Source organism: Homo sapiens, chromosome 11, assembly GCF_000001405.40.
Source record: "Homo sapiens chromosome 11, GRCh38.p14 Primary Assembly".
NCBI lineage: Eukaryota > Metazoa > Chordata > Mammalia > Primates > Hominidae > Homo > Homo sapiens.
Window position 1 is genome coordinate 56,076,317 of NC_000011.10, and position 144,179 is coordinate 56,220,495.

General features: G+C 34.2%; 6 protein-coding genes and 9 pseudogenes across 8 annotated transcripts, besides 1 other annotated feature; 6 read left to right on the top strand and 9 right to left on the bottom strand.

Moving 5' to 3' along the window:
- OR5BE1P (olfactory receptor family 5 subfamily BE member 1 pseudogene) lies at positions 6,485-7,420 on the top strand (annotated as a pseudogene).
- On the top strand, positions 16,992-17,924 carry OR8I2 (olfactory receptor family 8 subfamily I member 2). Its single transcript, NM_001003750.1, has one exon. It carries the CDS (start codon positions 16,992-16,994, stop codon positions 17,922-17,924), a length of 933 nt encoding a protein of 310 aa, NP_001003750.1.
- Positions 20,927-21,067, bottom strand: OR8I4P (olfactory receptor family 8 subfamily I member 4 pseudogene; annotated as a pseudogene).
- On the top strand, positions 27,371-31,342 carry OR8H2 (olfactory receptor family 8 subfamily H member 2). Of its 2 annotated transcripts, none has more exons than NM_001005200.2 (2): positions 27,371-27,671; positions 28,552-31,342. In NM_001005200.2, exon 2 carries the CDS (start codon positions 28,727-28,729, stop codon positions 29,663-29,665), a length of 939 nt encoding a protein of 312 aa, NP_001005200.1. In that variant the 5' UTR covers positions 27,371-27,671; positions 28,552-28,726; the 3' UTR covers positions 29,666-31,342. The 2 variants fall into 2 exon arrangements, with proteins under 2 accessions (NP_001005200.1, NP_001372993.1); NM_001386064.1 differs by having other exon boundaries at positions 28,556-31,342.
- On the bottom strand, positions 40,322-40,939 carry OR5BN2P (olfactory receptor family 5 subfamily BN member 2 pseudogene; annotated as a pseudogene).
- Positions 46,057-46,995, top strand: OR8H3 (olfactory receptor family 8 subfamily H member 3). The gene has a single exon (NM_001005201.1). It carries the CDS (start codon positions 46,057-46,059, stop codon positions 46,993-46,995), a length of 939 nt encoding a protein of 312 aa, NP_001005201.1.
- OR5BN1P (olfactory receptor family 5 subfamily BN member 1 pseudogene) lies at positions 56,349-57,177 on the bottom strand (annotated as a pseudogene).
- OR8J3 (olfactory receptor family 8 subfamily J member 3) lies at positions 58,405-63,885 on the bottom strand. The gene is made up of 2 exons (NM_001004064.2): positions 63,857-63,885; positions 58,405-62,181 (listed from the first exon to the last, which is right to left on the bottom strand). The coding sequence occupies exon 2, from the start codon at positions 61,400-61,402 to the stop codon at positions 60,455-60,457; it is 948 nt and encodes a 315-aa protein (NP_001004064.1). The 5' UTR covers positions 61,403-62,181; positions 63,857-63,885; the 3' UTR covers positions 58,405-60,454.
- OR8K4P (olfactory receptor family 8 subfamily K member 4 pseudogene) lies at positions 66,199-67,070 on the bottom strand (annotated as a pseudogene).
- Positions 75,973-77,172: an enhancer, noted in NCBI's record as "MED14-independent group 3 enhancer chr11:55919765-55920964 (GRCh37/hg19 assembly coordinates)". NCBI's record gives its function as "activates an origin of replication core promoter dependent on BRD2, BRD4, P300/CBP and CDK7 cofactors, and independent of MED14, by STARR-seq in HCT116 cells {active_cell/tissue: HCT116}" and the evidence as "EXISTENCE:reporter gene assay evidence [ECO:0000049][PMID:35650434]".
- On the bottom strand, positions 83,078-84,001 carry OR8K5 (olfactory receptor family 8 subfamily K member 5). Its single transcript, NM_001004058.2, has one exon. The coding sequence runs from the start codon at positions 83,999-84,001 to the stop codon at positions 83,078-83,080; it is 924 nt and encodes a 307-aa protein (NP_001004058.2).
- Positions 89,185-89,606, top strand: OR5J7P (olfactory receptor family 5 subfamily J member 7 pseudogene; annotated as a pseudogene).
- On the top strand, positions 100,302-101,240 carry OR5J2 (olfactory receptor family 5 subfamily J member 2). The gene has a single exon (NM_001005492.1). It carries the CDS (start codon positions 100,302-100,304, stop codon positions 101,238-101,240), a length of 939 nt encoding a protein of 312 aa, NP_001005492.1.
- OR8V1P (olfactory receptor family 8 subfamily V member 1 pseudogene) lies at positions 112,015-112,935 on the bottom strand (annotated as a pseudogene).
- Positions 128,796-129,505, bottom strand: NAA50P1 (NAA50 pseudogene 1; annotated as a pseudogene).
- A 3,163-nt stretch (positions 129,506-132,668) lies between these two features.
- OR8J2 (olfactory receptor family 8 subfamily J member 2 (gene/pseudogene)) lies at positions 132,669-138,906 on the bottom strand (annotated as a pseudogene). The gene is made up of 2 exons (NR_173147.2): positions 138,885-138,906; positions 132,669-135,529 (listed from the first exon to the last, which is right to left on the bottom strand). The product of NR_173147.2 is annotated as an olfactory receptor family 8 subfamily J member 2 (gene/pseudogene) (transcript).
- Positions 138,907-144,179: the final 5,273 nt, after the last annotated feature.

The window sequence follows — 144,179 nt, forward strand, 5'->3', positions numbered from 1 at the left end:
CTATGTGCCAATTTTTGTACCAACACCATGCTGTTTTGGTTACAGTAGCCTTGTAGTATAGTTTGAAGTTGGATGCCTCCAGCTTTGTTCTTTTTGCTTAGTATTGTTCCGGCTTTACAAGCTCATTTGGTTAAATATGAATTTTAAAATAGTTTTTTTTTTTCCAATTCTGTGAAGAATGTCAATGGTAGTTTAATGGGAATAGTATTGAATCTATAAATTGCTTTGGGTAGTATGGCCATTTTCATGATACTGACTCTTCCTATCCATGAGCATGGAAATGGAATGTTTTTCCATCAGTTTGCGTCCTTTCTGATTTCCTTGAGCAGTGGTTTGTAGGTCTCCTTGAAGAGGTCCTTCACTTCCCTTGTTAACTGTATTCCTAGGTATTTTATTATCTTAGGGGAAATTGTGACTGGGAGTTCATTCATGATTTGGCTCTCTGCTTGTCTGTTGTGGTGTATAGGAATTCTTGTGATTTCTGCACATTGATTTTGTATCCTGAGACTTCGCTAAAGTTGCTTATCAACTTAAGAAGTTTTTGGGCTGAGTCAATGGGCTTTTCTAGTCATAGAAAAGTTTGCATGTTGTCTGCAAACAAGGGCAATTTGACTTTCTGTCTTCTTACTTGAATACCCCTTATTTCTTTCTCTTGCCTGATTGGCCTAGTCAGAGATTCCAATAATATATTGAATAAGAGTGGTGAGAGAGGGCATCCTTGTGTTGTGCCAGTTTTCAAGGGGAATGCTTCCAGCTTTTGCCCATTCGGTATGATATTAGCTTTGGGTTTGTCATAAATGACTCTTATTTTGAGATATGTTGCTTCAATATCCAGTTTATTGAGAATTTTTAACATGAAGGGATGTTGAATTTTATAGAAGGCCTTTTCTGCGTCTATTGAGATAATCATGTGGTTTTTGTCTTTAGTTCTGTTTATGTGAGAAATTATATTTGTTGATTCGTGTATGTTGAAACAGCTGTGCATCCTGGGGATGAACCCAACTTGATCATGGTTGATAAGCTTTTTGGTGTGCTGCTGGATTCAGTTTGCCTTTATTTTATGGAGGATTTTCACACTGATGTTTATTAGGGATATTGGCCTGAGGTTGTCTTTTTTTGTTGTTATATCTCTGCCAAGTATTGGTATAAAGATGATGCTGGCCTCATAAAATGAGTTAGGGAGGAGACTCTCCTTTTTAATTGTTTGGAATAATTTCAGAAGAAATGGTACCATCTCCTCTTTGTACCTCTGGTAGACTTCAGTTGTAAATACATCTGGTCCTGGGCTTTTTTTGGTTGGTAGGCTATTTATTACTGTCTCAATTTCAGAACTTATTACTAGTCTATTCAGGGATTCAACTTCTTCCTGGATCAGTCTTTGGAGGGTGTATGTGTCCAGGAATTTATCCATTTATTCTAGATTTTCTAGTTTATTTTCATGTTTATGGTATTCTCTTATAGTTGCTTGTATTTCTGTGGAGTCAGTAATGATATCTCCCTGATCATTTCTGATTGTGTTTATTTGAATCTTCTCTCTTTTCTTCTTTATTCATCTAGCTAACAATCTATCTTTTTTCTTTATTGTTTTTCAGAAAACTGCTCCTGGATTCGTGGATTTTTTTGAAGGATTTTTTGTACCTCTCTCTCTCCTTCAGTTCCACTCTGAGCTTGGTTATTTCTTGCTCTTAGCTAGCTCTGTTGTGTGTTTGTTCTTGGTTCTCTAGTTCTTTTAGTTGTGATGTTAGGATGTTGATTTGAGGCCTTTCTAGCTATTTAATGTGGGCATTTCATGCTATAAATTTCCCTCTTAACTATGCTCTAGCTGCATTCCAGAGATTCAGGTATATTGTCTCTTTGTTCTCATTGGTTTCAAAGAATTTTTTGATTTCTGCCTTAGTTTTATTATTTACCTGGAAGTCATTCAGGAGCAGATTGTTCAACTTCCATGTGGTTGTGTGGTTTTGAGTGAATTTCTTAATCTTTATTTCTAATTTGATTGCACTGTAGTCTGAGAGACTGTTTGTTATGATTTTAGTTTTTTGCATTTGCTGAGTGTTTTATTTCCAATTATGTGACCAATTTTAGAATATGTTCCATGTGACACCAAGAAAAATGTATATTCTCTTGTTTTTGGGTGGAATGTTCTGTAGTTATCTATCAGGTCTACTTGATTCAGGGCTGAGTTCATGTCCTGAATATCTGTTAATTTTCTCTCTCAATGATCTGTCTAATATTGACAGTGGGGTATTAAAGTCTCCTACAATTATTGTATGGGGGTTTAAGTCTCCTTGTAGGTCTTTAAGAACTTGTTTTATGAAGTTGGGTGCTCCTGGACTGGGTGCATATGTATTTAGGATAGTTAGCTCTTCTTATTGAATTAAATCCTTCCCCATTATGTAATGCCATTCTTTGTCTTTTTTTTAACTTTGTTGGTTTAAAGTATTTTGTCAGAAACTAGGATTGTAACCCCTCCTTTTTTTCTGCTTTCTATTTGCTTGGTAAATTTTCCTCCATCCCTTTATTTTGAGCCTATGTGTGTCTTTGCACATGAGATGTGTCTCTTGAATACAGCACACCAATGGGTCTTTTCTCTGTATCCACCTTGCCATTCTGTGTCTTTTAAATGGGACATTTAGCCCATTTATATTTAAGATTAATATTATTATGTGTGAATTTGATCTTGTCATCATGATGCTGGCTGGTTAATTTTGCAGACTTGTTAATGTAGTTGCTTCATAGTGTCATTGGTCTGTGTACTTCAGTGTGTTTTTGTAGTGACTGGTAATGGTTTTTCCTTTCCATGTTTAGTGCTTCCTTCAGGAGCAATTGCAAGGCAGGCCTGGTGGTGACAAAAATCCCTCATCATTTGCTTGTCTGAAAAGAATTGTATTTCTCCTTCACTTATGAAACTTAGTTTGGCCAGATATAAAATTCTGGGTTGGAAATTATTTTCTTTAAGAATGTTGAATATTGGCCTCCCATCTCTTCTGGCTTGTAGGGTTTCCTCTGAGAAGTTTGCTTTCAGTCTGATGGGCTTCCCCATTGTAGGTGACCTGGCATTTCTCTCAGGCTGCCCTTAACATTTTTTCCTTCATTTCAACCTTGGAGAATCTGACGGTTATGTGTCTTGGGATAGATCTTTTCATGGAGTATCTTAATGGGGTTCTCTGGATTCTCTGGATTTGAATGTTGGTCTGTCTTGCTAGATTAGGGAAGTTCTCTTGGATGATATCCTGAAGTGTGTTTTCCATCTTGGCCCCTCCTCACCTACTCAATAGTTTAAAAAATTGTTTTTATGTTCAGCTAATAAAGTGAGAAAAATATTGAACCTGATAATTTTCCTAGTATCCTAATTGGTTAAGTTGCCCCTAATATTAAAAAGCAATCTACTCTATGAAAGTTCACATAAATACATGTGCATACATATGCACACACATACACACACACACATCTGATTTCTATTTAGAAATTGCTTCTACATTTTTGGGTTCTCTCACACTAGAACATGTATATATTTTTCATAGCTACTACAAATAATAACGTACTAATAACGTACTAATAATGTACTACAAATAATAACGTACTAATAACGTACTAATAATGTACAAATGGAATTTAGAGCTCTTTACAAATAATATACATACTATATCACCTAAAATATGTACATATAAATTATGTAAATTTTAATTATTACCAGTGGAATTAATTGTTAACAGTCCAGTTTTTCCTTGTAGAGCCTTACATAGGTGAGACAATAACATCTATGACAATTTTTTCTCTGAAAGTGAGAAAAGCCAAATATATGAATTGCTACACTTTGGAAAGAGTGCTGGGGCCTTACTTTCCTCAGACCTATTTTTAGCTGTTTTAATGAAATCTAGTTTTTAATAAATCACTGGGGAGTCTATCCTCCAAAGGCCCTAAGCCAAATATAAACACAACAGTGTGGAAATTAAGAGAAAAGAGCCAGGGTTTCCTCTCAACACCGAGTAGGTATCTTGTTTATGTGTTCTAACAAAGGGTTTATAAATACCTTCTCCTGTTTTTCAAAAAAGAGCAACTTTCAGTACCTACTGTAAGTATAATATGAGAAAGAAGCATTTGCCTCAAATCCATTTCAATCACTGAGATAAGTGAAATAGAATTACAATATTCCCAACATCAACTGGCTTTTGTGAGATAATTTGTGGGTTTATTTTATATTTTCCTCAAGTAGTTGTATTTAAAGCTTCATGTCTTTGAGTGATATAAGTTGCAGAAGAGAATTTATTTGAAGAAATTCTTTGAAATATAAGGCAAGTTATTATAAACTGTTGAATTTTGTAAAATCTGAGAAAAGGAACAGCAATTTATTTGGCCTTATTTCAAGCAATAATTTTGAGAGTCAAACATTATTTTATTGTAACTGATTTTATAGCAAAACAAAAATACAATGTGAAAAGTAGTCCAGGTCAAAATGATCATTTATTAAATAAAAATCAAAGAAACAAATATGAAATTAGTGAAATAAGAAGAAACTCATAGTCAAAGTCACAAGTTTGGTTTGTTTGAAAAGAAAGTCAATCAAGGCAAAGCTGGCTAAACAATGTTAAACCAAAGAAGGCAAAGAACAAAAACGTTAATTTAGTCAAAAAGTAATTTGTCAAGTATGTGGACAGACACCTCTATTTTCTCAGTCTATTTTCTTCATTTTACTTTGAATAGGCAACAGACGTTCAGAGAGCTCCTATGGCATGCCAGACAGTTTTACATATTTTCTTTCTTTTATTAGTACAAATTTAAGGAGTTCAAGTGCAGCTTTGTTCCATGGATACATGGTATCATGGTGAAGTCTGGGCTTGTATTGTAACCATTACCCAAATAATGTACATTTTACCCATTAATTGATTTCTCATCCCTCATTTCCCTCTCTCCTCCCCCGCTTCTGAGTCTCCAATGTCTATTATTCTATGTCTACAAGTTTTCACTTATTTTCTTATTTAATTCTCACAATTAGATCTAAGGGAAGATTTATAGATGAATCCAATAGTTTGGCATGAAATTACAAGTTTCTCTGGTAAAAAGTGACTAGTCATTCTTTTTAACTTTTTGCAATTTCAGTAACATGGACATAATCAAAGCTGTCTTGGAGCCTGTTTGCAGTATTTGAATTGTTATTAAATAGCTTACTTTACCTCACACTCGTAGTACAAGGTAGAAATCGAAGCCCATGTCTTTATCACTGTTTATTCAATATTAGTGAAACATTATTCCCAAATAATTTTGGATTGTGGATTGTGAATTATCATCCTCATAAATGTTCTGTGAATATAGATGCCATTGTCAAATTAATATAAAAAAGTTTCTGTTTCTTTTTGAAAACTATCAACCACAGTAGTATAAGTACTCCTAAAACTTGTACAGTAAAGACAATTTTCCTTAAACATATGTAACCCAGTGTTTTCCAAATATATTAGATACTTGAAACTTACTTTTCATGTACTTTGGGTTAAATGATAAAACCTAAAATACATTAATAAACTTTTTCTAAATAAAAAGATCCATATGTGATTTAATGTGCAGAATACACATGCTCTGTCCCTGAAATATAATCTGAGACTTTGACTACAGAGATTAAAACATTTCAAAAAGCTTTCATGACTCAATTAATAATGAAAATAAATTATGAAAATGTCAGGTATAGACAAATCCAAGCTGTTGGATAATAAATACTGTAGGAAGTCAGAGGGTGGAATGATGAATATCACTTGGAGTTGGAGAAGATGACTTCCTGGTGTAAATGTGTTTTTAAAAATAAACAATTCTAGTATGATAGAAAATGTTTGATTTTTTAAATTCTATATTCCAGACACCCCCTGATTCTCACTTTGTTCATAGATAAACTATATGTTTTAATAGATGAGATTATATGTATGTATATGTATTCAAATATCCACATATATAAAAACATACACATATATACATTCTTTTGTGTTATTGTTTAATGTATGTGTCGTGTGTACTAGCTGTCTAAATATCATAGAAAGTAATTTTGCCAGATGTATAAAAAATCTACCTAGTAAATATTGAGGATGTTTGGGTTTTTGTTGTTGTTCTTTGCTAAATAATTTTATTCATTAATGGATGAGGTCCTTGCCTTGTATTATGGAGTCTGGAATATATTGTTACCCAGAATCCATCTCCTAAACTCTCTCTGTTAAACAAATATTCCTATTAGAGCTCTGCAGGGAAACTCTAATTTCTCCACAGGTTCTTATGTGGTGTGTAATGTTCATTTATATTCCTTAGTGAGATCCAACAAAGGTCTGTATCAGGCTAACTTTTGCATGCAAAATTCAAGTTTACCATGGATAATTATTATTTATAATTGAAACCATGTATTTTCTAAAGAAGTTAATAGCTGCAATTTATTTATTCAAGCTGTACTCTGTGGTTATTTTTCCTATTGTTCCCTGCAGATCCCCCCCGTAGGGCAGCCATATAAATGGCTGACAGAAATGTCACTGTGATAACTGAATTCATCCTCCTGGGGTTGACTGATAACCCTGAAATGAATGTTGTCCTTTCTGTGCTCTTTCTATTAATCTATCTCATTACTGTCTTGGGCAACTTTTGGATTATCATAATAATTCTGGCTAGTGCCCAACTCCATTCACCCATGTACTTTTTCCTTAGCCAGTTGGCTTTCTTAGATTTCTGCTATTCTTCAGTCTTGATTCCTAAAATGTTGGTGAATTACATAGCAGGACAGAAAGTCATCTCTTATCACGGTTGCCTCCTTCAGTATTCCTTTGTCAGCTTGTTCCTGACTACTGAATGCTTCCTCCTGGCTGCCATGGCATGTGATCGGTATCTCGCTGTTTGCCACCCACTTCACTACAAAGGTCTCATGACTCCTACTTTCTGAATCTATTTGGTGACTGTTTCTTACCTGCTGGGCTCTGTAAACTCCCTCACCCACCTGAGTAGCTTACTCAGTTTGTCTTTCTGTGGGTCCAATGTTATCAACCGTTATTTCTGTGACATTCCATTGCTCTTCCAACTCTCCTGTTCCAACACCCAACACAGTAAGATTTTATTTACTGTCCTTTCTGGAGCAACATCAGTGACTACCTTTTTGATAGTGGTTAGTTCCTATCTGGTAATCCTACTCATTGTCCTGAAGATACATTCCACCAGGGGCAGAAATAAAGCCATATCCACATGTGCCTCCCACCTAATGGTAGTGACTCTCTTCTACAGAACAGTGATATTTACTTATCTGGGAGCCAACCCTGGATACTCACAGGATAGACCCAAAATTCTGCCTGTGGAGTGCACACTTTTGTTGTCAATACTAAATCTTCTAATATATAGCGTGAGAAACAGAGAAGTCAAAGAAGCCATAAAAATAATTATTAAGAGAAAAATACTTCCTCAGTGAACATGAATTTTCAGCCAGAAACATTTAAGACTATTATCAGTGCTGCGGTAAGTACATTGTTAAATATATGTGGGACTTTTGGGGTGGAGGCAGAAAGCTATTTTCAAAGCAGTGTATGTGCAAAAATGCATTTGTTATTAGCCTTCAGAAACATACATGCACACATGTGAACACATACACATACACACACATATATCTGGGAAACATTTCTTTTACACTTTTAGGTTTATTAGTTAGAAGGCCCATTAATTAAAGTGACAAAGGAATGATTAACAATAGAAGAGACAAAGTTTACTCATACACATATAGGGGCACACAAAAGAACTGGCTCAATAATTAGAGACCAGGGTTTATATACCTAATTTGCCACATGAAAGCAAAGGATGAGAAAGCCTTCTATGGGAAGAACAAATGAACTTTTAGCAGAACAAATAGGAGACAAAGTTTCCGATAGTGTTCGTTTTATGCAGATTCCTGTGTTCCCTTTCTTCTTCCAGGCAGAAAATCCTCCCGCTAGAGGCAATTTATGGAGGTTTCAGTCTCAGAAGTCTCTGTCTTTAGTATAAGAAAAGCACTGATAAAGCTTCTTTCTGCATTTGTTGAATCTGAAATGTCTTCAGATAAAAATATTTTTATGCCACTTTGGTATAATTTGAATCCTTTCAAATCCCAAATTGTGATTCTGAAAATCTAACTTCCTATGCAATAAACTGTCACCCATTTTCTGTGGATTGGTTAACTATAAAATACAATCTTCAGTTTCGTAAAAAATATAGAAGAACCAGTAGCTGCACAGTCACAGAGACATGTAGCAGACACACAGGCACACACACACACTCTCACACACACACACACACATCTCTCAAGGAATATTGGTTAAAGGAAGTGTACTGACTTCTCCTTCTTCTTAGTGACGTCCAAGAGCTGAGCCATTTTGCAGATTTTGAGATTCTTCTGAAACAAGAACTTGAAACCAAGCATCAATGGGAAAAAAACTCACCCACGATCAGACCACATGAATATTTGAGAGCCAGAATTCAAATATGCCTATACTTATATACTTGTACACAGACCTCCTCCTCATTTACATTAATAAAAGGCCTTTAAATTTCCTGCCTGTATTTTATGTGCCATCTTTTTCTAGAATTGTGAAAATTTGCATATTTTATTTTAAAAAGTAATTCTGCAGTCACAGATGGTTTCTCTTTAGGGTGACTCCAATTCTGCCAGTTAACAGAAAAACCAAAACAACAATGTAAAGCTATTCTGTTATATTAGAGAATATCGTAATTCACCAAAAATCAGCCTTCAGGGAACTTCCGTAAAAGAGTACAACCATTTGAAAATGCTAAAAGTTACACGTTTAACAAAATGGCTCTTTGAATCCCACATGGCCTATGTTCATCTATCATTCCAGATGGTGTTTATGGTTCTGATCACTTGGCCATCCATCAAATCTCAGTCCAGCAGCACTGTTATTCTCATAATTGTTAAGAATGTAAGCATGCTGTTTGTTAAATGATATTATTGCAATATGTAGTGAATAATAGTTTTGGTTTTAAAGGCATGTTTATATCTATCAAACAGAGTTCATAGCAATAAATCTTATCTGTTAAAATCTATAAAAGTCTATGAATTTGTTTAAGACTGCTTGACAATGAAAGTTATGGAAATTTATAATTAAATGTGTTAAAGCATTTTTTACTTCATTGTTTCTATACAGCTCATAATTGCTTTCAGAAGAATCTCATTGTCAAGTATTTTGATAACAGCATATGCATTTGCCAAAAAATAAGTAATTACCTTCATTATTATAACCAAGTTTTCGAAAGCAAAAATATTGCCTAATAAGGGAGTCCCTAGGACATAAAAAGCAGCTTTCTGAAAGATATCTCATAATCACATACCAAAATTTAAATCGACATTAAGTCTACCAAAGTATTTCTCTCTCGGTCTTATATACTTGAGGCTTTTACATTTAACAATGTAATTTACAACATAATAATAAAGTGCTCCACTTTTTGAATTATTTTCATCTTCATAGATTGCAAATAATGGCATGTTTTTGGTAAAACATATATAAACATTTCTGTTTTGATATTTTGACTAATTATTTTCCAAAAATTTGTATAGAATCTAATTACTTCAGCAATTCAATTATTGTATTTATTTAAAAGTTTAGTTATTATAACTAAACAGAAATAATGAATATATTGTATAATAAAATCTTCAAAAAAGGAAAAGAGATAAAACCAACAATGTGAAAATTAATGAAAATATAATAATTGATCATGATCTTCTTTCCACATGTTATATACTAACTTCATGAGAAACGATTTGAGAAAGTAAGGTTTCTCTGTGTTTTTACTCAGTAATGGATTTGAGATTATGCTCGTTGGACCAAAATTGTGAAAAGAGAAGCATATTAAATTAAATAATAGGAGATGAAATTCAAGGGGATAGACTTTCTGAAATACTATAAACTTACACAGAGGGGTATTATTTAGAAACACCATTAAAACTACAAGAAACCTAGAAGTCTTTGAATATTTGTTACTCAAACTATCAATTGTTAGGAAAGTTTTCCCAATAGCTTTAGCTTGTAATATTAAAAGGCAACAAAAATTAATTTATCAGGTCTAGCAAGAGCTTAGATTGTGGATAATTTCTCCAACAATCACTAAATAACCCTATTCAAGCAAATATGTCTCTATACTTTGCTTTATTTGCTTTTGTACATTGTGATGACCATGTTTCTGACATGAATTTTATGCATTAAAACAGCTTAAAACAGTTTAACTTTACAGCATGTGAGTGAATGTGGTTTCTTTCTTTAGATCCATAGTCAATCTAAAAATTTGTGTTTAATTTTGGTTTCTAATAAAAGCCTCTGTTATGCAATGCTGATTTCATATATCTATATGTCTATATTTTATATAGATATAAGAATCCATGTACATATAAATGAAAAGGAGTGTTTCTATGCTACGATTAAAGTGTTTATGATCTACTTTAATCCTTAGTAGTCAATCTTGAATTAATATGTGTAACTGTGGATATTGTATATTTAACATGTTCCAAATTGTTTAAGTTCTTTGCAGGGGAAAGTATTAAGGATAATAAAAACACATCATGTGGAGAATATTGAATTGAAAGGGTTAGAGAACAAATTATAATTTTCTCTTATTGAAAACAGGCCATGAAAAGAAGGGATTAAATTTGTTTTATAGGCTTCAAAGGAATCCAATTATTAAAATTTAAAAAGTTTTGAACAAATGCAGTTCAAAGTCAATTGAATGTATATTTAATAATAACTACTTATATGCTACGTGAAAACACATTTTAACTCAATATAGACTACCCCAAGATCCAGTGATAAACATCACTTGGAAGATTTAAGCTAAAGTGAACAATTGGTGATACTTTGTAGGGAGAGGTTTGAATATCAGATGGATGGTTATGTGTGTTGGTTTCTGAAGGCCATCCCAACAATGAGACATTTTACTGGTGGCTAGCAAATGTACTTTAACTTAGAAATATGAAAAAAATGAAAACGGCCCTTTTTACTGTTTTCATGTGATTTTTTAAAATCAGAAAAATTAAGAATTAAAGGGAAACTTCTCATCTGTTCTTCTGATGACAAAACCAAGTATTGGACAGAATATATGTTTTTTTCATTAGATCTCATGACTTACTAAGCATTCTGAACTTCAGTCCATTTTGCATTTTGCATTTTTCTGTACATACCGTGAAACGGCAATTTGTTCCACAAGCTAACAAACATAACTAAGAAAATCTGCGTAGAGATACTCACATTTATTGGACATCTGAGTATTTTACATCTCATTCAAGACAAATAGTTATTTTTCTGAATGCCTTTCAACTTCCTCAATCCCAATGTTCTAAAACTAGTATCACTACATTCTGTGCACCCATTTTCTATTTTTATATTATTTTGTTTGAATAAAATGTGTGCATTCACTCAGTTACACAAGCCAAATATCTGGCAAGTGAGCACAGATCTGGAATCTCTTTTCTTTCTTTTTTTTTTTTTTTTTTTTTTTTTGAGGCGGAGTCTCGCTCAGTCGCCAGGCTGGAGTGCAATGGCAGGATCGCGGCTCACCATTGTCTCTGCCTTCTGGGTTCAAGTGATTCTCCTTCTTCAGCCTCCCGAGTAGCTTGGACTACAGTCACGCGCCACCATGCTCGGCTACTTTTTTTTTTTTTTTTTTTTTGGTATTTTAGTAGAGATGGGGTTTCACCATGTTGGCCAGGATGGTGTCAATCTCTTGACCTCACGATTCGCAGGCTTTGGCCTCCCAAAGTGCTGGGATTAAAGGCATGAACCACCACACCTGGCCCCATATCTCTTTTATTTTCTTCAAATACTTATTCGAATAGGTCTTGGTAATTCTGTATCTCGGAAACCCTCCGGATAAGTTTCTTTTTCTTTATTAATTATCATTGTTGCCATTTCAGCTCAGGCTCCAATGTTCGCTAATCTTAACTGTTGAGAGCCTCCTAATGTCTTCCATTGCAGCCTACCTAGTTCTCCTTTAATGTATCTTCAATTTTACCTCAGAGCAAAGTTTTTAGTCATAATACTTCTACACATTGTCCTTTTAATAAGAATTCACTGGACTGCTTACATGTCTCTTTAGACATTTCCAAATATAACCATTTTCCATTATAGCATAAAGTCATTTTTTGAAGTTATAATTACAAAATGTTGAGAATGTAAAAGTATTAAAAATATGTGTGATTTATTATTAAGGGAAAATATAAATACACAAGTAATAATCGTAAAATATTGTTCAGATCCTTTTTTTCTAAATGCCGTAGTCTCATAAAAGCAAGAATTCTTAGAGAAGTGGTTAATTTTAGAGTTGAGTCCAGGAAAATACAAGATGACCTGGAACAGTTTGTGTGGTAGAGTGTAAGGAGTAAAAAACAACAATGATGGAAAGAATTTTAAAAGGTAGGGACATGTTCAAAGAACATAGAGTCCAGGAGCCAATTAGATGGTGGTTCCATTAGTTTTAAGCAACAGAGTAAATGATGTCAGCATGGAATATAACACAAAGAGTAAATAATTATGAGTGCATATTGGTTTAAATAGAAGACTGAATAAGTAAATATATAGGGGAGAAGTAATAACTCTACCTTTATGAATAATTTCAATATATTAAAAGAATAAGGGAAATAACAAATTTCTACCAAAATACCACAGTAATAATTGCTACAAGCAACAAACATATTGATAAATGGTAAAAAGTAGTAATGAAATATTTACATAGTCTAAGTTACCTTTTCCCAAATAAATATTTAATAAGTACAAAGAAAGAATTGTAATTCTACAGTAAAAAAGTCTGGCACACACTACTTTAAGTGATCAAATTTAATATCACTAGCCATATCACCTATCAGCATCATATGCCCTGTGATAAAATGGAGGATTGTTTACAGATTGCCTCTCTGGAACTCTTTTCAATCATGGAAAACCTCAACTTAATTAGGAGAAAACATCAGGCAAAGTTCAATTGAAGAATATCCTATAAAATATTTGACGTACTAAAAAAACTATCACAGTCATGAAAGAAAAGGGAAGACTATAGAACAGGAACAGACTCCAATAGCCTAAGCAGGCAGGACAATAACCACAACATGGCATCCTGGATTGGATCCTGGAAGAGGAAAACAGGACTTTAGTGGAAAATTTAGTAAAATTATTAAATCTGTAGTTCAGCTAATATTATCTTATCAATATAAATTTCTTAAGTATTAATATTCACACTGTGATTAATTTTAACATTAGTAAAGCTAGAAGAAGTGTTTATAAAAAATCTGTTGGTCTAAAGTTATTTAATAAAAAAGTTAAAAAGAGTTGATTGACAGAAACCAAAATAGATGTATAGAAAAAATGTAAATTCAATTGATCAAGTAGTTATTAAATGTCTATTTATCTTGTAATATGGTCAACAATAGTCCCTATATCAACTGTGTATTTGTGACCACTATACATATTAGTTCACCAAATATCAGAACATTAAATAGCTGAGACAAAATTTGAATCTTGAAAGAGGCAATTAACACTAGGTAGTGTGAAAGGAGAAATATTATTTTCATGTTTCACACAAAGCATAATGCCTGTCATCCAACGGCTGCTTAATCAATTTGTGTTGAACAAATAAGTAAGAGGGTAGATGAAACATTGACATTGCAGGTGTACAACCCAATTCTTTCAAAGTTTTATTTTCTCAAGTTGCGCACTTAGTGGGGGAAGAAATTACTGTAGTCTCTCCTTATCCTCAAAGAACCTACGACCCCCAGTGGATACCTGAAATTGCAGATAGTATCCAACTCGATATATACTGTTTTTTTTTCCTGTACATACATACTTGAGATATAGATTAATTTTAAATTAGACACAGTAAAAGATTAATAACAATAACTACTTATAAAATGGAATCATTATAACAATACTCAGAAAAGCACATTTAAACCTATGAATTGTCTATTCCTGAAGGTTTCCTTTTAATATTTTCAGACTGATTGACCAATGGTAACTGAAACAACAGAAAGTAAAACCACAGATAATGGGAGCCTACTGTATACCATTTATTTTGTCCTAATATCTGATAATATTGAGCATCAGTAAGTGATATGGCACGTCTATAATAGATTCCCTTTTTTAAAATCTCTAATATTAGAGATGGTTTCTATCACTACAAAAATATACATTTTTTTTCCTGTAAGGAATCTGTTGTGTTTCATTATGTAACACTAGGGAGAGATTTGTTAAAAGATACAAAATTTCAGCTAAATAAGAAGAATGTGTTCTATTGTTCTGTACTACTGTACAATGACTATAGTTAACAATAATGTATTATGTAGTTTCAAATAGCAAGAAGGAGGATATTGAATATTCCCAACAAAAAGAAATGATAAATGTTTGAGATGATAGATATATATGATCTGATCACTGTATATTATGTATTTTAAAACATCACTATGTACTCCCAAGAATATATACAGCTATTATTTGTCAATTAAAAAATAAGCCCTTTTAAAATATAAGTGATATAAGAGACTGTAACAATCACAGTAGAAGAAGAATTTCATTAGACAAGTCTGTGAGATCCTTCCAAGCTAGTATTTGTCAAAGTATAAGCCATGTAATGTGGGGCATTTTGAAAAATTTAATTTTATGGGTCAACATCAGACCTAATAAACCAGAATCTATACAGTAGTGTAGGCTAGGAAGCTGCTTTGAAACCAACAAACACAAGAGATAATGTGAATACAATTGTGGGAAATATTGTATTTACTCATAAATTGAGCATTAAATGGAGAACATGACTTTGATTTGTACCGCAGGTTTCTTGTTCATTTTCCTAGATGGCATACTTATTATCAGACAATGATACTACGTATATACCTTTAAGCACAATTAAAAATAATTGAATGCCTGAGTTAAAAGTAGACACATCCATGTTTGTTGACATAGATGGTAATATAATTTCAACACATGTTAACAGCATTAAATCAGTGAGTAGGAAAGCTTACTTCCATTTCATGGGAGGGTTATCTGGGAAACAGACAAATGCTATCTGAGATTCCCTAATATCATATGTCTCCTTTAGTTTCATAATAATTTAGTGTTTCATACATGTTTCACGTCTATATATCTACCAATAACATTAAAATAACATGATTTTTAAAACGAAATCAATTGATTTTTTCAATGTGTCTGCTGCCGTTTAACTGAAAAACACAAAAATGAGGAATATATATTTCCTAATGCTTCCATTAGAGATATACCCTAGGCAAATTAAGAATAGACCCTGGAGTATGATTAAAATATGAATCTCAAGAGATCAAAGATGCTAATTGAACAACATTTTTATTAGGTGAGTTTGAGGAAAAGTTGCAGGTATAAGAATACTGCTTAACACATGAGCTTTCAAAAGAAAATCTTTTGTCATGGGATTGCTTTAGAAATACACTAAGACAAAAACAATTCTAAATAGGAATCCAGACTTGAGCAAAAAATATAAATTTTTAATTCTCAAGAATGTGCACAAAAAACAAGTTAACAAGAAGTTAATTTGGCTCTTATTTCTAGCCTATCAATGAAAGGTAATATATACAGTACCTAATACTATCATCAAAACCATCAACATTTTTTCATCAACATCATAACATTTAGGGTCCATTATACAGGAAATAGAGCTCTATACTAAATAACAACTTTTGTTATTTGATATTTAGCATTGTAGATGAGGCAAAAATAATGAACTTGAAAATAAGTGAAAGATTGCTGAAACATAGGATGTTTCCTCTGGGTGACTGAATCCCAGGTACATCTAATTTTCTCATCTGCTTTTTCCTAAAATTTGTGTGTCTGTCTGTCTGTGAGTATAGTTTGCATGTTTCTCACATTGGGAAACTTGTTATTTTTTTAATGTCTGCATCTTACATTAGGCTTTAAGAAAAATGCCCTTCATGACAGGCAAGACAAAATGCCTTCATTGAATAAATGCTTGTCAAGTAAATGAATGGATAAATAGGAACACTGTGACCATGGAACACATTAAATGATTAAGTACATGTGATATATAATAAGAATAATATGTTATATTATTATTATTGATAATAATTATTATCAAGTCCCATTTGGTTACTCAAGGAGAGTGCTAAATGTCTAAACAAAGGTGATTATTTAACTTTGCTTGGCGGGCTAGTTTCAAATGCATTTATTCGTCATATATTTATGTTAAGTTAATTAGGCAATAAAGTTCTTTAGTTTCTAGCATGCCCACCTTATAATTTAATTCTTATTTTTAAATGTAACAAATCAGGTTTGTTTTACTGTTTTTAACATTTATTTATATCATTGTCTTAAAAACTGCTGTTCAGCAATGAATTGGCTAGCACCTGATGTCATAGATTAATATATGCAATATATCTAGAAACAATCATGTTGTTTGAACAAACATACATGAAAGAATTTAAACTATGTTATAGATGAAGGCCCTCATTTGGTCTTATCTCACTGAATTTTTTATTAGATAAACTGCTCTATTCATTAGATACAATTCATTTTGTTAGATAACTTGCTATATTTATTAGATACAGATTGATTTCATTAGATAAGTTGCTATATTCATTAGATACAATTAATTTCATTTGATAATTTGCTATATTTGTTAGATACAATTGATTTCATTAGATAAATTGCCAGACCCAATGACAGACAGGGGTAGAGAATGGTACATCTTAGGAGGAATTTCTACACATCTTTCCAGACATGTATTTTTTAGTCTACACAATCGTGAATTTGAGTTTTTTTCTGTATTAATGTCTGTAAGTTTTCAGTTTTATAAAAAATAAAAATTATCCGTAAATCTCTAGCTAACTTCAGGTCATTAAATTTTACTTTCCATTTGTAAAACTTTCATGATTGGAGTCTAAGTCAAATTTGATTATAGGGCCTTTAGATTTGAATCCTTCTCTAACTTTCCTTATTGTTATTCAGCAGGTAAGTCAAAGGCCTGAGTTGATGTAAATGGCTGGCAACAATTTCACTGAGGTTACCGTCTTCATCCTCTCTGGATTTGCAAATCACCCTGAATTACAAGTCAGTCTTTTCTTGATGTTTCTCTTCATTTATCTATTCACTGTTTTGGGAAACCTGGGACTGATCACGTTAATCAGAATGGATTCTCAGCTTCACACCCCTATGTACTTTTTCCTGAGCAATTTAGCATTTATTGACATATTTTACTCCTCTACTGTAACACCTAAGGCATTGGTGAATTTCCAATCCAATCGGAGATCCATCTCCTTTGTTGGCTGCTTTGTTCAAATGTACTTTTTTGTTGGATTGGTGTGTTGTGAGTGTTTCCTTCTGGGATCAATGGCCTACAATCGCTACATAGCAATCTGCAATCCCTTACTGTATTCAGTAGTCATGTCCCAAAAAGTGTCCAACTGGCTGGGAGTAATGCCATATGTGATAGGCTTCACAAGCTCGCTGATATCTGTCTGGGTGATAAGCAGTTTGGCGTTCTGTGATTCCAGCATCAATCATTTTTTTTGTGACACCACAGCTCTTTTAGCACTCTCCTGTGTAGATACATTCGGCACAGAAATGGTGAGCTTTGTCTTAGCTGGATTCACTCTTCTTAGCTCTCTCCTTATCATCACAGTCACTTATATCATCATCATCTCAGCCATCCTGAGGATCCAGTCAGCAGCAGGCAGGCAGAAGGCCTTCTCCACCTGCGCATCCCACCTCATGGCTGTAACTATCTTTTATGGGTCTCTGATTTTCACCTATTTGCAACCTGATAACACATCATCGCTGACCCAGGCGCAGGTGGCATCTGTATTCTATACGATTGTCATTCCCATGCTGAATCCACTCATCTACAGTCTGAGGAACAAAGATGTGAAAAATGCTCTTCTGAGAGTCATACATAGAAAACTTTTTCCATGACAAATTTATGTATGTTACAATTAAAACAAAGGTGGATGGCTTCAGGAATTCAGTTATGCCAACAACTAGGAAAATAGTAGAGTAACCTCAAAAAGCATAACACAAACTAAATGAGAACTTAGAGTCTTGAAGTTTGTGAATTGAATTATTATTTCATTTGTTTATATGGACCACTAACTCACTGTATTTGGAGGTCAATTCGGCATATAAATTATTCAGACATAGACATGTACAAGGAAATAAGAGGCACCTGAACATGCATATATAAGCATGCCATCACACTGAAACATGTTTAAAATTATTACATTAAGAACATGCAATTTTTGTCATTCTGTGCCCAGCTTATATCACATAACTGGATTGTTTGTATTAGATTGTTGCAAAAGTAATTGTAGTTTTTTGTCATTAAAAAAGAAAACAGCAAAAACATCAATTACTTTGCACCAACATAATAACTCGATGGATAAATGCTTGATAACAAGGATAACCCATTCTCCATTATGTGCTTATTTCACATTGCATGTCTGTTTCAAAATATCTCACGTACTCAATAAATATAGACATCTACTATGTACCCACAAAAATTAAAAATAAAAAAACCTTAAAAAGTAAAAAAAAATATTAAATTGGCAATATAAACTTACACTGTTTTCTCAGCTACTAGTAAATTGAGAATAAGAAATTGGAAGATTAAGAGATAAGAACAGTTAAATTTTACAAAAAATATAAAATGCTGATCACCCGAAAGCAAAGAGTCTGGAACTAAAGAAACAAACAAAAATAAAAAAGCAATATTAGCCACAGGGAAAAATAAACGATTGAAGTAATTTCAGTGCAAACACTAATGGAACAACAGACACCAGGCAGTATGGAGAAATCTCTTGATAATATGGAGTCATTTGCCCCTAACGGTTAAGTTCTTGATCATGTATGTATGAACACAATTTTTTTTACATAGAAAAGTGATCAGTTTATGGCATTTTTTTCTAATAAAAACAGCAGAGTTTAATTTCTCATAGAATGTCTCACTAGCTGAGGCATAATCCCTAGATCATTTTGGATTTATACAGATTCTTGCATCACCAAATCAAACAAAAAGACATTGTTAAATCTACAGTATTAAAGGAAGAAAATGTGTGTGTATGTGTTCGTGTGTGTGGGGTGGAGAGATGGTGCTTTTCTTGCAAAGAGACTTAAACCTGATTTAACGAACTCTCCCAGGTGTTGCTAGAAGGTAACCATCGAAAAAGTTTTATCAGTACTGCCTTTCATGTCTATGAATGAATGAACAATTATCAGAGTTGGGCTATCATATGTATGTTGAAAGGAATGGAAGATTAATTTGATGAGGCTCTTTTAAAAGAAAATGTATGTGCTTATAATATTACTCTCCAGCAAGATTGTAAGCTCTTTGAGAGAAAAGTTTGCCTTTTCTTATTTGTGCACTTCATAACAACTAGCAAATGTATCAATACGAAGTATATAAGTAAATATTTTCTTTTGTTTTCGTTTGTGTGTGGAAGCACAGTGATGAATTCATTAGGGCCACAGTGTCTGTCTTACTCATATTTGTATATTTCTTTGGTGCAGTTTTGTACATAATCTTATTCAAACGTCAGTTTAGTTAGAAATTCTATTTTTAGAATTCTTTCTCAAACATTTCTCATTCATATATTAAATATGGCATAGTGATTTACAGATATATTTCTTCCCAAATGACTTTTTTTTCAGAATGGCTAGAATATGGAACTAAGTATATACAAAGCTGTATGCCGCATATATGAATTTAAATAATAGAAGACAACTGATTAGGAATTCTCATCTCTCCATAGTCACAAACCTACTTCTGTAAAGAGAATATCAGTCTTCAGTCTTGGTAGTGGCTGAAGATAGCTCATGTGAATGGACCTGGGTGTGCACATGGTTGGGGCTTAGAAAATGATATCGCAAAGAATGATGCTTTGGCATACTGATCACTTTGAAATAAGAAATTGCAAGGCCTTAGAAGCTGCCTTGGAGCCAAAGACTTGTTAACCTTCTCTGTTTCCCTCCCAGCAAGCACAGGGAAGGACATGCTCTGGAATTTTCTTACCTGACTGAGGAAACATCTTCTGAAACATGTATACATATGTAACTAACCTGCACATTGTGCACATGTACGCTAAAACTTAAAGTATAATAATAATTAAAAAATAAAGCAAATGAATAAACAACAATAAAAAGAAAAGTAATTGTCTTAAATGCCTTCTCTAGTATCTCATTAATTAACTAGGAAAGATTAACCACTGAAGAAGAGAAGAGACTAAAAGTTGTCACCATACTCACACATAGGGTTCATCTATTCTTCTGAAGGGATCTCCAAGAGATTATGTAAGAGATTTTATCAGCATAATAGATGGCATTTGTTCACAACAATGTTCTGTCCCTTCCCTTAAATTGCTGGTTCCATTCAGTTTCCTACTAGAATCATTTATAAACAGTCTATGCTTTGGGTTCATTCATTTCTCCCCTGTGAAAAGGGTATTTAGGCCTCAATCATATCCATTGAGTTATTATGTTGGTGCAAAGTAATTGCGGTTTTTGTTGTTTTTTTTTTAATGACAAAAAACCACAATTACTTTTGCAGCAGTCTAATACAAACAATCCAGTTATGTGATATAAGCTGGGCACAGAATGACAAAAATTGCATGTTCTTAATGTAATAATTTTAAACATATTTCGGTGTGATGGCATGCTTGTATATGCATGTTCAGGTGCCTCTTATTTCCTTGTACATGTCTATGTCTGAATAATTTATATGCCGAATTGACCTCCAAATACAGTGAGTTAGTGGTCCATACAAACAAATGAAATAATAATTCAATTCACAAACTTCAAGACTCTAAGTTCTCATTTAGTTTGTGTTACGCTTTTTGAGGTTACTCTACTATTTTCCTAGTTGTTGGCATAACTGAATTCCTGAAGCCATCCACCTTTGTTTTAATTGTAACATACATAAATTTGTCATGGAAAAAGTTTTCTATGTATGACTCTCAGAAGAGCATTTTTCACATCTTTGTTCCTCAGACTGTAGATGAGTGGATTCAGCATGGGAATGACAATCGTATAGAATACAGATGCCACCTGTGCCTGGGTCATCAAAGACTTCTCTGAATCTCATATTTTGAGTGGCTCTTGTGCTTATGCAGATTAATAGATGTGCATGCCTTTTCTCCTGTTTATCTATTGTCAGATCATTACAGCCGACTTGAAACTTCAGAGGGAAATGGAAATTCACTTTACCACTACACATTCATACATTCTAAATAAAATGATCATTTTTATAAGTGTATAAAACATCATGACTTTTACACTTTATTATGTTTACCCTGATTCTAGTGTATGCATTTTTACTTTTAATTGTACTGAATTTATATTTTTCTATAGATAATTTCAAATATTCTTATTTACTTAGTATTAATAAAATTATGTACCAAATTTATCTTTGAAAGTTATTAACATTTTTATTGCTAATCTGTTTCTAGGAGCAAAATCATACCACATTTTTTTTTTGCTCATCTAAACACATAACAACATATTTTATTTACCCAAAATTGTGCCTAAATGTCCATACATACTCTTCTCAATATGCTTCTCACAATTTCCCCTAGTATATTAATATCTTCCATCATTCTCTCTAGTTGCTCTGTGTGCACCTTCCCTCTAGATCCTGCAATGCAAGTCTTTCCAGGATAAACCTTGCCTTTTTTCCAGTCATTCCTTGTGCCTCACTCTTCCAGCACTCTTGATCTTTCCCACATCAGAAGATTAATTGTAGTCTTTGAAACTAAGTCCCTGGCAGTATCCTACTCTGTGCAATAGTCCAGATATCTCTTTCCTTTTTGAATATGCTGAACAAAAACACTCAATTTAAAATATGTTTGATGCATAAGGCTTCAAAATAAAAATACATAGTTTTGGTTCTGTCTGTTTAATCAGTGGTGCCCTTGTAATGTTCCTGTCTACCATTTGTATTCCTTGAGTTTGTGTTCTATTTCACTAACTTTAAGATAAATTTTTGTATCAAAAGTTTTTAAAAATTCTTTTTAAAACTTGTTTCATTTCAAGAAGGATTTCAAAAACTTCTGAAGAAACAAATTAGTCAATGAAAATAAACTAAATTCAGTAAAATTGATTTTTGATATCATAGAGATTCTGACTCATTCTCATAGCTGTATATTAAGATTAAAGGTCCATTTAAAATGAATTCAAAGTTACTGTCTGTTACTTGGAATAACTAGTATAGAATGGCTGGAATTTGCAGAGATATTTGCCTTTTAAAATAGGGGAAGAGAAGGATGGGTAGAAAAACTGTCTTAAATTAATAGCTAAAGATAACAGATACAAAAGAAAAATATAGTTTAGGAAATAATGTACAGAAATGTTAGCATTATGAAATATAAATGTATTAGAGAACTATATAACTTTTATATTTATTCATGGTAATGAATGCCTCTAAAAAGTCAAAGATTGTTCAGAACTCAGTATATTATTTTGCTTACACAATTTTTACTAAAGTAAAGTGATACAAAACATTAGGACAAAGTAACTAATTTTATAGAACATTGCTTTTACTCTTCCACTTGCCTGAAATTCAGTCTCTGGGTATTTTTATGGCTCTCTGTTTCACTTATTTCAATATGGCCCCATCATTGCAGCCTTTTCTGAAAATTATTTTTTAAGAAAGAAAGCTCAAAAGTCTCCATGCGCTATCTCCACTTTTTCTTCACAGCACTCTTACCTCATAGTACTGCTTGTCATTCCTTCAACTACCCGGTCCATCCTTTTCACAGGTCCTTCGCCCTAATGATCCATCCGTGTGGAACACATTCCCACCCTGTACCTACATGACTAACTCTTCCCTCCTTCAAGTCTTTGCTCACCTGTCATCTTTTCACTGAGATACACCTTGTCCTCCATTTTGGTTGCTTCCTCATGCCCCTGTTTCTGAACACCCCTCCCACCTTTTATGCTGTTTTACATTTCCTTTATTTCATTTATAGTACATGTTACCTTCCAATATGTTGTTATCACTGACCTTTGTATTTATTTGTTTCCCCCTGCTGAGAATCTATAATCTACAAATACTCTAATAGAAAAGACCAGACTTGCATATCAACATTTGAATTTTTCTTTCCCACAATCTATGTGTAATTTATAGTAGTTTATTAAAAGTAATTTATAAATTTAGAAAGCCTAACTTAAAGCAGTCATAACCACAATGCAATGCAGTAAAAAATATACATTGGCTGGATGCAGGGGCTCACACCTGTAATCCCAGCACTCTGGGAGGCTGAGGCAGGAAGATCAGTTGAAGTCAGGAGTTCAAGACCAGCCTGGCCAACATGGTGAAACCTCATCTCTACTAAAAAAATACAGAAATTAGTCTGGTGTGGTGGGTGTGCCTGTAGTCCCAGCTATTCGGGAGGCTGAGGCAGGAGTATTGTTTGAACTTAGGAGGCAGAGGCTGCAGTGAGTCAAGATTGTGTCACTGTACTTCAGCCTGGGCAACAGAGCAAAACTCCAAATAAATAAATAAATATTTATAAGATATAAATAATTTTAACTCACAATTTTAAAAACTTAGAATCATAATTTTATTATGATTTCAATAACTTAATGACTAAGCATCTCTGAGGTTAATCTTAGTCAAATAAGAAATGAAAATTTTAACTTTAGACTATATAATATGCCACAATAGGAACAATTCAGATTACTATGTATATAGGTGAAAAGTGACATCTGGGTGAATAATACAAACATTAAATTCTGGTATTATTAAACAGGTAACCATAAGAAAATACTTTTACTAGGTGGTAGAGAAAAAATCATGAATCCAACCTGATAAAGTAGGGGAAATAAAATGTTAAAACAAAAAATAACTAAAATAACTAATGATTAAGCAAGTTAATAAGCATTTGAACAAAATCTATCAAAAAAGTAATTTTTTTAATTGAGCCAAAGATGAAAAAAAAGTAAACATAATGCAGAAGAGAGAGACAGATTGAAAAAGAGAACAGAAAAAGCATAAGAAACATAGTTTAAAATATAATGAACTAAGTCTGTGCACATCTGTAATCCCAGCACTTTGGGAGGCCAAGGCAGGAAGACTGCTTGAGCCCAGGAGTTCGAGACAAACCTAGACAACATAGGGAGACCCCATCTCTACAAAGAATATAAAAAATTAGCCGAGCTGGTGGCGAGCACCTGTAGTCCCAGCTACTTGGGAGGATGAGTCAGGAGGATGGCTTGAGCCCAGGAGGTGGAAGTTACTATTAGCCGAGATAGCACAACTGCACTCAGCCTGGGCAACAAAGCGAGACTCTGCCTCTAAATAAATAAATAAATCATAAAAATATAATAACCTAGAACGTTACATTATTTCATCATTTAAAGAGATTTAAAATCTCTGATCAGAATTAGGCTTCTGTAATGACATAGTAAATAGTAAAATAATTTTCCTGCCATTATAAACAACTCTGAACCTGAACAAAATGGTTTTGAATGTTAGAAAAGCATTGAGCAAGAAAACTCCTTGCTCACGGAGATTTTACGATCACCAATCCTATTGAGGTAGTTTTGACATAGTCACCTTTTGCCTCTTATTTGGCTTAAACCCTAATGTCATCTATTGTTAAAGAGTGTGATATCGGCTTTTAAATCTTCAAATCAACCTGTCTCCGGATCACTAAATTTCTGATGAATACAATCGCCCTTCTCAAAGCTCACCAAAGGTACAATAAATACATACAAATGTAGCTGCTTTATACCTACCAACAGATTATCTCCTGAAATTCTAGATTATGGGCATGCTTTCCTTCTAGACTCACTTTAAAATTTACATGAAATTGGTATATCTCTGATATAGACCAATGGAACAGAACCGAGCCCTCAGAAATAATACCACACATCTACAACTATCTGATCTTTGACAAACCTGACAAAAACAAGAAATGGGGAAAGGATTCCCTATTTAACAAACGGTGCTGGGAAAAATGGCTAGCTATATGTAGAAAGCTGAAACTGGATCCCTTCCTTACACCTTATACAAAAGTTAATTCAAGATGGATTAAAGGCTTACATGTTAGACCTAAAACCAAAAAAACCCTAGAAGAAAACCTAGGCAATACAATTCAGGTCATAGGCGTGGGCAAGGACTTCATGTCTAAAACACCAAAAGCAATGGCAACAAAAGACAAAATTGACAAATGGGATCTAATTAAACTAAAGAGCTTCTGCACAGCAGCAGAAACTACCATCAGAGTGAACAGGCAACCTACAGAATGGGAGAAAATTTTTGCAATCTACTCATCTGACAAAGGGCTAATATCCAGAATCTACAATGAACTCAAACAAATTTACAAGAAAAAAAACAAACAATCTCATCAAAAACTGGGCAAAGGATATGAACAGACACTTCTCAAAATAAGACATTTATGCAGCCAACGGACACATGAAAAAATGCTCATCATCACTGGCCATCAGAGAAATGCAAATCAAAACCACAATGTATCATCTCACACCAGTTAGAATGGCGATCATTAAAAAGTCAGGAAACAACAGGTGCTGGAGAGGATGTGGAGAAATAGGAACACTTTTACACTTTTGGTGGGACTGTAAACTAGTTCAACCATTGTGGAAGACGGTGTGGAGATTCCTCAGGGATCTAGAACTAGAAATACCATTTGACCCAGCCATCCCATTACTGGGCATATACTCAAAGGAATATAAATTATGCTGCTATAAAGACACATGCACACTTATGTTTATTGCGGCACTACTCACAATAGCAAAGACTTGGAACCAACCCAAATGTCCAACAATGATAGACTGGATTAAGAAAATGTGGCAGATATACACCATGGAATACTATGCAGCCATAAAAATGATGAGTTCATGTCCTTTGTAGGGACATGGATGAAGCTGGAAACCATCATTCTCAGCAAACTATCACAAGGACAGAAAACCAAACACCGCATATTCTCACTCATAGGTGGGAATTGAACAATGAAAACACTTGGACACAGGAAGGGGAACATCACACACCGGGGCCTGTTGTGGGGTGGGGGGATGGGGGAGGGATAGCATTAGGAGATACACCTAATGTAAATGACGAGTTACTGGGTGCAGCACACCAGCATGGCACATGTATACATATGTAACAAACCTGCATGTTGTGCACATGTACCCTAGAACTTAAAGTATAATAAAAAAATAAAAAATAAATAAATAAACATTTACATGAAATTGACTTTATTGTCATGACTTAAGATCCACTTTAATATTTTACTTTGATTCACATTGTATATTGTTTCAGATTCTTCCTTTGCTTCCTCATCTTGGACAAATAATTCTCAGTAGAATATTTCAGTTCTCTTTTTATATTTGAATTTTTAACTCATATTTAAGAAAAAGTTTGACCTGATTATATACAGAGGAAGTTTTGGGCTACTAAATTAATTATAAAATGTTTATTAGTCTCAGGGCTGATTTTGTCTTTCTGCTCTCACTTTTGTTTCATAAAATTTTTAAAAGGACATGAAAACAGCAAAACATATTGCACAAATATTGCATGTAGATGAATTAGGTGACACCACCACACCACAATGAATAACCTGTAGCATTTTTTGGTAATGCTTCAAAATGTCTATTTATCAGCTGGTGAACGCATAATTAGCTTAGTAAGTTATCAGAAACTAACCAATACATGAACTGTAGAATTGTGCGGTTGATAAAAGGTTAATACAATATAGCTCATGGCATAGCATAAAATTTTGGTTATTAAATGAGCAAAAGACACTGAATATATAGTACAATAATTGTTATGCAATCTTTCAGTACATGTACAAATAAGCAATAAATGAACAAAGGAAAATAATTAGGAAAAATTATAATTTTAAAATAACGACAGTTTTGAATTGTGTTCATTTACTTTTATGAATCTTGTTACCTTCTGATTCTTTTCTAATTAATTGTTTTACTTCTATAATAGTATCATACTGTTAAAATTTATTTTTTAATTTATTATTTTTCAGTATTTATTAAAAATAAATCAAAATAATTTATTATTTATGATTATGATTTTTAATTATTTTTAATAATTGTGAAATTAAAATTGCACAATTAAATATTTAAAAATTTAATTGTGAAAAATGTATTATTCCATCTTTGATGGTGTCAGTCATAGAGTAACTATTTTTTCTGGAAATGCCTTCTCCACCACCCCTGTAAAATATTGAGAACATCACAAGAAAACACCAAGATAGGCTACATTTAGTCCTTGAACTTTTGTGCTTGGAAACATGCCAAACAATCTGCCTTGGCAAATGGTCCCCAGGGCCTACCAAAAGGTGCATTGTCATCAGCCTCTGGTATATGAGATCCTCTGGAATTATCCAAGTGAGAGGGAAAGAATAATCTCCTTGTGGTCACAGTAGCTGCTGGTCTTCTTTGACAAATAACTTCTTGGTAATCTTTCCATTAGACCAGAACCTAAACAAAATTTCTAGATTGGTTTATTTTAACTCAGAATAAAACATAATGAATACACCAAAATGTAAAAACAACTTATCTCAAGTAAAATAAATATTATAAAAAATTCATTTCCTCAGTTTTCATATTTTATTTATAACAAAAATTTGAGGTTGACAAATTTCCAGACAGATAATATAAGAAGAAACCTTTTTAATGAATGTTGACTCACACACAGTAAGTATTATTCTCAAAATTGGAAGATATTGTTCCAGATTTTATTTCAGATGGAATAAAATGCAGACTTTATCAGAATAATATATTAATACATACACATATCATTTAGTCTTTACCCTAAGTAATGTCAAGGTTTTTGAAACAAATGTAGAGTTGACAGAATCAGAGTCTACAAGCAAAGTATATACTTTGAAAATATAATTTTTGGAAGAAATTAGATTTTGATTAGTTAAGTCAGGAAAACATTACGTATTTTATAAATTAATGCTTATATATTGTCTATAATTTTAATGTAGCTAACTAAAATCCCCAAGGGTGAAATTTATTGGAAATTATTATTAAATAATATTGGAAACAAAAGGGGAGTAAATGATATAATAAAACGGTTTCCTGTCATTTTTTATTACATGTCTAGCTCTTTTCTCAAGTTTTCTGAAATTATTTATAAACAAGAGTATAGTATTATAAGCCGTCTCTCTGAAGTTAATATATCTTGGTAGAATCAGTGTCAACATTGAATAGATCCGACTTTGAATAAGTTACTCCAACCTTCCATACTCTTTTTTTCCTCACCTAAACTATGTGGATAATAGTAGTATCTAAGGTATACTATTTTCAGGTGGATTCAATGTGTTAATAAAGGAAGTCATTCAGAACAATGTCAGGTTCATTCTAATTATGCAATATGCTACATGCTACACTTTATTGTAACATATGCAAATGTTAATTTGTACTTACATCAATATTGGCAATAAAATTAGTTTCTTTAGTCATATTCTATAAATTTATTAGCAACTTATAGAAGGCTAAGCTAATTTTTAAATGATATGCCATTCATATAAACAGAAAGTTTTTTTTTGTTTGTTTTTTGTTTTTTGAGTCAGAGTCTGGCACAGTCGCCAGGGCTGGAATGCAATGGTGCGATCCCGGCTCACTGCAACCTCCGCCTCCCGCGTTCAAGCAATTCTCCTGCCTCAGCTTCTCCAGTAGCTGGGATTACAGGCGCCCCTGCTACGTATCAGCTTTGATTTCTCAGCAGTTTAGAGCAGGTGAACATGATGGGTAGAAGGAATAACACAAATGTGGCTGACTTCATCCTTATGGGACTGACACTTTCTGAAGAGATCCAGATGGCTCTGTTTATGCTATTTCTCCTGATATACCTAATTACTATGCTGGGGAATGTGGGGATGATATTGATAATCCGCCTGGACCTCCAGCTTCACACTCCCATGTATTTTTTCCTTACTCACCTGTCATTTATTGACCTCAGTTACTCAACTGTCGTCACACCTAAAACCTTAGCGAACTTACTGACTTCCAACTATATTTCCTTTACGGGCTGCTTTGCCCAGATGTTCTTTTTTGCCTTCTTGGGTACTGCTGAATGTTACCTTCTCTCCTCAATGGCCCATGATCGCTATGCAGCGATCTGCAGTCCTCTACACTACACAGTTATTATGTCCAAAAGGCTCTGCCTCGCTCTCATCACTGGGCCTTATGTGATTGGCTTTATAGACTCCTTTGTCAACGTGGTTTCCATGAGCAGATTGCATTTCTACGACTCAAACGTAATTCATCACTTTTTCTGTGACACTTCCCCAATTTTAGCTCTGTCCTGCACTGATACATACAACACCGAAATCCTGATATTCATTATTGTTGGTTCCACCCTGATGGTGTCCCTTTTCACAATATCTGCATCCTATGTGTTCATTCTCTTTACCATCCTGAAAATTAATTCCACTTCAGGAAAGCAGAAAGCTTTCTCTACTTGCGTCTCTCATCTCTTGGGAGTCACCATCTTTTATAGCACTCTGATTTTTACTTATTTAAAACCAAGAAAGTCTTATTCCTTGGGAAGAGATCAAGTGGCTTCTGTTTTTTATACTATTGTGATTCCCGTGCTGAATCCACTCATTTATAGTCTTAGAAACAAAGAGGTGAAAAATGCTGTCATCAGAGTCATGCAGAGAAGACAGGACTCCAGGTAATTAATATAGCAGGAATGCTGAACATTTAAACTCATCTTTTCTTTCATTCCTGTTGGGTATTTTCTTAGTCTCTCTATAAAAACAATTGAATCTTTTAATTTGTTTGCATTTCTGTTGTGCTACCCTTTGCTTCACTAAACATGATTTTAAACATTTCAAGGCATATGTTTTTAGAAATCCAAATGGTAATTAGAAATCATAATATGTGTGTCATGTTTTCAGTCTACATATATGTGTTTGAAGCAACTGATGTGGAAAATAAGAAAATATGGTTGTCATTTTTAATTATATTATTCAAATTCTTATGTATACTTCAATTGTAGATAAATTTATTATGGAAAGAACTATTTGGGACACAATGATAATAGTTTTAGATGTTATTCCATTTATTATATGGGGAAGAATTATAGCAGAGTGGGTAGGAGTACCTATTTTGGAATAAAACTTCCCAAGAATTAGATTCTAAATATGCTACATTTTTAGCTGTATAGCCAGTAATACGTTACCTAAAGCTTAAGCCTCCCTTCCCTAAGTGCACAAGATAAATAATAACTCCAAATCTGATCAGAGGGTAGTTGTAGAGTATTTAAAGCAATAATAATTAATGCTTCCCATTATCATTAGAAGACCTACATTACTGCACAAAGCCTTTTTTCAAGAATGTAAACTTGTGTTTAACAAATTATTTTTGGTTAATTTAATTGACAGAACTAAAAAGAACAAAAATCAGCAGCTCACAATTTTGGATTTCAGAAGCAAAATATTTCAGTAGAATTAAGTTATAGAAAAATAGCCTATATTAAGATAATGTTGGAGAAAATTTGAAAAATATTACAAAATATTGAAGAAAATAGAAATCCTCTACAAATATTGAGTTTTGGCTGCTCTTGATGTGGGGGTAGCCATTATTCTTTTCTTTACTTCTCTAATAAACCCATTTTCAGTTTTAGAAAAACAAATATTGAGTTTTGTGCATGTTCTTCTAGATCAATAGTTTCAAATATGTGCATGTATATAACACATATAAACAAAATTTGTATCACTTTCCATGTACTGATTTTCAGCTTTCTGTATCCATTTACAAGTTTAATGTTGTCATCGACAACTCTAATATAAATTTTTTCTTGGTACATGGACAAAATCAAGACTCACTTCACAATGTTTTGGACTTGAAATATAAACTCACCAACTTACAAATCTACATGCAGTGATATCTCTTTTGCGTGCAAAACTTCAAAAACTGGATTTCTGTAATGTGTCAAATGTGTCAAATTGCTTCTTTGTTAAAATCCTGTGTGTTTTTAAAAATCATTGCCTTTCTCCTGATTTCTACAGGTTTGTTTCAGTTGTAAAAATAACTCCTTGACTTAAATGCTTTATTCATTGATTTTAAATTTCTTAATACAGAAAAGTTGTAAAGCAAAGAATTGATAATGAATTCAGATGTTGTAACAGCCCACAAATTTAGTCAGGCAGAGTGCTAAAATGTCTTTTATTTTTAAATTTTTCTCTTCCATATCTGGAATCACAGTTTTGTTTTTCTCTGCTATTTAATGGATATTTTAGAAGCTAGTTTTTATTTTCCAAGTATTTGTCTTTTCTGTTTACACTTTTGTAACAGTTATTAGTTTTCATTCAAGCAATACTTTTTTAATCTTGTGAAATTTGTTATCTTCGTACAATTATATTTGATTTCTTCTAAGTGCATTTTGAATGTTTAAAATGGACTGTAACCTCTATTTTAGGAGTTACTATTTTAATGAAATTTCACTAATGCAAACTGTCAACTAATTTATTCACTTCATTTAAATACATACCATTTCCTCTACTTTATTATTTCAAAATTTTGCTTATCAAATATTAATACCATATAAAATTATTATGATTTAGTTTTTCCTTTGATATCCATGTTGTCCAGAATATATATTTATAGGTCCCCCTATTTGTTTTCTTTTGCAATTAGAAATAAGTATTTAATCAACATTTATTAGTTAATAATATGTCTTTGACTCATTCTCATCTTATAAATGCATAATATAATTTTATGTATTTACAGGCTCTTTCCATTTTTCTAATCATTTTTATAAGCTATGGTTTTATCTTGCTTTCATTTACGTCTACTTCTATGATTTGGAAAATGTGTCCTATCAATTTGGGTTGCAAAGATGGTCAACAGAATCTATCACTTTGTAGACAACACTTAGGCTAAGACGTTGCTTAAATTCTAATTTAATGAAGACTACCTTATCATCTTTATAATATAAGCTAAAACATATTTAAATAATATTATTAAAAAAACATACAATAATCTATGTGCAATATGAAAGATTTACATTGTTCGAATTTTACCTATAATTTCCCTATTAGTGTATAGTATATTTTATATCGGATATTGTCTAAAGTAATTTAAGACATTGTCCTCTGGTTCATAGTGTCATATACAAATGCTATATAACATAAATATGAAGAAAACTGTAATTCAGCATAGCAAAATATGAACAGCTATTTTTACTTCCAAATAATATGGCAAGATGAAAATAGTAACAATATATTTTTCTGAGCACTTACCATTGTCAGGCAATATTCAAAGGGCTTTATATATAAGTAATTAACATAATTTATGATTATAATTTAACTGTCAGATCAGCACTAGCAATATATAAAGTTTAGGCACACATTAGTGGAAAACCACCTTTTGCTTGTTCAAGCAAAGACTTAAGTTAAATTAACTTGGAATTTCCTTTTTATCGAACACACTTTATTTCCATTCCATCAGCATATTAAGGTGATTCTAAATATAGACTATATTTGGTGTCTACTTAAGCATTTGTTTCGCTACCATTCTGGCCCAGATAACTATCAGTTTCAGAATTATTGCTGCAGTACTGTAGCATGCACCTAATTTTATTCTTATTCTTCTTGAGTCATAGCTTAATGTAGGAGCCAGAGTTATACTGCTAAACAGTAGGTTGGATCATACATTTTCTTCACAAACCCTACACAATATTTCATCACAATAAGAATAAAAGCCAAGAGGTTTATAAGTGCTCATTGGTTAAAAAATGATTTCCTCAATTCTTAAATCTATGAACTCCTTTCTTATTATCCATCTGTCACGCTCACTTTGTTTCTACTCCATGACCTCCCAGCTCTTCTCTCTAAGCAATAGTACAAACACTGCCTGAAGTTTTTCCATTTTTCTCTTCTTCCTGAAACTTCTTTCCCACAAATAACTGCATGATGGTTTTTCTTATCCTTTTCTTAACAAGAGAACTCCTTGCCACCCTATTAAAACTAATACATTTCACACCCTCTTTCAAACCTTCATTTGTGTTTCATAGCAGTTATTCTCATCTGACATTCTATATATTTTTCTTGTGTCTTTTATTTTGTGTTTGTTTTCCCCTATGATCATGTAAGCTCTATGAGCAGAGAACTTTCCCCCATCACCTAGAGCAGGACAGATAAAACTTTAATCGTGAATATAAATCCTTTCATTCTAGAACTTTCTGATTTTCTCAAAAGTACATATTTGGATTTAAGATTTTTTTAAATTTCGCTGATTTATTTTTACATGCCTATACGATGGCCTCATCTTTCTCTCACCCTTTGCCAAAAGTCAAACAGTTCATCTCCCATTTCCTTTTGGAAGGGTCTTGTCTCTGCTTGGAATTGAGATTATTTAGACGAATGCAACCTTAGCTCCAAGATAGACTCACAAAAATTATGATTTTTATAGATTAACTGGATTGTTTTAAATAGGGTGGGAGCAAGTTCTTTGTAACGTTATACAGCTTATGTGGAAATAAAAGCTCTACATACCCTTTAAAACTTATCCATTGATATGACTTCAAATATGGCCCCTCTAGGTAAATCCACACTTACCTGTGCAATATCTCATTCTGCACCTTGAAAATGTAATGGAATCTCATAATCCATCCAGATATAACATCTACTCTTCTCTTACATTGTTTATTTGCTTCTGTTTTTTTTCTCTCCTTTTTTTCTTCCTTTCTTTTTTTTTTTTTTTTTGGTCTTTCTTATTGATCACTGATGCCTCAAACCTGTAAACTATTTACATCCCAATGAACAGAATCAATGAACAAGTTTTGTAGAAACCACTTATCCAATATTTTCAAGTGCATTATTTTTCTCTCTTACTTCTGTCATTGGCTGTATGAAAACTCTTAATGTTTCCAAAAGTGTTGTCCAGAGGCAGAAAAATTAAGTTGGAAAAGTAAAAAGATCAGTCAATTATTTCACTCTCTATATAACAAACTTTAAAAAGGGAATTCTGTAGCTAGGCAAATTAGGTTTGAATCCTCACATTGCTCTTAAGGACCATTCTTTTTGGCTTCTCAGTGTAGCATTCCTTTTCCTTAGTATAGGACAGGACTCTTCTGGAATGTGGGTCTCTGACCTACTTTCAGACAACATAGATCAGAGAATTTCTTTACGATGAGCGCGTCCACAGAAAATCAGGGGAAGGTCAGAGTGATGTTTTTAGGTTTATTTTGTCTTGCTTTGAAGAAAGGAATTCTATGTTCTATGACCCACCTTGGGGAAGAGAAACTGTAGTTTTTAAGGCTTGCCTTGGGAGAAAAGGGGAAGCAGAAGAAAGGAACGTAGAAGAAGGTAAACGCAACAACAACAACAACGAAAAACCTAGATTCTGAAGTCCTTACAGTTTCATTAGGTTCAAAGCCCTCAGCATGCCAAGCTACCATACTTCAAGGTATAGTGTTCTGAGCCCCAACATTTCCCCCATCTGAAACTTTTTTGACTGTTTCAAAAATTCAGAGGTGAGCTAGTGGATGTGGAGAGGAGAACCAGGTTAGAATATAAGTAGCAAAACACCTGCAAAGGGGCAGAAGATATATACTGTATGGATAATTAACAAACAGAAGAGAACAAATCTAGCACACTGAACAATCTAAGCACATAAGAACAAATCTAACTTACTCTTTGACTCACCATTCAGTCAGTAAATATTTTTGTCAATAAACTATATTTTCTATGTGCTCTTTTATACCCTAAAGATATAATTCTAATATCAAACAAACACAATACCTGTATTCATGAAAGTTACAATGTCACCACACTGGTAGATGTAGATACTAATCAAACACAACAAAAAATAATAAAAATGATTAAGTGATAAGAAAGAGAGGCCCCATGGGGATAGGATAAGTCAAAAGGTATTTTTGAGAGAAAAGTAATAGAGCTGAGTTATGTGGAGTGAAATTTTATTAACTTGAGATTTAAATATAACACTCTTCCATAGTGGTCTGAACAAATAGAAGATCATGAGAGATTGTTTATACCCACAATTTGGTTTCAAGTATAGTAGAATAAAAAGGACACTAGTAGAATTTTCATGCAGGTTAATTGGATGTTGATTCTTGATGATTTTTTGGTGTATTTTCAATTTGATATTTTTAGACATAAATGAGGTTATTCTCATCCCTCATACTCACTTCTTCCTTTGCCAAAGAATGATTATTTTTGTTAATTTGAAAAAGCAACACAATCAATAAACTGGATGACAACCTTGACTAAAGCATTTTTTTAACAATTTTGAAACCCAGATTTGAGTGGTCGATGCCTAAAAACGATCCTGGAATACTGCCAAATAGTTGAATTTTGTAAGAGACAAATAGTTAGAAGCACACTGAGGCAGATAATTTCCTTCTTCCAGAAAACTCTCCTTAAGGGATTATAAACCAAAAAGTAAATTTTAAGATGCTATGGCTGCAAACAGCATGCCTCTTTTTATAAGATAAAATCTTGTCTATAATATAGTTACTGATGCGTCTCTGCAAATTGGTTTGCCATTTTTAGAGGAATTTTGAGTGTATATTCTTCTCTCTAGTCTTTACTTATTCCAATAGAGAAATATGTGTTCTCTTTGTGTAATTGATCAGAAAGATAAGAATCTGATGTACTGAAAATTATTATCTTGGATTTCGAACTCACACTTATGAATTCACTCTAAAACGGACCATTGCTTTGATTACTATATTCTAATATATTTTTTCTCTGGCTGAATATCAGGACAATCAATCACCCCTTTGGAAAGAGACAATGTTTTACTAAAAAAAAACCCGTAACTATCCATTCTTCATGTTAAACTATCTGGAACAAAAATAAGTAAGGCAGAATGAATAAAGCAGAAGAAGGTGTGAGTTTAAGTAAAGTAAGCTTGCTTCTGGGTTCTGGGCCTTGTTTATTGGGTTTAAAATGCAAGGCCATGTGGGCTTTGGGAGGGCATGATTTGAACTCAGTGCTACTATGACACAGAGGAAAGTAACACTGGCCATAGTTAAGCCTGATTCCAAGGAGGGCACATTTAGACCAGCTCTAGCCAAGGTGAATCATCCATGCCAGCAGCTGGAACTTGGGTTCTGGGAAACCTCACCATCTTGGGCTAAAAGGGTCCTGGACTTCTAACTAAACATAAAAGGCAGTCTAGGCTACAAAGGACTGCAACTCCTAGGCAAGTCCTAGTGCTGTGCTGAGCTCACAACCAGTTGACTTGGGAGGCATGTGACCCAGTCAGACACCAGCTAGGGTAGCTAAACGACTACTTGTGCTGCATAAAATAGAGTCAAATGATGGCTTATACTAGCGCCGACATCAAAAAAGAAGAAAAACTTCAAATAAAAGACTCAACAATGTGTCTTAAAGAACTGGAAAAGAATGAACAAACCAAAGCTGAAATTAGTAGAAGAAAATAAAAAATAAAGATTAGAGCAGAGGCCGGGTACGGTGGCTCACGCCTTTAATCCCAGCACTTTGGGAGGCCAAGGCGGGAGGATCACGAGGTCAGGAGATCGAGACCATCCTGGCTAAGACAGTGAAACCCCTTCTCTACTAAAAATACAAAAAATTAGCAGGGTGTGGTGGCGGGCGCCTGTAGTCCCAGCTACTCAGGGGGCTGAGGCAGGAGAATGGCATGAACCCAGGAGGCGGAGCTTGCAGTGAGCTGAGATCGCGCCACTGCACTTGACAGGGCGAGACTCCGTCTAAAGATTAGAGCAGAAATGAATGAAATTTACAAAAGAAAAAAATACAAAAGATCCATAAAAAATTCCATGTAGCCATAAAAAAGACGGAGATTATGTCCTTTGCAGGGACATGAATGAAGTTGGAGGCCATTATCCTTAGCAAACTAACAGTAACAGAAAACCAAATACTACATGTCCTTACTTCTAAGTGGGAGCTAAATGATGAGAACACATGAACACATGGAAGGGATTGACAGACACTTGGATCTATCAGAGAGTGGCGTGTGGGAGGAGAGAGCTCAGGAAAAATAACTAATGGGTACTAGGCTTAATACCTGGGTGATAAAATAATCTGTATGACAAACCCCCATGACACAAGTTTACCTATGTCACAAACCTGACATGTATCCCTGAACTTAATATAAATTTTTTTAAATAAAAAAAGTCTTCAAAACAACAACAAAGAAAATGTGAAAAAATTTGACAAACATGTAGCCACACTAAGAAACAATTCTATATCTAGAGAACTCCATAGTCTTGGCCCAAAAGCTCCTTCAGCTGACAAACAACTTCAGCATTTTCAGGATAAAAAAACCAATGTATAAAAATCACCAGCATTTCTATACACCAAACAGTTAAGCCAAGAACCAAATCAGGAACACAATCCCACTCACAATTGCCAAAAAGAATAAAATACCTAGAAATACAGCTAACCAGGAATATGAAACAGTTCTATAATGAGAATTATAAAACACTGCTCAAAGAAATCAAAGATGACACAAATAGAAAAATATTTCATGGTCATGGATAGGAAGAATCAATATCATTGATATAGCCACTCTGCCCAAGTCAATTGACAGACTCAATGCTATTCCTATCAAACTACCAATGACTTTCTTCACAGAACTAGAAAAAAACTATTGTAAGATTAACATGGATCCAAACAGAGCCCAAATAGTCAAGGCAATGCTAAACCAAAAGAACAAAGCTGGAGGCATCACATTCCCCAACTTTAGAATACACTACAGGGCTACAATAACCAAAACAGCATGGTATAGGCACAAAAACAGGTACATAGACCAATGGAACAGAATAAAGAAGCCAGAAATAAGGCAACAAATTTACAGTGATCTGATCTTTGACAAAGTTGACAGAAACAAGCAATGGGGAAACGACTCAATATTCAATAAATGCTGCTGGGATAACTGGCAGCCATATGCAGAAGATTGAAACTGGACCTTTTTCTTACACTACATACAAAATTTAACTCAAGATGGATTAAAGACTTAAATGTAATCCCAAAACTATAATAAAACCTAAATCACAACCAAGGCAATACTATTCTGGGGATAGGAATGGGTAAAAATTTCATGATGAAGACACCAAAAGCAACCAAAACAAAAGCAAAAATTTACAAGGGATCTAATTAAACTAAACAGCTTCTGCACAGCAAAAGAAACTATCAACAGAGTAAATAGACAACCTACAAACTGGGAGAAAATTTTTGGAATCTATGCAACTGACAAAGGTCTAATATCCAGCATCTATAAGGAGCTTAAACAAATTTACAAGAAAAAAAAACCCATTAAAAAGTGGACAAAGGACATGAACAGATACTTTTTAAAAAAAGACATACATGCAGCCAATAAATATATGAATAAAAGCTCAATATCACCAATCGCTGGAGGTATGAAAATCAAAACTACAATGAGATACCACCTCACACCACTGGGAATGGCTATTATTATTATTTTAACATTTAAGTTCAGGGGTACATGTGCAGGTTTGTTACATAGGTAAACTTGTGTCATGGGGATTTGTCGTACAGATTATTTTATCACCCAGGTATTAAGCCTAGTACCCATTAGTTATTTTTCCTGATGCTCTCCCTTCTCCCACTCTCCACCCTCAGACAGGCTCCAGTGTGTGTTGTTCCCCTCTGTATGTCCATGTGTTCTTCTCATTCAGCTCCCTTTCCTTAGCAAACTGATCCAGAAACAGAAAAACAAATACCACATGTTCTCACTTACTGGTGAGAACAGCTATTATTAAAAAATCCAAACAATAACAGGTGCTGGTGAGGTTATGGAGAAAAGGGAATACTGATACACTGTTGGTTGGAGTGTAGTTCAACCATTGTGGAAAGCAGTGTGGTGATTCCTCAAAGACCTAAAAATAGAACTACACTTTGACCCAGCAATCCTATTACTGGGTATATACTCAAAGAATATAAATTATTCTATCATAAAGACACATGCCTGTGAATGTTCACTGCAGCACTATTCACAATAGCCAAAGCATAAAAATCAACCCAAATGCCCATCCACGACAGACTAAATAAATGTGATGCATGTTCACCATGGAATACTATGCAGCTATGAAGAACAAGATCGTGTCTTTTGTGGGAACATGGATGGAGCTGCAGAGTATTATCTTAAGTGAAATAGCACAGTAACAGAAAACCGAATACCACATGTTATCACTTATAGGTGGGGGTAAACACTGAGTACATGTGGAACCAAAGAAGGTAACAGCAGACACTGGGGCTTACTTGAGGGTGGAAGGTGGAAGAAGGGTAAAGAGGGAAAGGTATCAGTCAAGCGCTGTACTTATTATCTGGGTGACAAAATAATCTATACACCAAACCCCAGTGTCCTGAAATTGATCTATATAACAAACCTGCACATACACCTCTGAACCTAAAATGAAAGTTAAAAACTATAAAAATAAAAAATACATTCATGTACTAATGACAAAAAGCCCCAGAATATTCGACATCAAAACTGACAGATAAGAAAGGAAAAAACATAATTTAACTTTCAATTTTAAAATCAGTCTTAATAATTGAGAGAACAAATAAAGAAGAAAAGAGCAATATTATAGAGGACTTGAACAGCACTCTCCTCCAGTTTGAGCCGATTAAAATCAATGACACAATTATTAATCAAACAATACTGAACAACAATTTTTCAGGTAGGCTTTCTCAGAATTGGCACTATTAACATTCCGGATTGAGTAATTTTTTTGTGTGAGGGGCTGTCTTGTGAATATTGGATTATTTTGCAGCTTAAGTGACATCTACCCTCTAGATAGCAGTAACATTGTTCAAACCACCTCATCATCATGAAATCAACAATATTTGCAGACATTGACTAATGATTTCCAGTGGGAAAACTTACTTCTGGTCAAAACCACTGCTTTAAAGTTTATTGTAATTTAATTGGAAAATATTATTCAACTTAATTTGGAGTATATTATTTGAATTTAATTGGAAATATTTTGTTAAGCTACCATTATCACTATATTATTAAAGTGCTCCAATAATCTTTAAACTTGGTGTTCTGGATGCCTTTACTTCTATGTATTCTTGACAAGTACATAGTTGTGCAGCTATCAGATGAGATAATCAATTTTAAAAATATACATATTTTTATGTGAGCAATAGCATTTGATGTAAATTGTTATGCTACCTTCTGCATGTAATTGTAATTCTTTGCTTACAAAGAACATAGAGAATTATGTCACTTTACAGTGAGCAGATCTTTATTGGTTGACAACTAAGATAGATATGAATTTTATTAACAGAGAGAAAACAGATCATAAGGAAGGCACGCTTTTGTTTTTTTGAAGTTTGTTTCTTAATTTTATGAGCAAAATAATGCCTGTTTTCTATTGACCATGACTTTCCTCAGGGCAATGTCACATCCTTGTTCCTGGGGCTCCAGATCAATGGGTTTAACATGGGAATGACTACTGTGTAGAAGACAGAGGCCATCCTGTCTGTGTCAAGAGAATTTTCTGAGCATTAAGTACATAAGGAACAGTCTTCCATAGAGCATCGATGATACAGAGGGTCAATAAGAGAGGCAAAAGTTGAGGATAATGTAAAAGTGTCATCAGGAAGCTGTAGTATTAGTGTAGCATGGCTAGGAATTTGCACAGATATCTGCCTCTTAAAGTAGGGGAAGAGGAGGATGGGTAGAAAAACTATCAAAAATTAATAGCTAAAGACAACAGATACAAAAGAAAAAAATACATTTTAGGAAATAATGTACAGAAATATTCATATTATAAAATATAAACATATTAGAGAACTAAATATTCATATTATAAAATATAAACATATTAGAGAACTATATAACTTTTATAATTTATTCATGGCAATGAATGCCTCTAAAAAGCCAAAGATAGTCAGAACCCAGTATATTTTTTGCTTACTCAATTTTTACTAAAATAAAGTGATACAAAACATTAGAACAAAGCACTAATTTTATAGAACATTGTATTTACTCTTCCATTTCCCTGAAACTCACTTTCTCCAGGTATTTTTTATGGCTCTCTATTTCACTTATTTCGGTATGGGCCTATCACTGAAGACTTTCTTGGAAATTTTTTTTTTCTCTTTTTTTTGACAAAGAGTCTTGCTCTGTTGCCCAGGCTGGAGTGTAGTGGTGTGATCTTGGCTCACTGAAAGCTCCACCTCCTGGGTTCACACCATTCTCCTGCCTCAGCGTCTGGAGTAGCTGGGACTACAGTCACCCACCACCACACCCAGCTAATTTTTTGTATTTTTAGTAGCGACGGGGTTTCACCCTGCTAACTAGGATGGTCTTGATCACCTGACCTCGTGATCCACCAGCCTCGGCCTCCCAAAGTGCTAGGTTTACAGGCATGAGCCTCCACGCCCGGCCGGCAATTATTTTTTATAAAGGAAAGCTCAAAAGTCCCCATGCACTATCTCCAGTTTTCTTCACAGCACTCTTACCACATAGTCCTGCTTGTTATTCCTTCAACTACCTGGTCTATCCTCTTCACAGGTCCTTCACCCTAATGATCCATCCGTGTGGAACACATTCCCACCCCGTACCTATATGACTAACTCTTCCCTCCTTCAAGTCTTTGCTGAACTGTCACCTTTTCATTGAGATAAACCTTCTCCTCCATTTTGGTTGCTTCCTCACGCCCCTGTTTCTGAACACTCCTCCCATCTTTTATGCTGTTTTACATTTCCTTTATTTTATTTATAGTACATTTCACCTTCTGATATGTTTAATCACTCATTTTTGTATTTATTTCTGTTTGCCCCACTGAGAATTTATAATCTACAAATACTGTAATAGAAAAAGCCAGACTTGCATATTGACATTTGGATCTTTCTTTCCCAGAATCTATGAGTAATTTATACCAGTTGATTAAAAGTAATTTATAAATTTACAAGGCTTAAAGCAGTCATAACCACAATGCAATTCAATAAAAAATAAATATTGGCTGGACACAGTAGCTCACACCTGTAATCCCAGCACTCGGGGAGGCTGAGGCAGGAAGATCAGTTGAGGTCAGGAGTTCGAGACCAACCTGGCCACCATGGTGAAACCCCATCTCTACTAAAAATATACAAAAATAAGTGGGACATGGTGGGTGTGCCTGTAGTCCCAGCTACTCAGGAGGCTGAGGCAGAAGAATTGTTTGAACCCTGAAGGCAGAGGCTGCAGTGAGTCAAGATTGTGCCACTGCACTTCAGCCTGGGCAACAGAGCAAGACTCCAAATAAATAAATAAATAAATAGTAAAAATAATTTAAAATTTTAAATTTTAATTAAAAATTTTAAAAAATTAGAATCATAAATTTACTATGATTTTAATAACTTAATAACTAAGCATAGCTGAGGTTAATCTTAGTCAAATAAGAAACGAAACATTTAACTTTAGACTATTTATATAATATGCCACAATAGAAATAATTCAGATCACTATGTATACAGGTGAAGAGTGACACCAGGATGGATAATGCAAATATTAAATTCTGATAATATTAAACAGGTAACCATAAGAAAATACTTTTACTAGGTGGTGGAGAAAAAAATAATGAACCCAACCTGATAAAGTAGGGGAAAAAAATGTTAAAATAAGAATAACTAAAATAACTAACGAATAAACAAATTAATAAGTATTTGAACAAAATATATCAGAAAAGTAATTTTTTTAACTGAGCCAAAGATTAAAAAAAATAATAAACATATTCCAGAAGAGAGAGAGAGATAGAGAGAGAATAGAAGAGGATAAGAAACATAGTTTAAAATATAAAGGCCAGGCACTGTGGCTCACAACTATTATCCCAGCCCTTAGCGAGGCCTAGGCAGGAGATACCTTGAACCCAGGAATTCAAGACAAGCCTGGACAACATAGGGAGACCTCTACAAAGACTACAAAAAATTAGCTGAGCCTGGTGGCGAGTTCACCTGTAGTCCCAGCTACTTGGGAGGATGAGGCAGGAGGATCTCTTGAGCCCAGGAGGTGGACGTTACAATGAGCCAAGATAGCACAACTGCACTTCAGCCTGGGCAAAGTGAGACTCTGTGTCTAAATAAATAAATAAATCATAAAAAGTATAACTAGCTAGGACATTACATTATTTCATCATTTAAATTGAAAGAGATTTAAAATCTCTGGTCAGAATTAGGTTTCAGCAATGATTTAGTAAATGGGAAAATAATTTTCCTGCCATGATAAACAACTCTGAACCTGAACAAAATGGTTTTCAATGTTAGAAAAACATCAAGCAAGAAAATCCCTTGCTCTCGGAGATTTTACGATCACCAAGCCTATTGAGGTAGTTTTGACATAGTCACCTTTTGCCTCTTATTTGGCTTAAACCCTAATGTTATCTATTGTTAAAGAGTGTGATGCTGGCTTTTAAATATTCAAATCAACCTGTCTCAGGAGCACTAAATTTCTGGTGAATAGAATCGCTCTTCCCAAAACTCATCAAAGGTACAATAAATACATACAAATGTAGCGCTTTATACCTACCAACAGATTATCTCCTGAAATTCTAGATTATGGGCATGCTTTCCTTCTAGACTCACTTTAAAATTTACATAAAATTGATTTTTTTATAATGACTTAAGATTCACTTTAATATTTTACTCTGTTTCACATTTTATATTGTTTCAGAATCTTCCCTTGCTTCCTCATCTTGGACAAATAATTCTCAGTAGAATATTTCAGCTCTCTTTTTATATTTTAATTTTAACTCATATTTAAGGAAAAAATTGACCTGACTATACATGGAGGAAGTATGTTTTGGGCTACTAAATTAATTATAAAATGTTTATTAGTCTCATGGCTGATTTTGTTTTTCTGCTCTCACTTTTGTTTCATAAAATTTTAAAAAGTACATGAAAACAGCAAAACATAGTGCACAAATATTGCATGTAGATGAATTAGGTGACACCACCACACCAGAATGAATAACCTACACCACTTTCTGATAATGCTTCAAAATGTCTGTTTATCAGCTCGTAAACACATAGTTAACTTAGTAAGTTACGGGGCACTAACCAATACATGAACCGTAGAATTGTGTGGTTGATAAAAGGTTAATATAAGATAGCTCATGGCATAGCATAAAATTTTGGTTATTAAATGAGCAAAAGACACTGACTGTATAGTACAATAATTGTTATGCCATCTATAAGTACATGTACAAATAAGGCACAAAGGAAAATAATTAGGAAAAATTATAATGTTAACAAAATGTTAACGACAGTTTTGAATTGTTTTCATTTACTTTTTTTGAATTTTGTTATCTTCTGATTCTTTTCCAATTAACATGGTTTACATATACGATAGTATCGCACTTTTAAATATTAAGAAATTTAATTGTGAAAAATGTATTATTCCATCTTTGATGATGTCAGTCACAGAGTAACTATTTTTTCTGGAAATGCCTTCTCCACCACGCCTGTAAAATATTGAGAACATCACAAGAAAAGACCAATTCATAATTTCCTTCATTTGTGTGGCTTCTAAGGTAAAAAGGAAAATCTTTGCACAAAGCCTAACATGGCTACATTTAGTCCTTGAACTTTTGTGCTTGGAAACATGCCAAACAATCTGCCTTGGCAAATGGCCCCCAGGGCCTACCAAAAGGTGCATTGTCATCAGCCTCTGGTATATGAGATCCTCTGGAATTATCCGAGTGAGAGGGAAAGAATAATCTCCTTATGGTCACAGTGGCTGCCGGTCTTCTTTGACACATAACTTCTTGGTAATCTTTCCATTAGACCAGAACCTAAACAAAATTTCTAGATTGGTTTATCATAACTCAGAATAAAACATAATGAATGCACCAAAATGTAAAAACAACTTATCTCAAGGAAAACAAATATTATAAAAATTTTCATCTCCTTAAATAGTTTTCTTATTTTATTTATAACAAAAATTTGAAGTTGACAAATTTCCATACAGATAATATAAGAAGAAAGTTTTTTCATGAATGTTGACTTACACACAGTAAGTATTATTCTCAAAATTGGAAGATTTTGTTTCACATTTTACTTCAGATGAAATAAAATGGGGACTTTCGCAGAATAATATATTAATATATATTAATGTATATATTAATATATACACATATCATTTACTCTCTACCCTAAGTAATGTCAGGGTTTGTGAGACAAATGTAGAGTTGCCAGAATCAGAGTCTACAAGCAAAGTATACATTTTGAAAATATAATTTTTTGGAAGAAATTAGATTTTGATTAGTTATGTCAGGAAAACATCACATCTTTTATAAATTAATACTTATATATTGTCTATAATTTTAATGTACCTGACTAAAAACCCCAAGGGTGAAATTTATTGAAAATTATTATTAAATAATATTGGAAACAAAAGGGCAGTAAATTATATAATAAAACTGTTTCCTCTCATTTTTTATTACATGTCCACCTCTTTTCTCAAGTTTTCTGAAATTATTTATAAACAAGATTGTAGTATTATAAGCCTTCTCTCTGAAGGAATATATCTTTGTAGAATCAGTGTCAACATTGAATTGATCTGACTTTGGATAAGTTACTCCAACCTTCCATACTCTTTTTTTCCCTCACCTAAACTATGTGGATAATAGTAGTATCTATGGTATAATATTTTCAGGTGGATTAAATATATTAATAAAGGAAGCCATTCAGAACAATGTCAGGTTCATTCTAATTATGCAATATGCTACATTTTATTATAACATATGCAAATGTTAATTTGAACTTATATCTATATTGGCAATAAAATTAGTCTCTTTAGTCATATTCTATAAATTTATTAGCAATTTGTAGAATGTTAAACTAATTATTAAATGCTAGGTCATTCATATAAACAGAAATTTTTTTTGATTGTTTTGTTTATTTTTTTTGAGTCGGAGTCTGGCACAGTTGCTGGGGCTGCAATGCAATAGTGTGATCCCAGCTCACTGCAACCTCTGGCTCACTGCAACCTCCGGCTCCCATGTTCAAGCGATTCTCCTGCCTCAGCTTCTCCAGTAGCTGGGAGTACAGGCGCCCCTGCTACGTATCAACTTTGATTTCTCAGCAGTTTAGAGCAGGTGAACATGATGGGTAGAAGGAATGACACAAATGTGGCTGACTTCATCCTTACGGGACTGTCAGACTCTGAAGAGGTCCAGATGGCTCTGTTTATGCTATTTCTCCTCATATACCTAATTACTATGCTGGGGAATGTGGGGATGCTATTGATAATCCGCCTGGACCTCCAGCTTCACACTCCCATGTATTTTTTCCTTACTCACCTGTCATTTATTGACCTCAGTTACTCAACTGTCGTCACACCTAAAACCTTAGCGAACTTACTGACTTCCAACTATATTTCCTTCACGGGCTGCTTTGCCCAGATGTTCTGTTTTGTCTTCTTGGGTACTGCTGAATGTTATCTTCTCTCCTCAATGGCCTATGATCGCTATGCAGCGATCTGCAGTCCTCTACACTACACAGTTATTATGCCCAAAAGGCTCTGCCTCGCTCTCATCACTGGGCCTTATGTGATTGGCTTTATGGACTCCTTTGTCAATGTGGTTTCCATGAGCAGATTGCATTTCTGTGACTCAAACATAATTCATCACTTTTTCTGTGACACTTCCCCAATTTTAGCTCTGTCCTGCACTGACACAGACAACACTGAAATGCTGATATTCATTATCGCTGGTTCCACCCTGATGGTGTCCCTTATCACAATATCTGCATCCTATGTGTCCATTCTCTCTACCATCCTGAAAATTAATTCCACTTCAGGAAAGCAGAAAGCTTTCTCTACTTGCGTCTCTCATCTCTTGGGAGTCACCATCTTCTATGGAACTATGATTTTTACTTACTTAAAGCCAAGAAAGTCTTATTCCTTGGGAAGAGATCAAGTGGCTCCTGTGTTTTATACTATTGTGATTCCCATGCTGAATCCACTCATTTATAGTCTTAGAAACAGAGAAGTGAAAAATGCTCTCATTAGAGTCATGCAGAGAAGACAGGACTCCAGGTAGTTAAAATAGCAGAAATGGAACATTTAATCTCATCTTTTCTTTCATTCCTATTGGGTATTTTCTTAGTCTCTCTATAAAAACAATTGAATCCTTTAATTTATTTGCATTTCTGTTGTGCTACTCTTTGCTTGACTAAACATGATTTAAAACATTTCAAGGCATATGTTTTTAGAAATCCAAATGGTAATTAGAATCATAATATGTGTGTCATGTTTTGAAGCAACTGATGTGGAAAATAAGAAAATAAGGTTGTCATTTTTAATTATATTATTCAAATTCTTATGTATGCTTCAACTGTAGATAAATTTATTATGGAAAGAATATTTGAGACACGGTGATAATAGTTTTAGATGTTATTCCATTTATTATGTGGGGAAGAATCATAGCAGAGTGGGTAGGAGTACTTACTTTGGAATAAAATTTTCCAAGAGTTAGATTCTAAATATGCTACACTTTTAGCTGTGTAGCCATTAATATGTTACCTAAAGCTTAAGCCTCCTTTCCCTAAGTGCGCAAGATAAATAACTCCAAATCTGATCAGAGGGTAGTTGTAGAGTATTTAAAGCGATAATAATTAATGCTTCCCATTATCATTAGAAGACCTACATTACTGCACAGTGCGTTTTTTCAAGAATGTAAACTCGTGTTTCACAAATTACTTTTGGTTAATTTAATTGACAGAACTAAAAAGAACAAAAATCAGCAGCTCACAATTTTGGATTTCAGAAGTAAAATATTTCAGTAGAATTATGTTATAGAAAAAATAGCCTATATTAATATAATGTTAGAGAAAATTTGAAAATATTATAAAATATTGAAGAAAATAGAAATCCTCTACAAATATTGAGTTTTGGCTGCTCTTCCTGTGGAGTAGCCATTCTTTTGTTTATTTACTTCTCTAATAAACTCGTTTTCAGTTTTAGAAAAACAAATATTGAGTTTTGTGCATGTTCTTCTAGATCAATAGTTTCAAATACGTGCACATATATAACGCATATAAACAAAAATTTCTATCACTTTCTACATACTGATTTTCAGCTTTCTGTATTCATTTACAAGTTTAACATTAGATAATCTCTTTGTCATCGACAAATCTAACATAAAGTTTTTCTTGATACATGGGCACAATCAAGTCTCATTTCACAATGTTTTGGACTTGAAATATAAATTCATCACGTTAAAAATCTACATGCAGTGATATGTCCTTTGCATGCTAAACAGGTGAAAAGTGGATTTCCGTAATGTGTCAAATTGCTTCTTTATTAAAATCCTGTGTGTTTTTAAAAATCATTGCCTTTCTCCTGTTTTCTACAGGTTTGTTTCAGTTTTAAAATAACTCCTTGAATTAAATGCTTTATTCATTGATTTTACATTTCTTAATACAGAAAAGATGTAAAGCAAAGAATTGACAATGAATTCAGTTGTTGTGACATCCCATCAATTTTAGTCAGGTAGTGTGCTTAAATGTCTTTTATTTTTAAATGTTTTCCTTACATATTCTGGAAACACAGTTTTGTTTTTATCTGCTATTTAAAGGATATTTTAGAAGCTAGTTTTTATTTTCCAAGTATTTGTCTTTTTTGTTTAAACTTTTGTAACAGTTACTAGATAGACTGTTTTCGTTTATATATTGAAATTTTTGTTTGTACAATTATATTTGATTTTTTCTAAGTGCATTTTGAATGTTTAAAATAGACTGTATCCTCTATTTTAGGAGTTAACATTTTAATAAAATTTCACTTATTCAAACTGTCAGCTAATTTATTCAAATCTTTTAAATACATATTGTTTCCTCTTAATTTATTTCACAATTTTGTTTATCAAGTATTAATGCCATGTAAAATTATTATAATTTAATTTTTGCTTTGATATCCATTTTTTCAGGAATATATATTTATAGGTCCCTGTATTTGTTTTCATTTGCAATTAGAAATAAGTATTTAATCGACATTTATTATTTAATAATATGTTTTTGGCTCATTCTTATCTAATAAATGCATAATATAAGTTCATGTATTTACAGGTTCTTTCCATTTTTCTATTTATTTCTATAAACTATGGTTTTATCTTGCTTTCATTTATGTCTACTTCTATGATTTAGAAAATGGATCCTGTCAATTTGGGTTGCAAAGATGGCCAACAGAATCTATCACTTTGTGGTCAACACATGGTGGGAAATTGTTTACATTCTAATTTAATGAGGACCACCCTATCATCTTCATAACATAGGCTAAAACATATTCACATAATGTTATTAAAAAGTATACAATAATCTATGCACAACATGAAAGATTTAGACTGTTCACATTTGGCCTATACTTTCCTTATTATATTGGTGTAAAGTATATTTTATGTAAGATATTGTCTAATTGAAGACATAGTTGTCTGGTTCATAGTGTCATGCCAAAATGCCCTATGATATAAATATGAAACAAACCCTGTCATTGAGCATGGCAAGATATGAACAGCTATTTTTACTTCCACATAATTATGGCTAGAGGAAAACAGTAATAATATATTTTTCTGAGCACTTTCCATGGTCAGGCAATATTCAAAGGCTTTATGTATATCTAATTAACATAATTTATTGTTATAATTTAACTGTCAGGTCAGTACTAGCAATATGTAAAGTTTAATCTCACATTAATGGAAAACCACCCTTTACTTGTTCAAGCAGACTTAAGAATTTTCTTGGAATTTTCTTCTTATTGAACACACTTTACTTCCTTTCCATCAGCATATTAAGGTGATTCTAAATATAGACTGTATTTGGTGTCTGTTTTAACATGTTTTTGCCGCCATCGTGGCCAAGATAACTATATTTTCCACTTCAGAATTATTGCTTCAATATTGTAGAATGCACCTAACTTTTTTTCTTATTCCTCTTGAGTCTAATCTCAATGTAGGAGCCAGAGTTATACTGTGAAACAGTAGGTTAGATCATAATTTTTCTTCACAAACCCTATATAATATTTCTGAAATACGGCCTGAAATTTTCCATTTTCTTTTTCCTGAAACTTTTTTTCCCCAAAGATAACTGCATCATTTTTTTCTTATCCTTTTCTCGACAAGAAAATCTCTCACCACCCTATTAAAACTGGTACCTGTTCACATCCTCTTTCAAACGTTCTTCTTTTTTCATAGCACTTATTCCCATCTGATGTTCTAAATATTTTTCTTGTGCCTTTTATTTTGTGTCAGTTTTCCCCTATTATCATGTAAGCTCTATGAGCATAGGACTTTCCCCCAGTACCTAGAACAGTACCTTAATAAATGTATTTAAAGACTGAATTTTATAGATCATGAAACTGGAACACAGAGAGATTCAATAACTTCTCCCACTTTTTAAAAAATGCAATGGTTTACTACTATAATCTCATTGAAACAAATAGAATTTGGTATATTTTTAAAGACATAAAAAAACAGAGGTTATTAAAAGGTATATGCTGTTAATATACATTCTCTAGGGCTGCTGATGGAGGATGGTGTGATTTTGGCATTACTAGCTAAATCTCAAATATATATGTACAGTCCGATTTACAGAAAAATAACTCAATAAAGAAAGACCAGTTTATGTAAGATATTGTCTAATTGAAGACATAGTCCTCTGGTTCTTAGTGTCCTGCCAAAGTGCCATATAAGTATGAAAAAACCTGTAATTCAGCATAGCAAGATATGAACAGCTATTTTTACTTCCAAATAATTATGGCTAGATGAAAATAGTAATAATATATTAATTATTATATTGATGGGATGATGCTGGTGAGAAAATTTGTATTTATCAGAATAAAGGATTTTCTGATCCAAAAAATAAAAAAAAAAATTAAAATGATTCAGAAACAGAGAGACCCAACTACAACAGAAGTATTCTTAAATATAACCTGCAGAATTTTCTCTGTTTTATCCAATTACTCTTGATCTGACTAGACTTGTGGGAGCTGTTTTTCACAGGGCAATCCTAGGACACAGGTTCTTTTGTGTTATTGCTCTATTTTCTCCTTGATGTTGTCCTCTTCTGTGTTATTGAAGAGAGTTAATCTAGTACGTTGTCCGCATTCCAGTCAGAGGAAAAGGTGAGATTTTTTGACACTGGGAAGGCAATTTCAAACTCACTGTTCATATTGATGGTTTTTATGAATGTATTCAATTTATTAAGTTGGCATAGGACTACCCTGGTTACCCATTTCTTCTGATGTAAGCTTCTTTAGAGAATTGTACTTTTCATTTAATAGTTTTCACTTAAGTACTTTTCATTTAAGTTTATTAGCAAAATATTGTTTATAATATTCTTCTTTTCTTTCCATACTTGTGGGGACCATAATAAAATGCCTTATTTCATTCCTGATATTGGTAATATTTATCCTCTCTCTTCTTGGTGGTGACCCTGCATTATGAAATGCACAGTTTATGTATTATAGTTTAAATAAAATAATCTACAACATATCTTTTCACATAAGACCCTTAGGGTAATGTCAAGTCAGATCTTCTCTTCCATTCATTTTGCTATTTTTTGTGGTAAATTTTACTGTTATGTATGGTTTAAACCCAGAATGCACCAGCATAGTTTTGCTAGATATTTATTTTTTAAAGCAATTAAAATGTCCAATATTTGTTATTTTTTATTTTCAGTTATACATTTTTAGTGCTATTTCTTTATTTGTGTGAAGCCATGTTTTCTTATGTTATTACAGACCCTCTACTTCAAAAATAGTTGGAGCACAAGTCTCTTGATTATCAATTATTTCAGCATAAGTAGGCACTGAGCATGTGTGTAGGTGTGTATGTATGTGTATTTATTTTCCTGAAAATAGGCTTCATTTAGTTTCACTTTTTGTATGTCTCCTTCCTGGGATCCTCTTCCTGGTATCCTCTTACCTTCTTGGACCAATGGTTTGATGGATTTCTTACTTTTACAAAATTATTCACCACTGTATCTTCAAATGTTTCTCAAGCTTCCGTTCTTCTCCATTATTCTTCTGTTTGTTATTAGACTACTTGACATTGCCATAGAGTTCTTGTATACTTTTGTTGCAACTTTTTTTCTTTAACTTTCTTTCTCTTTGATAAATTACTATTGGTTCATCTTCAGGTTCACAAATTGTTTCCTCATCCTTATGGACTCCACTGATAAGCTGGTTGAATGAATTCTTTGTCTCCAATATTGTGAGCGTGTGTTTGGAGAGTTGGGTGGGTGGCCCAGTACTTCACTGGACACTTCCTGTAGTCACTATCTGATGAAATTTCTGTCATATTTATGCATGTTCCTTACTCTCTCCACTATAACGTTTATTCTTGTAGTTGTAAATGCTCTTTAGTCAACAACCATCAGGAGCATCTGTATTTGAAAAATTGATGTTATTAGTAAATCTCATAAGCATTTGGAAGGGGCCTGCAGAGAAAACTTTTAAGAGTGAATGTAAATCCTTTCAATCTAGAACTTTCTGATTTTCTCAATAGTACACACTTGGATTTAAGTTTTCTTTTTTTTTTTAATTTAGCTAATTTATTCCTACATACCTTTATGGTGGCCTCATCTTTCTCTCACCCTTTGCCAAAAGTGAAACAGTTCATGTGTCCCATTTGCAGCACAGCCTTAGTTCCAAGATAGACTCACAACAATTATGACTTCATAGGTTAACTGAAGTGTTTTAAATAGGTTGGGAGCAAGGTTCTTTGTAGCTTTCTACACCCTATGTGGAAAGAGAAGCTCTGTATACCCTTTGAATCCTACCCATTGGTATGACTTCAAATATTGCTCTTCTGGGTAAATCCACACTTACCACTGCAGTATCTCATTCTGCATCTTGAATGGGATCTCATAATCCATCCAGATATAACTCATCACATCTACTCTTCTCTTAATACTTTAGTTCTTTGCTCTTTTTTTCTCCTCTCTTTCTTTCTTTTTTTTGTCTTTATCTTTTTGATCACTGACTGCCAAAACCTGTAAACTCTTTATATCCCAATGAGTGGAATAAATTAGCAAGTTTATTAGGTTTAGTAGAAACCACTTCACCAATATTTTTAAGTGCATTCTTTTTCTCTTATTTCTGTCAGTGGCTATAGGAAAACTGATAATGTTTCCTAAAGTATTGTTAGAAGCAAAAAAAGTAAGTTGGTAAGGTAAAAAGATCAGTCAATTCTTTCAATCCATATATAACAAGCAAAAGGAACTCTGTAGTTAGCTAAGTTAGGTTTGAATCTCACATCACTCTTAAGAACCATGTGGCATCGAGCAAATTATTTAAGGTGTGTGTGCATTGTTTCTTCGTGTTTGTTAAAATAAAACTACATAAGTTTCAGGATACAAAACCAATGTATAAAAATCACTAGCATTCCTATCCACCAAACAGCCAAGCTGAGAGTCAAATTAGGAACACAATCCCATTCACAATCGCCACAGAAATAGTAAAATATCTAGCAATAGACTAGGAAGATGAAAGAGTTTTATAATGAGAATTACAAAGCACTGCTCAAAGAAATCAAAGATGACACAAACAAATAGAAAAACATTTCATGCTCATGGATAGAAAGAATCAATATCATTGATGTGGCCATACTGCCCAAATCAATGCTATTCGTAGCAAACTACCAGTGACTTTCTTCAAAGGACTGGAAAAAACTATTATAACATTTATACGAAACCAAAAAAGGTCCCAAATAGCCAAGGTAATAATTAAAAAAAGTAAAAAAGAACAAAGCTGGAGGCATCACATTCCCCAACTTCACACTACACTACAGGGATACAGTAACCAAAACAGCATGGTACTGGTACAAAAACAGGCACATAGACCAATGGAACAGAATAGAGAAACTTGAACTAAGGCAACAAACTTACAGTTATCTGATCTTTGACAAAGCTGACAAAAACAAGCGATAGGAAGAGAACTCAGTATTCAATAAATGGTGCTGGGATAACTGGCTAGCCATATGCAGAAGATTGAAACTGGACCCCTTTCTTGTACTCTACACAAAATTTAACTTGAGATGGATTAAAGACTTCACTGTAAACACAAAACTATAAAAACCCTAGAAGACATCGTAGGCAATATTATTCTGGACATAGGAATGGGCAAAAATTTCATGATGAAGACACCAAAAGCAGCCCAAACAAAAGCAAAAATTGACAAGGTATCTAACTAAACTAAAGAGCTTCTGCACAGCAAAAGAAATTCTCAACAGAGTAAATAGACAACCTATAGCATGGGAGAAAAATTTTGCATTCAGTGCCACTGACAAAGGTCTAATCTCCAGCATCTATAAAGAGCTTAAACAAATTTACAAGAAAAAAACAATTCCATTAAAAAGTGGACAAAGGACTTAGACATTTTTCAAAAGAAGACATACATGTGACCAATAAGCATATGAATAAAACCTCAATATTACTGATCATGGGAGGTATGCAAATCAGAATGACAATGAGTTGCCATCTCACCCCAGTGAGAATGGCCATTATTATTTTTTAACATTTAAGTTCAGGGGTATATGTGCAGGTTTTTAACATAGGTAAACTTGTGTCATGGGGGTTTGTAATACAGATTATTTTATCACCCAGTTATTAAGCCTAGTACCCATTAGTTATTTTTCCTGATGCTCTCCCTCCTCCCACTCTCCACCCTCAGACAGGGTCCAGTGTGTGTTGTTCCCCTCTACGTGTCCATGTGTTCTTCTCATTTAGCTCCCTATCCTTAGTAAACTAATCTAGGAACAGAAAAACAAATATCACATATTCTCACTTATAAGTGAGAATAGCTATTATTAAAACATCAAAACAATAACAGGTGCTGATGAGGTTATGAACAAAAGGGAATACTTATACACTGTTGGCAGGAGTGTATATTATTCAACCATTGTGGAAAGCAATGTGATTCCTCAAAAACCTAAAAATAGAACTGCAGTTTGACCCAGCAATCCCATTACTGGGTATTTACTCAAAGAATATAAATTATTCTATCACAAAGACACATGCCTGTGAATGTTTATTGCAGCACTATTCACAATAACAAAAGCATGAAATCAACCTCACTGCCCATTCACGATAGACTGACAAAGTAAATGTGATGTGTATACACCATGGAATACTATGCAGCCATAAAAAGAACAAGATCATGTCTTTTGCAGGAACATGGATGGAGCTGGAGAGGATTATTCTAAGTGAACTAACACAGCAACAGAAAACCGAATACCACATGTTATCACTTAAAAGTGGAGCTCAACACTGAGTACATGGTGGACACAAAGAAGGGAAGAGCAGACACTGGGTCTTACTTGAGGGTGGAGAGTAGAAGAAGGGTGAGGAGGGAAAGGTATCAATCAAGCGCTATACTTATTATCTGGGTGACAAAATAATCTGTACACCAAACCCCAGTGTCCTGAAATTGATCTGTATAACAAACCTGCACATACGACTCTGAATCTAAAATAAAAGTTAAAAACTATAAAAATAAAGAATAAATTTATGTACTAATGACAAAAAGCCCCAGAATATTTGACATCAAAACTGATAGATAAGAAAGGAAAAAACATAATTTAACTTTCAATTTTAATATCAGTCTTAATAATTGAGAGAGGAAATAAAGAAGAAAAGAGCAATATTATAAAAGACTGGAAAAGCACTCTCCTCCTGACTAAAATCAATGAAACAATGATTAATCAAATGATATTAAACAACAATTCTTCAAGTAGGCTTTCTCAGAATTGGCACTATTAACATTCTGGACTGAGTAAGTTTTTTGTGTGAGGGGCTATCTTGTGAATTTTAGATTATTTTGCAGCTTAAGTAACATCTATCCTTTAGATAGCAATAACGTTTGTTCACACCACCTCAACACCATGAAATGAGCAATATTTACAGAACTTGCCAAATGTTTTCTAGTGGGGAAACTCACTTCTAGTCAAAACCACTAGTCTAAGTTTATTGTAATTTAATTGGAAAATATTATTCAACTTAATTTGAAATATATTATTTGAATTTAATTTTAAGTATTTTGTTAAGCTACCCCTATCAATATATTATTAAAGCACTCCAATAATCTTTAAACTTGTTGTTCTGGATGCCTTTACTTCTGTGTATTCTTGACAAGTACATAGTTGTGCAGCTATCAGATGAGATAATCAATTTTAAAAATATACATATATTTATGTGCACAATAGAATTTGATGTGAATTGTTATGGTACCTTCTACATGTAATTGTAATTATTTGCCTACAAAGAACACAGAGAATTATTTCACTTTATAGTGAGCAGATCTTTACTGGTTGACAACAAAGATCAATATGAATTTTATTAACAGGGAGAAAACAGATCAGAAGGAATGTATGCCTTTGTTTTTTCAAGTTTGTTTCTTAATTTTATGAACAAAATAATGCCTGGTTTCTGTTGACAATGACTTTCCTCAGGGCATCTTTCACATCCTTGTTCCTGAGGCTCCAGATCAAAGGGCTCAACATGGGAATGACTACTGTGTAGAAGACAGAGGCCATCCTGTCTGTGTCAAGAGAATTTTCTGAGCATTAAGTACATAAGGAACAGGCTTCCATTGAACATCAATGATACAGAGGGGCAATAAGGGAGACAAAGGCTGAGGATAATGTGAAAGTGTCATCAGGAAGCTATAGCTATAGGAGGCAGGCATAAGCTGAATGCAGACTCCTTGCGGGGGGGACATGGTGACCATATACAAAGGAGGATTACAAATGACCAGGTATTGATCACAGGCCATGAAAGCTAGAGCAAGCACTCGGTGGTCATGAAGGTGAGAGAGCAGCCTATGTGCATTGAAGGTTAATTTTTTTTGTTTGTACAAGAAACTTCCAAACATTTTGGATGTAATGACTGAAGCATAACAGAAACTTAAAAAGCCAAGTTGCTCAGAGAAAAAGTACTCGTATGCTTCCTGCATCATTTTTTTAAATGAGCAAATTAATTTATTTCCAAGAAAAAAGACAATTGACGTACAATCCACAAGCTGAATCCACATGGGAAGTCCTCTTCCAGAAAAACCCGTGTCTCTAAATTTAAAGCATCCCACTCCTACTGCAATAAAGTAATGATTATTTTTGGCAGGCAGAAAATTCATCATGACATGGATTTCAATAAATATTTATTTGGCACCTCTGGAGAGTGGGGATGTTTCTTTAGGAAAATTAAGACACCTATGTGGATAAATGTAAAAATGTTTCCAAATCCTTTGGGGTAAGCAGGATATGAAGCAAAATGGTGGAAAGCAAGATATGCACTTTGGTGTATAAACTTTTGGATTTTTGCTCTCTTTCTGTGAAGAATGGCATGGGTATTTTGATAGGAATTGCTTTAATCTGTAGATTGTGTCGGATTGTATGAACATCTTAATAATGATTATTTCAATCCATGAACATGGTGTATCTTTAGATTTTCTTGTATCCTTTTCAATTTCTTTCATCAATGTTTTATAGTTTACATTGTAGAGATATTTTACTTCTTTGGTTAAGTTTATTTCCAATTTTATTCTGGTATGTTTAAGAGCTTTGTGGTTGCTCTCTATAGTTACAAGTAGATCACAAAGAACAGTGCTAGTCTCTAGTAATCATCAGAAGATGATCCTAGTGGCTGTAAGGGAGTTTTCTAAGTTTGATATGTTGGTTTCTGATTCTTTCCTAATCTCTATGGCCCAAGTCACAATACAGAAATTCTACACAATCTTCTCCTGTCAAAGTTCTTGTCACTGTAATATGATAGTCTTGCATTATGTCTTTCAGACTGTACATGGTCCTTAATAGATATTTATGAAGTGAACGCATAGAAGGTACAGCACAGGACACGTCATACCAAAGTGTCTTCATTTGCTCCACCTCTGTTTTCCACCTCCTACATTTTGTTTTTCCATCTCACTCCATTCTTATTGGCATTTTAGCTTTTCATCCTTGATATCATCTTTGGTCACATCTCCTCACATCACATCATTTGGCAGGAAACAACATCTCTTTGACTTACCATTGTAAGGATTCACTCCTTCCTAGCTCAAAATTCTCATTTCCTTTAATAAATAATATTTTTATAAACCTGCTTTTTAATTTGCAATATCAATAGTGGTGGATAAACACTCATATATATATATATACATATATATATATATATATGGTAAATTCATAGTGAATCATTTCATTACTATAAACATTGCATTTAAAAAAATATGCAACACTTTTTTAAAAAAAGCTGGGCAATAAATGAAAGTAATAGAGGACACCCAAGTGTGGAGATCCACAGAAGACAGGACATGTAAAACAGACAGGATTGAATATTTTTATGAAGAAACCTCTGAAGATTAAGATACCCAGAAATCTCCTTCCAAATAAAGTTGTACTCATAGCACCTTTAGTTTGCATAACACAAAATTTATTAAAAAGGAAAAAAAACATACATCTGAAGTGACTTTATCATTAAGCGCTCAGTGTTTTAATATTTTTCCCTACTTTAGCATCAAAATAAAGTCATATTTTCTGGAATACTCTTCACAATACCAGGCTAGTATAGATGCCCAAACATTTCTGGCAAATTAATTTCGAAGAAGGATAATTCTTCTTCATTAGGAATTCCCAGATTATTACATGCATACACATAAATAGTACTCCATTCATTTATTATCGCACTAGGTAAACCAATGATTTTTCAACTGATAAACTTTCATTGCATTATAATATTTAGGGTTGAAAATTTAATTAAAAACCCGACATCAATATATATAGATCTGGTAAAATTCATTATATTTCATTTGTCATATTTGGCTACAAACAATTTTATGGTCTTCTAGCATTTCTTCCTAAATCTAAAAATTGTCATTTGAGGACCTTGTTAATAGTTTATAAAAACTGAGTTTGGTGGAACAAATTTTGTTATTAAACATGTGGTTATATTATTCCATTGTTCAATAGAAGGCCTAACTAGAAAACGTATTCAGTGGAATCCAAAGATGACCTTTTATAAAAAAAAAAATTATGATGGAAATGTAATGCACAGTAAAAATGGGAATGAATTTGGGACTGTGGAAAAGTGATTATGTTACCTCAAAAATCTCATCTTATGCAAACAAGATAGCTTTTTCCTGCCTTTTCATTCTTTCACTAAGTGGAAGAAAGATTGGCGTGAAAAGTAGACTGAATATCTCAACACCAAGGCAAATTAAAAGATATCCAATCACTACTTTTCCAGTTACTTGAGTCTAATTTTGTACTGTAGAGTTGTGTTTTGTTTCCTTTTTAATATTATAATTATTCATATCATTCATAATTATTCATATCATAATTATTCATACCATATCATAATTATTCATAATTATTCATGACTGAAGATTTAGTTTCTTTGGTCCTTTAGTCCTGAAGGAACTCTTTAACACAAGAACCTACTTACAAGTAAACTGAACACACACACAGAATGTCAACATAATCTTCCATATGTATCTTTCAGTCTAGTTCTTTATTTGTAGGATATATTCCTAAGTTTCAATGCCAGAATCCCCATTGGCACTTTTAATATGAGTTTTTTGACTTTTGCCTTATGATTTTTATTTGATAAGTCTGGGATATATCCTATAAGTCTGATTACTCCTATATATTATAAGTTGTACAATAGGTGTAAGTGTACACTTACTGATCAAAAACTATCAGAAAAAAAGAACAAAAATTCAAAAAATATTTCTGATGATGTAAGAAACTCCCATGAACAAGTTTTTTTAAAGTTTATTAATATACAAAAATAGAACATTTGTTTTACCTATGAAGGATGAATGATATTTAGAGGAAGGAGAAAAGGAAATTTTTATAAAATCTGATGTTTACAAAGCAAACCCAGTATAAAAGCATATTCAGTGATAGTAGTCTGAGCATTTTATTTAAAAATTGCAGAAAATATATTAGTTGGAATAAAATATTTTCAATTATATAATGAGGATTTAAAATATGTATTAATTGATAGTATGTCTTTATTGTATATTCAAACAATATTAAGAGTTAAAGAGCTTTATTTTAAATATTATTGTCAGTTCAAATTTGTTAACTTTGTTGTAAAAATGATTTTAGTCATCTGTAGTTACAGTTTTTCAAGATGCAGGCATCCACTCTACCAATCATACCCAGAAAGAAAAAAAGGAGTCCACAGAATGAAAAATATTCACTTTAATTCTCTTGTTCCTATTTTGTTGCTCTGTTAAAACTTAACCTTTTAAAAACTGATATGCTCCTTACTCCTGAAAATATTTTATTCAAACTGGTTACCTGATTATTTCTGGGCAAAGTTAATAAATAATATTTTTGTTTTGTATTACTCTCATAACTCAAAATGTTTCCATGTATTTTTTTTAATTCAATGATCTTTAAATCTTACCTCTTGGTAATTCTTAGGATTGCTTGTAAACTTACTTTTATTTCTCTTACATAATGGCAGGTTACATGAACTATCTCTTCATTTATTTATAGAGCTCTAAAATTACATTGATTTAAAGGAGTAACATGGATTTTCCATGAATTTCTTTAAGGCAACATTTACATCATTATTCCTCAGGCTGTAGATCAAGGGATTCAGCATAGGAATCACCAATGTGTAAAACACAGAAGCCATCTTATCAGTATCCAGTGAGTGGTTGGTTTGGGGCTGCAAATACATAAATAGCATTGTCCCATAGAAAACCGTGACTGCTATCATATGCGAAGCGCAGGTGGAAAAGGCTTTTTTCCTTCCTTCTGGTGAACGTATCCTTAGAATGGACAAAACAATATTGAAATAAGATACTAGAACTGTAATCATGGAAAAAACCAAATTTGTTGCTGCAGATATAAAGACTATTGTTTCTGGTATGTAAGTATCAGAGCAAGATAATGCTAACAGAGGTGCAATATCACAGTAAAAATGATTGATTATATTAGAAGAGCAATAAGACACAGAGAATATACAAGGTGAAACCACAATAGCTGTAGAAAAGCCATAGAGGTATGTGAGGGACACCAGCAGGAGGCAGAGCCGCCGAGACACCACCACCATGTAGAGCAGAGGGTTACAAATGGCCACATAGCGGTCATAGGCCATCACAGCCAGCATCATTACCTCCGATACAATAAAGAACAAGAACCCTCCCAGTTGGGTGGCACATTCATAGAATGAGGTAGTTTTCTTCTTTACTAAAAAGTTCATCAGCATTTTAGGGGCAATGACAGTAGAGTTGCCAAGATTGATGATAGCTAGATGTCTCAGGAAAAAGTACATGGGGTTTTGAAGTCGAGAGTCAACACTGGTGAGGGTGATGATGCCCAGGTTCCCTGCCATGGTCAGCACATAGAGCACTAGGAAGACCAGGAAGAGGGGAATCTGGAGCTCTGGACAGCTAGAGACACCTGTGAGAATAAACTCAGTGACCCTGGTGAAATTTTCAGGAGCCATGTCAGAGTTTGGAAATTCATCTGTTTGAGGAAGAAAATAAGTGGTTATAGACGTTAAGGAATCATTTTCTAGGATTTCCACTAGATGGCAAGGACAATTCCTGGGTGTGATCTTCTTGTCATGTATTAATCTAATTCAGTTATTAAACTCAGTATTCTCAGTCTAATAAATCAGCTTTGCAATCACTTGGGAGAGAGTAAAGCAAGTATGGTAAATTTAGTATGGCAAAGTAAATAGTTGTTTCAGCATCCTGCAACACTTTGAGGGTTTACTGCCTTGCAGTGTAATTGAATTAAGAATATGTTCTTAGCTTACAAACATTTGAAGCTGGGATGTATCTGATGATTTTTGCACTGATCATGAGAAAGGCTTAAGAAATTGTATATCGCCAAATAATCCAATGGCTACTTGCAATTTCCTAATCTGATAATTCTTCCTTTGCCTCAAGACTAGGTACTATACTCTTCATTTTAAGAATTATATCCTTTTATAACATGTATTAGATCTATATTGAGCTTGCAAATTACAACATGCATGTTTGTTTACTACTTTTTCTCTTTCCATTTTATTAACTCAAACAAAAATACATGGATAAATCTCTTCAGATCTATTTTTCAGGTAGCTGTTTCTCTTCTTAGGTTTCCATAAATAATATCAGTAAAATTTTGTGCAGGCGTGGTGGCTCAAACCGGTAATCCCAGCACTTTGGGAGGCCGAGGCGGGCAGATCATGAGGTCAGGAGATGGAGACCACCCTGGCTAACACAGTGAAACCCCTTTCTACAAACAAACAAACAAAAAAAAATAATTAGCCGTGCGTCGTGGCGGGCGCCTGTAGTCCCAGCTACTCGGGAGGCTGAGGCAGGAGAATGGCGTGGACCCTGGAGGCGGAGCTTGCAGTGAGCCGAGATTGCGCCAGTGAGCCGAGATTGCGCCACTGCACTCCAGCCTGGGCGACAGAGCGAGACTCCGTCTCAAAAAAAAAAAAAAATCAGTAAGATTTTTATCATTTTTGTAATTCCTCAACATTATGCTTTCCTGGGTACTACTTTCTATTTCTTCCCTCTCATGACTATTCTTTTCCTTGTGCTAAAAGTTCGTACAATACTCCGTGTTTTTTTCATGATTTTTCTTTTAATTCAATTTTTTGTTTATAAAATGTTATATTTCTTAAATTTACACAATACACCTGCTCTTAATTTTAGCTGATCTGTTTTTTTTACGTTTTTTGATATTTATATTATTGTAACAGGAATAAACACCTTCATTTTGAGGGTTTTTATGATAATTATGTTGCATGTATTTGCCATAGATTCAGCGTGCTATTTTAGTATGGATGAACACTTTCCTAGAGTTGTATATTTTAATCATGATTATTTGCCCCTAACTAAGTGAATTCATGTCCTGTTGGAGTCACAATTGATAGTTCCAGTGGTGGGCACCTGGTCCAAATAAGTCTTATCATATAGTTCTTTATTTTAAAGTTCACAATTAAGTTCCAGAAAGTTAAGAATATATTATCACACAGATCTGAATTTTAAAAGCCCAGAGCTATTCAGTTTCTCTCCTTCTAAAAGAGATAGAATAGAAAGAGAAACAAATGATTATTCTACAGTGAGAAAAAATAAAGAAGTGACTACTTAAAAAAAGAAAACAGAGAAATAACACCAAAATGACTCCTAACGTTGTTGGATATCTGGTACCAGTTTGTTTGATGATACCAAGCATAAATTTTTCCTGTGGGTTCTGTGAATTATCCTCTTATTTTCCACATATTTATTAAAATTCTACTTTGTTCCAGGCTATGTTCGAGCTTCAGATAAATTACCTGACCCTCAGATCGTGAATATGTTATTGTAATGATAGGGAAGAGAAAAATCTGTTAAGAAGGCATATAAACACAATAATTGCAGATTTAAATAAGCATAATAGGTAAAACAAACAAGATAATATACTAGGATAACCTGGGAGAGTACTATCACATAGAATATTAATATTAATACTTTTACAAGGAAGGCTCTTCTGAGAAGGTGGCATTTGAATTGAAACCTAAAGGTGGAGAAGGAATTAGCTATTTAATCAGTCACAGGAAGGGCATTCCAGGATTCCAGGCAAGAATTAATTTCTTGAAAATGCGTATCTGGGAAAAAATATGGCCTATGCCACATCTGTTCTTCATTCAGATAAAGTTATCCTGCCTTTAGAATATGTTCTTATAAATGCTGTAACGTGCATAGATAGGAAATGAGAATAGGACAGGAGGGGCACTAGGTAAATAATGATAGACAAAGATCCTTGTTAAAAATAGTTGAAAAGCATGAAACATTAAGTTAATAGCCCTATATTGCAAGGGAGGAAATAGTTTTGCAGAGTATAGGGGCCTTCAACATCTTTGGTGATAACCTAGTTTAAACTCTGCCCTTGAAAATTGTCAATGATCAATGTTTCTACTTACTTCAACAGAGAATCTGCTTTGCTTTCTACTTCTTTAGCCCTCACAGGTGGCTACAGAATAGATTTAAGGTTTTTTTCTAAAACCCTTGAGACTCATTTAGTTGAAGTTTCAATCTGATTCAAGGATAAAAAATTGTACATAATTACCTGAGGGAGAGTGCCTTGGATATTTGTTAATTATTCTCAGAATTTTCCATTAGAAAAAGTCATAATATTTTATGTTTCAGTCTAACTGAATAATTGAATTATGCAATATGACTAAACACAGGAAATTATAAATATGACTTTGTCAGCATTTTGGTTACACAGTATTTTGCTCATATTAAGTATACCACACACAGACACCCATATATGCAATTTGTTAGTAAATGAGAAAAAATTTTCTAGAAAAAAACATGCAAAATTTGATAATACAACATCCATTGACAAAGAATACTTTTGGTGATTATGGTATAATTCTACCAGACATATAGTTATTGGTTGACATAAGAAAGTGTCATGACTTTGGCCGGGCGCGGTGGCTCACGCCTGATATCCCAGCACTTTGGGAGGCCAAGGCGGGCGGATCACGAGGTCAGGAGATCGAGACCATCCTGGCTAACATGGTGAAACCCCGTCTCTACTAAAAATAAAAAAAATAGCCTTGCGTGGTGGCGGGCGCCTGTAGTCCCAGCGACTTGGGAGGCTGAGGCAGGAGAATGGCGTGAATTCAGGAGGCAGAGCTTGCAGTGAGCCGAGACGGCACCACTGCACTCCAGCCTGGGCAACAGAGGGAGACTCAGTCTCAAAAAAAAAAAAAAAAAAACAAAGAAAGTGTCATAGTGTCATGACTTTTATTTTTTCTGCCAATGTATCAGTGGTAAACATTTCTTCATTCGTTTATATCTTTTATCACTAGCAATTTTGAAGAATTTTTTATAATTTTTTATAATTAAATTTTTTATAATTGATGGTGAAGCACTTTGGCATCATTTTCTTTCTGTTTATTTTGCTTGGAGTTATTTTATCCTGTTGTATCTTCATCATTATTAAAAAATAAACTTAGAAATTCTGGCCAACATCTTTTTCCCTGTTTCTTGTCCTATAATATAGTTTTTTCTTTCCACTTAGACCTTATAATTAAACATGTGGTAGGTATCTTGTTATTGTTCTATAGTTGACTGAGACTGTTTCAGTGGGTTTTGTTTTTAGTATTATGTTTCTCTCTGGCTTCATTTTGAGTGTCTATTGTGACAAGTCACATCTTTTCTTTTTCAGTGTATGTTTTTTACTCAATAAATATTTGTTCATATGTAATATTGTATTTTCATTTATTTCTCACAGTGTTGGTATTTGTGCTAAATCATTCAGTATATCCAACATCTATAATAACATTTTGAAGGTTGCACACTGCTGCTTTCTCATAGGACTAGAATTTGTGATTGGATGTTGAATATTGTAAATTTTATAAGAATAATTGCTGTGTTTTATTTTAATTTGTTTTCCTAAAAGAATGATAAATGTTTTAAAATGTACAAGTAATTATTGACTTTAGTCACCTTGTCGTGCTGTCAGTTATCAGTTGACTCTATTCGAGACTTGTTTTCAAGCTGGCAAAGGGGTTTAAAATAGCTTTGTTCCTGAGATTTCTACTGGATGTCTATGTCTTGTAAAAGGACTTTCCACTATGACTTTTTAGAATTCTAATGTCTTCCTGCCCTGTGTAGTTTCTATGAAATGTTTCAGCACACAATTTCCTGGTCATTCTTTTAACAGCTTTATGTCATGCACAAGTCTAGGGTTCAGCCAAAATCTCAAGAAAACTTATGGAGGAAAGGATGACCAACAATAAGGATAGGACCTATAGGAAACAAATAGCAATATGCCAAAAGGATGTTCTCCATTATCTGTGATAACTTTAAATGGACATGGATTACATTCTCCAATTAAAAGAAAGAAATTGACAGAATAAATTAAACAAACCAAAAAAACCACGTGATCCAAATATATGCTATCTGCATGAGTCTGACTCACTTTGTTTAAATAAAATGAAAACAAGATTGAGAATGTACATCCTATTTTAAAAAAAGGCAAAACCCCTACAAAATAAAGATATAGCTTACTAAAATGTAGCTTAATGTGTGTTCCACTGGTAGAATATAAGGTATGAGATCACTAAAGAAAATAGTAAATCAGAAGAAAGACATTTTCGAAGGAAGTGGTATTTTAATTGAATTCTATAATATGAGGGTTAATTGGCTGATTATAATGAGAACAATCTATTTTTGAAGTGTTAAAATGGTTCTTTTTGTAGAGTCATAAAGAATGTAATTATATCTATTAGAAACACTATCAAGTGATAAATATTTTCTCATAATTTATTGGAACAATGTTCCATAGTGTACTGTAAAGACAAAGTTTGCACTAATTCTTAAAGACTCTATAAAAGACATTTTTAACCCCTAAGTTGCTAAAGCTGTAGATCAAGAGGTTAAACCTGAGGATCATTAAAGTGTAGAACAAGGAGGCCATTTATCCATATCAAAAAGTAGAGATCCATAGAACATAACCACCATTGTAAGATGAGAACCACACATGGAGAAAGCTTTTTTCCTGCCCAGTGCAGAATGCATTCAACATATGGCTAACAAAATCAGAATGTTTAACACTAGCAATACCAGGAGGTAGGGATCAAATTAAATGCTGTAAGCAGTGTGATCAACAATTCTCTTTCCTGTGCATTTGAGCATAGCATATGGAAGAAGAGAACATCATAACAATAGAAATGACTGATGATAAAGCTACAGAAGGTCAAAAAAAGGTCATTGTGATAATTAGAGATTGAAATGTATTACAGAGGTATGGAATGCTCATCAGCACATGTTACAGTCACAGACACATGATAACAATGTAAAACAAAGGGTTGGAGTTCACCACATAGCAATCATAGGCCATGCTTACCAAGATTAAAAGTTCAGTGATAATGAACATAAGAAAGTCATATGTGTGGCACATGCATAATAGGAAATGTTATTCTGATCCACAACAAAATTTAACATTTTATTGGTGTAAATAACAATACAATTGTAAAAATCAATGAAAAATATGTGTTTGATTAAAAAATATACAACAGGTGTGTATAGGTGGGAGTCTAGTTTGGTCAAAATATTCATGCCCAGGTTGCTCATCACTGTGATCAGGTAGGTGATGAGGGAGACATCACAAGAAGTTAAGCTGGCTGGGTACAGTGCCTCATGCTTGTAATCCCAGTACTTTGGAAGGCCAAGATGTGTGGATCACTTGGGGTCAAGAGTTCGAGACCAGCCTGGCCAACATGGTGAAACCCTGTTACTTAAAAATACAAAAATTAGCGCCACCCCGTCTGGGAAGTGAGGAGAGTCTCTGCCTGGCTGCCCATCGTCTGGGATGTGAGGAGCCCCTCTGCCTGGCTGCCCAGTCTGGAAAGTGAGGAGCGTCTCTGCCCGCCCGCCATCCCATCTAGAAAGTGAGGAGCGCCTCTTCCCGGCCGCCATCCCACCTAGGAAGTGAGGAGCGTCTCTGCCCGGCCGCCCATCTTCTGAGATGTGGGGAGCGCCTCTGCCCCACCGCCCCATCTGGGAGGTGAGGAGCGTCTCTGCCCGGCCGCCCCGTCTGAGAAGTGAGGAGACACTCCGCCCGGCAGCCTCCCCGTCTGAGAAGTGAGGAGCCCTTCCGCCCGGCAGCCACCCCGTCTGGGAAGTGAGGAGCGTCTCTGCCTGGCAGCCGCCCCGTCCGGGAGGGAGGTGGGGGGGTCAGCCCCCGGCCCGGCCAGCCGCCCCGTCCGGGAGGTGAGGGGCGCCTCTGCCCGGCCGCCCCTACTGGGAAGTGAGGAGGCCCTCTGCCCGGCCACCACCCCGTCTGGGAGGTGTACCCAACAGCTCATTGAGAACGGGCCATGATGACAATGGCGGTTTTGTGGAATAGAAAAGGGGGAAAGGTGGGGAAAAGATTGAGAAATCAGATGGCTGCTGTGTCTGTGTAGAAAGAAGTAGACATGGGAGACTTTTCATTTTGTTCTGTACTAAGAAAAATTCTTCTGCCTTGGGATCCTGTTGATCTATGACCTTACCCCCAACCCTGTGCTCTCTGAAACATGTGCTGTGTCCACTCAGGGTTAAATGGATTAAGGGCGGTGCAAGATGTGCTTTGTTAAACAGATGCTTGAAGGCAGCATGCTCATTAAGAGTCATCACCACTCCCTAATCTCAAGTACCCAGGGACACAAACACTGCTGAAGGCCGCAGGGTCCTCTGCCTAGGAAAACCAGAGACCTTTGTTCACTTGTTTATCTGCTGACCTTCCCTCCACTATTGTCCTATGACCCTGCCAAATCCCCCTCTGCGAGAAACACCCAAGAATGATCAATAAAAATAAATAAATTAATTAAAAAATAAATAAACAAATAATTAAATAGTTGGCCAAAAAAAAAAAAAATACAAAAATGAGCCAGACATGGTGGTGCATGTCTGTTGTAATCCCAGCTACTTGGAATTCTGAGGCATCCTGTGACTTCATTAAAGTCAGTCTTCACTGTTAGATTATTTTGCCCCTTTTAGTCCAATTACACCTTTTTGGAGGAAACAGGTATTATAAGCTTTCATTTAGTATCACTCAAACAATTTATTATGTTTGTGAACAGAACAGAATAAATTTTTTTATTTATAATAGGGTATAATTCGAATATAACTTAATATAAATAACTAATTCTAAACATCTGATTCTAAAACTAAAAAAAATGATAGAATCTTCTACTTTTCAAATGCAGGGATAAATATAACATATTGCATTGACACAGCATATATTAAATTCTTAATAGAATGTGCATATCAATTGATAGCAAAGCTCTATGTGTATCAATATATGAATATTAGACTTTATTTCCTCTACATAATGGTATCACAGTTTTTCTTTAGTACATTTCTATTATGTTTGACAATTTTGGTGGAACTTTATATTCTTAAAGAGTCAGAGATACCATGCAGCTAATAAAGGTTAAGATCTAGGCCCCTCTCTGCTCCCTGGGTGGGACTTTAGTAATAAATTCACAATGAAGTACATCTTTGCCAAAGTTGCAAAAGCAAGATATTTTAACCACAATCAATTAAGCCCACCTTTCTTCCCATTCTGACTACCACCTATCACACTTTAACTGATATCATAGTGCATTATCATGTCTGCAGGCATTTGTAGGGTACAAGCAAAAGGAGATTGAGTTAATGATACTTTACTTGATGTTTAGTGGGTATATTCATATCGTTCAAAAATCGATGACATTTATTATTTAATAATGCTATCTATTCTGGTGCAGAAATGACTACCCAGAGTGCTGTTACCACATAGTATGCAGAGATGTTTCCGGAATTTCATTAATAGGCGTGATGGCTCACATCTGTAATCTCAGCACTTTGGGAGGCCGAGGCAGGTGGATCACCTGAGGTCAAGAGTTTGAGACCAGCCTGTCCAACATGGTGAAATGCCATCTCTACTAAAAGTACAAAAAAATTAGCCAGTTGTGGTGGTGGGTGCCTGTAATCCCAGGTACTCAGGAGGCTGAGGCTGGAGAATCACTTGAACCTGGGAGGCAGAAGTTGCAGTGAGCCAAGATCACTCTCTTGCACTCCAGCCTAGGCAACAAGTGTGAAACTCCATCTCAAAAAAAAAAAATGGTTAAAATAAAATTATTATAGTTATAGATTTTATGATTTTTGACTATTAATTTGAAATTGAAAAAATTAAATATTTTTATTGTAAATAAATGTTTATATTTATGTCTCAAGTTGTAAGTGTATTTTCTTGAAGTAAACTTCCAAATTAGTTTAAGTGTCAAGACACACAAGATGTGTTTAAAATAAATGATTTATATTTATGGCTAAATAAATGATTATATTTGGCTAAAATAAATTATTTATATTTAATAAACATAGTTTGTGATAATTTATTTTATGTACTTTATTTCCTTTTATATAATGATATGGAGATAATAACATCTATAAAGCATACACAAATATTTATTTGCTTGGTGCGGTGGCTTACACCTATAATCCGAGCTACTCAGGAGGCTGAGGTGGGAGGATTGCTTGAGCCCAGGAGTTCCAGGCTGCAGTGAAGTTGTGCCATTGCACTCCAGCTTGAGCAACAGAGTGAGACCCAGTCTGTAAATACATAGATACATATATTTCTAAATGTATTCATAATGCATATTACATAATAGATATTTACACACATATAATTGACATATTGCATATGTATACATAATACATATTAAATGTATTACATCACGAATTAATATCTTATTATTTCTGGAATTATGCAATTATTTTTGGTATTTATAGAGTATAACACTGTGATTTACAAATATTTCTGTAATAAGTACAGCCTCTCCATTTAACAAAATTAACATGCAGTCAGTCAATCAAAGTGGAACTGGTCTAATTAAAAATAATGAAGTGGCTTTTTCCTAATCTCTTGGATTCTCCTCTTATCACATTCACTGTTAACTCAGTGAAAGCCTGGATACTTTTTAATCGGAAAGGTAATTGGATTTCAAGATATTTAGTTAGATAAAATGCAGAATAGAATTATAATTTAACCGAATGCCATCATCAGCCTGCACAACTATCAGGTAGAAACTTTTGGGAGACAACCCCTTGGTCCACATCTACATTCTGGAGCAGCTGGAGCCTGGAGCTAACTGGCAGGTGGTAGCGATTCTAAGATCTGATAATTCATATGTATAGGCTGTTCCACATTGTCCAGGGAATGAGGACAGAAGGGGAGTACAATACAGGAGAGCTAGTGAGCCACTTACAACCTTCTTCCCAGATGAAGCCATCTTCTGTTTCTCCGTAGAGCCTCACTCTTCCTTTCTGGCCTCTTCCTGTCTTACAAGCAATAACTAGAAAGAAACTCCTTTTGGAAACTTTATTTTGAATTTCCAAAATCTCAGGGCCTGCTATCATAGGGTTTATTGTAGAATAGGAGGTACACTGGATTGATCAAAGGAATTCAGATTTCCAGCACCAATCTTACCACTTCGAAGTGTTTAAATTTTGCTAAGAATTCTTCTAGTGTTTGTTAGCTTTTCTTCATTTCCAACGTTAGTTATTACCTTCCTCTGAAGACTTCTGGATTCTTTTACCTTTATTTTTGTGTGGAAAAATATATCTGATCTCTTCAGAACATTTTTTGTTTATTTGTAGGAATTTAAGGGGTCCTAGTACAGTTTTGTTGTGTAGATATATTGCATAGTGGTGAAGTCTGAGCTTTAATTGTATTCATAATGTACTCCAGTTCTATTCATGTTGTTGCAAATAATAGGATTTTTATCTTTTTGATGGTGAAATAATATAAAGAGGAATAAAAGCTCATGGCAAAATTGAATTAAAGGATAACAATAAAATGTAAACTTTTTTTTAACGTGAGTGCCATCAAGTTCAAGACACTTTTTGTAAGTGATGACACCAGTCAAAATTAGTTCATGTCTGACGGACTGTGTGTTTCGGAAATTTACCCATGTCAATACATTCTTTTTTACATTATTAATTGAAACAAAATGGGTTTCCATTGTAGAATTTTGAAGACTAGCAAACAAAAAAAAAGAGTCGTAAGGAGCCAAATCAGACAGTAGGATGGAGGCCTAATGGTTTTCCATCAAAACTATCACAAAATTGCCCTTGTTTGATGAGAGTAATGAGTAGGAGCCTTGTCTTGGTGGAGAACGACTTTCTGGTAAAGCTCTCCTGTGTATTTGACTGCTAAAACTTTGGCTAACTCTCTGTCAATACATAGTTATAATAAGCAGATACTATCTTCTTTGTCCCTCTGGAAAACCAACAAGCAAAATTCTTGAGTGTCTCAAAAAAACCATTGCCATGATGTTTTCTCTTGACCTGTCTGCTTTTGCTTTGTCTGAACCACTTCCCCCTATTGGCAGTCATTGGATTGATTGTGCTGTATCTTCAGGGCCATACTGCTAAAACCATGTTTTACCTCCTGTTGTAATTTTTATCTCATGTACTTCATCTTCAGGGCCATACTGGTAAAACCATGTTGTATCTCCTGTTACAATTCTTTGAAGAAATCCTTCAGGATCTCAATCCCACCTGTTCAAAATTTCCTTTTTTTTTTTTTTCCCAAGAAAGAGAAAGGCAACTCCAGCCTGTGTCGCCCAGGCTGGAGTGCAATGGTGCGATCTCCGCTCACTGCAACTTCCGCCTCCTGAATTCAAGCAATTCTCCTGCCTCAGCCTCCTGAGTAGCTGGGATTACAAGCGCATACCACCAAGCCTGGCTAATTTTTGTGTTTTTAGTAGAGAAGGGGTTTCACCATATTGGACAGGCTGGTCTTGAACTCCCGACCTCATGATCTGCCCACCTCAGCTTCCCAAAGTGCTGAGATTGCAGGAGTGAGCCACTGCACCCAGCCCTCAAAATTTCTATTGAGAGCTCTGCTCTTGTCTGCAACTCATCTGGGTGCAATGGTTTTTAATGGTAAAGAGTTAGCTCAACTTTAATTTTTTACACAGAAATTATGAAAGCTGACCCAATTGAGATGTCAATGTTATTGGCTACTGTTTCTGCTGTTAATTGCTAGTCCTTTTCAAGTAGGGTATGAACAGGATGAATTTTTTTCCTTGTGAATTAATGCACATGGTTTGTCTCTGAGAGCTTCAGCTCTTCTTTTATCATCATCTTATCCCTGATTACAATGATTGATACATTTGTAGGCACGGTGCAGTGGTTCACGCCTGTAATCCCAACACTTTGGGAGGCCGAGGCAGGCAGATCATGAGGTCAGGAGATCGAGACCATCCTGGCCAACATGGTGAAATCCTGTCTCTACTAAAAATAAAAATTAGATGGGCATGGTGGCAGGCACCTGTAATCCCAGCTACTCAGGAGGCTGAGGCAGGAAAATTGCTTGAACCAGGGAGGCAGAGGTTGCAGTGAGCCGAAGTCGTGCCACTGCACTCCAGCCTGGGCAACAGAGTGAGACTCCGTATCAAAAAAACAAAAAAACAAAAAACTGCTGATTTCTCTGGAGGGCATTGTCCTCACAAAATTTTTGTAAAGCATCGGTAATTCCACCATTCTTCCACTCACATTTGACAAAATTTATTGCTTTAGCAGAATTCATGTTGCTCTGACAGGGGCTCTTTTCAAAGTAATGGCTTATCCTTCTTAGTGTATCAGACTAGGTCTTGTTTAGACATCTCATATTTCCATGAACTTTACGAAGACCCTCCGTATTCCATTGTATGTATATACCACCTGTTTTTGTTGTCCTTTCATGAATTGATGGATATTTAGCTTGAAGTTCCACCTTTAGAATTACCATATTTTTATTTTTTTTAATTTTCACTTGTTTTCTTACAGTGTTAATTTTGCTAAATGATTCAATACATTAAACATATTTATAACAGTTATTTTAGAGTCCTTACCTGCTAATTCTATCATTATGTCTTTTCTGTTTTATTTTAATTATCTCATGGATAGGCTCACCCATTGCTCTTTTCCCATATGTCTAGTATTTATGACTAGATGCTGAAGATTGTGAATTTTATGTTAATGGATGCCATAAGTTTATTTGTTTGCTGGTTTGTTTCTCTAAAATAATGTTAAATGTTTAAGACAAGTATCAGTTGGCTCCTTTTGTGACTTGTTTGAAGGTGTATGATTAGAGTTTAATGCAGACTTTACCTCTGAGGTTTCTATCAAATGCCCATTTATTGAACAAGGACTCACTCTACATTGACTTAACTCGAATGTCTTCCTGCCCTGTGCAGTCTCTGGGAATTTTTCAGCTTATATTCCCTGATCATTATTTTAATATACTTGAGTATGTTCCTTATAACCACCCACAATTTAATGTTCAGCCACAAAAACAAGATGAACTTGTAATTGAGGGAAGGATGAACAACACACGTTAATAGATATGACATATAGGAAACAAATAGCAATATGCCAGAAAGAAGTACTCTATTATTCACAGTTATTTTAAATGTACACAAATTAAGCTCTCCAATTAAAAGGCAGAGATAGTAGAATGAATTAAAACAATGATGTGATTCAACTATATATGGTATGGAATAGATTTACTTTGTTTATACTGTTGTTTTATGTCTGGAAAATTAAAAAAAAATAATTGGAAAAATGTATATTCAATAAAGAAAAAAATGTTATTAACACACCCATAGTGTACTGATGTAGCTTTTTAAAAGTATTTTGAAGAGGAGAAATATGAGGTTCTATAGAATCACTGAAGAAAACGCTGAATCAGCAGCAAAATATGCTGATAAAGAGATGACACATAATTGAGATATAAAATATGATGTTTCACTTGGCTGAATATAAGGAAAACAACCTATTGGAGAAAAGGATGAACAAACATTAATATATATGACATAAAGAAAACAGGTAGCGTGGTGGCGGGTGCCTGTAGTCCCAGCTACTCAGGAGGCTGAGGCAGGAGAATGGTATGAACCCGGGAGGCGGAGCTTGGAGTGAGCCGAGATCTCGCCACTGCACTCCAGCCTGCGCGACAGAGCAAGACTCCATCTCAAAAAAAACAAAACAAACAAGAAAAAACAGGTAGCAATATACCAGTAATAAGTCCTCTATCGTCCACAATTTCTTTAATTTTACATGAATTAAACTCAGTAATTATAATTAAAAAGTACGGATAGTAGAATGAATGTAAACAACAACGATGTGATCCAGCTATATGCTGTTGGATGACAGAGTATTGTGAGATGTGTTGTAATCAGTTTTTGCTCTCAAGCCCAAATTAATACAATTATTTATACATGAAAATATTATCAAGTGGAGAAGATGATTGGCAGGAGACAGGGCTAACGTGTAGCTCACACTTAGACGGACAGAACAGCATGTGGAGAATCATACCACGATTTTTTGCTCTTAGAACTACTGCGGAAACATATCAGGAAAACCAAAAGAATACATAGTGCTACAGTCATGCCCATGCACCACAACGTAGTAGTCTGTTGATGTGAGGTATCACCTGAAGTTCTCTGTCTCAGGACCAAGAGAATTAAGGAGCATGGACACAAAAAGTGAGGTTGGAGTCAAAGTTTAATAAGCAAAAGAAGAAAGTTCTCCACTGTGGAGAGGAGACCTGGAAGATGGTTGCACTGATGAGGGCTGGGGTGTTTCATTTGCACAAGGCACAAATTTCTGGTAGCTTCATCCTGTCCTCCTAGTGCACATGTGGGCCCTTAGCTTGAGTTACTCCATATTGCTTTGTTCCCCTTACTATGCATGTGTCAGGGGATGGAATTTTCCATTGCAGGCATGTATGGGAAAGTCACCTGTGTAGTCTTTCTTATCTGTACTGCTATGGGGATGTCTTAGGCAAGCCCCCTTGTGCAAGTTCTCTTATCTGTGCCTGCAGGCTGTTCTTTTGTTTGAAAGGAGTCAACTGAGGACCCGCCCTAACTACCTGCCTGACTGAGTTTTTTCCTTTCTCCTCCCTCAATAGGCCCTTTGAAAAAACAGCACACTACTGCAAATTCCATGAGACAAGCAAAAAACTGAGTTCCCAAAGTGTGAGAGGGGGAAACCCTGACTCTAAACACACATTATCACTGGAAAATCTGAAAACCCAGATCACGGGAGAAGGATTTAATCTTACCTAGAACTAAAATGGATTTACGAAGTTGTACAAAAATATAAAAGTAGAAGCAGCAGTGGATGGTGCTTTGCAGGCATTCCCAGTCTCCAGCTTGAACCCAAGTAAGCTATCCCTGACTGTATCTCACAGGGTCCATCAGAGAAGGCAGCCAGAAGAACTGGGGAGTGGTCACAGGGTGAAGAAAGCTTCCAGCTGCAATTGGTAGTGGTTTTGACTGGGCAGCAATTTACTCGAGCAGAGTCCAGAGGATGAGCAGGAGCTGCTGCAGATATGAGTGTAGGAGGTCAGGAGTTGCTGATGGAGTGGGTAGATAGGGAGGGATGAGGTCCAAAGCCATGCTTGCTTTCTCAGCTGGGTAGATCACAGCCTGGAGCAAGGTCTGAGCTGGGGGACACTGCAAGAGTAGGACCAGTGTTTCCAACTGCGTGAAAGCTGTGTGGGACCTCTGGCAACAGGCTATCCCCCACTTCCTGAGTGAATTATATGGCATAGCAAAGGTGGCCAAGATCCCCATTGGCCTGAGAACTGATTGGACTCCGGTGAAGACTCCAAGATGGCGATGGGTAACCATCTTGGCTACCCTGACTCAGCACTCCCGGATTCGCCAGTTCCCGCCATCCCAGTGGCCATCTTGGCCACCCTGACTTGGCATTTTCGCTTATTCCCGCCATTTATTCCTGCCCTCCCGACAGCCACCTCAGGTACCCTGACTCAGCATTTCCGGGTTCACCCTTCCTGTTCCTGCCACCTGGACCAACGCGCATGCCCACTAGGGCATGCCACACTCAGAAGTGGGAAACTCAACCGACCCCGCCCCTATCCTGCCCACTCCCCACCCAGCATCCATATAAGTGCGCTGCACCTCTGGCACAGCACGACTTCCCTGGCCCTCCCCCTGCAGACCAGTGAACCTCGCCCGAGAACTCACTAAAGAAGATTTTTGCCCTCTTTGTCTCGCCTCTTGGCCTTATTGATCCACGGTGCCCCTCCATTGCCTTTCAAGAACCATTCCCCCATTACCTACAGTGGCTGCAGCAAGCCCAACGCAAGGATAGTCTAAGCCCAGACTTGCCTAACCTTGTCCCCAGATAATGGTATTTCTCTACCCACCCTGGTAGCTGAACACAAAACATTGAAACTCTTGAGAGCTTTATGGCCCCTCCTACTACCTAAGAAACCAAAATACTTACCCTGGCCAACTTAGGGCAAGCTTAGTTCCCCCTACAACTACTGTAGCTGGTGCTCTCTTGAAAGCACCACCTCCTGGCTGGAGGCCAACTGTGATGATTAATATTGTCAATTTGATTGGATTGAGAGATGCAAATTATTGTTCCTGAGTGTGTCTGTGAGGGTGTTGCCAAAGGAAATTAACATTTGAGTCAGTGGACTGGGAGAGACAGACCATCCCTCAATCTGGGCGGGCACCATCTAATCAGCTGCCAGTGTGGCTAAATAAAGCAGGCATACGAAATTGGAAAGAGGAGATTTGCTGAGTCTTCTGGCCTTCATCTTTCTCTCGTCCTGGATGCTTCCTGCCCTTGAACATCATTTTCCAGATTCTTCAGCTTTTGGTCTCTTGAACCTACACCAGTGGTTTGCCAGGGGTGCTCAAGACTTTGGCCACAGACTGAAGGCTGCACTGTTGGCTTCCCTATTATTGAGGTTTTGGAATTCAGACTGGCTTCCTTGCTCCTCAGCTTGCAGACAGCCTGTTGTGGGACTTCACCTTGTAATTGTGTGAGTCAATACCCATTAATAAACTCCCCTTCATACATACAACCATCTTATTAGTTCTGTCCCTCTAGAGAATCCTAATACAACAAGCAACTCATGACAGAATAACCTCAATCTCAGGGAAAAGAAGACAACACCTAATTCCATTGCATGCAAATTCCTGGTTAACCAGAGGTCCTGAGTCTGTCCATGTGACAATTTTACTGCTAGCATAACCGGCATTTGAGAAAGCCAGCACACTAAAGAGATCTACAACAAAGAACTCTTACAGAGTCTACTTCACTCCCTGCCAACCCCAAGAAAGCAGGTGTTGGTATCCGCAGCTGGGAGACTTGAAGATGGATTGCATCACAGTACTCTTTGCAGACATTCCCTAGCACCAGCCCAGAGCCTGGTTGTCCCCTGGGTGGCTGGACCCAGAAGAGCAACAACAACCCCTGCAGTAAGCCTCACAGGAGCTCCATCCCTAGGAGAAGGGGGGAGTGCACCATATCAGGGAGACCACCTTGTGGGATGAAAGAATCTGAACATCAGACCTCGATTTCCTGACCTTTCCACTGAAACAGTCTACCCAAATGAGAAAAAAAAGGGGGAGAAGTAATTTTGGTAATACGACAAAAAATCGTTCTATAACTCCCCCAAAAGTTCACACCAGCTTCCAAACAATAGCCAAAACAAGAAGAAATATTTGAATTGCTTGATAAAGAACTCTGAAGTTTGATTATTAAGCTACTCAAGGAGATACCAGAGAAAGTTAAAACCAACTTAAAGACATTTTTTAAAAAAAATACAGCATATGGATGAAAAATTCTGAAGAGAAATAGACATCATAAAGAAAAAAACAATCAAAACTTCTAGAAATGGAAGACACACTTAGAAAAATACAAAACATAGTGGAAAGTTTAAACAATAGACTAGAACAACCAGAAGAAAGAACTTCAGAGATAGAAGACAAGGTTTTCAAATTAATGCAATTGGATAAAGACAAAAAAGAATAAAAAATAAACAAAGCCTCCAAGAAACTTGGGATTATGTTTAAATGGCCAAACCAAAGAATAACTAGTGTCTGTGAAGAAGAAGAGAAATACAAACATTTGGAACAGTTATTTGGGGAAACAATTGATGAAAATACCCCTGGCTTTGCTAGAGGTCTAGACATTCAAATACAAGAAGCTCAAGGAACACCTGGGAAATTCATGACAAAAAGATCATCGCCTAGGCACATAGTTATCAGATTATATAAAGTCAGGATGAATGAAAGAATCTTAAAAGCTGTGAGGCAAAAGTATCAGCTAACCTGTAAAGGAAAGCCTATCAGATTAATGACAAATTTTTCAGCAGAAACCCAACAAGCCAGAAGGGACTGGGGTCCTATATTTAGCCTCTTTAAATGAAATAATTATCAACCAAGAATTTTGTATCTAGCAAAACTAAGCTTCATAAATGAAGGAGAGATAAAGATTTTTCAGACAAAGAAATCCTGAGAGAATTTGCCACTAATAAGCTAGTACTATAAGAAATGTTAAAAGGAGTTCTGATTCTTGAAACAAACCTCAAAGTATACCAAAATAAAACCTACTTAAAGCGTAAATCTCAAAAGGCCTATAAAATAATAACACAATGGAAAAAACAGGGTATTTTGGCAACAACTAGCATGATAAATAGAGCATTACTTCACATCTCAATACTAACATTGAATGTAAATGGCATAAATATTCCACTTAAAAGGTACAGAATGGTAGAATGAAAAAAATCCACCAATCGAGTGTCTACTGTCTCAAGAGACTCACCTAACACATAAGGACTCACATAAACATAAGGTAAAGGGGTGGAAAAAGATATTCCACCAAAATGGAAACCAAAAGTGAACAGAAGTAGCTATCCTTATATCAAATAAAACAGATTTTAAAGCAACAACACTTCAAAAAGACAATGAGAGATATTATATAATGATAAAAGGATTAGTCCAACAGGAAAATGTAACAATCCTAAATATATATGCACCTAACACTGGAGCTCACAAATTTATAATATAAAAATCACTAGATCTAAGAAATGAAATAGACAGTGTCTATCTTTAAATGAGATTATGGTCTGTCTCATTTCTTAGGTCTAGTAATTTTTGTTTTATTAAATAATAGTGGGAGACTTCAACACCCCATTGACAGCACTAGACAGGTTATCAAGACAGAAAGTCAACAAAGAAACAATGGGCTTAAACTATACCCTAGAACAAATGGACTTAATGATATTTACAGGACATTCTACCCAACAACTGCAAAATATACACTCTTTTCTTTAGCACATGGAACATTCTCCAAGACAACAGACCATATGATAGGTCACAAAACAAGTCTTAATAAATTTAAGAAAATATGGTTTGGCACAGTGGCTCACACCTGTAATCCCAGCACCTTGGGAGGCAAAGGCAGATGGATCGCTTGAGGTCAGGAGTTCAAGACTAGCCTGGTGAACATGGTGAAACTCCATCTCTACTAAAAATACAAAAAATTAGCTGAGAGTAGTTGTGTGTGCCCGTAATCCCTGATACTTGGGAAGCTGAGGCAGGTGAATCACTTGAACCCTGGAGGCAGAGAATTGCAGTGAGCTGAGATCATGCCCTTGGCACCCCGCCTGGGCAAAAGAGCAAGACTCTGTCTCACAAATTTGAATTAATTAATTAAAAAATAAATTTAAGAAAATCAAATTTATATCAAGTATCCTCTGAGAACATATTGGAATAAAATTAACTTCAAAAAGAAACCTTAAAACTATACAAATATATGGAAATTAAATAATCTGTTCTAGAATGATCTGTGGGTCAACAATGAAATCAAGGTTAAAATTTAAAAATTATTTGAGCTGAATGATAATAGTGACACAACTTATCAAAACCTCTGAGATACAGCAAAAATGGTGCTAAGAGGAAAGTTCATAGCATCAAATACCTGCACCAAAAAGTCTGAAAGAGCACAAATAGACAATCCAAGGTCACATTTTAGAGAATAGAGAAAAAAGAACAAACGAAACCCAACCCCAGCCAAAGAAAACATCACTCACTGATGATATGATTATGTACCTAGAAAACCCTGAAGACTCATTCAAAAAGTTCCTAGATCTCATAAGTGAATTTAGTAAAGTTTCAGGATACACACATCAATGTACACAAATCAGTAGCACTGCTGTACACCAACAATGACCAAGCTGAGAAACAAATAAGAACTCAATTTCTTTTATAATATTTGCAAAAAATAAAATAAAATACTTAGGAATATACATATCCAAGGAGGTGAAAGAGCTCTACAAGCAAAACTACAAAACACTGCTGAAAGAAGTCAATGACAACACCAACAAATGAAAACATCCCATGCTCATGGATGGGTAGAATCAATATTGTAAAAATGACCATACTGCCAAAAGCAATCTACAGTTTCCATGCAATTCTCATTAAACTGCCATCATCATTCTTCACAGAACTAGAAAAAACAATCTTAAAATTCATATGGAACAAAAAAAGAGCCTGCATAGCTGAAGCAAGACTATGCAAAAATAACAAATCTGGAGGCATCATATTACCAGACTTTATGCTATAAGGCTATGGTTACCAAAGCAGTATGGTATTAGTATAAAAATGGGCACATAGAACAATGGAACAGAATAGAGAACCCAGAAATAAAGCCAAAGACAGCCAACTGATCTTTGACAAAGCAAACATAAACATAAAGTAGGGAAAGGGCAACCTATTACAAATGCTGCTGGGATAATTGGCAAGCTACATGTAGAAGAATAAAATTGGATCCTTATCTCTCACCTTATGCACAAATCAACTCAAGATGGATCAAAGACTTAAATCTAAACATGAAACCATAAGTTTCCTAGAAGATAACATTGGAAGAACTCTTATAGACATTGGTTTAGGAAAAAAGTTCATGAAAAATAACCCAAAAGCAAAAGCAACAAAAACAAAAATAAATAAATGGGACCTAATTAAACTAAATAGCTTCTGCATAGCAAGGTAAATAATCAGTAGAGTAAGCAGACAACCCAAAGAATGGAAAAAAATATTTGCAAACTATGCATTTAACTGTCATGGTTTGCCACTCTTACTACGGTTACCATGGGACTGAATGAAGGACGAACACAGAAATGAAAACTTAGAACATGAGAAACTATTTTAAAGAGAGGGTCCGGGGAAGAAGAAGAGGGCTCCTTGCTTCTAGTCTGCAAAGGTAGCCCTGAGATTCTACAGCCCTTCGTATTTATTGGGTAGAAACAGCAAGGAGGAGGAGGTAACGATTGGTCAGCTGCTTAATTGATCACAGGTTCACATTATTGCTAACAGGCTTCCGATGTGCCTAATCACAAGAAACACTGTGCCTAGGGCATGACTACCCTCAGCATTCCTTCTGGGCATCAGACATAGTTTGTCATTTTGCCAACATTCTGCATTTACGAGAATAGTTTGCTGTTTACTCATATAGCCTCCAGTGGTATACTGAGTTGATCACAACCCTCACTCTTTCGGACTACAACATTCAACAATGGACTAATATCCAGAATCTACAAGTAAATCAAGCAAATCAGCAAGAAGTGAACAAATAATCCCATCAAAAAGTGGACAAAGGTCATGAATAGACAACTCCAAAAGAAGATATACTTATGACCAAAAAAATATTTAAAAATGCTCAACATCACTAAGTATCTGGAAAATGCAAATCAAACCACAATGAGATTACCTTACTCCTGCAAGAATGACCATAATTTAAAAATAAAAAAAAAGTGTTGGCATGAATGTGGTGAAAAGGGAACACTTTCACACTGCTGGTAGGAGTGTAAACTGGTACAACCACTTTGGAAAACAGTATGGAGATTTTTTAAATAAGTAAAAGTAGAACTTTCACTTGATCCAGCAATCCCACTCCTGGGTATCTACCCAGTGGAAAAGAAGTCATTATGTGAAAAAGACACTTGCACATCCATGTTTAGAGCAGGGAAATTAGCAATTGCAGTAGTATGTAACCAGCCTAAATGTCCATCAACCAACTAGTGGATAAAGAAAATGTGAGATCTATATATATATATATACACACACACACACACACACATATATATCTCATGAAATCCGAAAATCTGATTACTCATTGAAAATCTGATATATATAAAGAAAATGTGATATATATATGACAAAAAGTGGACTCATATAACCAGAATATGATATACATATCACATTTTCTTTATATATACCATATATATATCAAATGATATATATAGATATCACGTTTTCTTTATCTATATATATGTGTGTGTGTGTGTATATATATATATATGTATATATATATATGATGGAATACTACTCACTTATAAAAAGGAACAAAATAATGGCATTCACAGCAACCTGGATGGAGCTGGAGACCTTTATTCTAAGTGAAGTAACTCAGGAATGGAAAACCAAATATCATATGTTCTCACTTATAAGTGGGAGCTAAACTATGAGGATACAAATAGGTAAGAATGACATAATGTATTTTGGGGACACAGGGAAAAGTGTGCAGTGTGGGCGAGGGATAAAAGGCTACACATTGAGTACAGTGTACACTGCTCAGGTGATGAGTGCACCAAAACCTCAGAAATTACCCCAATGAACTTATTCACATAACCAGAAACCTCCTACTTCCCAAAAATTATTGAAATAAAAAACAATTAAAAAAATTTGAAAATTGGAAAATTTATATACACATGAAAAATTATCAAGTGACATTAATCTATATTATATATTTATTATAACAATATTACAAATTGATTATTAAACACAAAGTTGACATCAATTCTCAAAGAGCTTATAGAAGGCATTTTTCACCTCTTCGTTTCTTAAGCTGTAAATCAAAGGGTTAAGCATGGGGATTACTAAAGTGTAAAACACAGAAGCCATTTTATCAGTATCAAAGAAGTGAGTGGAATTGGGCTGCATGTACATGAAGAGTAGAGACCCATAGAACACAACCACCACTGTCAAATGGGAACCACATGTGGAGAAAGCCTTTTTCCTGCCCTCTGCAGAATGCATTTGACATATAGCTAACAAAATCAACATGTAGGACACTAAGACTATCAGAAAGGAGGAGATCAAATTAAATACAGAAAATAGTATGCTCAACAATTCTATTTCCTGTGCATTTGAGCAAAGCATAGGTAGCAAAGGAACATCATCACAGTAAAAATGACTGATGACATTAGAGCCACAGAAGGTCAATGTAAAAATCTTAATAGTGAACATCAGAGCCTGAAATGTGCTGTAGAGATATTGAATGCCCACCAGTACATGACACAGTCGCTGAGACATAATAACATAATAGAGCAGAGGGTTACAAATGGCCACATAGCGGTCATAGGCCATGGCTGACAGGATGAAAAATTCACTGATAATGAACATAAGGAAGAATGCCAGCTGTGCAGCACATGCATAATAGGAAATAGTATTTCGATCCACAACAAAATTTGCCAGCACCTTGGGACAAATGACAGTAGAATTACCAAGATCAACAAAAGCCAAATGTCTGATAGAAAAGTACATAGGTGTATGTAAGTGGGAGTCCAGTTTGGTCAAAATGATCATAGTTAGGTTGCCCACCACTGTGATTAGGTAGATGACGAGGAAGACTCCAAAAAGGGGAATCTGCAGCTCAGGCCGCCTTGTGAGTTCCATCAGAATGAATTCAGTTAGCACTGTTAGATTGTGTTGGCCCATTTAGTCCAGTTATCTCTTCTAGGAAGAAACAGTTGGGTTATTAGCTGTTCCATGTAGTGCTATTTAAACAAATTATAATATTTGTAGACAGAATAGATTGTTATTCACAATAGATAATAGAAACATTATTTCTACATTTGATTCAGAAATGAAATATAAAGCAAAATTTTCTACTTTCCTAAAAGAGGAATTCATGTAAAATACATGCACTGAAACAACATAGATTAAATAGTTTCATCAATATTTGAAGTATATCGGTTAATAACACAGCCATATAGGTATTATTACAAAAAGATTATGCTCTTTTCATCTGCACAATGGTATCATGATTTTCTTTTGTTCACTTCCACTTTTGTTGTAAAACTTTTCTGTAATTTTGATATTCTCAAAGACAGAGGTAGAGATGGCAATAAGATAATGAAGGTTAAGATTTGGGGTCCCTCATTTGCACTTCCAGGGTCTTGTGTGGGGACTTACGAATGCACGCAAAAATGATATATCTTTGTAAAATTTCAAATGTAAGATATAATAATCATGATCAATTAAGGCTGCTTTCTGTTTTCATTCCAACTTCTAGTATATCACACTTCAACTAATATCATAGTGACTTGACATTTCTGCAAGCATTGTGGGATCTAGCTAAAGAAGGATTGAGTTAATAATAGTTTATTTGATGTTCAATGGATATGTTTATATCATTCAGACACTATGATATTTATCACTGAATAATACTACCTATTCTGACTTAAGAATGTCTTCTAAGGATACTCTTGCCACCTGTATGCTGAGATGCATTTGGCATTTGATTAATTAACATACTATATTAATAAATTTTATATAGTTTGTGGCCATGGGTTTGTTTACTAATTACAATTTAAAGCTAATTTTCTATTCTAAATAAATATTCCCATTTATCTTTCAACTTGTATGTGTAATTTTATCTAAAAAGTCAAATTCTTCTAAGCTTCAAGACACATAATCTGGATCCACTTCTGCAAAAACATGATTTAAATCAATATTCAGTGATGACTATTTAATTATATGTACTTTATTTTCTGTAATAAAACACTGTGAAGATGGTAGGTTCTATAAATCATTTAAATAATTTGAGAATTTAGGACATCATATATTAGTGAATGACTTTTTTTCTGGAATTGTACAGTGGAGTATTCATGGAGATATAATACTGTAATTAAAACTATTTCAATGAAAAGTACTTCTCCCTTTATTTAAAAAATACACGGGAAGTCAATAAAAGAAAGTGGAACGTCCCTGATACAGATAGTGAAGATGTCTTAGCCTATTCCACTTAAATTCCCCTCTCCTTCAGTTTCCACTCATTGAAAATCTGGAACTCTGTGAGAGTGACTTTCAATTGGAATAGTAACGGAATTTTCCACAGATCTAATGTAGAATAGATTTATTATAATGTAATGGAATGTCAGCTTTAGCCTGCACATCCCTCAGGTAGAAAACTCTGAAAACCCACCTAAAGATCCAAAACTACAGTTTGGAGCAGGTGCAGTCCACAGCCACACTGTGGCATTTGGCAACACTTCTAGGTATCTGCTCATTAGTGGGAGACATTTTGCCAACTTCATCTATGGACTACAGATGTGGGAAGGGGGCAACAGTGGAGGTTAGTGACCCTCTTCCATTCCTTCTCCCTAAATGAAGCTGTCTGCTGTTTCTCCATTGAACTTCACCCCTCTTTTAGGTCTTTCTTTTCCCACAGATAAGAACCATGACTATTCTATTTCTAAAACTTTATCTTAAATTTGCAGTATTGCAGGAATTGCTCACATAGGGTTTTATGGTAGAATAGAAGATGCACTGAATTGCAAAGGAAATTCAGAATTCCAACATCAATCCCACCAATCTGAAGTCAATACTTTGCTTAAAATGGTTTTAGTTTTTATTCAGTCTATTTCCATTGTCACTGTCAATTATTATCTCCCTCTGAAGATTTCTCAATTTTGTATCCTACCTGTTTTTCTTATGGAAAAAAGTATATTTCTAACGTATTTGAATAATTATGCATACATTTTAAATACCCTTGTTTAGGGATAACCAATAGAAAAGACAGGATAAAAAAGTATGCAAAGGAATTATTTTTCAGTCTTTAGCCTTCATGAAATCTTTTAGGAATTAATGATAGTTCAGGGATTTATTGGTAACTCTATAACTTTAAAAATTATTTCTATTTATTTTACAGTCTACTTAATCAGTTTGTAATGCCTATTGTTTAAAGGAAAACAATAGTAGTAACTCAGTAAAAATAAACCAAAAATATGCAAGTTTATATATGTAATATCACTATCTAGAAATTATTTGAAGCTTGTAAAATGTTGTATAGAAAAACATGGACACAGGGAGGGGACACAGGAAGGGGAACACAGGGAGGGGAACACCGGGGCCTCTCAGCGGGTGGGGGCTAGGGGAGGGATAACATCAGGAGAAAAACCTAATGTAGGTGACGGGTTGATGGGTGCAGCAAACCACCATGGCACATGTATACCTATGTAACAAACCTGCACATTCTGCACAGGTACCCTAGAACTTAAAGTATAATTAAAAAAAGCAAGAAAAAAAGAAAATACATATTTTAAAACACTATTTTTGAAATATTTTATTACATGTGTTCATAGTACTTCCTGATTATATGAAAAATGGAGATGGAAATCTTGCATTGTATCTGGGAATCTTAACCTTTCTAGATTCTAATAGATGAGATCATTGGCCAGGAACAGTGGCTCACGCCTGTAATCCCAGCACTTTGGGAGGCCAAGGCAGGCGGATCACGAGGTCAGCATCCTGGCTAACACAGTGAAACCCCGTCACTACTAAAAACACAAAAAAAATTAGCCGGGCGTGGTGTTGGGCGCCTGTAGTCCCAGCTACGCGGGAGGCTGAGGCAGGAGAATGGTGTGAACCTGGGAGGCGGAGCTTGCAGTGAGCCGAGATTGCACCACTGCACTCCAGCCTGGGTGACAGTGCGAGCTTCCATCTCAAAAAAAAAAAAAAAAAAAAAAAAAAAAAAAAAAAAAGGAAAGAAAAAGATAAGATCATTGATGACTTGGTTTTGTATTTCTAATGTATTTGAATTTTTCTTCATTTGCTATATCTAAATGCTACTATTGATTCTCACAAATCAATAGATCTAGGACCTCTGTTCAACTCATAGGATAATTCTCAAACATCACACTACTCCAGGGAACCCCGGTTATTAAGAGGGATACTGAATTTTTGTGGTGTATTTGAAGGAATCAACTATCAGTGACCCTACAAATGTCTATTGCCAGAATCTACAGCAATAGAAAATTACTCACACCCAGGTAATAATCAAAATCAATGACAATTTTTGTCCACTCACCTTTAATGAAGAATCAAATTGTCTTCTCTCAAATTACTTGTACTTTACCTTTGGATAGGAAGAATTTATGGGCTTTCTCTTCTTTTTGGCATGTTCCTTAAGGAAGTAGTATATAATTCATTCAGATCATTATGCCCAAATCATCTGAGACACTTTAAAAAGCTGCCTTCATATGCATGCTAATTATCTAGCCCATCATACGTTTTCCCAGTGAGAATATATAAGGAACAATTCAAGAAAACAACATAAATGCTCTGAACAGATCCATGGGGACCTATGCGATGTAAAAGTACTCACTCAATTACACTGAGTCAGCAATTAAAGTAACAATGAAAATACTTCATCACGCTGCCATCAGCTTCAGCCTAGTAAAACTGGAATAGTTCCAAAGTCATGATGAAATTGTGACATATTATCATAAAAGATTCATTATTTGAATTTATTATTTATCTAAAAGTACATCATAGGCACTGAGTTAAAGATATATCTTTTAACCCTTACATGTGAGTTAGATAATACTATTCCTATGTTCAGAACACACCAATCTCAGACAAACTATGTAATTTTCCAGAAGTCACATACTTGATAACTAGAATATTTGAAATTAGAACCTAATCTCTAAATAAGTGACATATATACTTAGTCCTTTCATATGGCAAGCCCATGCTAACAACTGTCCTATTTTCTGAGATAACACCACTGTTGGATAAAGTTTAGTACAACCTTATCAAGAGTAAGATCTACTGAAGATAGTACACACCATCTCCCATGGTGTGAAAGTTGCAAATGTAAGATATATTAACCATGATCAATTAAGCCCTCTTTCTCTTTTCATTCCAACTTCTAGAACATCACATTGCAACTAATATCAGAGTGCCTTGACATTTCTGCAAGCATCTTAAGATCTAGCTAAAGAAGGATTGAGTTAATAATATTTTATTTGATGTTCAGTGGATATGTTTGTGTCATTCAAAGACCATGATATTTATCACTGAATAATGCTATCTATTCTGATTTAAGAATGTCTTCTGGCCAGGCACGGTGGCTTATGCCTGTAATCCCAACACTTTGGGAGGCCAAGGCGGGTGGATCATGCGGTCAGGAGATCAAGACCATCCTGGCCAATATAGTGAAACCCTGTCTCTACTAAAATACAAAAAATTAGCCAGGCATGGTGGTGGATGCCTGTAGTCCCAGCTACTTGGGAAGCTGAGGCAGGAGAATCTCTTGAACCTGGGAGGCGGTGGCTGTGGTGAGCCGAGATCGCACCACTGCACTCTAGCCTGGTGACAGAGCAAGACTCCCTCTCAAACAAACAAACAAAGAGAATATCTTCTAAGGATACTTTGTTATGGAACATGGTGCACAGTCTATGACCCATCTTTCTACAGTGCATATATAGATGAAATCATCACATCACATTGTACTCCATAAATATATAGAGTTATTGTCAATTAAAATAAATATATACATTGAGAAACATATAGCAAAATATGAATCTAAATTGCACACTTTGATTAGTCTTAAACATGTATTTTGCTTATGTCTTTATTCAACAACAAAGAAAGTTTCCTTATGCTTTATATCCTCATAGGCCACTTGCATTAAAATACAAATCTCCATAAGGAGATTTTCCTCATACCCTAATCCCAAACAACATCCCCCCATCCTTGGGTAACTGAATCCTATCCCTGGATTTATTTTGTCTTTTTCTGTTTTTTAATTTCAAATACAAAGAATCACACCATATATACTCCTTATCTGGCTTCCTTCACTCAATATATTGTTTTTGAAATTCATTTATATTGTGCATTTTTGCTGCATATTTCATTGATTATGTATCACTGCTAAAGCTGTCATGTTCTGACACCTCCATGAATGAGTTGTTGCTGTTAACCTTCTCTGGAGTCATTGCCACGGCCACCTTCTTGATTGTGATCATTTCCTACATCTTCATTGCTTTTGCTATCCTAAGGATCTGCTCAGCATCAGGCAGACAGAAAGCCTTCTCCACCTGTGCCTCTAACCTAACTGCTATGGCCATATTCTACGGTACCTTAAGCTTTAGCTACATTCAGCCAAGCTCCCAGTATTCTGTGGAACAGGAGAAAGTAGTTTCTGTGTTCTATACACTAGTGATTCCCATGTTAAACCCATTGATATACAGTCTGAGAAACAAGGATGTAAAGCAGGCAGTGAAAAGAGCTATAGACATAAAACATTTCTCATGTTAATTTCAAGTCACTGTCAGTGCTACACTATTCTACCAGAATTCATATAAATTCAATAAATTCTAGAGTGTCTGTGTTTTCATAAATCATTGTAAACTAAACTTTTATAATTCACATGAGAAAACAAGACTGAAAAGTTGATGTGACTTGGTGAATTGACTTAATTTTAGGAAAAAAAAAAAAGCCTTAAAACTGAGCTTTCCTGAGATGTTAGGACCATGATATTTGAATGAACCAATCAATCCAAGAATTGCATATATATTGTCTAATGTTTGAAAAACTGAATATATTTGTGTGTATAGACTTTTAGAAATATAAAAACTTTTTTCTAAGAATTTAAATAATTAATGTACTCAAAAGATTAAGATAATTCTGTGCTTGATATTTGCTTGTATCTTTAGAAAATCTCCATATTAACTAAATAGACAGATATGATTCCAATTAAAATTTTCTAATTTTCAGGTATTTACCTAAATTTTTCTTCTTAGACACTCATGACCTAGCAACAGAAGATGGGTTGTATATAACCTTATTATAATTCTCAGTTTGTAATAATAAACTGTTCCTAAAGTATCCAGCTAGATGTATGTATGAAATAATTCCATTTTGGTGTAAGTCCAATTCTGCACCCTTCTCATCCATCTTTTCCTTTAAGAATCTCCCTTACGTTCTTTCAAGATTAAAAAAATCAGCAATCGTCAAATCACATGATAGATGTTAATGTTTGCCTATAGGTTCAATTCTGTAATGATGCATTAGTTGATTGTATTACTTCACAAATTTCCATCGTTTTATGAATGCTATCTGTTACCAAAAAGTTCTGTGAATAATATTGGATCAATTTTGCAAATTCAAATGTAGTACATCCTGTTTTTTGCATTCTGGAGCCTGCATTAACTACTGAGATCATAGAACACAACCTCAGGTATTTACAACTAAAGTTAAGTTTTTTTGAATATTTGAGCAATTTTATATTTACTGCTTCTTACTTAGCAAACCAGATGTCACTGTGCTAGCAAGAATGACATTTTGAAAAGCATAAGCAATTTTTATCTTTTTTATAAACAACAACAAAACTATTGTAAGAGTACTTTTTTGTATACATTTTGAAAAATATGGGGCATGGAAACAGATTGATTTAGAGTAAATGTGATGTTTATTCATGTATAATGTAAGTCACATTCTCTAAAATGCACTTTCAAATGGAATCATAATCTTCATTGTAATGCTTATAATAGTAGTTCATACCAATATGTTTCATGTAAGTAGAACTTTCATTTATATGGCAAGCATTATATTTATGCATATATTTTCACACTTATTCATATACAGAGAAGTGAATTTTTAAAAAGATGGTTGATAAAAGTAAATCAACTTGCCCCATCTCTCCTTAGGTAACCATTATTATATTTCTGATTCTACCACTTAGTAGGCTAGAGTTTTTCCTACATATATTCTGATGGAGTTTATACACATAAAAGTTAAAAACAGCCCCGGACATTCTAATGCATGTTATTATCTGTGGAAGCTTATATTTTTCTGTGTTCCATACAAATACTTATTTAATAATAAAACAATGCTCATGAGCCTGGCTATGTTTAAGCAATGAGTAGTGTGATGCAGAAATGTTATATCACACAAATAAATTTGCAAATAATCATTTTTAACACACCCACATCACACTATTAAACACAAATTTTATATTTTTCATAGGATTTGAAAACACTGGAAATACAGGTTTAGAAGATGAAGATTTAGGAAAATAAGTAAGAATTTCATTTGGCAGGTAAAATTTACCTGGCTCTGAGAATTGTTGAAACTTAATGAAAGAGTGTGTATTTTTTTTTTTTTTAACAATAAGAGTCACAGTGACATTCAAAGAAATCGTGGGTATAAATAGATGATTATTATCAAGGAGGTAGCTCTGTGCTCTTTCTTTTATTGATATTTAGGACTTGAAGTATTATTAATATAGCCATTTGTTGTTTGTAAGAGCTATAAATTCTTGATGTGGGATCTGCATTGGTTGCATATATTGCAAACATATTCTATTTCATGGTTTGTTTTATCTTTTTACTATTTATTTCCTCCTTTGACAACATTTTGTAATTTCAGCACTGTTGATTTGTTTATTTTTTAAAAAATTTTGGTTATTTCTACCCTTATTCTAATAAGACATGTATTATCATCAAAAAAGGTTATATACTTTCTCTTACTTGCCTATATGGACACTCAAATATATAAATGTCATTTATTGGAAAGACACACTGTTCATTGTCTTTATCAATTTTTTAGAAATTGGGAATTCATGTATATGTAAATTAAAGATACTGAGTCAATGCTATCTCTGCTACCTCATTGATCTATTTTTTTATTCCTGTGCCAATATTTAATTGTATTAAATACTCTACCTAATATACCTAGAAATCTAGAGAGGCTACTACTTCTCCCCTATTATTCTTTTTTTCAGAAGGATTTAGCTATTTTTTCTCCCTTGTATTTTCATCTAAATTTCACACTCAGTGCAGTAAATCTTAGTGGAAGATTTCCTTTTTTTTTTTTAATTTGAACTTTATTTTAGATACAAGGGGTACATGTTCAGTCTTGTTACATGAGAATGTAGTACCCAGGTACAGAGCATAGTACCTAATAGATAGTGTTTCAATCCACACGTGCCTCCCTTCCTCCCCACTCTAGTAGTCTGCAGTGTTTATTGTTCCCATGTTTATGTCTATGTTTGCTCAAAGTTTAGTCTCCACTTATCAGTTAGAAAGTGGTATTTGGTTTTCTGTTCCTGCATAATTTGCTTATGGTAATGGCCTTCAGATGCAACCATGTTGCTGCAAAGGAAATGATTTAATTCTTTTTTATGGCTGTGGTGTATATACACCACATTTTCTTTATCCAATCCACTATTGATAAACACCTAGGTTGATTCCATGTCTTTGCTATTGTGAATAGCATGCTGATGAACATATGAGTGCATGTGTCATTTTGGCAAAGTGGTCTGTTTTCTTTTGGGTATATACTCAGTTACGGGATTGCTGAATCAAATTGTAGCTCTGCTTTAAGTTCTTTGAAAAAAGCTGCATAGCTACAATTATCTGATCTTTGACAAGACCAACAAAAACAAGCAATGAGGAAAAGACTCCCTATTCAGTAAATGGTGCTGGGATAACTGGGTAGCCCTATGCAGAAGAATGAAACTGGACCCCCACTTTTCACCACATACAAAAATTAACTCAAGATAAATTAAAGACTTAAATGTAAGACCAAAAAACTATAAAAATACTAGAAGAAAACTTATGAAATACCCTTCTTGATATTGGTGTTGGCAAATAGTTTACGGTTAAATCCTCAAACGCAATTGCAGCAAAAGCAAAAATTGACAAGTGAGACCTAATTAAAACAAGGAGCTTTTGTCCAGCAAAATAAACTCTTAACAGTATAAACAAACAACCTACAGAATGGGAGAAAATATTTGCAAACTATTCATCTGACAAAATTCTAATATCCAGAATCTATAAGGAACTTAAACAAATCGACAAGCAAAAAGCAAATAATTCCATTTAAAAAATGGGCAAAGAATATGAACAGACACTTACCAAAGGAAGACACATACAGGCAGTCAATAAAAATATGAAAAAAATGCTCATCATCACTTATCATCAGAGAAATGCATCAAAACTCCAATGAGATATCATCTCACACCAGCCAGGATGGATATGCTTAAAAAGTGAAAAAACAACAGATACTGTTCAGGCTGCAGAGAAAAGGGAATGCTTAAGCACTGTTGATGGGAATGAATTAGTTCAGCCACTGTGGAAGTTTTCCCTTTCTAATACACTGGAGTGACTGAAACAGATTTCTCTCTTCATTTGACAGATTTCATCTCATTATGTAACTCTACATAACAGCACCAGAAATGTTTCACATGAAGAATCTGCCATATATTTGAGATTTCTGAAATTTCAAATTTGTCATTCTAGCACTGATCACCAAAGCTTTGCAGGTTTTTTCCCCTCCATGACAGACTCCCTACTTGGGCAAGCTTGATCCAGCAGCCTATTTCAGAATAGGTAAACAGTCCAGTGAATGAAAGATTGAAAATTCTCTATTATTTTCTAAAAGTTCTTTTAGTTTATGTAAAAATCATTGTTTTTACAGCTCACTGATGCTTCATGATATAATTTTTAAAAATCACACAGCTTTTTGTAGTCATTGATTGGACTGTTGCCCCACAGTAACGTGTTTACCTAAATGAATGCAGAAAACTAATTTAAAATATAGCTTTTAATTCCCCATTAAAATTCTTCCTTTTGTCTTGATTTTTTAAAAAAATATTATCTATGTTTTTTATTTTTGCAATCAATATTATTTATGTTTATTTTTAAGTTCAGGCATAAAAATTCTACAACACAGATTTTTGTTCATCCATTTTTAAAATCTTTTTTTATTTTCAGTCAAGATAAGTACTATCTCCTCTTACACTGGTTATTTATTATTACACCCTCCCTTTTAATTCTTCTTTTTTCTCAGTTTCACTTTTCTTTGGAAAACCATGAATCTTTTACCATAATTTAGCCACATACATGATATCTAAACTAGTAAATAAGTGACTGCTTCTCAAATATTTTCCAGCCCCCTCCAAAAGAGAGGTTACACGATGTGCCAAAACTTTAAATCGACTGTGTCTTTCTGATTGTCAAACCAGCAATCTTAGGTTACGTGTAAACTATATTATCCCTACATCTTCAGATGGAGCCTTCCATTTCTTAGTGAATAGGGCAGTTTTCTTCCCTCAGAGTAAATTTGTTAAAATCTTGCCTTTTACTCATCACAAGTTAGTTGTCACATCTTTCAGAATGGTCAGGTCATAGAAGTTTGCAGCCACTTGCAGATCAGAATCACCCCAAGATATCTCTCCAATTTAGTTGTATCTAGAATTAGTAATATTACGCACTCACATTTTAATTGGAGAATGCATGCTGGCATAGGGTTATCATTCTTCTGCTAATATTTCTCTGTGAATTATTTCAGCTTGATATCAATATAACCTTAGGAGTCCATGGTTTCCTAGCTGTGATTCTGGCTACATTTATAGGCTTCCAGGCGACCAATGATGGGTGGCCTTGCCTATGAATGTAATAGCTTCTACCCACATGGTCAGGGGATATGGGAAATTTAGTTTTTCTAAATCTTATGTCTCCTTTCTTTTCTTCTTTTATAAATTTTATTTTTAAAAATTGTGCTAGCAATATCAAGAGGGCAGTATTTTTTGCTAGCTTTCCCACTGCATGGCTTTTTCTTTTTTTTGTCTATCTACTTAGCCAATTTCACTAGATCATAGGTTTAGGTTTTCTTAGTTTTTACACTAGGTCAGTTATATAGTATATTGGTTATAGAAACTAATTGTCATTTCTCACCTACTTGGAAAACATAAGTTCATAAATTCCAAAATTATTTACAAAAAGCAAAACATTTTGTAAAGAAGAATTTCCTGGATATTGTCCTACTGGTAACATACCAAAGTATTTTTACAAGAAAATTTGCTAGAGTCAATATTTTTAATGCATCCCTGAAAAGGAAGGGAAAGAGTTACAGATCCCACTAATTTGTACAGATGCATGAAAATTTACAATTGTAATACTTAACTACTTACTTGAAACTTTAATTTTTATACATTGACTATCATGATCTCAACATTGTTGGTTAAAATCTCTGATATTAATATGGGTATGGTATTTTCTTTTATGCAATATTACTTAGTACAATTTTTTCACTCTTTATTTCTCAATTGTCACAAAATTTTAGTTTTTATATTTATTCATGGTTATTTTATAAGATGTATATGATGATTCAAATACCTGAAATTGTCATTGAACTAAATTCATATTTTTTTCTTCAGATTGGCAAGGGCTTACACAGACAAGAATATTTTTTTCTACAAAAATCTGGGAATGCTGTGGTCGTCATAGTAACTAGTTAATTGGAGATAATCTCCTTTGAAAATCATAGAAGTTTGCTTCTGTAGAATAGCAGGTGCTCTACTTGTGTTTATATTGGAGTCTCCAGTTTAACATTGTCAGACATATCTTCCATTCCAATACTGATTTTGTTTATGCTGCCATGGATCAAAAATCATATGTCCCTGTTCAGCTGAAAATGTGTTACGCTTGCTTTCTTCTGTTTATTTTGTTGGTTTTTGATGGTCTTCCTTCCTCATTCAATTCTGCAATACTGTGAAATCTACAGATTTTCTCTGACTAGACTTTCTCAGAGTGTTTATTCACTCATTGCTTAGAACATAACTAGTTCAATCAGCCTGTAATCCTGCTCTTTTTGGAGGAAGTATTATACTCTTTGCTTTTTTCTTTCCTTGACCTTTTGACAATATTTTTTTTCTGAACATTTTAAATAGATTTATTGTGTTAATTTGAAGACGTGCTTTCTTGTGTTGCAATTAGATGGTGAGTTTACATTTAACAGAATCTTCTCTGTGATAATCTTGGAAGGCTGTGTTGAAAAGGCATCCATTCATAGATTTCAATTTGCTTTTGTTAGATGTCCCACAATGTTTCCAGTGTAGACCACTGTGCATTATTTCTCATCTTGAGGTTGCTTCAGTTGTGCAGGAAGCAAAATCCAAAGTTCATTCCGTGTGAGGAAGGGCTGTGGTTGCTGATTTACAGGTAAGGTGTTTTCCTTACAACGTGCCAGAGCATGATGGCCAGGTTTATTTAAAATTTTTGCTGATAAGCAGATTTACCTAGCATTTACAATGATAATTCCAATGTTTCAAAAGTATTGGATTTATATTTGGGTTTCAATGGAATTTTGTGTTGTTTATGGACCCACAGGCTTAGCATCTATTTTGAACAAATTGAACCTCACTTAAAAAGGTTTGAAAATACTCCCAGGAGCATCATAGTGTAAACTTCATTTTTTTCTCCTGGTTTTCTGTTTTTTTTTCTTCCTCTGTGCACAAAAACAATTCCAATTATTTTTATGAATAAATCTACAAATGTCACAGCATCTTTTACTTTTATAGTTTGTATTTCAATGTACTCTTTAAAAAATATTTTTTGAGGGGAGTGCAGTTATATCTATAGGTTGGTGCAAAAGTAATCGGGGTTTTTGCTAATAGTTGTTTTTTTTCTCTTTCCTTTTTTTTTTTTTTTTTTTTTAATTCTTGCTCTGTCACCCAGGTTGGAGTGCAGTGGGGCGATCTCGGCCCACTGAAACCTCTGCCTCCCGGGTTCAAGCAATTCTCCTACCTCAGCCTCCCGAGTAACTGGGATTACAGGCGCCCAACACCACGCCCGGCTAATTTTTGTATTTTTAGTTGAGACGGGGTTTCACCATGTTGACCAGGGTGGTCTGGAACTCCTGGCCTCAAGTGATCGGCGCGTCTTGGCCTCCCAGAAGGCTGGGATTACAGGCGTGAGCCACCGCTCCTGGCCTTCTTTTGCTATCACTTTTAATGTGAAAAACTGAATCGCAGTTTTTAATTGCCGCTAAAAGTAATGGCAAAAACCACCATCTTCTTTTATTTTTTTTTTTTTGATGGAGTTTCACTCCTGTCGCCCCAGGCTGGAGTGCAATGGCGCGATCTCGGCTCACTGCAACTTCCGCCTCCCGGGTTCAAGCGAGTCTCCTACCTCCATCACTTTTGCACCAACCTAATAGCCTCCACTTGCTGGAAGAGGAAGTCTAACTATGTTTCCTTCCTTGTTTGTTATTGATAATCCATATTTTTCTAGTGCCTTACACAACGTATAGCTTGTCTTTGTCCCCCAGAAATATTTGTTAAAGAAATGAGACTATTGAAGCTAAATATCACATTCGATAGGAGTGATAAGTGGCCGTTCTATCTGCTATATGGAAGGCAGATTTAGACTCTCAACAGGAATATGTGGAGGTAGGAGGTGGGATGCTGCATCCTAAAAGTTTTTTAATAGGCTGGCTATTATCAAATTGGATTTCCTTATGCATTTTTGCCTTACACAGGGTAGTTGTAGTAATAGTTAATCTTAATAAAATGCTATGCAATTTAAGCACATTATTTAAAGTGTGACTATTTCTACTATTTTCTCATCCATGGCTTTAAGCCTTCTTTCACTTTTTGAACCTTTCTTTTTGTAATATTGCAAACCTCAGAGAATACCATTCCCATCGAGATATCTTGAGAAAGTCTCCTGAGAAAACAGGATGCAAAACAATGTGTAATTTTCTTGTTGTTGCTATGTTACTTTACATAGACTCTGAACTACAGGGACTCTGGCCTCATTTGATCACACGAAAATGCATATATACATTTATATATATGTATAGACTTCCACCTTCTTATAATTTGTTCTCATAAACAATTAAAGATGTATAATCATCGTTTCTTTGTTTCCATTATGTTCGTTCTATATTGAAACCTAGGTTTTATATGAATTATTTTTACTGAATGATCTTAAGTTAACTACCATTATAATATTGATCATTCCAAATCTCAGAAAAATGTATTAACTGATTGCATTTTTAAGTGAACAGTAAGAAAACGGAGATGGACATGAGCATTTTAAGCAAGCCCATCCCTTAAAAATTTTTCCGTCTTTGGTAAGTTTTATTCATTCATTTGAATATTTATTTTTTCATATTTAGCATTCATTCTGCAGGTAATTGAAATTTTCAGTTAGATAAAATCCTTAAGGTTTTGAATCTTAAATTTTCTGTAAGTTAACACTGTGCCTTATTATGTGATTCCATTTACAATATTTCCACCTAATTTTGCTGAAAGTTGTACACTTATACATTTTGATAGTTAATTTAATTTCTAATTTCTTCAAACATACTATTTTCTAAATTATACTTATAATTCATATCTATAAGTATTCCTCTTTTATTGAGAAAACTATCCAGCTGATATTCTAAGAGTGGTAGAAAAAAGAGCATATATGTTGTATAAAAATGCAGTTTTTAAATACTTAGGATTATTGTTTACAGTACTTATCCATATTGTCATATCTGTTGGAAATTACTAAAGATCATTTAGAAAATCATTAAAAAATATGCATTTTCACGTTATATTTAACAATGCTAGTTAGTGAATAACTTGAGATAAACATTTACTAAAATAAATAAATAAAAATAGTGCTTAAACATTGCAGAAATGCTGCATCAAAGAAATCAATTAGAAAGTTTTTAAAGCTTTACCTGATCACTGTGAATCAAAATATATTACACTAAGTGTCTATCACTGTTCTATCTATCTATCTGGTTATGCTTCATATACTTACGTAACTATCTAATTTGTTAATTGTTAAAGAAACAAAAATACTTCATTGTAATAAAGTATTTTTCAATACACTCCTTCAATACACTCAGGGATTCTAGAGAAGTAATTATAATTATATCTTGGATGAAATAAGTTAACTTGTCCAATTAAATAAAGCCAGTTATTGTCAACTATGTATTTTCACTTTTCACCATTGTTGTCTTTGAAATATTTTAATTAAAATTAATAAGGGGTATAAATTACACATAGACTGAATCAATATTTGTTTCTCATCATTTCTAAAACTACAATCCATTTAATAGGAAATAAGAGTGGGAGATAGTTGATTATGAAACAGGTGAATAGCTTTGAATAGGAGGTGCAGGTGTGTATTGTTCCAATTGAAATTACATTTTTAGAAAGTCTTAAATTGTCTAAACTACCTTTTATAGGATGAATAAGAGGAAGAAGTATCACAGAATATTTGGTGAGTATATATATTCATGTTCTAAATTATTGAGTTTGTTTTATTGCCTAAAATTATTTGAAGTCTCAGAAAAAAAAAAAAAAAAAAAAAACAGGAAGGCTCCATTTCATGCAATATGTGGGATTCTAGGTCCTCAATCTCAGAGTAAATGATTAGGGCTACTCTCCCACCATGATTGCAGGGAGGATTACCTAGAGTTAAGAATCCCCACTTCTTTTAGTAGGTGTCATTCAAGAGACAGGGTGTTATTTCATGAGTTTCAGAGTTTGGTGTTGCCACACCATGCCACCCATAGTCACAGAGGCCAGTCTCTGGCTCCCTGGCATTTTCCAATGTCATCACTGTGGGTCCCTGATCCACCTTACTTCATTATTGTGGCCACTTTGCTGTCTATAATAATGCAACTGTAGATTAATTCCCTCTATAAATAGAAAATACAGGCAATTTTAGAAAGTTTTCTTATTTACTCAAAAACAAACCAAAAAATTACCAGAAAGGAGTTTCATTGAATGGTAATTTAATATTCTAACAATATGTATTTTACATACTGTTCATTTAAATTATCACTAGTGTTTTATCAGTTTTGGTGGCACTTTGTTATGGAGCTAGACATTTCAGAGACAGATGCTGTGAGAAAAAATCATTTTTACACATCGATTTCTATGAGGTATAAGCACATAAAGTGTCACTGGAAAAAATATTAGAGACTGTCTAGCCTACTTGCTAAATTTATTGATGAAAATCCTCAGAATTCAAGAAAGAAGATTATTTACCTGAAGAACAACATCAGTAGTTGTCTGTATTTTATCCTTGTGCATGTGTATGTGTATAAAATATGTATCAATTTAAATACTTTATATATGTAATATATATGTATTTTCCCCCTGACAAATTATGAGTCTATCTTTTTTTCACAGTAGATTTTGTGAAAAAGAAAGAAACATATGGCTGATGATAATTTTACAGTTGTCACTGAGTTTATTCTTTTGGGATTGACAGATCATGCTGAACTAAAAGCTGTGCTTTTTGTGGTGTTCCTGGTGATTTACGCCATTACCTTGTTGAGGAATCTGGGCATGATCCTCTTAATCCAAATCACCTCCAAACTCCACACACCCATGTACTTTTTACTCAGCTGTCTTTCATTTGTGGATGCCTGCTATTCATCTGCAATTGCACCCAAAATGCTGGTGAACCTCCTGGTTGTGAAGGCAACAATTTCTTTCTCTGCTTGCATGGTACAGCATTTGTGTTTCGGAGTGTTCATCACCACAGAAGGCTTCTTACTGTCAGTGATGGCCTATGACCGCTATGTGGCCATTGTGAGTCCCTTGCTTTACACTGTAGCCATGTCTGATAGAAAGTGTGTGGAGCTTGTCACAGGATCATGGATAGGTGGAATAGTTAACACATTAATCCACACAATCAGCTTGAGGAGACTGTCCTTTTGTAGGCTAAATGCTGTCAGCCACTTCTTCTGTGACATTCCTTCACTGCTAAAGCTGTCATGTTCTGACACCTCCATGAATGAGTTGTTGCTGTTAACCTTCTCCGGAGTCATTGCCATGGCCACCTTCTTGACTGTGATCATTTCCTACATCTTCATTGCTTTTGCTAGCCTAAGGATCCACTCAGCATCAGGCAGACAGCAAGCCTTCTCCACCTGTGCCTCTCACCTGACTGCTGTGACCATATTCTATGGTACCTTAATCTTTAGCTACATTCAGCCAAGCTCCCAGTATTTTGTGGAACAAGAGAAAGTGGTTTCTATGTTCTATACGCTAGGGATTCCCATGTTAAACCTGTTGATACACAGTTTGAGAAACAAGGACGTAAAGGAGGCAGTGAAAAGGGCCATAGAAATGAAACATTTCCTCTGTTAATTTCAAGTCACTATTAATCCTACAACATTCTGTCATTCAGTTCTCACTTCCAAGAATTCCGTGAATGCCAAAGCTTCTCAAGACTTTACAGATATTCTCATTCTATATACTTTTGTTGCATTTCAGGAGGCAGCCAGAAGAGAAAACTTAATTCACATACCTGCAACACAAAAACAACAATCTATCACTTAGTTATGCTGATATTCTAGGTTATTCACGTAATAATCAATACATAGTACAGTATTACATCTGTTCTTTTCTGTTATTTGGGGTTACAAAATTATAATAATACTTGCACTTAAGGATATAAAAATAGGGTACTTTGTAGGAAAAAATAACTAGTCCTTGAATTTCCAAGAAAATAGATATAATTATACAACTGAAATGTGCCTTCATTGACTTATAATTTAAATATTTTAAACAGTGGCAGGCCCCTCATAGAAATAAACTGAAGAGATTATTTTCTCTCCAGCTCTTTCAAAAACATGTTTTTGTTAATCTCCTTCTCTATGATTTAAACTCTGAAGAGAGAGGGTAGCTATCCCTATGATTACTTCTGAGATTATAGCAAAAGCCTCATAAAATTTTAGCTTAAGATTTAAAAATTTTAATTGCATGAATAGAATAATATAGTCATTTTGAAGTATTTAAAATTAAAAACACATTTTATCTCTCTTTTTTGAATATTTTTTCTATCATTAAAGATCTAAAATAAAAAACTGCAAATAAGATAGTTAAAATTCCACAAATTTATCGTTTACAGAAATTTCATGGAATATATTAAATACTTAAAATCAGACTATGTAAGTTAAAACCTGTTCATTGACTCACTTCTGTAATTATCCATTCTAAGATTTGATAGTTTTCTTCCATTATGTAATGTTAACTTTTGCCATTAGCAAAAATTTGAGGAAATATTTGCATTAATATTAAATTAATTTGAATTAAGTGTATTTTTCTGTATTTTTGAACTCTACTATCATGATCAGAGGAAAGAATCTTGATACTTAAAGTTCATGAGACAGTTGAAGAAATAGCCAAGTAAATGTGTAGTTCCAGCTTTATAGTTGGCAAGTCAGACATATACAATTTGCTAATGAAAATTCATAAACAGAAAAAAATAGTTTTTTGAACTTATTCCTATATTGGAAAATCCAATTATAAAAGTGATTGTGCAAATAAATTTTAAAATGCTTATGAAATGAATATTGTTCACATTTAAGTATACGTGACAGTCATTCATGAGGGATATGGAGTTAATGCCACAAAATTACTTCTAACAGCAATAGTGATAACCATCATCACTATAATATTATTAATAAAACAATGACAATAAGCACACAGAATAAATAACTTCAGACTATGATATTGACAATTAAATATCATTGTGCACTGAAAGCCTCCCTATAATCCTGCTGTTAGTATGAAAAAAAGTATATATATATATAAAAGTATATATATATATAAAAGTATATATATATATATAAAAGTATATATATATATAAAAGTATATATATATATAAAAGTGTATATATATATACACACACACACACACACATATATATATATATACACACATATATATGGAATTAGACACTCAGGCAATAAACATCAATTAGCCCACTCTCTTTAGAAGTTTTTGATTTCTATTTTTGTGACTATTTTATCTTTGCTAATTATTGTATTTTGAATCATCAGCTCCCACTTTGCCTAATTCTGTGTTATTCATAAATAAGAAGAAACCCAAAGTTAATATGTGAGTTCCCTCCCTAGCTTCTTTTTTTCCTTTTTCTTCTTTTTCGAAATTATTTGAGATATTCTAGTTTCTTTGCCTTTCCATTTATATTTCAGAATTATCTTTTATGTTTCTCCTGATTTATTTTACCCCAGTTTAGCAGTTTTCAACATGAAGATACAGTACACTTTTTATTAGATTTATATCTAAATACTTCACATTTTTGTTTTATTTTAATACATTTTATTTTTCTTTAAACTTCCAATGTTTATTGCTTATATACAGAAATACAATGGAATTTAGTAAATTGCTCTTACATACTGTTACATTTCTGTACATAATATTTCTAGTTACTTTTGCAGATTCTTTTTCTGCATAAACAGTCCTATCATTTGCAAATAGAAACAACTCTACTTGTTTGTTTCAGATCTGGTTTTATAAATTTGTTTTTCTTACCTTATTGCATAGGCTGGGATCTCCATTATAGTATAAAATAGGTGTGGCAAGGACAAACAACGTTGCCTTTTTTCAGCTATTAGGAGGAATATGTCATTTCATGGTTAAATATGATGTTTACTGTAGGTTTTAGTATAGATATCCTTTATCTCTTCCTCAGCAAGTTCATTTCATTTTCCAGATTGCTGAGAATTCACTTGTATTTTATGCTATAAATTGATATTGCATCTCATCAAATAATGTTTCTGCATTGAGAAATTCAGGTATGCATTTTATTCTGTTGATATGAGCAATTACATTGATTTTTTTCAACTTTTATTTTATAATCAAGGGATATTTATTTAGGTTTGTTAGAAAACTATATTGATGATACTGAGGTTTAGAGTACAATTGAACTCATCACCCATGTAGTGAGTATAATACCCATTAGGTAGTTTTTCAGCCCTTGCTTCCGTTTCTCTCCCCACTCTAGTATTTTTCATATGTTTCTTGGTCAGTTATATGTCTTCCTTTGAAACGTATATGTTCATGTCCTCAAAGGCTGACGTATCACATTACCTGACTTCAGACTACAGACTGGAAGCTGAAGAAGCCAAACACCCAGAAATGCCAACAGGTGATCTCTCTGTCACACATACACAGCCCCCTGAATAAAAAGCAGCAAAAGGATTCAGTTCTCTCAAGATAAGGGGCCAGGAAAAGGGACACTTAGAAAGACAGTATTTTTAAACAATAGTGTATCTACTACAACTAAACATCATGGAAAAGCAAAACAAAACAACAGAAACGGTGGCCTTCATCCTCAACCACACAAGCAAAAGCCAAGGAGGGAGCTTAGACTTCCATCCTCACAAGGCTGGAATGACAGTTCCTAAAGCCCCTTCAGAATAATGTGAGAAAAGGCCACGCAGGGAGACAGGAGTTTCATATCTGCTTTCTGGTAATGATCCCTGCTTCCTAGACCCATAGTGTCAATGGAGACCAGAAATGAAGCCTGGAAGTCTACTTGGAGGCAGTAATGAGGCACCCTTCCCCTCTCTGTTAGAGTGGTATCAAATGAGGGCATTGCTCTGTGGCAATGAGACAATCCCCACTGCAGTGTTAGTAGAGACCATGTGAGATATTGGAAGCTCAGGTCTGTCCAGCTGTATGTGGGCTACCTCCCCCAATATCAATGAAGATCAGATGGAGAATCTTGTCTTCTACTTTCACCTGGTAGTAATGAGGCCGTTTCCACCTTCGTGTGTCAGATTGTTCTCAGAGAGACAGTTAAAACAGAATAAAATAATAAAATCTGGTGCCTCATAACATAGTACAAAAATGTCCAGGTTTCTGGTAAGTGAAAGAATTCAGACACATAGGTCCAGCATTTTACAATTACATTTATTTTAAAATGTCCATAATAAAATAATTCATAGAGACAGAATTGGTGGTTTCCTAGGTATGTGATGGGGCTTGTTGAGGGGAAGTTAGGACTAACTGGTAATGAGCATGAAGTTTCATTCTGGTTTATTGATATTGATCTAAAATTGATTGTTCTGATGGTTTCAAAGTGCGAAATATTAAAACCATTGACTTGTGCACTTTAAATGAGCAAATTATATGGCTTATAATTACATCTCAATAAAGGGATAAAATAAAATTAGCAACATAAAAATAATCAATTTATCTATTATTAGGTATGAAATCAAGAGATTATGTATAATCCACTCAGCAAGAGGCAGAATGCATTTTTTGTTCAATATGTAATAAATTTATTCATGGCTAGAAAATATCTAGAAATTAAATAACTTAAAAAATAAAACCTTGAAAGAATCTCTGTATGTTATTATTTGTAGGCAGATTACTTTGAAAATAAGTCCCTTGAATATATGTCAGCTGTGATGGATAAAGAGTAATTCCATGAAAAGGTGACCTTCTAAGTGCCAATATTTTCTGTGGCAGAAGAACAACAATATACATTTTGTCTACTCTGGGACTGGTTGATTTATATTGATGAGTGGTAATCTGATATTTTGAGCCACAAATTATATAAATAGATGGATAGATTGGTTTTTATATTTTGCTATTATTTTATGTATTATGTCATGTTTATTTGTTAGAATTTAAAAATAGCATACCAAATGTTTTAATTCTTATCATTAAGGCTCTTATAAAAATAACACTAACTTTAAATGCAGTGTAAACTTCTGCTCAAATATAACACAGTGGGGAATGAGAGAAATACTACATACCCTTGTGAGGGGTTTTCTTTTCCTTGCTCTAAAGTGTACCACTCACATGTACTGGAAATTTGCATGTAGCTCTTCCTGTTTCTTGATTTTTGAAAACTCCCTCCCTCGTAGGATTCCAGTGGTTTACTCTTTGCCCAGGGAATCTAAGGATTTGTCAATTTGTCATTCCACCCACCCTTTCTACTCTGGTGGTACTTTTCTATAATTAAAAAAAATCATATGCAGATACAATTGAACAATTGGGAATATAAAGACTGTGGCAAATCATTAAGTATTTTAATGAATCACAAATCATTTCTTATTCTAAAGATAATAAAACTTAATTTTCATACCCAACTCCTCAATTAATTCTTTATTGTTTACACGAACTCTTTCAATGAGAAACTACATAGATTGATTAGTAACACTATTTTCTTGAGGTTGATAAATATTTCTGAGTTGCATATTTTTCCTCTTGATCTGTCTAATCACTGTGGTGAGTAACTTTTGTATGTTTACATTAATCATAACAAAATCCAATATACTGTACATCTGTGAGGAAGGAGGTGTTCTTCCCGTCTTATTCTATGCATATGTCACACCTTAGAATAAAACGGTGCCCATCCTTCAAAATTGCATGGAGTGTTTCTACTATTCTCCATTGTATCATTTAGAAATGCTTCTCCTATGCATTTAACAGATTGCTCAACAAATGATGGCTCAAGGCAGATGGTTTAAATTTTTTAAGTGACGTGAGGTTGGAGACTGATGACTGTCATTTTTTTTATTAGTTAAGTAGCTCAACAATTTCAGAGGCAGTATGTTTTTCATTGTCTTGTCCTTAAATTAACTTTCCGAAATTGATGAAACTCACATAAAATTGCTCAGGTCCACGAAGCAGAAGTTGATGTCAAATAAATACTTCCTCCACACACTTCTCTTTTTCATGGAAGGGACATCTGTTTTTTACATTATTCTGAGCTGACTTCCTCCTGCATTAGCAATAGTCAATTGTTTTTGTTTTAATTTCTAAATTCTGATCTTCCTAAATCATCTTTTTTCAAATGTGGATGAACTTCCTAGGACAGAAATCATTGATTAAAATTGATACACCTTTGTTTATTTCTTTTTCAGCCTGTTCTTGATTACTTAATGCTAATTATTGCTCCTATCCCCCCCAAAATTTATTACTAATCCACACAAATTATACTCTGCAACCATTTCATGATGGTTTCTATTTGACAAAGTCAAGCATTGATAATCCACTGATTAGCTTATATTTCTGTGTGTTGATGTAGTGATTGATTATTGAATTAATATTCTATGCTTGAAGTGGTTATGATCTTTATTCATTTATCATATTTAAATATTTCATTGTCAAGTAAAATTACATAAAATCAAGATGTACAATGTGATGATTTGCTATACATATATATTGTGTACTGATTACACAGTCAAATTAATTAACATATCCATCACCACTCTTAGTTTCCTCTTTTCTTTTTTGAGTGTTTATGTGTATGTAGCAAAGATACTTAAAATGTGCTTTCTTATCAAATTCAGGTAAACAATACAGTATTATTAATTATAGAAATCATAGAGCCCCAGAACATGTACATCTTATAACTGATCTCTCTGCTATTTCTCTTCTTTCAATCTGACACCTGCCAAAGTGGAGCTTTGCTCTATGTTGTCTCAGGATGACAGCAACAAAGGCAAAAATGACATTAAGGGACAATATAGGGTAGTTGTTGAGAGCATGAAATCTGGATTTGATTACCTGGCTTTGAAACCTATTTGTACTACCTAATACATTGGTGAATTCTGACAATTTATTTACCCTTTCTAAACCTTTATTTTTATCATCTGAAAAATGGAACTTTTAGTAAAACTTAGCTCACAGAACTATTGTGATGGCTAAATTAAGACATAGAGAATGCCATTTGTTGTTGGTGTTCTATTTTCCCTTTTTTCTGTTCTTTTTATTGTGGACTTAAAAACTTTCTTTGTTTATTAGAGTTGCTATAACAAATTACCATAAAATGGGTGGTTCCTAAACAATAGAAATTTACTTAATACAATTCTAGAGGCTGGGAAGTCCAAGATCAAGGTGCCAGTAGATTTGGTGTCTAGTAAGGTCTTCCTCTCTGGATCATAGATGGTGTCTTCTCCCTGTGTCTTCATATAGTGGAAGGAGGTAAGAAGTTCCCTGAGTCCTCTCTCACAAGGACACTAATCTCATTCATGAGAATCTACTCTCATGATCTCGTTTCTCCCAAAGGTCCTACCTTCTAATACCATCACCTTGGGGGTTAGGATTTCAACATATACATTTGGGAAGAATACAACATTCAGAACAACTCTTTTTGTTGTGGTGGTGGTGGTTGTTATTTTAGCGTTTGTTTTAGGGCATAGATATTTTACTTGTAATAGTTTACTTTCAAGTGTAATTATATCCCTTCACATATAAAATAAGAACTTTACAGTATTTAACCACTCCTGCCATCTCCTTTATAACAGCTTTGTTGTATATTTTTATTACTCTTAAACAAATAATTATCTTTCACATAGATTTAAATTATTGAAATCACTATGTAGTCACTTCTGGTGCTGTTCATTCTTTTGTCTAGAATCACATTTCAATCTGGTATTTTTTTCCCTTCTGATTGATGGGCTTCATTTATCATTTCTTTTAGTGCAAGTTTAATCATGAAGGGTTCTTTCAGTGTTGATATGTCTGAAATAACTTTATTTCACATTCCTTTTCAAAATATGTATTCCCTGGGTAAAGAATCCTAGGTGACAGTTATTCTGTTTCAGTGTTTTGATGCTGTTGCTCTGCTGTATCTTGACTTGCAATGTTTTTGAGGAGAAGCTAAATGAACAATGATGTTACATGAAATAAAATGTTATTATTTTTCTTATTCCTCTGTATACAAAGTGTTTGTGTTTTGACTGCTTAAGGTTTTTATTTATCACTTGCTGTGTGAAATTGTGTTTGTTTTTATTTTGTTTTGTTTTGTTTTCTCTCCACTTTTGTTTGGGGTTCAGGGCTACATGTGCTGGTTTGTTACATGGGTAATTTGAGTATCACTGAAGTTTGGTATACAAGTGATCCCATCACCCAGGTAGTGAACATAGCACCCAATATGTAGCTTTTCAACCCTTGCACCTTGCTCTCTCTTCTCCTCTAGTGTACCCCAGTGCCCAGTGTCTATCATTCCCACCCATCTTTATGTCTATTTGAACACAATCTTTAGTTCTCACTTATAAGTGACAACATGTATTATTTGATTTCCTGTTCCTGTGTTAATATGCTTAGAATAATGGCCTTCAGCTGCATCCACATTACTGCAAAAGACATGATTTTCTTCTTTTTATGGCTATACAATATTCCACATATGTATAGAATATTTCATATAGTATTCCATATATATTGTATTAGCCATGTAGTATTCCACATTGTAATTCAAAGTGCTATATATATTTGTACATTCCATATATAGTCTGTATATATATATATAGATATATATTTGTACATATATATAGCACATTGGATTACAATGTGTCTTCAGTTAGTTTTCTACATATTGTTTGTACCTGGGATTGTTTAATCTTCTTGAATCTGAGGGTTTTTAATTTTTAACAATTGGAAAACTTTCACCTATAATTTATTTAAATAATTTTAATGGCCCTCTTCTTTGAGGAGTTTAATTACATGTATATTTGGCTTCTTGAAGTTGTTCAGCTTATTGTTCTCTGTTTTTAAAAAAATATTTTGATTCTCTGTGTTTCATTTGGGATATTTTCTATTGGTATGTCTACAGGTTCACTTGTTTTTTTTCTTCTATGATGTCTAATCTGCTATGAATACAATCCCACGTACTTTTCATCTTTTACATTGTACATCTCTCTGTGGAAATTCAATATTTTGTAGTGTCCTCTGTGTTCCTACTTACCTTTTTGAAAATATGACATGCACTTATAAAACTTTTAATGCCCTTGTTTGATAATTCTAACACCCATGTCAGTTCTTGGTTAGTTTCAATTGATTGGTTATTCTGTTCATTAAGGATCATGATTTCCTGATTCTTTGTATGCCTGACAATTATTCAATGTATCCCACATATTACCAATTGTGCCTTGGTGTTTGCTGGATAATTTTGTATTTTATGAATACTATTAAGCTTTGTTGTGGGATACAATTAGTTGAAAACAATTTAATCCTTTTAGATATTACTTTTATTATTTATCAGGTGAGTCCAGGTCAGTAATTGGTCTAAGGCTGGTTATTTTCTTATACTGGAATAAGATCTTGAATACTGTACATATAGCCTCAGGAATTATGAGTTTTTCTAGTCTGTATGTAATAAATTGTTACAATCCCTGCCTTTATTTGAGTGCTGGACACTCCTCTTTATTTTTAGGATGATTGTTTCTTCAATTATGTGTGGTTTCATTTTGCATATTCTCATCAGTCATCTCTTGAATAATTAAGAATTATTATTTGCAAAGATACAATGTCCATTGTGCAGATCTCTTATCTTTGGTACTCTGTCCTGCAAACCCTGGCTACCAGCAGACTCTCAACTTGTCTTTTAAACTCAGGAATTCTGAGCTTCACTTGGGTTTGCCCTTCATGCAGTCCGGTCTGGTTAGTCTCATAAGACAGAAAAGGGAAGATACCACAGGATTCAACTGCTTTGTTTTCTGTCTCTCAGGGGGAACTCTCCTTAGTTGTCTGACATCTGTGTCATGAAAGCTACTGTTTCATATATTTTGTCTTTCATTTTCTTTTTCTTGTTTAAATGGGAAGTTAAAATCTCATCTCAATTACTCCATATTATTTGGTAGCAGAAGAGAATATTCAGGATATATTTAGGTGAGCTCTGTAAATATTTTTTCATTCTTTTTCTTTATCATTAATCTTCATCTTTAAGTCTCTTACCTCTAGATTGATACAAAGATTTTTTTTTTTAATTCAAAGTTCTGAACACTTCATATCCCCTGAATCTTCCACCCCAGTCAATGCCTCTGTTCACTTCTGAGTGTATCATAATTAACCCTCCACAGGACTTTCAACTTTCCATTCTTAGTATTCTGCAACCTCTAACTTGTGCAGCAGTCATAGCTATCCATTACCCAAAGATAGATCAGAACACTTGTTAGCTAAAAATCCCACAGTGGCTTATTTATCAAGATAAAATGCAAGATTTATAAAGGCCTGTATAGTTTTACTTGGTTGAGTTCTACATTACAAATCTTCAACGTATCTTCTATTTCTTAATTTTATTTTATGGTCCAATCACGTTTTGACTGTTGCTTTTCAAAATAAAAGTCATATTATTTTTTAAAAACTGCTATGCTAATAGTTCTCTCACCCTGGAATAGCTTTCCCATAAGTATTCACACAGTCTACTTACTCAGTTCTTCAGGTGTTTGTTTAAATATTATCTCATCAGAGGAATCCCATGAAAGTCTCAATTAAAAAATTAATTATTGTCCTGGCTACTTGCTTTATTTAAAGTAATGGCAAAAACCACAGTTACTTTTGCACCAACCTAATATATTCATTTTACTCAATACTGTCAATCATACAAAATAACTCACTTGTCATTCCACTCATTTTCTATTGGCTTCATAAAGAGAGAAATGTTGGGCCAGGTGCAGTGGCTCACTCCTGTAATCCCAGCACTTTGGGAGGCCGAGGAGGGCAGATCATGAGGTCAGGAGATGGAGACCATCCTGGCCAACATGGTGAAACCCCGTCTCTACTAAAAATACAAAAGTTAGCTGGGAGTGGTGGCACGTGCCTGTAATCTCAGCTACTTGGGAGGCTGAGGCAGGAGAATCGCTTGAACCCGGGAGGTGGAGGTTGCAGTGAGCCGAGATCGTGCCACTGCACTCCAGCCTGGCGATATAGCGAGACTCCATCTCAAAAAATAAAAATAAAAAATAAAAAATAAAAAAAGAGAAATGTTGGTTAACTTGACAATATATGTTTACTGATCATATGAATCTATTTATACATCTGCCTTTCAGTGTACTAGGCACTCCGAATAAAATACTGATAAAATATACAGTCCCTAGCTTTAATTTTAAAAAGTTAATGGAAAACAATTTCTATGTGAGAACACATAGGAAAGGCACCTAAGCTGAACTTAAAACTGAATATTGATTAATAGTTAAAGTATGAGTAGGAATTAGTCATCTGTTAGTGATAGATTTTTATTTAAAGGTAATTAATAAAATTATCTATTTCTGTGCTTATCACACACTGATTCTTGCTCATCACATGGAGGCAACAATACAAATGTAAAGCAATATTAGTTTGAGTATCTATTTGTTATTGCATAATTTATTGTTATCATAACCTACAATGAATTTTAAATAGATGATTTGCACATATTTTCCAGGTTCTACGTAGAGCATTTTTTATCTCTTTATTCCTCAAACTGTAGATCATTGGATTCAACATAGGTGTTATCAAAGTATAAAATAAAGAGGCCATTTTGTCAATATCAAGTGAATGACTGGATTTGGGGTGAACATACATAAAGAAGAAGGTGCCATAAAATACAGTTATCACTGTCAGGTGAGTTCCACAGGTGGAGAAGGCCTTGTACCTGCCTTCTGCAGAATTCATCCTGAGGACGGCGACAAGGATCAGAATGTAAGACACAAGGACTATCAGAAGAGATGAAATCAAATTAAAAGCTGAAAAGATTAAAATTATCAATTTAATGTCTTCTGTGTCTGAACAGAGCAAAGATATCAATGGCAGACTATCACAGTAGAAATGCTTGATGATGTTATAGCCACAAAATGATGAGGTAAACATTTTTGTGACTGTCAGCAAAGTCAAAAAGACACTGTAGAGATAAGGTATTGCCACTAGAATTTGACATGCCCTTTGTGACATGATGATCATATAGAGCAGAGGGTTACAAATGGCCACATAGCGTTCATAGGCCATTGCTGACAGAATGAAAATTTCACTACTGATAAATATACTGAAGAAAGTGAGTTGGGTAGCACACTAATTATAGGAGATTATATGTTGATCTACAACAAAGTTTACTAGCATTTTGGGTCCCACTGCTGTTGAATAACCAAGATCAATGAAAGCCAGATGCCTTAGGAAAAAGTACATGGGTGTTTGAAGCCTAGAATCTATCTTTGTGAGGATGATCAAGCCTAAGTTACCCACCACTGACAACATGTATACAATGAGGGAGAACCCAAATAATGGAGCCTGCAGCTCAGAGATGTCCGTGATTCCCATTAGAATGAATTCATTCACTACTGTCAGATTGTGTTTGTCCATTCAAGTAATTCAGGGAACCTATATTGGGAATAAATATAAAAATAATTATTAACTTCTAAGAAATATGACAAAAATATGTATATGTATATATACATGTGTATATATACAAGTGTATATGTGTGTGTATATATATACAGAAGTATATATATGTGTATATATGTATATATGTGTATAAACATACATATACATAAACATAAATATGGAGAAAATTATATGTACATAATTATTTTATATGTATATATATAAAAACATAATTTCGTATCTCCAACTTTAGTATTTTTCCATAAATCTTGAAGGTTGAGCAAATGAAACTTTCTTTTCTGTAAATTGATAATATCATCACACACAGTATACAATTATTTAATTGTCCCTTAAGAATATTTTAACACAGTGCATTAAAATAATGGGATATAAGCTAAGATCAAAAAAGTAACTGAAAAAAACAGTGTAAACACCACCAAATATGTTTACTTTCAATGGGGGGAAATTTGTTCAGAAAGTGGTATTCATACCATGCCAACAATTTGTCTCACATACTTGTTAGCTGCAAAACAAATGCCATAACTTTAAAACATTCTAACTACCAGAATCACAACCCAAGATTTAACTTAGCATCAGTAATAATGAACCAACTTGATAAGACAAACTATGGGTTGCACAGAATCTTAAGTATTTGTAACAAAGGTTTTTATCCTGAATATAAACAATACTTTAGATATTACTTCCTGCTTGTGGGTAACACAAGCAATAGAGAAACATGGCAATGACAGTGGAAATAATGTCAAGATATTTAAAGAAATAAAGGCTTGATATTAAAGAGAAATTAAAGTCATTAAGAGAGACATTAACATTATTAATATGATTAACATTATGAAAACCTACTGAAGAAATCCTATGTGGATGCATAGACCCAGAAAGAGAGAGAGAGAAGGAAAGAAAGGATAAGAGAGAGAAAAAGAGAAAAACAGAATAAGAGAGAGAAAGAGAGGGAGAGATCACATTTTTTATTTGTTTTACCTGAATGGCCCAGGCAACAGATATTCATTATTCAGATTAAGTTAAATGTAGACCACTTAGAAAATTTGTAGAATCCATTTATTGTAATTATTATGTAAAAAATACACTTATTTTTATTTCTTCAATTATATATATATATATATATATCACTCCTTGTAATCAATACATTTGAGTTGACAATGTTGTATGACATAGATATTATTATTTATATAATACCTATCATAGATAGACATCACTTTTTGGTAGAGTAGGAAACTCTAAAACTGTATATCTCTATTAAAGCAACAAAATTAAGATAACAAAACTATCGGAATCTACATTTTTAAGATTATTAAAATCTAGATTTTGGTTGATATTGTTGTCATGTTTCAACTCATCTGCCTACCAAGCCCATTCCTCAGCACCGTGGCAGCCATGAAGATGGTGACCCACATCATGGTGTGGCTGCCTGGTGACCAAGGGAGCAAAATAAGCCTTGCTCTGCAGGAATTGTAGTTGTGTTTTAACCCATCCAGTGGTTCCATGAAGGATCCACTCAGAGATTGGAGCTGGAATAGTCTCCTGATAGGACTTTGTTGAAACTATTTAAAGGCAAATATCCTAACTGCAGTTGCATGGGGAAAGGAAATAACAGACAAGTCAAACAGCATATAGATCAAAAAGCCCAAAAAACAAGAGGCTAAGCAAGGAGATAAATGGGTGAATAAAAGCTTTGAAAAGCTTCAGAGAATTTTGAGAGCTAAACACGTCTAGGTCTACAAAATTGCTCAGAAAAAAATCTGATAAGACCCTAAGATTTCAACTCTGGCTGAACTTTAGGCTCCACTCATGTTTCAACTTCAAAAGCAGGAAGTGAAGGCTAAGGCAAGTTTTTAAATGGTTGGCTAAGAGTTTAAGGACTATCCCAAACAGAGTCAGTGTTAAAAAATATGAGAAATTTATTTTCTTTCTCTTTTTAAAAATTTTTGCTCTAGAAATTTAGTGATACCTCTGAAAAATCACTGGCAGGCAAATTGACAGAATATTCTTTACTAAACATGCATAACAAAGAATTTTCTTTAAGAAAAAAATTAGAAAAGTAAATTTAGGAAAAAATAATTTCTAAAAACAATTTAGAAAAAAAAATCAAAACTACGGTCCACAACAACAAGGCAAACCCTGTAGAGGAAATAATACATGGTTTCTGAAGAAACCTCATTAAAATACTCAAAAAGTTAAACTTTAAATGAAAAATAAATATGTAAGCCAAGACACAAGAAAATATGTTTTATTCAGAAAAGGATTAAAAAAAATGGATAGAAACTATCTTGAGGAAGCCCAGAAACTGGAGTTACTAGACAAGGACTTTAACTGACTTATCAGCATAAGCATAATGAGAGTTCTGGAAGGAAAGAAGGGAAAGAGAAAGAAAGAACACTTGGAGAAATCATGACAAAAAATTCACAAATTTGATGAAAGATATGAATATACACATCCAAAGAAGCTTAATAAACCCAACAGAGGATAGATTCAAAGGGACTGACAGTGCAACATATTTCAATCAAAGTGTTGAAAGCACTTTGAATCTTAATGGTAGCAAGAAAGAGGTGGCTTATCATGTAAAAGGTATTCTTAATAATATTAATAGGTAACTGTTCATAAGAAACTATGAAAGCCTGAAGGTAGAGTGCTGAGAAAAATAAATCTACTAACGATTGTATATCTGGCAAAACAATTCTTCAAAATTGAAGCTGAAATAAAGACACAAACAAAAGTTGAAGGAGTTTGTCACTAGCAAACATGCCCTGCAATCAACAATATAAAAAGTGTTTTAGGATGAAATAAAAGGACAAACCAGACACCAACTAGAAGCCATACAGAGAAATTAAAAAAAAAAAAAAACAGTAAAAGTAACTAAACAGATGAATAAACAGGTGGTATAAAATCTAGTGTTACTGTTTTGGGAGTTCCTAACTCCTCATTATTTTGCCCTTTTATATGATTTAAATATAAATTCATAAGATAATAATTACAAATTTTTATTAATTTGTGCACAATTTATAAACATGCAATGTGTGAAATAGATAATTTGATAGTAGAGCTGCCTAAAAATTTTTAGGTACTATTGATCTTCAGTAGGCATTATTCAAATTAGGTTATTATAAATTTAGGAGTTCAAAAATTCAGAAGATAATATGAGAACAGAATCAAATAGTACAGTTTTGTGAGGTTGTATGTTTCCAGGGGGTTCATTGCACAGTAGGGTGACTACAGTTAACAGTAAGATTTCACAAGGTATTTCAAAAGAAAGCATTGTTATCACAGAAGATGACAGCTCCATGTATGTTATTGCCCCTCCAGATGTTCTAGTGGGAAAAGACATGGTTGAAGACAGTGATATTGATGATCCTGACCTTGTGTGGGTCTAGGCTAATGTGTGTGTGTGTCTTCATTTTTGCATGAAAAGTAAAAAAAAAAAAAAATCAAACAGGTTAAAAATAGGAAAAAAAGCATATAGACCCAGGATATTAAAAAAATTTTGTACAGCTATACAATGTGTGTTTAAAGCTAAGTTATTACAGAAGAGTCAAGAAGTTTAAAACATTTAAAAGGTTATAAAGTTAAAAACTTACAGTAAGCTAAGGTAATTATTAAGGAAATAAAAATAATTTTTATAAATTTAGTGTGGTCTAAGTATATAGTGTTTATAAAGTTTGCACTATTCTACAGTAATGTACTAGGCCCTCACATTCACTCACCTCTCACTCACTGACTCACCCAGAGCCACTTCCACTCCTGCAAGCTCCATTTTTTAGTACGTGTACTGTACAGATATACTATTTTTAATATTTTATACCATATGATTACTGTACCTTTTCTCTGTTTAGATACGTTGAGATACAGAAATAATTACCATTGTGTTACAGTTGCCTACAGAATTCAGTACAGTTACATGGTGTACAGGTTTGTAGGAGCAAGAGGCTATACCACATAGCCTGTGTGTATTGTAGGCTATACAACCTGGGTTTATGTGAGTACAGTGTATGATATTTTGCAAAAAACAAATCATATAATGACACATTTCTCAGAATATATTACTATCATTAAGCCACCCATGACTGTATTTCAATTTCTAACCTGGCACCTTTATTCCTATGACTCTGTCTTAGAGCAGAGGTTTTCTCCAGGTGCCTATGCCGAGAGACCCTCTATGAGAAGAGGAAGGGGAAATTTTAAGGATAATTTTCTCCGCTATTCATTATTTTCCAGACCTCATCGTCACTCTTTTAATTTCCCCTCCCTGTATACACACACCTCAATGTCCATAAAACTGCCAGTGCCTATTTTTCTGGGACTCCCTCAGAAGTGAGACAATCTCCATGTCTTTACTGATCCACTGGATGCTAGACCAATGTGCCAATTCCATGAAAGAAAAGAAACAGGAGGAGTTGGTGCTTTCTCAGGTCTTAAAATCTTGCTTATGTCATTGCAGTAACTGATTAACTCTTTCATTTATGGCTTATTGCCTTAATTAGCTGCACCAACATCTAGCAGTACAGTTCTCTTTCTCCAAACTCAGCTGAGTTCCTGACAGTTTTCTTAGTTAGGACACCAGAAGCACAAGCAACAAAAGTAGAAAACATTGATAAATTGGACTTTATCAAAATTGTAAAAAGAAACAAGATTGTGTATATCAAAGGGCATTATCAAAGAATAAAAAATACAACCTCTATAACTTTAAAAAATTATAATCATATATCTAGTAAGAGTATAGTATCTAGAATGGATTCTTACAATTCAACAACAAAAGATAAGCAAGTCAATTCAAAAATGCACAAAGGGAAAATATTCTGTATTCATGAACTGGAAGAATCAATATTGTTAAAGTGTTAATACTACCCAAAGTGATCTACAGAGTTAATATGATTTTTATCAAAATTGTAGTGTCACTTTTTATAGAAATAACCAAAAAATCCCAAAATTTATATGGAACTACATATAAAAAATCCTGGATAGCTCAGGCAATGTTGAGCAAAAGAATAAAGCTGAGAGCAACACACTGCTAAATTCTGAACTGTATTACAAAGCTTTGGTGATGAAAACAGCATGGTACTAACAAATAGACCAAATCAACCAATGGAACAGAGATTCTAGAGTTGAGTACCCAGTGGAAAAAAACAGTCTCTTCAACAAAGTGTGTTAGGAAAACTTAACATTCATAAGCAGAAGAATAAAATTGGACCCTTGTTTCACACTATATGCAAAATCCAGCTCAAAATGGATTAAAACTTAACTGTAAGACCCGAAACTATAAGAATCCTAGAAGAAAACATAGGGGAAATCTCTATGATATTGCTTTGTGCAGTGATTGCTTGGATAAGACCCTGGAAGCTCAGGCAATAAAAGCAAAAATATACAAGTGGGAATGCATGAAAATAAAAAGCTTCTGTATGTGAAAGGAAACAATTACCAGAGTCAAGAGACAAGCTACAGATGAAGAGAGAATATTTGCATCCATGCATCTGATAATGGGTTAATATCTAAAATAGATAAGAAACTCAAACTCAATAGCTATATATATATGTAGGCAAAGGATCTGAACAGGCATTTCTCAAAAAAAGAAAAAAGAGTTACAAATGATCTGGAGGTATTTGAAAAAAGAATGTTCTAAATCATTAATCATTATGGAAATGCAAGTTAAAAATGAGATATCAGTCCACACCTGTCAGACTATTGTAAAAATGATGAAAGATAATAAGTGTTGGCAAAGATGTGGAGAAAAGAAAACCCTGTCACACTGTTGGTGGAAATGTACATTTGTACAGCCATTATAAAAAAACTGTAGGAAGGTTCCTCAAAAATAAATATAGAAGAGATAGAATTACCATATGACCTGGCAATCCCACTTCTGGATATATAGCCAAAGGATTTAAAATCTGGGTATATATCCAAAGGATTTGAAATCTCATGTTTATTGCAGCACAATTCACAATAGCCAAGATATGGAAACAAACTGTTTCCATCGACAGGTGAAAGGATAAAGAGAATGTGGTATGTATAAACAATGGGATCCTATGCAACCTTTAAAAAGAAGGAAATTCTGTCATTTCCAACAACATGAATGAATCTGGAGGATGTTATGCTAAGTAAATAAGCTAGACAAAGGAAGACAAAAACTGTTTGGTGTATTTATATATGGAATCTAAAACAATAGAACTCAGAAGCGGAGAGTAGAATGGCAGTTACCCACCTGGGGAAGGAAAAAATGGGGAGATATTGGTGAAAGTGTACAAAGTTTCAATTAGAGAGGAGAAGTAAGTTTTGCTGAGATCTGGTGAATAGCATGGTGACTGTTGATAATACTGCATTGCATATTTCAAAATTGCTAAAACACTACATTTCAAATATTCTCACCACGCAAAATAAAAAACATTTGAAGTGATGGGTATGTTAATTAGCTTGATTTAATTATTCAGCATTGGATACATAAATAATAATAAACTAACTTTGTACCCAATGTATATATACAACTTTAATATGTCAATTTATAATAAAATATATGAAACTGGGCAAAGAAATTGAACAGACATTTCTCATTGAAGATCTGAAGATATACAAATGGCCACCAAGCACATGAAAAGATGTTCAATACCATTTCTCATTAAGGAAATACAATCAAAACCGTAAGGAGATACTCCTTGGTAACCACTAGGATGGCTGTAATAAAAAATAAATAAAAAGGAAAATTAAAAATACTGGCAAGAATGTGGAGAGATTTGTACTTTCATACATTGCCTTTGGGAATGTAAAATGACACACCTATTAAGAAAAGAGTTTGACAATCACTCATTAAGTTACACATAGAATTATCATTATGAAACATATGTAAGTTCACAGCAGCATTCACAATAGCCAAAGACTGAAATAACCCAACTGTCCGTCTACTGATAAATAAACAATTGTAGTATATCCATTCAATGGAGTATTAATCAGTCATAAAAAGAATGAAGTATTGATACATTCTAAATATAGATAAGCCTTGAAACCATTATGATAAATAAAAACTGTCAGGAGTATTGTATAATTAAATTTACATAAAATTTCCAGAATATTAAAGCTCATCCACATAGGTAAAAAGCAGATTGTTTCCAGGGCTAGAAGGTAGGGCAGAAGGTATAGCAATTGCTTAATGGGTACAAGAGTTTCCTTTCAGAGTAACAAAAATATTTTTTAACTAGATAGTGGTAATGGTTATACAATATTTTGAATGCATTAAATGGCACTAACTTGTAAACTTTTAAATGTTGAATTTATATTATGTAAATTTATGTGACATTTATTTTACTCCAATAAAAAATGATTTCACATTAGGACTATTTTGCTTTCATTTACCTTTATGTTACTCATCTTGATAACAAACATGTTATTATTTAATTATAACTAACTTTTGATACATGCTGTTTTATGTAAATTGGATTTCAATTTATAAAAGATAATTGAGTAATGTTTATTGTGACTACATACTACTGTTCACTACTTCCTTGAGTAACGCATTTTTGAACAGCGAATTCATGTTTTTCATTTAATAAAAGAAAATTGCTTGGCCATTGTGAAATTACAGCAGCATCAGCATTCTTTGAATCGCACTTACCCTGCAAATAAAAACATATATTTCTATGGGAACTTTACAATAGTAATAAGCAATCTACAATTATTTCACATTAATGATGACTTATAAAACAATGGTTTTTTAAATATAATTTCCTACCCACTATAGACTAACATTCTTGGCTTATTCAGGAAAACTGAATTAATTTTCTGGAGACAATGCTTTTTATGTATATACTAATGGATATGAAAAGTAGTAGTATGACCCATGTTTGGCTGCATAAGTGAGAGGTTGCAAATATGTTCTTTTCTACATCTATGCTAGTAAATACTAGTTTCCCTATGTATGAGAAAACATATGAGCTATTTCTTTAACTTATCTTTAGAGTTCCCTGTAAAGCACTAAACTCGTTTTACTTGATTTTATTTACATTTTCATGAGTTTATGTGACTATTGAAAATGACCTAGTTCTGGACATTTAAACATTTTTTTTCAAGAAAATTTCATTTTGTTAGACTCTCTAAACATATAAAAAATCACACTTGGACATATCTTAGCCTTGGACCTTCACTATGAAACTAGACCAGGTATAGAGATTAGAGAAGCTAGCTCATTCCCTGGCCCTGCCACTGTCCCCACTCCACAAATAACGACCTTCAACACTAAAATAGTTAACAATAAATGTATTACGCAATGACAGACCAAGAAAATATGCATTTGTATACATTTGTTTAAACATCAAAGTGAATTTTGAGTGGGAAAAAATAGTTTTAGAAATAGCCAATAAATAAATAAGGAATGGAAAAGACACCTTAATTTTAAGGAAAATATATATTGCTGCTTTGTAATTTTTAAAGGACTATTCTTTGCTTGTACCTGTATTTGTGCAGGTTTTAATTTTAGTTCTTATCTCCACTAGATGTGCATTTGATCATGCAAGGGACAATTTTATGGCATTTCAAAGACTCTTCTAACCCTTATAGGTACAGGGGATGATCTGTTCTCTTGCAAATCGGATATTATAATGTGATGGAGGCACTACGTAGTAAAATAGATGCTTTAGTATTTTGCTTCGGTCTTATCTCCAACTAAAAGTAATGTTTTGCAAATGACATTGACTCCTTCAATAATACTGGTAAATTTGGGAAACACATGAACAATGCATGATGCCTCTGAAAGAGAAAATGCAAAAATCATAAAAATACTGACATAATTTCTTTAATTAAGAGGTAACTGGAAATCATCATGCAAATCTGTTACTTGAGGTTAAAGTTCTGAAACAAATCCAATTAACTACAAATCACAAGATCATATTTGACATCTTGGTTGGAAATCATCATAAAAATCTTAGGAACCAAAGTGGGAGCTTGCTAACAACACTAACTTCTTTTTCAGAACTTGAGTTCTTGCTTTTTGTTTTTACTATTCAAAGAAATATCAGCTAACTACAGAGAAGTCATTATCTAGCTTTCACCAAAGATTATACTGAAGATGGCTGCAACATTGCACTAGCTCAGAAACTTCACTTAGAAGCAGATTGTTAAGGCTGTGGCTAAATCACCTAGATCAGTTGTTAGAAATTAAAGATAAAGGAATACAGGACCATGAAGAGTAACTGGAACTCTGAGGTGTAGTCACAGAAACAGGTGTAGTCTACTAAACTCTAATAAGGAATCTTTCTGTGCTTTCCATGTGTCCCTAAAGTAACCCAGTAAGAAAAATTTATGGGTTTCTTTCCTCCTTTGAGACTCTCCCTGAGGAGATGGAACACAATTTGTTAATTATGGCTAAAGCATTTGGAAGCTTCAAACAAAGCCAATGGGATATCTGCTAATAATAGAATATGCTTATATTTCCAAACAAGTAGAGTTATGTTAGTTACCTTTCCACCACTATTCTTGGTTATATTTTCTCTACTGCAACACAGAGATCTGGAATCAAAACTTCTATCTGTAGGACATAACTTTTTTTCTTGTAACTCTTAATATCTCTTTCCCAATATAGTGGATTTTTATGGCTTTGTAGCTAAGGATACAATAAAGTGCTTAAACACTGCCGATTGCATTATTTCAAAAATTTACATGAGAAAGTAATAAGTGTGTAGCTGTTTTTTCTGTACTTTGTGGTGTTTTAGATTTATTATTGAAGTAGAAAATACATATAAGCACATAAGCAAATGTACAAATCATAAATAAATTTTTACAAACTTAATTTCTAACTCAAGTTTTACAAACTTAACCTAAGTAACCAGAATCCAGATTAAACAGAAACAACAATAACAACAAAATAAAACATTGTCAGGACCCCATAAGAATCCTTCATTCTCTTTTCCTCCATGAACTTCCCCCAACACACTCAAAGAATGAACAGCTAGTATTCTGACTTCTAACAACATAACGTACAGCTATTTTTGTTACATTATATGAATAAAATCCTATGCATGTTATGTTTCCATTCCTGGGTTCTTTCATTCAATATATTGTGACGAGTAGTTCTACATTGCTCATTCTCATTTCTGTGCACAATTGAACATTTTATATATATATATATATATACACCACAAATTAGTTATTCATTATTCTAGAGGTTTTATGAATAGTGATGATATGAACATTCTATTGCATGTTTCAATTAACATAAACATGTATTTCCATTTGGGTATATTTCTTAGACTGGAATTGCTATGTCATAATATACACATGTTCAGCATTAGTAAATACTTCCAAATGAGTTTACAGAGTAGTTATAGCAACGTGCACTCCAATGAGAAAGACATAATAGTCATGATTGTTCACTATCCTTGTCGAGACTTAGCCATTCTCTATGGTGTGGGTATCATTGTCGTTTCGAGTTTCATTATCCTAATCATGAATTCATTGAGAAGCTTTTCATATGTGCAATGGTCATTTACATATTTTCTTTTGAAAAGTGTTCATGTCTTTTCTCCACTTTTACATTGATTTTCATATCAATTATGTATTGATTTGTAAGAATTATTTTCACATTTTGCATGAGTCCTCTGTCAGATACACATGTATATTATTTGATAAAGCATGTGTAATAAAATGTTCTCTCCTATTATAAGGATTGCCCTTTTGACACTGTTAATTTTGATGAAAAGGACTTCTTAAAATTGATTAATCTTTAATTTTATATGATTATTGCTTTGTTTATTCTGTTTAAAATTTTGTACATACTCCAATATCACAAAGATGTCCCTCATGCTTTCTTCTAAAAGCTTTATTATTTGTATTTTATATTTAGATCTTTAAACCATTTGAAATTCATTTTAAATAAGGAATGAGGTAGATGCTCAGATTTTTTAATTCAAAATAGATATATAAATTGTCTAATGCCATTTATCAAAAAGATCATTCTTTCTTTTTTAGAAAACACTGATGCCTCTATCATGTCAGTTGATACTATATGTGTGAATAAGTTGATAGCATAGGTTTCCATAAGGCAGCCTGAAAACAAGGATGCCTCTTGGGATATTAAATACTTTTTGTCTTTTCTGTTATGTTTTTTTGTATAAATACAAGTGTCTTTCTGGGTTGAGTACTCTGGTTTCTACGGTATTTACATTCTGTCTCTGAGGCATGTCTTTACAGGTGAATTTATTTTGGGTTCTCTCTACACGTCTAATTTAACATTTTGTTTGATCTGCACATATGGGCTAAAAATTTTGACAACACCCTTATCTTGGTTTCTTTTGAATTTATTATTTTATATATGTAAATGATTTGACTTATTTGTTTTGCTTGTTCCTGAAAGTTTTCTGAGAGTAAAAATATACAGCCTAAATGCTGGACACGAGATGGCTCATTAAAAGTCACTAAGGCAACACCACCAACTAAAACACTGATCTAAACTCCTGACATTTTCTTTATTAAATTATTATTATTATTATAATTTAAGTTCTAGGGTACACTTGCACAACATGCAGGTTTGTTACATATGTATACATGTGCCATGTTCATGTGCTGCGCCCATTAACTCGTCATTTACATTAGGTATATCTCCTAATGCTATCCCTGCCCTCTCCCCCAACCCCACAAATGGCCCCACTGTGTGATGTTCCCCTTCCTGTGTCCAGGTGTTCTCATTGTTCAGTTCCCACCTATGAGTGAGAACATGCAGTGTTTGGTTTTCTCTCCTTGCGACGGTTTGCTCAGAATGATGGTTTCCAGCTTCATCCATGTCCCTATAAAGGACATGAACTCATCCTTTTTTATGGCTGCATAGAATTCCAAGGTGTATACGTGCCAAATTTTCTTCCTCCAGTCTATCACTGATGGACATTTGGGCTGGTTCCAAGTCTTTGCTATTGTTAATAGTGCCGCAATAAACATACGTCTGCATGTGTCTGTATAGCAGCATGATTTATAATCCTTTCGGTATATACAGGATGGCTAGGTCAAATGGTATTTCTAGTTCTAGATCCTTGAGGGATCGCCACACTGTCTTCCACAATGGTTGAACTAGTTTACAGTCCCACCAACAGCATAAAAGTGTTCCTATTTGTCCACATCCTCTCCAGCACCTGTTGTTTCCTGACTTTTTAATGATCGCCATTCTAACTGGCATGAGATGGTATCTCATTGTGGTTTTGATTTGCATTTCTCTGATGATCAGTGATGATGAGCATTTTTTCATGCATCTGTTGGCTGCATAAACGTCTTCTTTTGAGAAGTGTCTGTTCATATCCTTCGCCCACTTTTTGATGGGGTTGTTTGATTTTTTTCTTCTAAATTTGTTTAAGTTCTTTGTAGATTCTGGATATTAGCCCTTTGTCAGATGAGTAGATTGTAAAAATTTTCTCCCATTCTGTAGGTTGCCAGTTCACTCTGATGGTAGTTTCTTTTGCTGTGCGGAAGCTCTTTAGTTTAATTAGATCCCATTTGTCTATTTTGGCTTTCGTTGTCATTGCTTTTGGTATTTTAGTCATGAAGTCCTTGCCCATGCCTATGTCCTGAAAACTCCTGACATTTTCTAACAGGATTTATAAGCTTCTCTTTTCTCTCAAGAGATTAATAAAAAAAAAAGTTATTTTCAAATATTGAGGCATGCCAGGTTTTCTAGGATTACAGCCAGCAATATAATATGGTCCATTCTTATATACATTGTTTAATTGATGGGAAAATTACATTGAGAAAAATTAAAAGTTCAAATGGTCATTAGTCAAACCCTTTTAAAAAAATAAAGCCCTGAAACTATAGAATTAACATGTAAATTTGTCAAGGTTTCCTATTTCTCTATTTTTCTTTTCTGCCTATTTTAAATCTGCTGACTTTTGTATTAGTGTTAAGCCAAAACTCAATTATTATGGCATTCCAGCCAAGACTATTTTTAAAAAAATAGATTTTAAAGAATTTTCAAATTAATGGCTTTACAAGCTACAACAGCTTCATGGTAACTTGGAAATATAAATGTAACTGTGTTTGACTAACAATTAGGGTAGTAGAATAGTTAGTTAAAGGATTAATAGTGTAAAAGAAAAAACTAAATAAAAGTTTATAAAAGTTTGGCTAACAGATCAAACAGGTCAAACTGTTAAGATCAGGGAAATAATATAAGATGTCTTTGTTAAATAAGATAAAAGTTCACATTGTCTGCAATCAGGGGCCAAAAGGAAAAAGAAAAAAAAAAAAGGAAAAAAATCCAGACTTACTAAAATGGTTTCCCGCTAATATTTGTCTGGTCAAGAAACACAAGACAGATTCAAGGCTACTCTTAAATTTGTTTTTCTTATACAACTCAGCCAGTCCTAGCAAAAATGTAAGTTTTAAATATTTAATCCTAAATTTACTTAAAATTAAAAAGAAAGAGAAAAAAGGAAAAAATAGTGTAAAAAAATTCCAATTGCTATGGAAAGTGCTGCTTTATACAAAATTTTGGTCGACAGCCTTCATTAGATTGCCTATCAGGCAAATAAAATTTAGTTATGTGAGGAGGTGCCAATTTTATAAAAAATATAATTTGAATCCAACTGTTTTTTTATAAACCAGTGAGTTTCTATAGTTTACTGTCTCATGACCAAATACTAAAATAAAGACTATAAAATCACTGTGTGTATATATGTGTTTAGGTACACTTATTGATATGTAAATATATTGTTGTATGTTGTACCTATATGGTAAAACCTAGTGCAGTTGGCCAGACATTCATTATGAAATTTTATTTAAATTGGCTTAAATAAATGAGCACTCATATAAAATTATATGATATAGTAATTAACCAAATGCCTTTTAGTTCATGTGACATAGGTATATCTTTAATAAATTAGCTGATTTTAAAATTATTGGTAAAGTAAGAAAAAAAATCTTCAGGATTGGAAACATACATTTCTGCCTGAATTTACTGGTCAGACACTTTTATACTTGTCTGGGCTAGATGGTTTAAAGTGTCAAGATTTGACACACAGGTTGTAAAACTATAAACCTAGCCTAAACCAGAATAATCTTTCTGTAACTCTTTGATACATAAGGGTAATTTTATATTGTCAGTTTAATGAAAACCACTGTATTTTTTGAATTATTGATAAAATACTCATATAATTAAAGTTCTTAAGTGAACACCTGAGAGTCACAGGCTATAATAATAATTGATAGGAAAATAATTTAAAAATATTCTAGTTTTGTTTAATATGTCAATTCTCATAGATAACACAGGTAAACTGTTAAAGTTAAATAAAATTTAAGTAAATGAGATAAATGCTTATAAATAAACTTTTCATGTAATTTAAAATTGTAAAGTTATGTTATGTTAAATTAAGTAATAAATATTCACTAAATAACTGGGTCATTTGCAAATTTTAGAAAATCAAACTGATTGTTAAACAAAATACTTTTATTCATGGTTTCTTAAATTATATAGAAATAGTAAATATACTAGAGTCTATCAGTACATACAAAAATTATGCTATAGGAAAACATGTTTCAAAATATATAAAATGGCTTCCATTCCATAAAATACTGATAAATGACAGATGGTTTAACACTGCTTGGTAGAAATTAGGTTGCTAAGAGTTAAAATTCCAATTAATATGTATATAATTCTGGGACAGAAACAGTGACTCACGCCTGTAATCCCAACACTTTGGGAGGCCACCTCCTGAGGTCAGGAATTAAAGGCCAGCCTAGCCAACATGGAAAAACCCCGTCTTTACTAAAAATACAAAAATTAGCTGGGCGTGGTGGCACATGCCTGTGATCCCAGCTACTCAGGAGGCTGAGACAGGAGAATCACTTGAACCTGGTAGGCAGAGGCTGCTACGAGCCGAGATCGCATCTCCGCGCTCCAGTCTGGGCAACAGAGCGAGACTCTGTCTCAAAAAATAAAAATAAAAATAAATAAAACAACAACAGTCAAAATCAATATAATTCTGTATAGAAAATGTATTAAAAACAAGATTTTTTGACAAAAAACTATTTACAAACCTAAAATATGTTCTTTTAAAAATAATATTGCATAATTCAGAGGTTTTTTAAAGATTATTTCAACAAATAGATTTAGGAAGAAAATTAAAACAAGACAAAAACTAGTAAATAGTTGAGAGAGATGTGACAAAAGTTATGGGTAAGAAAATGTATTTTTGGCAAAGAAGGTTAAAAAATTTTGTAGAAAAAAAATCTCGTGTGATAATTTTTGTACTAAAGTAAAATGCTTATTTTAAAAGGAGCAAGCACAGGACAAAATTAAAATTCCAAACATGTCAACAATGGTCTGAATAAATCATGAAAATAATTTTAAAGAGGAATTTATAAAATAAATTTTGTTTGTAATCAAGTTCTCTATAACTAAATGTATAAATATATTTATAAGTTATTCAGTATTAAATAAACTAATATAAAACTAAATCTTTGTCCCTTATGGTAAAACAATATGGTTTTATTGAAATGTTGGTTTGCTTTTAATAAAATTGCAAAAAGTTTTGATTTTTAATTTTGAAATCTGTTTCTGTAACAGTCATTTTCTAAACTGCAAACACTATCTATTTCTGCCAAATTTCTTTCTGAGATCCAATTAATTTTCCTAATTTCTGGTTGGAAATGCTGTATTTTTTTATTTAAAATGAGAATGTTACTTCTATAGGTAGATTTCTCCTCTTAAAGTATTTTAGATTCATATTTTGAAGTTCAATTTTTGCTATATCTCACTGCACGTGATTTTCAGGTTATTATTGCCTTCAGTTTTCCTTCTTTCTCCTTTTGAGAAGGTAATTTGTTCAGTTGTCTGTCTTTTCCACATCTGCATTCTGACCAGAAGGTAATTTGAGGTTTTTCTGCAGGACATGATCATCTGCAGGCTTTGCGGTTTTATAGTAGTTCTTCTTGGGCTCCATAATCTCAAAGCCAAACTTCCTGTAGAAGTCAATTGCCGACTCACCGCTGATCTGGACATGCAGATAGATGTCAAAAGTGCCATCTTTTTCACATGTTTAAGACATGAATTAACATTGTAGTTCCTATTCCTAGCCTTTGGTAAGGTGCCAGATATCCAAGTGTCATGATGTAAAGTCTTTTCTGATTCTGTGAATGAGCCACCCTAGAGTACACTGCACCTACAGGAACATCACTGAAATAGGCAAGTTTTGATCGTTCACCACCTCCATCACATCCTTGTAGAACTTACCATTGTAGCTGACTGAAAAGATAACCCGATTCCTTCTCTTCAACTGTTTAATATTGTGTGGTGTCCCATCTCCCAGCTCCATCCAGCTACCTTTCATCCTCCCCACCTGCTGAGGCTTTTGTTATCACCAATAGCAACTCAGTCATAGTTGCTGCCCTCAGCTCAAGACACTCAACCACACAAGATGGCCTCCTCACCCGGGCAGGGAGCTGAGCAGGTGACAGAGGCAGTGCGTCCCTAAGTCTCCTGAGGGGGGTGAGAGTGTCTCGCACCACTGCGCTGGTGCCACTGCTTCTCCACACATGCAAATGGGGCTCTTGGCTCTAAAATGAAGATTTTCTGATCTATAATTAACTTTGAAATTTTCCACTTGGGCCCATATGTCAAGAACATATGTCTTGCTAAATGATTAGTTTTATTTAGTAAAGTATAAGGGGGAAACATTGTCAAATACTAAGTGATGTTAAATCTTCTTTCAGTTACATTCAGGGGCATGTTATCTATACTTGTTTTAAAATCTACATAAACTTATGAAAATCTAATATGTTAGCAGTCATAATTTTGGTTGATAAGCTTAATCTTCTTTAAAGTTATATTTATATGGATGTATTATTGATGTGAGCATTTTATGATTTTCAGTTGTGTCACTTTTTTTTTTTTTTTTTTTTTTGAGACGGAGTCTCACTCTGTCTCCCAGGCTGGAGTGCAGTGGCACCATCTGGGCTCACTGCAAGCTCCACCTCCCGGGTTCACGCAGTTCTCCTGCCTCAGCCTCCCGATTACCCGGGACTACAGGCACCCGCCACCACGCCTGGCTAATTTTTTGTATTTTTGGTAGAGACGGGGTTTTACTGTGTTAGCCAGGATGGTCTTGATCTCCTGACCTCGTGATCCACCTGCCTTGGCCTTCCAAAGTGCTGGGATTACAGGCGTGAGCCACCGCGCCCGGCCAGTTGTGTCACATTTATAAAAGTCTGATAGCCCTGATGTGATTCAGCCAGTCATAATTCTGATTGATATTTTAAAATGTAATAGGTAATAATAAATAAATTTCCTTGTCAATTGAAAACTTTCATCAGATTTTTATCCATGACTATTCTAACTTTTTGTCATTCACAATTATTGCTTTAAATTCTTCTCTAAAAGTATTTACAATTAACTATAATCCAAAATTGCCTTTCATGGAAAAGACTTTAACAAGTATTCTTGAGTAGATTTATGACAACCTTAAAGGCAATGAAATAAATAAAAATGTCTAGAACTCTGATTTAAAAAACTTATAGGTTCATAAAACTTATGGGTTCATAAAACTGCTAATCAAGATCAAGCAATATAAAAATAACTGATGAAAATAGTTTTTATTATTTTATTTAAAACGTTGTTTAAAACATTGATTCTTTACTTAAATGGTTTGTTTTCAAGATTTAAGAAAAATTTCTCTCATAAGCTATAATTTACACAAATTTGGTAAAGGATAATTTTGTGAAAAAATTGAAAGCATTTGATTTCTCTCCCAATTTAATTCCTTGAAAATTCAAAAACTATTCATAAGTATTCTTACTTTTAATGACAATCTATATAATAACATAATTTCAATAAAAATCTGATTTATCTTTACAGGAGGACACAATTAGAAATATTGGTCATATTACCATGGATTTGACTGAAAATATGTCATATTTGAAAATTTGCATAAAATACCAGATTTCAACAGCTCCCTGCCTTACAGGGAATTAAGTAAAAATTATCACTTCTTGACAGGCCTAGGAACCTTAAGATTGTAAGTATGTAAACAAAATCCAAGGTCTGCCTTGGTTTGGCTTTCTAGCTTAAGAAGTTTTTAAATCTGAGATTTTTAGGTGATCAAGGCAGAGAAAAAGTCATGTTTCTAAAGCAAAGGTATAATATATCCATTATTCGGTTATAGCACTTTGCATTGTTTTTAAGTTCTTGTTATTTACCTGTAGACTACACTAAATTTTCAAGTCTTCTAGATTCTCCCAATACAACTTTCTTCTATAGAATTACTGAAAACAAAAACTTTTTTGTTCCAAAAGCCCTATAAGCTGAAACTAGATAAATTTTAAGGAACAAGCCTCCTGCCTCATATACGGGCCACAGAAAATGTTTACCAAACCACCTGATATTGTAATCAGTTATAGTCAAACTACAAACCATGACAAAAAGTTGATGTCTTAATGCCGTAGGCAGCTTTTCCCACAATGTCAGAATAAAACTCTATAATGGGGCTCACTATTCTCAGGCCTACCTTTTTCATTTGGCAGCATAAATGGCATTTGATTTATTCAATTGGTTGTCTTTAAGCCTAGGATCAAAACTATTATACAAATTGGGACTTTCATACTACTGTTAATTTTACTTTGTGTTTTCCACTTTTAAACTTTGTGTGCTACTCGTTGAATTTTTTCCAGAAATACAATTTCTAACAAAACAATGCTTACTCAGCACTTTCAGATGATGGCAAAAAGATTATGAAACAGACAGAACTGAACTTAATAATGAATTCCAGGTAGACTTAGCCTGTGAGTCTCTTCCTTCAAAACTCTCATGTTGCTCAAATATGGCTAATGGGGTTTTGTCATTAACTCACAGTCAGTAAGCACTCTCTCCAATGTGAGATGGGATCAGGAATGCAGAACAAGTCTATTTTTATTTTGGCACCAAGAAACATCAAAACTTAATGACAGTATGACTTACTAGTGGTGCTTTTGGAAGAATATTTTGATCAAAAGGGGGAAATGTGAAAGCTGTCAGAATCAAAATGGAGTTACTTCTGTTTAAAAAATTAAAAAACAACAAACACACATACACACAAACTGACGAAGCCTTAGAAGGCATGGAGAGAAGGTTCTCAGGCTTGTATGCCTGATAGCAAAAGTATCACAAATGACGGCAAAAATCACAACCTTGCACAAAGGCCATCACAACTTTAAAAATATATATACTTCTCCAAGGACATCTCTCCAGCAACTGCCTGTCCAACCTCAGACTAGTATCACTCTTATTACTGATTTTTGAAGCCAAAGGTAATATTCCTCATTTTTTTCTCTATAAAACCCTTTGTCTTCCTTTTTCTCTCTGAATATGCACATAATTTACTATGGCACTTGCCTTCTCATTGCAATGCTGTAATCCTGAATAAATATTATTCTCTTTTAGAGAGCCTCTCTCTGTTATTTAGGTTGACATGCCCCCTGGGGTGATTAACATATAGACCAGAGCTGACAATTTAATTGTTCTATCTTGCTTCTTTGAAAACTTATCTGCTTGGTTGATTGAGTTAATTCATCACATATGAATAAAAGTGTCACAAGTGGTATATGAGTGTGTATGTTTATATGTGTATATACTTTTGCAACATTAAAACCAACTGATTTTTATTTTTTATTCAAAGAAGGCCATGTGTATACTTTGTTTACATAAATTTTATAGTAAATAATGTAGAAAGGATATATAGCATGTCAACTTTTGTAAGACTATACCATTGAGCACTAATGAATAAGACAGGTACAGGAATCTATCTGAACATGTCACATTCCATGGAAAAGGGAATTTGCTGATGTGATTAAGAATCATGAGATGAGGAGGATTTTATGGATTATCTGTGTGAGTCCAAGACAATCACAGGGGAGAGAGGGAAGAAGAGGGTGAAAGGCAGAGGGGACACAGCAGTGGAAGCAGAGGTCAGAGTGATGAGATTGCTGACTGGAAGGAGAACATAAGCCAATTGCTGTAGGCAACCTCTAGAACCTGGAAAAAGCAAGAAAATAGATTGTCCCGGAGATTCCAGTAGGAATACAGACTGCCAACACCTTGGTTTTAACCTCATGAGATCCACTTTGACTTTCTGACCCCTAGAAATGTGGGATAATAAATTTGGGTTGTTCCAAGCTACTATGTTTGTAGTGATTTCTTACAGTAGCAATAGAAAACGAATACAAGAGACAACATCATTATTTTTACAAAATACACATGTGTAAGCCAAATTAAAAGGTAGAAAACACTGGAGTACTTCTTACTGACCTTAACTAATTTAGTAATATGCATAACATTGGTATAAATGCAAGTGTGAGTTTAGCCCTGTTACTCCAATGCTATTCATCTAGCCAGACCCAAAAGAATTGTTTCTAATGGGAAGTATAGTTCTCCAGTTACAATTATATCAGTTGATGAAGCCAAATACACATATCATAAAGTAGAAAAAGATACACAAATAAACAGATAAGTAACATAAAGGCAAATGCCATAGAACTATTATTAATGTTGCCCTTGAGACCAGAAATGTCCCTCATATAGTGTGATTTTTCCTGCCTTCAGTGATTCTGCTCCTTTAAGGCTAAAGTTAGAAGTTGAAATATTGATTTGAGTCACACAGTCCCCGGATTGAGTATGCTTCTAACCTTCCTGAAAATATTATAACTGTACTTTATTTCCAGACACTACCTTTATTTCACATATAAGTGCCACTCTCCCTCACTCCATCATGCATTAGTAGCCTTTTACATGCAAAGAGATGTAGTTCATAGTAACTACTAACTTAAAAAAAAACAGGAGGACATCTTTAAGAAAATATTATTTTTAAAAAATTTTGTCTGATAAAATTTCATTTCAAATTACACTGAATGAAAATGCTAAAAGTAGTTGTGTTTGGTATTATAGTTTCATAACAAAGGCAATTAACTTTACACAAATGTTTTATGATGAGATGGAAAAAAGTTGTGTGTCTTATTTGAGAGAACATCAACATTTAGCTTTGGGTGCACACACCAACTGAGAACAATGAAAAAAGAAAATCCCCTTTAAAAATTTGTTAGCCTGTTTTCCCTTAAGTCTTATTTCCATGTGTAGTTTTTCTGTGATAAAAAATTTATTTTTAAATACAAGATAAAAATGGTTCCACAAAAGTTGAACTTGATGGATAAAATGCTACAAAACTAAAAATATAATTTTTAGTAGCTGAACAAAAGATGTCTCTTGCAAGGAGGATGATCTGAGTTTTGACCACCTTCCAAGAAATGATGCCACATACCTCCACACGCACTATCAGGCATTCTTTTCCTTGTTTGGAAATTATTTTAAAAACCCTTTAGTGGCTTACATTTTATCTATAAGTTATCTATAAACTGTGATTATTTTCAAATTATTTTTATTAATTATAGATATTGTTTTCTTGTTTGCGTATGTGAGGTTGACATAAGAACAATTAAACATTTCCCACTGAAATGAATGGAATTTCTAAAAATTTCTTGACACTTTTTTTTAAAACACAGCAGTTTTCAGGAAAAAACGAAAAGCACTAAAGGAAGATAGTTTTAGCTTTACATTTACATTAGTTTGAGTGATCGGCATGGGTTATCTAGGAACCTCTTTAGTGCATCCTTCACGTTCTTGTTCCTGAGGCTGTAGATTAGAGGGTTCAGCACTGGTATCACCAGGGTGTAGAAGACCGAAGCCATTTTGTCAGTATCTAATGAATGATTACTCCTTGGTTGCAAATACATGAAAAGGAGAGTCCCATAGAACACAACCACAGCTATCATGTGAGAAGCACAGGTGGAAAAGGCTTTTTGTCGTCCTTCTGAGGAACGTATCCTCAAAATGGTAATAACAATGTTGAAGTAGGATATCAGAACAACGATCATGGAGAAAAGCAAGTTGGTCCCTGAAAAGATAAAGACTGCTGTTTCTGGAATGTAGGTATCAGAACAGGACAATGCTAGCAAAGGGACATCATCACAGTAAAAATGGTTGATAATGTTGGAAGAACAGTATGACACAGAGAACACACAGGAAGAGACAGTCAGTGCTGTGATAAGACTCTGAAGGTATGTGAGGGACACCAGCAGACGACACACCTTTGGAGACACCACTACGGCGTAGAGCAGAGGGCTCCAAATAGCCACATAGCGGTCATAGGCCATTGCAGCCAGCGTGAAAATCTCAGCCACAATGAAAACCAAGAATCCACCCAGTTGGGCTGCACATCCATAGTATGATATGGTTTTCTTGGTAACCAGGAAGTTAACCAGCATTTTAGGGGCAACGACAGTAGAATTGCAAAGATTAATAATAGCCAAGTGTCAGAGGAAAAAGTACATGGGGGTTTGAAGTTGAGGGTCAACACTGGTGAGGGTGATGATGCCCAGGTTCCCTGCCACGGTCAGCAAATAGAGCACCAGGAAGACCAGGAAGAGGGGAATCTGGAGCTCCGGATCATCTGAGACTCCCACAAGAATGAACTCCGTCACCCATGTGAGATTTCCTGAAGCCATTTGTATTGTTGGCTTCATCTTTTACCTGAAAAAGTTGAAAGAAATCAATTGATGATAACATTGATGTTTCTGTTAGATGCTAGGTTGTTAAATATTTCATTTGAAATCAGTTTATTTTGTTTTACAAACTCTTACAAGTTTCAGAACCTAATTGTTTTTCTCCCCATGTTTTCATAAACTTCAGAAATAAAAACTCCCCAGACAATTAAGAGTCTTAAAACTGGCCGGGCGTGGTGGCTCACGCCTGTAATCCCAGCACTTTGGGAGGCCGAGGCGGGCGGATCACGAGGTCAGGAGATCGAGACCATCCTGGCTAACACGGTGAAACCCCGTCTCTACTAAAAAACACGAAAAATCAGCCGGGTGTGGTGGTGTGCGCCTGTAGTCCTAGCTACTCGGGAGGCTGAGGCAGGAGGATGCTGCGAACCTGGGAGGCGGAGCTTGCAGTGGTGCCACTGCACTCCAGCCTGGGCGACAGAGCGAGACTCCGTCTCAAAAAAAAAAAAAAAAAAAAGAGTCTTAAAACTGTTTGGACAAGCAATTTATGTATTTACTATTGGATATAGTTTATATTGAGTGAATACATATTTATTTGTTTTGTAATATGTCTTAATATTATGCATTTATCAACTATATTAGCACATAATATTGGATGAATAGATATGCATTTTATATTAATGTATATTCACATGTATTATATACATAGATTAGCATATGATATTGATTAATATATATACACTTACATGAACATGTAATTTATTACTTACAATTTTTATTTGTGTGTTTCTGTCTGTGTTTCCAGTGATAAGAGAGAGCAGCCTTAAGAAGTTGATGACACGGGGTGACCACCAGTTATCTTTTTCCTAGCTTCCACTGGTGACTTATCCAGCCCCTAACTTGTCATTAATAATTCTTGGGAATTTCAACATTTCTATGGGAAACACTTTCAGTATTCTGGATTTTGCTTTATCAATTTCTACCGCATAATGTTGCTTCAGCTGTGCAGAAGTAGGCCTACACTTCAATATTTTTCCCTCTGAGTGTAATTCTGAAAGTCAGAATCCTTTTTACTCAATCACATTTCGTTACTTCTGCTAGATAAGCCAGTCCTGTCCTATCATTGTGACTTCTCTTACTCAGACTCTTCTCTACTATTTTGTTCCAGAAGCCCTACTCTCCCTTCCCTTTCTAGCTTATACTTTTTCATTTTAAATTGTTATTGTTTTATTTTTTAATGCTTATTACTTACAACTTTTATTTGTTAAAGTTAGATTACTTTGATTTATTATACTTGTATAGAAAGACGAGTGGGGAAGGCTGTTAATATTTATTTAAAAAGTAACATGTGTTGAAAGTTATCCTAAGAATTTTGAAATAGTTATCTCATTCTGCAGGAGCACCCTAAAATATAGGTAGATGGTAATTATTTTCATGTCTAATAAGAAAATTGAGTCTCATTGAAGTAAAATTACTCAAAAAGACTGTGTAAGACATTGTTCCAAACTGCATGGTTTTATGATTTTGTTTCTGTGATTGATTGTGTTAGTCTACCAATTAATACTCAAAATTACTTGAAAATACTATGTAGACATTGATCTAAACTTCATGGTTTTATTTTGTTTTTGTGATTTTGTTTATGTAATTGGTTTGTTTTAGTCTACCAATTAATACCTAGGTGATTTTTACCAAGCATTATATTCTTGTATTATCCACATTAAATGAGATAATGCACATAAATGATTTGTTTTTATAGAGCCTGGTACCAAGTGAATGCAAAATGGATGCTACCTTCAGTTTTTGTTATTAGCATGCTTTGAATGATTTTCAATGTGAGTTCTTAATTCCAGTAATTCATTCCACCTTACTGAGTGCTTTTACAGTTAATACAGAAATAGCAAATGAATTATACTACTGCATATTTTTTAAAAAACTGGGACACACAATATCTAGCTCCTTTTTTAACAAACAAAACATGCTGTCTTGCAATCAGATTACCTCTTAAATCTTCAATGTTTCTTTGTTATGATACATTATTAAATACATCAAATATGAGTCTGAGAAACTGATCTGATTGTGTGTAGCGCCTATCCTCTATCTTTTGTTTCTTGCCACTGCGCTAAAAAGAACTGCATGTCTTATAAGCAGGCAAGCTTATGATTTAAAACATTGTGCTAAAAATTACTTTGATCAAAATATTTCCTGTTTGGCTGCCACACACAAAGCAACTCAGTGCATTGTTCATTCTGACATTTATATTCCATAGACACCCTTAATTTAACAACAAAAAAGAACATCATGAGCAATAGCAATTATTTACTGGCTACTCTTGAATTTGTGCAATTAGCTCGGGGAAGGAAGATAATTTGCAAATATTTAATATCTTTACCCATTATTAATTTCTCCTCCTCTGAAGCATGGCTGAGGGCAGAGCTGGAGTTGATTATTATTTCAGCAAGTATATGCCATTGACATAAAGTTTCCTTAGAACAAACCCAGTTTTCTCCTGTTGAGTTTTCTTTTTTTTTTTAGAATATTTTTTGTTAGAATTTTCCTGTTAAGAGCTATTATAATTTTTCACAAAAGTTTTTTTAAAATTAGTTTTTGAAAAGAAATATTTTATAGGTCTACCAATACCATGAATCTCAATATAAAATAAATAAAAATATACCTGAGGTTAATAATTTTAATGTCAATTTCACTGTAAAAATTGTCACCCTTTGGATGAGGTGTTATGTTGCAAATTAACTCTTAAATAGCTTCTGAGAAGATTTCAAGACTATATTTCATTAATGTCTAACTGTGGAATTTGTGTTAATCTTGTTGAGACATGGGTCTGGTTTGAGACAAGCACTGAATCTCAACGTGAGTTTTTGGCATCCATCAGGGAGATTGACTATTAGTACCAGGGAATCTTTTCATCCTAGGATTTTTCACCCCAGGGAATGCAAGAATAAAAGCTCATTTTCATCATTGTCAAGTATTTTTGAAAGCCCTTTTTTGAAACATCAAATCATATGCATCAGAGACACATAAGATACTTCCCTTTTGGTGTAGCATTCTCTCTAAACATCTCGGTTCTAAGGCAGAAAAAAATCAGTGTTCATATTAAGGTGGAATATACTAACTGTAATGACTATTCATTATTTGGTATAAATGTTCAAGCTGTCTAGTCTATCAATAGAGATGCTGGATACTATTGTTTATGTTGTATCACTGTCACTTCCAATAAGCAATCAGTGGGCAGATACTTGAGTTATTTGGAAAAGAAGACAAATTAGATATCATTTCAATCCTGAGTCTGATTTAAATTGGTAAATCCTCAAAGATACTTGATTTTTACATGAAACTTAGAAAGAAGTAAAATATTTGGTGTAACCTACCTGTGTAGAGAGATCTGGCCAGGCCCAGACCCAAGGTTCCTGCCCGAAGCATGCTAGAGTTTTTCAAGGGTCTGAAGTCTCTGAAGACCTGCACACTGAATATGTTTGTTTCTAGCTCCCAGTCCCCAAGCTTGACAACAAGATTTTCCAAATAAAAATCAGATTCCCTGGGGAAAGAAAGACAAACAGCATTCATTAGCCAAGATTCCACTCAAAATTTTACCCAAAGAGTGAAATGTGGAGATTGCCTAGGGACTCACTTAGATAATACTATTAAATAAAAAAAGAATGCAATTACTCCTATATAAAATGAGAATTGATACTGCTGGCCCTGGGTTGAAAAAATCAATACATAGCAAGCACAGGATTCTGGCTCCAATGGTCAATTTCAATGTGAATATTGTGAACAGAACTAAATGTAACCCCCATATTCTGCATCAAGAGCAACTCCTGATACATAAGTCATAAAAACCAGGTGATATAAAACATAAATTCAACATGTGAGTGGTTATAAAAAGTGAATATCAACTTTTAATTAACTTCTTAATGTGACCAGAAGGGGTATTAATTAAAATTCTTGTTGTACTTATCATATATTTGGTCTTATTTCTAGGGATTAATTAAAATTATTTGGTTGGAAAATATGTTTTTTTATATGATGAGCCTGTGATATTCCCTCAAAGCATATAGAAGCATCTTAAGTAAATACTGATAGCATTTCTTTTTTTTTAACTTATTATGTGGAATTTTCTAGTCTGTAAGCATTGTAGATGCAAAAGGTATGTCTGCAGTTACATTCTAGACACTGTATTTCCATCACTCAAATTAAACAATACTTTTATATTATATGCTTTATTATTTAAAATAATGGATCATTAGATACAACCTAAATTTTCACTTAACCAGCTTCTCCCATTTCCATTTCCTCCATTCTATTCAGAATTAACCACTTTTGATTATCACAACCTTTTTTTTTTATTATTATACTTTAACTTCTGGGGTACGTGTGCAGAATGTGTAGGTTTGTTACATAGGTATACATGTGCCATGGTGGTTTGCTGCACCCATCAACCTGTCATCTACATTAGGTATTTCTTTTAATGCTATCCCTCCCCTAGACCCCCAGACCCTGAAAGATCCTGGTGTGTGATGCCATCCCCCCACCCACAACGTGTCCATGTGTCCTTATTGTTCAACTCCCACTTATGAGTGAGAACAGGTAGTGTTTGGTTTTCTGTTCTTGTGTTAGTTTGCTGAGAATCATGGTTTCCAGTTTCATTCATGTCCCTGCAAAGGACATGAACTCATTCTTTTTTCTAGCTGTATAGTATTCCATGGTGTATATGTACCACATTTTCTTTATCCAGTCTATTATTGATGGCCATTTCAGTTGGTTGCAAATTTTTGCTATTGTAAATAGTGCTGCAATAAACACACATGGGCATGTCTTTTTACAGTAGAATGATTTTTAATCCTTAGGGTATATACCCAGTAATGGGATTGCTGGGTCAAATGGTATTTTTAGTTCTAGATGCTTGAGCAATCACCACACTGTCTTCCACAACGGTTGAGCTAATTTACACTTCCACCAACAGTGTAAAAGCATTCCTATTTCTCCACATCCTCTCCAACAAGTTGTTTCCTGACTTTTTAATGATCGCCATTCTAACCTGCATGAGATGGCTATCTCATTGTGGTTTTGATTTGCATTTCCCTAATGAGCAGTGATGATGAGCATTTTTTCATGTTTGTTGGCTGCATAAATATCTTCTTTAGAGAAGTGTCTGTTCATATCCTTTGCTGATTTTTGATGTTTTTTTTTCGTGTAAATTTGTTTAGGTTCTTTGCAAATTCTGGATATTAGCCCTTTGTCAAAGATCAGATGGTTGTAGATGTGTGGAGTTATTTCTGAGGCCTCTGTTCTGTTTCACTGGTCTATATATCTGTTTTTGTGCCAGTACCATGCTGTTTTGGTTACCGTAGCTTTGTAGTATAGTTTGAAGTCAGGTAGTATGATGCCTCCAGCTTTGTTCATTTTGCTTAGGATTGTCTTGGCTATGCGGGCTCTTCTTTGGTTCCATATGAAATTTAAAGTAGTCTTTTCCAACTCTGTGAAGGAAGTCAATGGTACCTTGATGGGGACAGCACTGATTCTATAAATTATTTTGGGTAGTATGACCATTTACACTATACTGATTCTTCCTATCCATTAGCATGGAATGTTTTTCCATTTGTTTGTGTTGTATCATATTTCCTTGAGCAGTGTTTTGTAGTTCTCTTTGAAGAGGTCCTTCACATTGCTTGTATGTTGTATTCCAAGGTATTTTATTCTCTTAATAGCAATTGTGAATGGGAGTTCATTCATTATTTGGCTGTTTGTCTGTTTTTGGTGTATGGAAATACTTGTGATTTTTGCACATTGATTTTATATCCTCAGACTTTGCTGAAGTTGCTTATCAGCTTAAGGAGATTTTGAGCTGAGATGATGGGGTTTTCTAAAAATATACAATCATGTCATCTGCCAACAGAGACAATTTGACTTCCTCTCTTCCTATGGAATACAATTTATTTCTTTCTCTTGCCTGATTGCCCTGGCCAGAATTTCCAATACTTTGTTGAATAGGGTTGGTAAGAGAGGGAATCCTTGTCTTGTGCCAGTTTTCAAAGGTAATGCTTCCAGGTTTTGCCAATTCAGTATGATATTGGCTGTGGGTTTGTCATAAATAGCTCTTATTATTTTGAGATACGTTCCATCAATAACTAGTTTATTGAGAGTCTTTAGCATGAAGGACTGTTGAATTTTGTTGAAGGCCTTTTCTGCATCTATTGAGATAATCATGTGGTTTTTGTCATTGGTTCTGTTTATGTGATGGATTATGTTTATTGATTTGTGTATGTTGAGCCAGCTTTGCATCCCAGGGATGAAGCCTACTTGATCGTGGTGTATACGCTTTTTGATGTGCTGCTGGATTCAGTTTGCCAGTATTTATTGAGGATTTTCACATTGATGTTCATCAGGGATATTGGCCTAAAATTTTCTTTTGTGTTGTGTCGCTGCCAGGTTTATCAGGATTACATTGGCCTCGTAAAATGAGTTAGGGAGAATTCCCTCTTTTTCTATTGATTGGAATAGTTTCAGAAGGAATGGTACCAGCTCCTTTTTGTACCTCTGGTAGAATTTGGCTGTGAATCCATCTGGTCCTGGATTTATTTTGGGGGTTGGTAGACTATTAATTACTGCCTTAATTTCAGAACTTGTTATTGTTCTATTCAGGGATTCAACTTCTTCCTGATTTAGTCTTGGGAGGGTGTGTGTGTCCAGGAATTTGTCCATTTCTTCTAGATTTTCTAGTATATTTGCATAGAGGTGTTTATAGTATTCTCTGATGGTAGTTTGTATTTCTGTGGGATCAGTGGTGATATCCCCTTTATCATTTTTTATTGCATCTATTTGATTCTTCTCTCATTTCTTCTTTATTAGTCTGGCTAGTGAGCTATCTATTTTGTTGATCTTTTCAAAAAACAAGCTCCTGGATTCATTGATTTTTTGAAGGGTTTTTCATGTCTCTATCTCCTTCAGTTCTGCTCTGATCTTAGTTATTTCTTGTCTTCTGCTAGCTTTTGTATTTGTTTGCGCTTGCTTCTCTAATTACTTTAATTGTGATGTTAGGGTGTCAATTTTAGATCTTTCCTGCTTTCTCTTGTGGGCATTTAGTGCTACAATTTTCCCTCTATACACTGCTTTAAATGTGCCCCAGAGATTCTGGTATGTTGTGTCTTTGTTCTAATTGGTTTCAAAGAACATCTTAGATTCCCACACAATAATAGTGGGAGACTTTAACACCTCACTGTCAATATTAGACAGATCAATGAGACAGAAAATTAACAAGGATTTCCAGGACTTGAACTCGGCTCTGGACCAAGAGGACCTAATAGACATCTACAGAACTCTCCACCCCAAATCAACAGAATATGCATTCTTCTCAGCACCACATCACACTTATTCTAAAATTAACCACATAATTGTAAGTAAAACAAATTCAAAAGAATGGAAATCATAACAAACAGTCTCTCAGACCACAGTGCAATCAAATTAGAACTCAGGATTAACATATTCATTCAAAACCACACAACTACATGGAAACTGAACAACCTGCTCCTGAGAAACTACTGGGTAAATAACGAAATTAAGGCAGAAATAAAGACTATCACAACCTTTTATTCTCTTTTCAAGAGAGATTTATCATCTTAAAAATTGTAAGTGTGGGGGTGGAGCCAAGATGGCCGAATAGGAGCAGCTCCAGTCTACAGCTCCCAGCATGAGCAACGCAGAAAATGGGTGATTTCTGCATTTCCAACTGAGGTACCGGGTTCATCTCACGGGGGAGTGTGGGAAAGTGGGTGCAGGACAGTGGGTGCAGAGCATTGAGTGTGACCTGAAGCAGGGCGAGGCATCGCCTCACCTGGGAAGCACAAGGGATCAGGGAATTCCCTTTCCTAGTAAAAGAAAAGGGTGACAGACGGCACCTGGAAAATTGGGTCACTCCCACCCTAATACTGCACTTTTCTAACAGTCTTAGCAAACAGCACACCAGGAGATTATATCTTGTGCCTGGCTCGGAGGGTCCTATGCCCATGGACCCTTGCTCATTGCTAGCACAGCAGTCTGAGGTCAAACTGCAAGGCAGCAGTAAGGCTGGGGGAGGGGCACCCAATATTGCCGAGGCTTGAGTAGGTAAACAAAACAGCCCGGAAGCTTGAATTGGGTAGAGCCCGCTGCAGCTCAAGGAGGCCTGCCTGCCTCTGTAGACTCCACCTCTGGGGGCAGGGCATAGACAAACAAAAGGCAGTAGAATCCTCTGCAGACTTAAATGTCCCTGTCTGACAGCTTTGAAGAGAGTAGTGGTTCTCCCAGCACGCAGCTGGAGATCTGAAAACGGACAGACTGCCTCGTCAAGTGGGTCCCTGACCCCTGAGTAGACTAACTGGGAGGCACCCCCCAGTAGGGGCAGACTAACACCTCACACGACTGGGTACTCCTCTGAGACAAAACTTCCAGAGGAATGATAAGGCAGCAACATTTGCTGTTCACCAATATCCACTGTTCTGCAGCCTCCAGTGTTGATACCCGGGCAAACAGGGTCTGGAGTAGACCTCCAGCAAACTCCAACAGACCTGCATCTGAGGGTCCTGATGGTTAGAAGGAAAACTAACAAACAGAAAGGACATCCACACCAAAACCCCACCTGTACATCACCATCACCAAAGACCAAAGGCAGATAAAACCACAAAGAT

What these genes read in the sequence shown, in the direction of transcription:
- OR8I2 (NM_001003750.1), top strand. Translation starts at nt 16,992, where the DNA reads ATGGCTGGCAACAATTTCACTGAGGTTACCGTCTTCATCCTCTCTGGA.
- OR8K5 (NM_001004058.2), bottom strand. Translation starts at nt 84,001, where the DNA reads ATGGGCCAACACAATCTAACAGTGCTAACTGAATTCATTCTGATGGAA.
- OR5J2 (NM_001005492.1), top strand. Translation starts at nt 100,302, where the DNA reads ATGGCTGATGATAATTTTACAGTTGTCACTGAGTTTATTCTTTTGGGA.
- OR8H3 (NM_001005201.1), top strand. Translation starts at nt 46,057, where the DNA reads ATGATGGGTAGAAGGAATGACACAAATGTGGCTGACTTCATCCTTACG.
- OR8H2 (NM_001005200.2), top strand. Translation starts at nt 28,727, where the DNA reads ATGATGGGTAGAAGGAATAACACAAATGTGGCTGACTTCATCCTTATG.
- OR8J3 (NM_001004064.2), bottom strand. Translation starts at nt 61,402, where the DNA reads ATGGCTCCTGAAAATTTCACCAGGGTCACTGAGTTTATTCTCACAGGT.